At 37.7% G+C, this 144179-nt stretch overlaps 1 protein-coding gene across 1 annotated transcript; it reads right to left on the reverse strand.

The window, feature by feature from the left end:
• Positions 1–2917: 2917 nt before the first annotated feature.
• On the reverse strand, positions 2918–104436 carry LOC132151644 (contactin-4-like). Its single transcript, XM_059559900.1, has 23 exons — positions 104335–104436; positions 53342–53489; positions 48740–48866; positions 47963–48132; positions 46727–46822; positions 43057–43260; positions 41862–41964; positions 40777–40961; positions 40089–40231; positions 39796–39925; positions 38664–38814; positions 26313–26440; positions 25408–25580; positions 24526–24643; positions 23991–24149; positions 23236–23385; positions 21220–21290; positions 19485–19719; positions 19059–19174; positions 17258–17438; positions 7772–7884; positions 4776–4944; positions 2918–4632 (listed from the first exon to the last, which is right to left on the reverse strand). The coding sequence occupies exons 2-23, from the start codon at positions 53400–53402 to the stop codon at positions 4538–4540; spliced, it is 3078 nt and encodes a 1025-aa protein (XP_059415883.1). The 5' UTR covers positions 53403–53489; positions 104335–104436; the 3' UTR covers positions 2918–4537.
• Between the last annotated feature and the right edge of the window lie 39743 nt (positions 104437–144179).

Genomic DNA, 144179 nt, shown 5'->3' on the forward strand with positions numbered 1-144179 from the left:
AATATGCTGATTTGATGCTTAAGATACATTAATATTATCAGTTTTGAAAACGACTTGATATTTTTTGTGGAAAAAAACACAATCCTTTTTTTTAGGATTATGTGAAGAACATTCAGCATTAATTATATATATATATATATATATATATATATATATATATATATATATATATATATATATATATATATATATATATATATATTGTCATTACTGTCATTTTTGATCAATTTAATGCATCCTTGCTGAACAGAAATAAAACTTCTGAACAGTTTTTATATAATTTATAATTTAAGAACTAAATGTCGGACTTTTACACTGTTTTCACAGCTTTTTGTGAGGAACAGACCACAAAAAATCTTAACTTGAAAAACTGATAGTGTTTGTCATCACTGATGTCAACCCCTTATGATTTATACAGCATTTCAATATGTTCCATTGTGAATTACAGAATGTAATATTTGGTTGTACTGTTTCTTTAACAGTGATGCAATATAACTCACTGGAATTAAAGCATATTAGCACTCTTATCTCAATTAAGTTTTCTTACTGACTCACATACTGTATATACTTCTGTCTTGTCTCCCTGGTGGTGAAATTTGTTTTATGGCCCTCACCTGCTTGTACTTATTAATAGGCAGCCAGGTCTCTCATCCCCCCTTCAATACTATGACCGTCTTCTCAACCTTTCCCAAACTTCTAAACCATTCATTACGTTACCAGTTTCCCCACTGTGCAACAAGTGAACTATGTCAGCCCTATTCTATCATTGAAATGATTAATTTGAATCGCCAAAGGTTTCCTCACAATTATTTCTCCATTAATATATCCGGGGGGCTTTATAAACCGCTATGACTATCTATGAAAAATCTGGCCCACATTTTCTCCATTCTTTTTTGCATAAGATCCATTACATCGCTGCGGGTTAGAATTTTTAATCTTCAATAAGCACATCTCTGCCTACCTTGAAAATATTGTCCAGAAGGAAGGTGGTGATTATTTATCAGTGCTAGGATTGATAAGAAGTGCAGGTAAATATCTACAATTGGGTCCAAATGAGACCAAAAAAATAAAATAAAATATATATATATATATTTTTTCGAGAAGTAAAACAAAGACAAAATCCAAATGTTAACTGAAATGATTTCTTTACTTTAGAGCACTGAAGTCTTGGTTTAAGGCAGCAAAGTGTCTGACATATGCCATACTGGGATCGTACTGCAATCAGATAAGGTAAAACTCGCTGGCAAAGTGAGCAAGGGTTTATTACAGCCATTTTGTGAGATTATGCAGACACATTGGCTTGGCAAAAGTAGTGATTAGGCAGCAGCCTTCCCATGTCTCACTTCCATATGGGTCTTTACAGCTCCAGTGAAGCCATTAATTTAGGAGGATCAGTGCGAGAAATATCAGTACCCACTGAAATTTGGTCGGACTCACAGGCACTATTGAAGGGCACCAAATGACATGCAAGGAAGACTTCCAAAAGCCTCTGTGACTGCCTACGACTGCTCCCGTTTCAGCTGGACTAGTATTTATGGTTAAATCCCCTGGTAGCCCAACAAGTCAGAGCAGTTCTCGGGAGATTACATCCGTGTTCACACACTTACCTGTCAGTGTTCCTGACAAGCTTATTCCTCTGAGCTCTTGGAATAAACTCCTACACCTTCACTGTGAAATCTACTTTAGCAAACTCCATTTCACACCTCAACTTTAGCCTGGCTTCATAACGTAATGTCAAATTCTGGTAAATAAACATGTAGGATGCTGCTTATTGAGTGAACATGTAAGTCCTAAAAAAAGTTACAGACGTTTGGCGACTTCTAGTTTTGTATGGTGGTGTGATAAATATGTGACTAAGGCTACACCATTTTGGCATTACAATTGGCTATGACATCATAATTTAAAACATACAGTAATTAGAATATCAGCGCCTTTAAGTTTATTTATCTATATGTACAGTGGAGTCCAAAAGATCTCTTTGAAAATCTGGTAGTTTTTCCCCCCAAAATTAACACACCTTTTGGACTTCAGGTTATGAGATGCTGTAAAGGAACAGTTCACTGCTGAAAAAAATTTACTCAATTTTACTCACTAAAATAGTCCTCTATTCATAATATTGCTTTCTCCAGTATTGCATCTCATCTGAATAAAGGGAGAAAAATGCACATATAAAGCACTGTTTATAAACAAATATATTAGTGGATTTTTAAGTGAGAGGACAACGGGGAATGGACTTTTTCACTGGACGAAGTGTTTTATTGATTATGGAAGAAGTGATGGTTTTGAGTTAAAACGTCATAATGATGGACTTGTTTCTTTAAAACACGCTGCTTTTCACTTCACAATTGATAGACTGGAGTCAGCTGTTTGGACTCTCATTCTGACGGCACCCATTCACTGCAGAGGATCCATTGGTGAGCAAGTGATGTAATGCGAAATTTTTGATCAAGACAGAATCTCTTTTTCATTTCGGATGCTGTGAGGGTGAGTACATTTTCATTTCTTGGTGAACTTTTGGTTTAATTTCACTGAAGCAGACAATGCTTTTTGGATGCTGGATTAGATGATAAATAGGTTTTACACAAACTTCTAGAGATACTGTATGTCAATTCAAGTGCACTTAAGAATGGGGGGCATGCAAATGAGAAGAAACTAATGTTATTTTACACTTCAACATTTCAATTAAATTATTCTGATTCTTTAATTTACACTGAAAAGAAAGTTGCATTTAATTAGATGACTGCAAACTAGGAACATTTTTCACTAGCTCAGATTTTGGATCCACGGTGTGTGTGTGTGTGTGTATATATATATAGTAATTTAAATGACTGTAGGCAAGTATGCCTGCTGTCTTTACACTCTCATCCAGCAGAGACTAATCTCAGTCTATTGATAATTACCAATCAGTACGCTTTGAAGGAATCGTCTCCAGGCAACCATATAGATCAGCCAAGCTCTATTCCATTCATCAAATTAGAATGAAACGTCTCCTCCCAGATCAAAACTGCTGTAATGCATGTTGGAGGCTATTAATGATACTGTAGCTAATCATATATTTGCTCTACTAATATTTCAACATGAAATTTTATTTATTTTTATCTCTCAGAGATTGTACAGGATTAATACAACGGTATTAAATAGGCCAAAATGCATTGATAACAGCAAAATAAAAATAAAAACACCACACAAATATGTTACATTTATAAAATGCTAAATTTCAAAATAAGGCAAAAATGTGGATACTATTAGGTGATTTAGTATTTAAAATTATAAATAAACGTAATTAAACATACAGATACAATAAACAAATTTCAAAATAAATATTGCAAAGACAACAGAAATTAAATAAAAGTTAAAGCAATAATAAAGTAAAACATGAAAAAGTTTTTCACTATGCATGATAATTACAAACAGATAAACATTAAAAAAATACATTAAAAATGATTTAAAAATAATCAAATAAACTGTAGAGGATATAAAACATATTTTTTAGATGTATGAATTGTGATATTTAGAAAACGTGAAACCAGCAGAGGGAATATTTGTTTAAGTTGAGTTCAAATGACAGAAGTACTCATCTCATCTTCAAGCGTACAAATCCAGAAGATGTCGGCAAGAAATATTTTCACAGGAACAAACATGATGAATAATCTTTGAGAGATATCAGGAAGGAAAACTGTCTACTATAGCATAATGTGAATGACAGAAGAAATCATAATTGAACTGATGAATTATGGGTTGAATTTAAAGGAACAAGAAATGCTTTTCGTAAGAAAATCAAATGATTGACTTTCGTAATTGTCCAAACTAATAAATAATACTGACTAGCAGCAAGAAATCTGTGTAATTATTCAGAAACTATGTATCAAACCAAACTGCCTCTATTCTTTAAAACAGTAATATCTCTCAAGGCAAAACGTTGTTTTGCATCTATCAAAAGGCCTTTTTACATACACAAACACAGCGTCACTGACTTGACTGACGTGTGTGAAAGGAAAAACAGCATGGGTATAATTCATAATTCAAGGATTTCTCTTAAAGATCCAACATTCCAGGTCACTACTACATCACATTGCTTAATATTGTGCTTAATTTGAATCTCAGTTCTGAATATCTAAGCAAAAAAAAAAGAAAAGAAAGAGAAAGTCTGCTTTTTTTTGCATAAAATCTACATACAAAAGACAAATAGTTTGACAAAGAGGTAAAAAATACATAAAAATAAAATTAAATTCACAATACAAGGCAATGGAGCTGATTCACCATTTTTTTCCTCTTTTAAAAAAAGGAAAATAAATCCAATATATCCACCCAATTAGATTTTTTAAGTATTAAAGCTGATATGTGTATTTTTTTCCCCAATGTTAAAATATTTCCTCATATTTGTTCATCAATTCCAATTAAGCAATTTTTAGGTTGATTTCTCTCTGTAGCAGACAGTAGTACAGTGTCTGGGAAACCATAATCGTTTTCTAAATTCCATTTGGCGATATAAGTGGCATAGAGGTGACACCCTTCAGCTTTAAATAATTGCAAAATTCTATGAAAACAACCATGACAGGATCAGAAACACTACTCCGTGAACATGGGCCATCTTGCTTGCGTCTGAACTGAAGTATCCCCTTGAGTTCAGGCCTGTGATGGAGAGGAACACAAAGACATCACAGACAGGATTATACGAAGGAGGCCATTACAAATGTCAAACAATTGCCTGGTTAGCAGTTAGATTCTAAAAAATCAGTGTGCACCGCTCTTAATGAGCTCTTATGAAGCCTTACTTGACATCTTTGGAATGCGTATAGGGCTGCTGCTGCTGCCGTCTCCTCCGTCACTCAGGGCTTTGATCTGAACAAGCAGGTCCTCTTCTGATGGCAACTGCAACTCTACGGACGTCCTGTTGGTCTTGACTACGCTGTTTCCCCTGTGCCAGTTTTGACGATACACAACCTGTGTGGGAGAAAGCAGGTCAGTGAAATGCAGCTAGTCTGTGTCATTTAACTACAAACACTCAGAAGTCACTACAAGGATATTTAATGATGTACAGCAGCCCCCAAACATATTTTAACTCTTAATTCTGAATAATAATAAAAAAATTGGAATATGATTAGATAAAATATCAATCATAAAAAGCATTTATTATGATGATAAATAGCACAAGCACATTTTTAAAGATGTGATAAAGAGAAAGATAAAGTGTATGAAAGTCTGTTTCACACAATTGTCTTGCAATCTTCAAAACCCAGGTAAGAGAGTGAATACAAATTGAATAATCATTAGAAATTTCAAATTGATTTTCAGTGGGAGGATTATAAGTATGTTTACTGACATATCTTGCTGTGAAAAAAAAATAGGTTTCACAATCCATAAATCATTTAAATGTTTTTTTTTTTTAGGCTGACAAAACAAATAGCCACCAAACTGATATTCTTTCTTACTCATACAGACTAGAAAATGTATGATTATTGATTGTATTATTCTGCAGGCGCCACACAGTGGACAGTTAGGATTGCAAATGAATAGTGCTTGTGTCTTATGAAAATGTCTTTAGCAAGGCCTCGCTAAGCTCATAGATCCAGATGGAGGATAGCTTCAGAGCAATCCAGCTGTTCACAGACCCTACAAGAATCTACATTTTAGAAAGACCATCGTCAATTAGCTGGCTGCACTCTGCTTCAAATTAATTTGCTTAAAAGAAATGAATCTCATTGGACAAATTTTAATCTTCTTTCAGAACATTTTATGTGAACTCTTGCTACAAATGACTCTGCTTTTGAGCGCAGCAGGAGGTCGGAGCAGCTTGTTCTGAAATGTAAAAAAGCCTTGGATGTTTCTGAACTGTATGTATGACCTTGAGTGTGAAAGGAAATTTGAAAAGTTAAAGATTATGTTAAAGGGGAAATCAAATCTTGACAGGGAAATATGTTTAAGATATGTTTAAAATACCTTTTTAATTTAAAGGCAGGGTAGGTAAAAAAATGTATAAAAAACTTTTTTTCCAAATTTGTTTAAACTTTATTTATATATCAATACATAATTAAAATGTAAGTACTCTGAAAAAGAACGTATAAAAATCGAGTGTCTGTAGACCTCTCACGACTGTTTTAAAGACAGCTCATTATTTCCATTCACTCCACCCCCTCCCTTCTGGGCTCCTTCCAAAGCCTCTACTACGGCTCGCTAAGTAATGTTATGTTAGCTATATTACGCAGCTACGTGTGCTAATGACACATGCTTCATGAAAAAAATATGTATGATCAAAATACAAAAAGAAAGATTTACCTGTCCAGCAGAAATAAAGCCATCAAGGAGTCACTTTTCAGCCCCTTGAGTTCCCTCAGTTCTCGCCATCGCTGGAAAGCCACGCCGATATTAACTCGCGTTTTATTTCTTTGTTTATCCAAAGACTTTTTGTTCATTGCCTTTTCTTGTACTGTTACTGTCTTCCTTTTTTTGCCTGGTTTGCCTTCACTAACTGCATAGGCTGGTACTGTGAATTTTGCTTGCTGTTTCTCTACCATTGTTTTGGTATTCCTAGGATCCGTGCCTGTTGAATTCCTCAAATCAAACGTGCACGCGCAAGTGGGCAGGTCATGTGTGGCAAAAGGGTGGTTGCCATGGTTGCGAGAGAGTGACAGTCGCCTAAGCCAATCCTATGTTTCGTCCCGAAATGGAAATAATGAGCTGTGTTTAATACAGAGTAAACGGTCTAGAGTCACTCGATTTTTATACTCTTTTTATCAGAGTACTTACATTTTAATTATGCATTGATATATATAGAAAGTTTAAACAAATTTGGAAGAAAGTTGTTTATACATGTATTACCTACCCTGCCTTTAATGTCTAGTCAGATATTTGTTCAGAATTCATTCACTTTTACCATTTATATTTTTTTGCTAAGGGTCTTTCTAAAAGCCTCAATGACAACCCTGAATTTTCATTATTTTTACTAAAGGTTTTGCTAGCAAAAAGAAGAAAGAGAAGCCTCTGTTGAGGAGAGAGATTTGATTTGTTTTGACCAATCCCGAAATACAACATTTCTAACACATCTGGATAGCTAAATGTGCATCCAATCATACGAACAGGAACAAAAAAAATGCCAGTAACAATTTACAGTAAGGTGGCATATGTTAAAGGGATAGTTCATCCAAAAATTTAAATTCTATCATCATGTAATCACCCCCATGTTGTTCCAAATCTGAATGCATTTGTTTTTTTCAGCAGAACACAAAAGATGATATTTTGGTCGCCACATAGTTTTGGTTCCCATTGACTTTTATTGTGTTTCTTGAAAGTCAGTGGAAATCCAAAGCTGTACAGTTGGCAACATTCTTCAAAATATCTTATTTTATTTGAAGATGTTATGTAGCGCTATTTTTAGGTGGATTTTCCCTTTAAGAAGTGACTTCATGATATGTATGCATTATGAAAATGTCTTTAGTAGCAAAAAGTACTGTATAGAACCAATGGCCTCTTATGGTAAACTAGCATTAAATATAATACTATGCAAAATGATCTGTACTTCAACTGACAAGTTCCAAGGAAGTTACATGAGCATCTGGAAAGACTTCACAAGCACTTCAAATACATTTTTTTTAATGAAAAAAAAAAAAAACAGTTTATAATGCAGCTTTCAAAGGTAATGTTCTCAGTCATTTATCTCTGAGTTATTTTATGTGAAACACCAGCTTACATGGCACACTGATACAGCACGTTTATCAGCAAAAGCAGCAGAAGAGTGAGAAGAAAAAAAACAAACAAAAAATACACTGATTACCTTGTAGCCGGTTACTTCTGATTCATTGTCCATCGCCTTCACGTGTTCCCAGTTCAGAAAGACCTTTGAGTTTGTCAGGTTCCACTCAATGTTCCCTGGGGGTTGACTTGGAGCTAAAAGACATAAAATATATTCTGCTTTACTTCCAACTTGTGTAATATGACTGAACAACATCTCCCATATATTTTGTCCTTTGCAATCTTAACAATCAGCAGCGCACCAGCTGAGGTATCATCTAAATTTAAGTTCAAAACTCACTGGCGCTGATTCAGTTCAGCTTGGCTCTCACTTTAAATTAGCTGGAATATATATGGATCTGTAGGAGTCGTTTTAATGTAACAGCAAAAAAATAAAAAAAAATAAAAATAAACTGCCATGAAACAAAGAAACATTGTGCAAAACATTAAAGGAATATCTCACCCTAAAACCTATATACTGTGATCACTTATTCACCCTCATGCCTTTCAAATCTCTTAACAGAATGTCCAAGCTGGTCCTTTCCAGACAATGACGTTGAATGGTGGACCACCTCAACAGTTTAAATGTCTGCCTATTTCTCAGTAGAATAGCAATTGGTAAAATAGACTTCTTTTATAATATTTTTATCTTTTTTGGAGCTTGACGAGGTCTGATTCTCATCCACTTTCATTGTAAGGCAACAGAGTAGAGTAGACAATCTTTAAAACTTCTCATTTTGTGTTCCTCCGATGAAAACAATGTTGGGTTTGTCACATCGTCTCGATGAATAAATAATGCCTGATTTTCATTGTAGACTCAACTACCCTTTTAAGACATTTCTGTTTATAAGTTCACAATTTTCACACTAAAGAATTATTTGTGACTAAGAAATGCAGTTCATATTGAAATAAAGGCAAAAAACGTACTCGGTTACTAAACGTAACCTCGGTTCTCTCTAGAAGAGCGAACGAGTACTGCGTCTTAGCTAAGACGCTACGGGAAAGGTCTCTTTTCAGGAAATACTGAAGCGAAAAATTATCCTTAATTTTGTATTTTTGTAAAGCGCATTTGCAGCAGTACACAGCCATAGGCGAGACGGCTCATTCGCTCATTGGCTTGTTCTGCGGCAACTGCACAGCCTATCGAGCGCGGGCTGATGCAACATCAGACCAATAAGGGCGCTTTGCGCCCTTCTTGCCACTTCCCGCCGAAACGGGTGTGGCCCAACCTATAAAAGGAGCTCGAAAAGGCTGACTCACGTGATTTACTTCATCGCCGAAGTGAACCAGAGTGAATCGTATGCACGGTAGAGAACGCAGTACTCGTTCGCTCTTCTAGAGAGAACCGAGGTTACGTTTAGTAACCGAGTTTGTTCTCTTACGAGAGCTCTCTTGTACTGCGTCTTAGCTAAGACGCTACGGGAACCCAATGCAAAACGCCGTGCGCGCAGGGATCACACACCAATAAACCTCAAGCAACGCCCAGGATTTACAGTGCACAGTCACCTGAGGGACTCACAGAGAGTCCAGGACAGAAAAGGGGGGGAAGCCCTCCGTCCCATATCTAGCAGCATCCGTAGATGCGGCAATATGACATCACACAGCCGAGGCAAGCCTGACCAATGTGGCAATGCGGGTCTTACGCAATACTGCCCATATAACAGTCGGCAGCGCATAGCGCTCATGAACTCAGAATTCCCCTCAGGGCCCTGATTCGACTATACCGACAGCAGCCTTGCTTGCAAGGCGGGAACCTCCAGGTTATAGAACCTGATAAATGTAGACGGCGAGGCCCAACCTGCCGCCGTACATATATCCTGCAAGGAGATCTCAGTAGACCACGCCCACGACGAGGCGACGCCTCTTGTGGAGTGTGCTCTGACGCCCAACGGGCCCTGATGGCCACTGGAAGCATAAGCTAACGCTATGGCGTCAACTATCCATCTGGATAGAGTCTGTCTCGAAACAGCCATTCCCTTGGAACGTCCACCGAACGAGACAAACAGCTGCTCCGTCTGCCGAAAGGCAGCAGAGCGAGACACATAAGCTCTAAAAAACCCTGACAGGGCAAAGAAGACTCGAGTCTCTATCCTCTCCTGACACCGGCAGGGCTGACAGGGCAATAACCTGAGCCCGAAACGGCGTGTTGAGGGTTTTCGGCAAATAACCGTGCCTAGGTTTGAGTATGACCCTTGAGTCATTAGGCCCAAACTCCAAGCACGACTGGCTCACCGAGAGCGCGTGCAAATCACCCACACGCTTCACCGAAGCGAGAGCCAACAAGAATACTGTCTTGAACGACAGATGCTGAAGGCTAACCGATTGGATAGGCTCAAAAGGGGGACCCTTCAAGGCCTCCAAAAACCGCCGCGAGGTCCCACATAGGGACTGACGGTGGTCTGGGAGGATTCAGCCTCCTAGCTCCTCTGAGGAACCGGATGACTGAATCGTTCCTTCCTATTGACTGACCGGACGTCGTTTCAGAAAACACCGCGATGGCCGCCACATAAACTTTGATAAACCACATAAGCTCTAGCCTGAGTGATGGTATTTAGCACTCCCACTGCGAGATCAGTGGGTAACCGTTGAGCGCCCAAACATGGAGGGACCACAACTCCGGTTGAGGGTGCCAAATCGAGCCCCTGGCCTGCGAGAGGAGGTCCCTCCTCAACTGTACCGGCCACGGGGCGACATCTGCTAACTGCATCAAAACTGGGAACCATGGTTGGTTCTTCCAAAGAGGTGCTACAAGCAGTATTGAACATCTCGTTTCTCTCACCCGTTCCATCACCTGCGGAAGGAGGAAGACGGGAGGGAACGCATAAAGCGGGCAGCACGGCCATCTCCGTGACAGCGCAATTTCGTTCTTGGAAAAGAACGTGGGGCAGTGAGCGTTTTCGTGGGACGCAAAGAGGTCCACCTCCGCCATGCCAAATCTCTCCCACAACAGCCGGACTGTTTGCGGGTGTAGAGACCATTCGCCTGTAGGAACATTGCCTCTGGAACATTGGAACATTGCCAGCCTGTCTGGACCCAGATTCTGCAGTCCAGGCACATGCACTGCTCTCAGCGAGCGCACGTTGCGCTGAGCCCAAACCAGGAGGCGTTCCGTCAGCCTGCACAGGTTTCGGGACCCGAGACCGCCCTGGCGATTTATGTAGGACACCACGGACATGTCATCCGAACGGACTACGACGTGGTGATCCTTGATATGGGGACAAAAGCGCGTCAGCGCGTTCTCCACTGCCAGCATTTCCAGGCGGTTGATATGATGGAGCTTTTCCCGTTCTGACCATAGGCCAAAGGACGGTCTGCCTTCGAGCAGCGCTCCCCATCCCGAAGTGGAGGCGTCCGTCGACACCATTTTCACACTCGGGGAAGTCCCCAGGCTTACACCTGATCGGTACCAGCCGTTCGCTGTCCAAGGTGCTAGAGCCGCAACACAGCTTTGATCGACCTTGAAATGCAGCCGGCCAGACGCCCACGCTCTGCGCGGCACCCGAGCCTTCAGCCAGAACTGCAGGGGGCGCATGCGGAGCAGGCCCAGCCGCAGAACCGGAGATGCTGAGGCCATGAGACCCAGCATCTTTTGACAGTGTTTGAGCAACACGGTCACGCCGCAGCGGAAAGAACCGGCTGCGCGCTGAATGCCCATCGCGCGCTGTGGTGACAGCCGCGCCGTCATGGAACACGAGTTCAGAAATATACCCAGAAAAAGGATCGTCTGACTGGGGTTCAGCGAACTCTTCGCCCAATTGACACTGAGGCCGAGCTTCTCAAGTGAAGTGAAGTGAAGTGAAGTGAAGTGACATTCGGCCAAGTATGGTGACCCATACTCAGAATTTGTGCTCTGCATTTAACCCATCCGAAATGCACACACACAGAGCAGTGAACACACACACACACTGTGAGCACACACCCGGAGCAGTGGGCAGCCATTTATGCTGCGGCGCCCGGGGAGCAGTTGGGGGTTAGGTGCCTTGCTCAAGGGCACCTCAGTCGTGGTATTGAGGGTGGTGAGAGAACTGTACATGCACTCCCCCCACCCACAATTCCTGCCGGCCCGGGACTCGAACCCACAACCCTTCGATTGGGAGTCCGATTCTCTAACCACCAGGCCACGACTTCCCAAGGTGATCGAGTAAAACGGCCCTGTGGTCCACGAGCTCCGCTCGTGATCGGGCCAGAACCAGCCAGTCGTCCAAATAATTCAGCACTCGTATGCCTCTGAGTCTGAGAGGAGCGAGCGCTGCATCCATGCACCTCGTAAACGTACGAGGAGCTACGGACAAGCCGAATGGAAGGACTGTAAACTGGTATGCCTGGCCCTCGAAGGCGAATCTCAAATATCGCCTGTGGTTTGACGCTATCTGTATTTGAAAATACGCGTCCTTCAGATCTATTGACATGAACCAGTCCCCTCTGCAAATCTGCGCGAGGAGTTTCCTGGTCGTAAGCATTTTGAAACTGCGTTTCATCAATGCCTTGTTCAGCTGTCTTAGATCCAGTATGGGCCTGAGACCCCCGTCTCTCTTGGGCACCAGAACGTATCTGCTGTACAGCCCCCCCCTCGCTTTGAGCTTGAGACACAGGCTCTACAGCCCCTTTGCTCAACAGTTTTGATATTTCGGCCCGAAGTATGTGTGCTACTTCTGTTTTGACCGTAGTTTCGACGCCCTCCGCGCTTTTCAAAAACTGTAGCGAGTAGCCTCTCTTTATAATGCCTGTGCTGTGCTTATATGTGGAGATGGGCACTGAGCAGTGGGCATCGTCACTACATTTATAGCACCATCGGCCGTGGCCGGGACACCAGAAATTACACCTTTTCGGGAAATATCTGGGTAGCCGTGATAACGGTTTTTGTGTGCAGGCAAGCGGGCAACCACACAGGCTTGCACATTGCAAAAAACGCTGAAACAGTCACAATCTCTGGAACTGAAACAGCGGCGCGCTTAGGTGAGAGCCCGGCCACAGCGGAACTCGTACACCGGCGCTTCGATGAAGCAGCCATCGTGTGTAGTGCCAACGCAGCGTCATGCAGCTTTCCTAGGATGGCTTCGGGGCTCCTGGCCTCACCGTAATCCTCTGCCGCGGTCCCCGCGGCGCGGGGCGACGGCCGGTAGAGCGAGAACGGGGGTCTCGAACTGCGTTTCTGAAGCTGTTGTGATAACGGCTTTTGTGTGCAGGCAAGCGGGCAACTGTGCAGGCTTGCGCATTGCAGAAAACGCTGAGACAGTCACAATTCCTGGAACTGAAACAGCGGCGCGCTTGGGTGAGAGCTTGGCCACAGAACTATACCCAGAAACAGGATCGTCTGACTGGGGTTCAGCGAACTCTTTGCCCAATTGACACTGAGGCCGACCTTCTCAAGGTGATCGAGTAAAACGGCCCTGTGGTCCACGAGCTCCGCTCGTGATCGGGCCAGAACCAGCCAGTCGACCAAATAATTCAGCACTCGTATGCCTCTGAGTCTGAGAGGAGCGAGCGCTGCATCCATGCACCTCGTAAACGTACGAGGAGCTACGGACAAGCCGAATGGCAGGACTGTAAACTGGTATGCCTGGCCCTCGAAGGCGAATCTCAAATATCGCCTGTGGTTTGACGCTATCTGTATTTGAAAATACGCGTCCTTCAGATCTATTGACATGAACCAGTCCCCTCTGCGAATCTGCGCGAGGAGTTTCCTGGTCCTAAGCATTTTGAAACTGCGTTTCATCAATGCCTTGTTCAGCTGTCTTAGATCCAGATTTGAGGCGGGGATCGCGCTGATCACAGCGGGCAGATCGCTCCTCCTCGACCCCGTCCCGGCGCTTAACCGACTGGGGGAAGGCTGAGCAGGTCCCGTGGGACTCGATATGTCTGCGAGTAATTGTGGGCTGCATATGTGCACATTTACCACTTTCAACTCGCTGTCTGCCTGTGCAGAGCGTACGTGCACGGGCCTCGTTTTTACAGAAGCCACGCGCCGTATGTGACAGTGTATGTGGGCACTGGGGAGTGGGCACGTTTACTATGCGGCGCGCTCGACCGATCTGTGTCGATCTTATGTGCGCGAGCCCTGTGTGCAGGGCTGTGCTTACATGTGGAGATGGGCACTGAGGAGTGGGCATCGTCACTGCATTTATAGCACCATCGGCCGTGGCCGGACGATCATGCACAGGTTTTGTTTTTACAGAAACCACATGACGCGTGTGACATAGTAATTGTGGGCACTGAGGGGTGGGCACGCTTACTATGCAGTGTGCGCGATCGACTTGAGTCCCTTTTATGGGCGCAGGCCCTGTGTGCAGGGCTGTGCTTACATGTGGAGATGGGCACTGAGGAGTGGGCATCGTCACTACATTTAAAGCACCATCGGCCGTGGCCGGACGAACATGCACGGGTTTCGTTTTTACAGAAACCACATGACGCGTATGACATAGTGATTGTGGGCACTGAGGAGTGGGCACGTCTACTATGTAGTGCGCGTGATCGACTTGAGTCGCTTTTATGGGCGCGAGCCTTGTGTGAAGGGCTGTGCTTATATGTGGAGATGGGCACTGAGCAGTGGGCATCGTCACTACATTTATAGCACCATCGGCCGTGGCCGGGACACCAGAAATTACACCTTTTCGGGAAATATCTGGGTAGCCGTGATAACGGTTTTTGTGTGCAGGCAAGCGGGCAACCACACAGGCTTGCGCATTGCAAAAAACGCTGAAACAGTCACAATCTCTGGAACTGAAACAGCGGCGCGCTTAGGTGAGAGCCCGGCCACAGCGGAACTCGTACACCGGCGCTTCGATGAAGCAGCCATCGTGTGTAGTGCCGACGCAGCGTCATGCAGCTTTCCCAGGATGGCTTCGGGGCTCCCGGCCTCACCGTAATCCTCTGCCGCGGTCCCCGCGGCGCGGGGCGACGGCCGGTAGAGCGAGAACGGGGGTCTCGAACTGCGTTTCTGAAGCTGTTGTGATAACGGCTTTTGTGTGCAGGCAAGCGGGCAACTGTGCAGGCTTGCGCATTGCAGAAAACGCTGAGACAGTCACAATTCCTGGAACTGAAACAGCGGCGCGCTTGGGTGAGAGCTCGGCCACAGCAGAACTCGTACAACTGCGCTTCGATGAAGCAGCCATCGTTAGTAGTGCCGACGCAGCGTCACACAGCTGGCTTTAGATGGCAACACCGCTTTTGCCGCCGTCCAGCAGAGGGCGGACAAAGGTGCGTCGCTATCGCCTGTTCCACCGGCGGAAGTGAGTGGTAAGAAGGGTGCGAAGCGCCCTTATTGGTCTGATGTTGCATCAGCCCGCGCTCGATAGGCTGTGCAGTTGCCGCAGAACAAGCCAATGAGCGAATGAGCCGTCTCACCAATGGCTGTATACTGCTGCAAATGCGCTTTACAAAAATACAAAATTAAGGATAATTTTTTGCTTCAGTATTTAGTGAAAAGAGACTTTTCCCGTAGCGTCTTAGCTAAGACGCAGTACGAGAGAGCTCTCGTAAGAGAACATATCTTAAAAAAACAGAAACATGCTGTTGTTATGTATTACAGATTCTCATGTGCCAGATATTTTAATGCTGCTTGAATGTCAGCATGCTCTTCTTTCCTTTATTTCCATAACTCCCTAACAGTAAAATAGTTGCCCCTGATGTAGGGTTGCTTTGGAGCAATTTTACGAATTTTGTGTTTACCATTGCCTGGTCATGTGCCCACACAAACAATTCTACTTTTCACAGTAATTGAGGAATTTATACATAGTTTAACCGTAATTGAGCACTGAACCAGGGGAAATCAGACCTCTTTTCTCATCAGATTTCATGGCTAGGACTTTGTGCACCAAGTATTGATGATAGTTTAAAAAAATTGAGGATAATAGCTATATATTTGAAGCAATTTAACTAATGATACATACTATTACGATAACTATACTAGATCATAACAGTGGATGGTGATATTACGGTATGCTTAGTCAGAGAATCTGCCATATAAAGGAAAAAGGACAATCGGCTATCTGCTCCGACACAAAGAAAGAGATCTGTCAAGCTTTTTATTTTAAAACGGCCTTAATTATATGCTCAGTCTATTAGCTGAAAATAGCCATAAGACTACCTCCATAGTAATGTTATAGTTTATCTGATGAGTTTCTGGCTCAGTTAAACACAGCGTTTTGTTCTCAATTATTGGCATCAGATAATGTGCCTATTTAGCCATGATAGTTTAACAAAGGCCACCTTAATCTTATCCTTATAGTGTTGAGAAAACCCCACTAAGAGTTTAACAGGGTAGGATTATGATGCTCTCAGGACCTTAATTTATATATATATATATATATATATATATATATATATATGTACAATATCGATAATTATCACGATAAATGTCAAATCTTTATTTCTTTCCAGTTTGAAGCCAGATTTTTGCTCCAAAGTGAAAGTAGTAGAAACCACACCATTAATTTTCCTTAACAATATAAATATCTAAATAGAAAAATTAATTTTCTTAGTTTCTGCATGGTCTAATGAGTGATATTGTTTGTTGCCTGAAAATATTAATAATAATAATAATAATGATAATAATATCACTTTTTGTCTCTTAGAAATGATCAGTTTGTACTTTGATCTGAGTGAATAAATGGTCCGTGTGGCGTAATTCAAATAAGTTGCGCTTTTTCATTCCGCTTTTGGCGCATAAACATTATACCAAACATTTATCAAACTCTTCATATCGTTTTATCGAGGGAAAATTATATCGCAATAATTATCAAATTATTGCCCAGCCCTAGTGTAAATGCATTCAGGCCACATCTGAGTTGCAATAAATACCAATCGAAATGCAGCTTCTGAAAAAAAAAAAAAATGTGACGAGTGGGGCGGTGCCGAGAGCCGTGGGAACGGAGCGAGGCTGGTGGAGTAATTGAGAAACTTTAATTACAAAATAAACACAAAACAGCGTGGCAGTCGGCCTTGAGGGGCTGCCGCGCTGTTTTGTGTTTATTTTGTAATTAAAGTTTACAAACAAAATCAAAACTCTAACTAAAATCCAGGCCTGGTCCTCCTTCGTTCTTCACTGTCGTCACTCCTGTTTTATATCCTTCCATCTCCTCCTTGGGACTCGAGACCGGTGGGTCGAGCAGGTGTCGCTCATTTCTCAATCACTCCACCGGCCTCGCTCCGTTCCCACGGCTCTCGGCCCCGCCCCACTCGTCACAAAAAAATATACAAATCATGACCAATATGTCAAGGGGGCTATAGCTTTTATTTTATTTTGAGCCTGAGGGCCTAAGTACACTAATTTCAGAGAGATGCCTGCCATTCAGCTTCCATTGGCAATTTCGCTTTTGGCAATTTTGGCTTTTGAGGTCCCTGGAAGGCTGAATACTGGATAAGTTTTGTTATTATTGACCTTTTTACTTTCACTTTTTGCGCAAATATTCCATGTAGTCTATCATAAAATCTACATGCATAACAAATACAGAGGACTTAAAGTTTTTGAATGGAGTATGCCCAGAAGCACTTCAGGTCAACTACATGTTTTTATAACAATATGACTTACGTGGCTTCCTGGTGGTGATGTTGATGGGTGCACTGGAAGGCCCGGCGCCTGCACTGTTGTGTGCTCTGACTGACATCAGATAAAGCGTGCTTCCCTTCAGACCTGTGATAATGACTGAGCTTTCTGTGACCCTTACTCTCTCTGCATCGCTTTCAGGCGACCCGTCCTCCAACCACTGCACCTGTAGTAGTGAAGGTGAAATTTAAAGAGACATTCATTCATTTCACCTTTTACAATACATAAATAAATGAATAAGTTCTCCATCTAGCTGCTTGCAAAAAAAAGAAAAAAATACTGATGCGGCCGAGAATATAAAAGAGCAGGTGCAGAGCAGAAATGCATCATCCACCTCTTGTCTGAAAGAGATGTATACAGAAATGCCTGAAGGATGGCGAAGAGAACCAAGGTTGCATGTGTAACCTTAGACGTTCCTTTTCGAAAGGGGATTCACTGCGTCCCCTAGAGGGGATATATATTCTTTAAAAACTGCTGAAGCAAAACCATTTGAAATCTTGAACACCTGTAAAAAATCAGCAAATTGGATCAGATATTCTGAATTTAAAAGGGAATACTTGGTTAAGACATTACAATAATGAAAACTATTCGACTTTTAATCTCAAACCTTAAGAACTTGTATTAAACAATGTCAATCTGTTTAAGAATAGAATTATATGTTTGAGTCCAGCTAGTCATACAGTATGTAATATGTGGAAGAATGATCGAATTCATAAACTAAACTGCTGCTTCCTTAGTCAAAGTATTTCTAATAAATATAAAATTTGCTAAATTAGATTTCGCTGTTAACAACTTTCTTCACGTTTTTTTGAAAGAAAGCAGATAATCTATTATTATTCCTAAGTATTTAAATTCATGCACCACCTCAAGCTTCTGTCATTGGACAAACATATCTGCTTTTACAGTACATCCTGATATGTCCTTTTAGTAAAAACATTCATACAGTTTTCTTGACATTAAGATATAAACATGGTTTAGTCAGCCATCATCTGATCCATCGTAGATTTCGATTTCTGTGGAGCCTGTTGCTGCCTTTTTGCATGTACATATATACATACAGCCAAGCAAGCACAAACACGCGCAGATACACACACATATTCATTTTAATGTCTGAATGGGCATGATGTTTCTGCTTGAGTAAGTGTGCTTCCAACCTCAAAGCTAAGAAATCGACTCGAGAAGAATGTCATTTTTGTTCCTGCATTAGCGTTCAATATACCAACTCTGTGACAAAGTCACCGTGACTTAGTTTCTTTTTTAACTACAGTTCAATAAACATCTGCACACTGCAGCAAGGGACTCTGGAAGTATTTGTGGATTTTCATATGTGCTTTTTTAACTACTACCCGAAGCTGTGAACGACTTATTGGTTTCACCACGGAACAACTGCATGACCAGGGATTTCTCGCTGAGGCTCGTTCAGGTTGGAAGGAGAGAAATGGGCAGAATCCTGTAGGTTTCTCACACAGTAAGAAATGACCTAGCAGCTGAAGTGTTTGCAGGAGGGGGAATTGATGTATGATGTCCACACATCTGAAATGTGATTTATATAAGTGCCCAGAATGCCTGGGTATTGGCGCTCCCCAGGAGACAGGACCAGCTGTGAGAAGACCTCTTCATTCTGCAGATGAGATTGTGAAAAATGTGGCCGGGGGATCGCAGACTCTTGTTGGGGAACAGGAAATTGCACACCCTGCCATCAGCGCAGTGCATACATTAAGGAATCTAAATTGAGGTGATGCAGTGTGAGGTTTTTTCCCTCCCTCCATTTTTGGTGTTTACATACCTCATAGCCTGTTATCCATCCTTTGCTGCCACTTTGGTGAACAGGTTCCCAGAATACCTCGATCTCAGATGCGGACAAACTGCGGGCCCAGACTCTAGGAGGAGCAACCGAAGGTTCTGTTGATGTCAGACATACCAAAATGAGAAAAGAAAGTGAAAAACAACAGGTAATGAGAACAGACAGTTTACAGGATTCATCCAACATCAGTCTCTAGTGCTTAAATATACCACCTGTTTGCAAGAACTAATTGTGCTATTAGCACACTTGCGAATAAAGAAATTACCATCAGAGTGCACTAACACAGCTGTAGAGGGAGTGTGATTAAAACTTGAAACGCATCTATCAACTTTTGTCATCCCTAAATGATGTCCAATAATGTCCTTGCACAATCTGCATACAATCAACACAGAACACAAGCATATTAACCTTCGTCTGCTGAATATACAATGACCACAGGGCTAAACGGTCCCTCTCCAATCTCGTTGTATACGCCGACTTTGACTTCAAACTGAGTGAGTGGCAGAAAAGTATCATTTTTATAAATGTATCGTGATGCATCTGCCAAGGTCAACACGCTCTGTTTCCATGTTGTGGTGCCAAGGGGACGAAATGCCACCACATATCCAAATTTTTCTCCATTTTGTAGCTCCTCTGGCACAGGCTGTGAGAAGAGAATATAAAGAATTAAATAATGTAATGTTATTCAATAAAGAAAGTTACTTGTTTCGTTCCTTAATGAAATAATGCTTTTATATTTACATTTATGCATTTGGCAGATGCTTTGATCCAAAGCACCTAACATATATTTAACAGCTTTCATGAGGAAAGAAATACAGTTCCATTAAGCATCTTGTTTGTGACAAAATATGCATACAAAAATGTAAAATTACAAGGATTGAAATACTATTTTTTTCAGCATCTAATACCCAGAATTAGAATTGCAATCATATAGTCCTATCCAGCAAATCATGCCAAAACAAACTTCTCTTTTGGTGCACCATGAGTGACATACTGTAATAAAGTCAGTATCCCTGTACTCTCAAATATACCTAAATAAGTGTGTGTGTATATATGCATGTCTGTAATATATACAAAAATACATGCTTGAATAGCTTTATATTTCACCATTGTTTTATGAAATTGTAGCTTTATGCTTCATGGGATTGTATTAAGTAAGTCTTTAAGTACACAGTCTTGTATCTTTATCTTTTTGTCTAATTTTCAAATACTTTGCATCAAATAAATGTTTATAATGATATATTCTCCTTGAAGGTGGTTGTGTTAGTTCATAGCTTATGCTTAAACAGAGACTCTTTAAAAATTCCTATAAAAAAAATAAAAAATAAATAAAAATCTTCCGGAACCAACGCTGATGAAAAAGTGGGCGGGCACAATGCACTATATCAGTGTGCTTGTAAAAACACCACTCAACCAATTCAAGCATCAGAGCTGTATGAGTAATTTTATCATTATCATAACAAATGATTAAAAAAAAAAAAACATTAGCAAGCACTGCTCTTCTCAATAAATCCTGTAATTTGAGGTGTCACTCATGCCTGTATCACAAACGATATGGGATGTTTTACAAAGCTTCATAGGTTAAAAGGGTTGTTTATACTATCAGCAATAATATTAGTCCCTTAAAAATGCATTAAAGAGAAATCATTCAGCTGACATGGTGTAAACATACTGCAAGTTGACAAGTAATTTTCCATGGTAAGTTTACATTGTTGCTTTCATAATCTGAATAAACCATGGAATATAAGTAAATATATTTGACAGATTTAAGCACTACTGTGTCAGTCAAGAAACCTCTAGACTTAGTGAAAAATGTGCCATATTTTGAAAATAATACTGTATTTCAACACACTGCTGAATATCTGCTGTGACAGCTGGTGAGATTACGAGTAAGCCATTGATAAACATTGTCATTTCATATTTACTGGTATGAAAGCTGTCTCATATCTACATCTTCATTATGATTTACATACCAGAGGGAGCAATCCCACTGAGGCAAAGAGCAAAGACGACAACTCTTTCCTTTTTAATTAAACCTTGTCTCATTTAAACCACGTCACCGTGGAGAATCCCCTAAGAATCCGATTCACAAGAGAAGGCTGATATGAATACGCTAATGTCACAATAAAGATGCTGAGCTCACCTCCCAAACAATCACGAGTTCGCCTCGGCTTCCTCCCCCTCCACTCACGTTAGCTGGGGCGACTTCAGGACCTGCCAGCCAGAACAGAGAACAGAAGAAACGGGCTTTATACCTGTGGGATTGGCGGAAAATCCGAACACTTCCTTTTCCTGAGGTGTGGCTCAATGGTCTTTTCAAAATGGTTCAAAGAATCTGAATGAGGTAGGATGTAACAACCTGCAGCATGTTCAGCTTCCTGATGAAAAAAAAAAAGCCTGTCTCTCAGCCTGGTTTTAGTGTGGTTCTGTGCACTTTTTTTTAGCTCAACAACAGCTTGGCCAGGGTCCGAGAACAGTTAGACCAATTTAACCAACTTGAGACTAGCAAATTAAACCAGTTCAAGCTAGTTTAAGATGTTTTAATGTAATGTGCTTATACTGAATAATTATGTATTTGCATTTGTTTTTTTTTTAATATGTGCTGGTTTATTTTGTAGTATGTATATATATATATTTTACAGACCAAAAGTTTGGACATACCTCATTCAAAGAGTTTTCTTTATTTTCATGACTATGAAAATTGTAGAGTCACACTGAAGGCATCAAGGGCTATTTGACCAAGAAGGAGAGTGATGGGGTGCTGCGCCAGATGACCTGGCCTCCACAGTCACCGGACCTGAACCCAATCGAGATGGTTTAGGGGTGAGCTGGACCGCAGACAGAAGGCAAAAGGGCCAAGAGTGCTAAGCATCTCTCAGGGAACTCCTTCAAGACTGTTGGAAGACCATTTCAGGTGACGACCTCTTGAAGCTCATCAAGAGAATGCCAAGAGTGTGCAAAGCAGTAATCAAAGCAAAAGGTGGCTACTTTGAAGAACCTAGAATATGACATATTTTCAGTTGTTTCACACTTTTTTGATATGTATATAATTCCATATATAATTCCACATGTGTTAATTCATAGTTTTGATGCCTTCAGTGTGAATCTACAATTTTCATAGTCATGAAAATAAAGAAAACTCTTTGAATGAGGTGTGTCCAAACTTTTGGTCTGTACTGTATATAAATATATATAAACTGTATTCATATGTATATAGTGTAAATTGCAAGTTAAATTAAGAGTGAACTAAATATTGCTAAATATTATTTTATCATAGTGTTAACAGTGTTCTATTGTAACTTATTTATACTGACTGGATGAAAATCCATTAAAAGTAAATAATGCCCAATTCCTCAGCCAAAGGGAACACTAAAAACCATAACTGTGACTATGTACAGTACACTTCATAACTATTTACATTATTGTCCCACAGTGCAGTACAATATGTTAACTTTTGATCAGTAATTATGATATAAAATGAAAGCATTGATTTCACAGTATAGATATTTTGCTATTAATATTGTAAAATCCTAGTAAATGCAGTGTCTTTCTTTATGAACTAAGCTTTATTTGCTGGGATCTTTAAGACAATAGCTGTTTGCATGTCCTTTTCACTTGGGATTGTGAGGTGAAGCCTGCATCTATTTGTGAAACAGTGATTGAAGCATTTGCACACAGTGCCTGAGCTCAAAATAGGGCCTTTCAAGTGTTACTGCTTCATAGAATGAGGAAGAAGTCCACTCAATTTTTGTTTATGTCGACATCAATTATTGATAGCTGCATTTCCTGATTGCTGATGTCTATCCGCTGAGTGCAGCAGGGTTGGGCCTTGCATTAAAGAAAACAGCTATGTAAGCTACACCCCACTCCACCACACACACACAAAATTTCAAACCAACTACATTTTCTTGTGGTTTCAAACTAATTAACTAAAAATGCCAGCCCTTCTGTGATGCCATTCCGATTTCATAAATTATTTGCAATTTGGATGTTCCCAGGAAAACCGGTATGAATGCATGAGTGTTTATTTCTCATGCCTGAACTCTATTACGAGTAGTTACTCTCAGTGATTTAAACTAATTATAGAATTAAATGACATTTTCTCCTTCCTGCTGTATTAGAGATAACAGATATGGAATCGGGAGGGATGAATGCATACCTGCAGCTTTGGTGCGAACGGGTTTGGATGGCACGCTGGGTTCCCCCACCCCCACATTGTTGATAGCCACAACTCTAAATTCATAATCAACCCACGGATTGAGATTCACTGCCATTGCATAAATCATCTGTCCATGCACAGAATCAGGAACTAGGATTAAAGAAAATGTGGAATGGAAAAACATCAATACCCATCTGCATAAATGAGTAGCCTCTCATAATTATTTTGCAGTTATTCTTGAAGATATATTTTGATCTATCTTAGCAAATGCCTGTTTCTTTTGTTTTTTCTTTCATAATGTATTAAAAAAGGCATTCGCATTAATCACATCTAAGTGACTCACTCAAAAAAAGAATATGAATAGTTGCATCCTACAAAAATATTGTTATAAAAACAGAATCACCACACAGGTAGGTCTATCTGTCTGTCTAATCACAAATAATCACACACACACACACACACACACACACACACACACACACACACACACACACACACACACACACATATATATATAATATGGCAGCACCATTTGTAGGTTTTATGCATTTAACTTAAATGTACATTTAAAATGTGCAGTGGAAATTCTGGGAATGTCATTTTATGTTTTTTTCTAATGTAAATTATAGTATGAATTGACATTTCCAAAAACAAAATTGTTTTTGTAAAGGGTGTCTCAATCACAATAATAATAACATGAACTGGTTTTCTAATATAAAACAAGATTTAACAAGAAAGTTCACCGAGTCCTTTACCAGTTTTGACTGCCTGCCAGCCGATAGAGAAGGGGGTCCTTGCTTGCACGATGTAGAGGTTAACGGGACTGTGGTTGTCAGGTCCGGGGCCCCACGAGAGCTGAGCAGTCCTGTCTGTGACGTCCCCCACCAACACACCCACTGGAGCACCAGGGGGCCCTGACAACATCACCACCAAAGAGACAAAAAGGACTCAAACTTGCTGTGTATCCTCATCAGAGAAGGACACAGCAAGGTTGCCAAGTACCTTGCGCTGTGAGACAAGTCTGCCCACAAAAGGCGACATGATTAATATTCAGAACCAGCAAGAGAGATCCTTCACTTGATGATGGAAATACAAAAAGTTCGAAAGAGCATGAAGCAGGGAATTAATGCATTGATTTTAGATACTCCTGTAGTCATTACTTCAAGAGCTGAATAACAGAATAAAATAGAAATAGCGGGGCAAATTGTGTGGCCTTTTTAATTTATATTTGATAAATGCTCAGAAAAGTGTAGAATACTGAACAGTCTCCGCGGAGGTATATGCACATACCTCTGACAATTAAGTCTGCTGCTGCAGACACACTGTCCACAGCTGTATGCACCATGCAGACGTACTTCCCAGAGTGCTTGAGCTGCACGTTCCTGATCATAAGATCCCCAGAAGAGCCCTATATATATATATAAAAAAGTATTATGTAAATAAAAAAATAAATAAAAGGAGAAAGAAGTCTATCTATCCATCCATATGATTACTTTATTCACACAGTATATTATGCAATGTCAATGGTTTTGTTTACTACTTCAACACTACTTCTACAGGAAACTGTATTTTTTTTTTTCAGGATTCTTTAATGAAGTTGAAAATAACATTTATATGAAACAAATTGTCAATAGAATGCATCCCCGAAGAAAAAAGAAATTCTGACCACAAATTTTTCATTCTTTCTTCTAACCCAAAATCAAGTATATTTTCATTTCTGTAGTTACAATAAAAGATTATTTCAACTCGCTTGGACAATCAATCCTATTGCTATCAGAGACAGCCTGCCATTTGTGCATTTGCTTGGTCTCTCCAGGTTCTCAAAAGCAATACTTGGCAACTTGAAAGCTCCGTGGATGATCTACACAGTGAGAGAGTGGGTCCTGTGGAGTGGATAGCTGTTTGAGGTTCACTGTGTGTTAAACGGAGTGCAATGTAAATCCTGTAATCAGACAGATTTGTGCCTCTGTGTTCAGAGAGCAGCCAGGTGCCCTTGTACTCAAGTTCCCCCCATTGCAAGCTCGACGAAAAAAAAAAAAACACCAAGGGAACCCAATCATTCTTCACACGCATTCCTCTACTCTGAATGATTTCAAAGAGGAATCCAAGGCTACAGTATTTCAGGAATACAGAATTTGTAGCTTTGAATTATAATGACTGACAGAAACGCACCCCTCCAATCATCCCGAAGTGATCGTGTCTACTGAAATCGATGAGCTTTCCGTTGAAGAACCACTTGAAGATGGGGTATAGAGTGGAGTCTTTAGATACTTCACACGGCAAGACAATGCTCTCCCCCACTGTGGCATCCATACTCAAAGGAGGGACTGTAATCTTGGTCGGTTCTGTCAAGAAAAAAAAATTAGAAAAAGGAAAGGAAGAACCAGGGCAGAACTGTTGAACGTCTTCAGTTATGCATTAATTCATGAGAGTTTTGTGCACTTTTCAGTCTGTCAGGTTTGGAGACCGCCAACCAGCTAAACCAACTGGAAACCAGCCTGGGAAAGTAGCTAGACCAGCCTAAAGGATCTTAAAACAGCTAAAATCATAGATGAAGTTGTTTTATTCAGTAGGAATTTGTTGATTCACTGACTAGCTATCAGAAAATCCTCATTTTAAAATTTAACACCCACAATTTTTTTTTATTTATTCAGTCCGGAATTTGAATAACCCTATTTGAAGCCATCAAAGTGTCCAAAAAAACATGCATATGTAATGCCTTAAGTTATTAAAAGAGTAAATTGAGAGTAAAAAAAAAAATTGCTAGAGCAGCATATTTTTAATTAAACATGCAGAAAGCGACTGGGGTGATGAGGATGAAGTCCGCTCCCGGTACTGTGGATGGCTACGGATTTTTTTTTTCACACCAAGCGGCTGGACTAATAACTCACACATGACAAAAGCTTGGATGAGTTATACCTCTGTCAAACCGGCAGGAACATAAAACAACTATATATTTCATTATCAATTTCATGCTTGGGTTGCTCACTGTTTTTCCACTGGTTCTCATCCGGTTTAAGGCATCTGTTTAGAAGCAAGAGAAATGTGCTGTTTGTGAAATGTGAAAGGTGCTTTACCTTTGACCACTAAAGTTCCAGTACTGCTGGATGTACCAAAGGGGTTTTTGGCAACACAAGTGTACCTCCCTGCATCGGATTTGGTAACATTGGCAATTCTGAGGGTGCCGTCCTCTGAGATGGTCCGCCTGCAACAGTAAATAAAAATTGGTGGAATAAATGTCAACAACCAGTGTCATCTTGCTTTAACAATGCTGTTTTTTAAACAATAAATACGTTTATATATAAAATTCAAATGTTTAGGGTATTTTATTTTTATTATTACACTTCAAAGGTTCACTCTCCTTCAATAAGCCAGAAGCAAAGCATGCTGGGAACTAGAAATATGCTGTAACTCATTCGGTGAAAGTGTGTATATACACAGTATGTGTGTACATACATTCACATTTATATGGGAACATGCATGTGCACAATAAAAGATAAAACTTTATAAATATCACATGTAATGAATATTACTGTATGTATCAATATATAGCTATACATGGCCAATGCATATTGCAGTATATTGAAAAATATAAGCACTAGTTTCCCATACATGGAAATATATTATGTAATATAAAACATTATATTTTTAAGTTTATTCCCATAAGGGTATTAAAATTATATGACTTGAGTAGGAGAGATGTATGAGATCTATAAACATTCAAAATCGTTTAACTATTTTTGTAGAACAGTGCAAAAGTATTTGGGTGGTGAAACTGACAGTGTACTGGAACAGATGAAAGAATAAACAAAGATGGTCTTTAACCCAACACGTTCTCTGACACACAGAGTCTGCTCAGGTACTGGATCAGAGCTTTAATGTTCAAGGATACAGCAACCTTCCTTCCTTCTTGCCTCCCCAAAAGGAATACTTAAAGAGCCAGACTCAGCCTATTCCAGACAGAATAACTATCACGCTGTCTGGTCTCTGTTTCCCTGAGTCTCCACTAGTGGTCTCACTTCCCCATAGGCACCTCACCTTAGGCACTACAATTCCCACAAAGCCTTGTCCCTTCATCACAGTAATTGCACTCCTGTTAATTGCACTAAGGTGTCTTCACTTGATAGTCATTACCCTGCCTATATTAACCGGTCTTTTCTGTTTGTCTTCATGGAGTCCTTTCTTTCCGTCACCCAGTATCCTCTCCTTCCGAGTTCCTCGTCTTCCGAGTTCCTGTTCCTGTTCCCATTCCTGTTTATTTATTTGTTTGTTTGTTTGGATGGATTTTTGGTTTTGACCTCTGCATGTTGGATTCTGAGTTGGATTACCCAAATAAACCTACACTGCGTTTGGATCTCTCGTCTCCTGCGTTTCACTGGGTTTCTGATCGTAACAGAAGGACTCCATCCATGTCGAGATCCAGCGGTGTGGGACTTCATTCCCGTTCCCCAGCCAGTATGGTGGAGCGGAGGGCGAAATATTTGAAATTAACCACCCTCCGCCAAGAGGGCAATGAGGTGGGTGTCATGGCACAAATGTTCTGGTCCCTAGCTGAGGGGATGGGATATAATGATGCGGCCCTAAAGGACACTTTCAACACTGGGCTGGATGACCCGGTTCCTCGAATCTAAATGGAGCAGTTGGACGCTTATAATTTCTGGGACTTCGTATTCCATTTACAACATCGGTCTCTGTGGAATACCCCAGCCACACCTGTCTTTCTCGGTGGGATGGTTGATTCTAGACCGGGGTCTACAAACAGGAGGACCGCCAGCCCAGCGCCACTGCACAAGATGGCCGCCAGCTCAGCGCCACAGCACAAGGTGGTCGCCAGTCCAGCGTCACGGCGCAAGATGGCCGCCAGCCGAGCGCCACAGCACAAGATGGCCGGCGGTCCAGAGTCATGGCACAAGATGGTTGCTTGTCCAGCGTCATCTGCACAGGATGACAGCCACAGTTGACCCTCCAGAGACGAGTCAGGTTCCCGTTGATCTTCCGGAGTCGAGTCAGGTTCCCGTTGACCTTCCGGAGTCGAGTCAGGTTCCCGTTGACCTTCCGGAGTCGAGTCAGGTTCCTGTTGACCTTCCAGAGTCGAGGGCTAGTCACCGTTTACCTTCCAGAGTCGAGGGCTAGTCACCGTTGACACTCCAGAGTAAGGTCAAGTCAAGTCACCGGTGTTCTTCATGGGCAAGGGCAAGTCACCGGTGTTCTTCATGGGCAAGGGTAAGTCACCGGTGTTCTTCATGGGCAAAGGCAAGTCACCATTGATCTTCATGGGCAGAGTCATGTCACCAATGATCTTCATGAGCAGAGTCAAGTCACCAATGATCTTCATGAGCAGAGTCAAGTCATCATTGATCTTCCTGAATCCATTCTAAACATCACGGAATTACCAGAGTCTCCCCACGTCTCTGCGAAACTACCAGAGCCTCTCCACGTCTTGGCTGAACTTCCAGAACCTCTCCACGTCTCGGCTGAAATTCCAGAGCCTCGTCACATCTCTGAACTCTCTGAGTGCTTGACTGATCCTGTTGTGTCCCCGGAGGCCACCCTTAACTTGTTCATGTTCTCTGTTTCAGACTTGCCTAACAAGACTGGCTCTCCTGTGTCATCGATCCCACTGTGGTGGTCTTCTGCGCCAACCGGGTGGCCCTCTGCCTCGACCGCACGGATGTGGTGGTCTTTTGCGCCGCCCTGGTGGGCTTCTGTCTTGACCGCACGGAAGTGGTGGTCTTCTGCGCCGCCCTGGTGGGCTTCTGTCTCGACCGCACGGATGTGGTGGTGTTCTGCGCCGCCCTGGTGGGCTTCTGTCTAAACCGCACGGATGTGGTGGTCTTCTGCGCCCCCCGGTGGGCTTCTGTCTCGATCGCACGGATGTGGTGGTCTTCTGTGCCGCCTTGGTGGGCTTCTGTCTCGACCGCACGGATGTGGTGGTCTTCTGCGCCACCCGGGTGGGCTTCTGTCTCGACCGCACGGATATGGTGGTCTTTTGCGTCGCCCGGGTGGGCTTCTGTCTCGACCACACGGATGTGGTGGTCTTCTGCGCCGCCCTGGGGGGCTTCTGTCTCGACCGCACGGATGTGGTGGTCTTCTGCGCCACCCGGGTGGGCTTCTGTCTCGACCGCACGGATATGGTGGTCTTTTGCGTCGCCCGGGTGGGCTTCTGTCTCGACCACACGGATGTGGTGATCTTCTGCGTCACCTTGGTGGGCTTCTGTCTCGACCGCACGGATGCGGTGGTCTTCTGCGCCGCCCTGGGGGGCTTCTGTCTCGACAGCATGGCTCCATTTCCACCTTGCTCCTCTCTGGATTCCTGCCCTGTCGGCCCTGGGAAACTGAACGTTATGTCCTTCCTGGACTTGTGTTTTGTTGTTGTTGTTTTTTTTTTTTTTTTTTGCTCCTCTTCTCTCTGTTTCCATCTATGGACCCTCCGTCCCTTCCCCTGATCCTCCGCCAGTCCACCTCCCTCCTGGGCTCCTTGTTTTTGTTTTTCTCTCTGTTTCCCTCTATGGACCTGGCCCTCCATCCCTCACCCTGAACCTCCGCCGGTCCACCTCCCTCCTGGGCTCCTTGTTTTTGTTTTTCTCTCTGTTTCCCTCTATGGACCTGGCCCTCCGTCCATCCCCGTGATCCTCCGCCGGTCCACCTCCCTCCTGTGCTCCTTGTTTTTGTTTTTTGCACTTCTTGCCTCTGTTTCCCCATTTTACCTGGCCTTCTGTCCCTCCACCTGGTCCTCCGCCGCTCCAAATCCCTCCTGGTCTCTGTGTTCCTTGGTCTCTTCTTGGGTTCGGGTGGAGCATCTGGTAGTTGCTCCGTGGAGGAGGGGGTAATGTCACGCTGTTTGGTCTCTGTTTCCCTGAGTCTCCACTAGTGGTCTCACTTCCCCATAGGCACCTCACCGTAGGCACTACAATTCCCACAAAGCCTTGTCCCTTCATCACAGTAATTGCACTCCTGTTAATTGCACTCAGGTGTCTTCACTTGATAGTCATTACCCTGCCTATATTAACCGGTCTTTTCTGTTTGTCTTCATGGAGTCCTTTCTTTCCATCACCCAGTTTCCTCGCCTTCCGAGTTCCTCGTCTTCCGAGTTCCTGTTCCTATTCCTGTTTATTTATTTGTTTGTTTGTTTGGATGGATTTTTGGTTTTGACCTCTGCATGTTGGATTCTGAGTTGGATTACCCAAATAAACCCACACTGCGTTTGGATCTCTCGTCTCCTGCGTTTCACTGGGTCTCGATCGTAACAATAACAAAAAAACTACCAGTATTTGTCTTGGAATGCTTGGGTTTATTTTTAAAAAGCCTGAAAACTGTAAAAAATCATTAAAATTAAATAGTCAGAGTATTCAACAGGATATATTCAGTAAATGGGATTCTAAAAGATGAAACCTCCAAATTAATGCGTAAATACTGCAATATTAAGGCCAAGAATAATTTGAACAGAGGTGGAAAGAGTACAAAAATATTCTACTCAAGTAAAAGTACCATTACATTAATTACATTTTACTTAAGTACAAGTAAAAGTACCAGTCTAAAAATCTACTCAAGTAAAAGTAAAAAGTAGCTCATTTAAAATTTACTCAGAGTAAAAATTACTTAGTTACATTTTAACAGTGGGAGGGAGTCAAAAATGGGACAGGCCAAGGTTGTCAAACTCAGTTCCTGGAGGTACCACAGTCCTGCACAGTTTAGATATAACCCTAATTAAACACACCTGATCCAGCTAATCTAATCATTTAGGTTTATTTGAAAACTACATGATATGTGTGCTGGAGCAGGGTTAGAACTAAACTCTGCAGGGCTACGGCCCTCCAGGAACTGAGGGTGTACTCACACTAGGCACGGTTGCCATGAACCGGGCCCGAGTACGATTGTCCCCCCTCCCCACTCCCCCTCTGGCCTGCACTCACATAGGGTTTCAGCATTCGTGCCGGAGCACGCTTACGTCATTATGGTGCGACGGTTTCAGTAGAAACTATAGCTACTAGTTCAGAGAAAACTGATTATGTGACACCAATAAACGAGACTGAAGAAATTGCACCTCTGACTGAGGAACAGTCTAAAAATGAAGACATTTCTGTGGTTGACAAAATGTATGAGGAACAAACCAATAATGAGCAACTTAAAAATGAGGAACTGAATGTGGAAAATGACAAAGAAACTGTAGCTACTGGTCCAGATTCTGACAAAGATTTAAACCGAGTTGTGCTTGAAAAATCATCAGAGCAAGAGAGAGTTTTAGAGCCTTTAGAGCTTGAGAAACCATCAGAGGTCTCATTAGAATCTGAGAAAATTGTGGAGCCTGAAAAACCATCTGAATCAGAAGACCCAGTGCAGAAAAACATGGAATCAGAAGAATGTGTGGAACTGGAAAACTCGCATGAAACTAACAAATCTCTGGATTCTGAGAAACCCTCAGAAAATGAGAAAGCTCTCACTGAAGGAACAGGGAAAGTTGATGATGTACAAATAGCAGACAAAATTTCAGCTGAATCTGAAAAAGGCATTGCATTGACAATTTCTGACAGCCAGCAAGCAGACCTTAAGGAAAAACCAGATGAAATCACAAAGTCACAAGAATGTGACAAAACATTAATGGCGGCAACCACACAACCATCTTTAGATCCACAGTTGATTTCTTCCTTTCAGCAGCAGCAACAGCCCAAACAAGACACTATTGTACCTCAGCCAGGAAAAGTGGATTTTCCTGCTCAGCCAAGACAGAGAATGGCAGGACCTTTTTGTCAGCCCAGACCTGGAATGCCTGAACCAAGAGGACCTAGACCTGCCATTTCTAATCAATCAAGACCAAAAATGCCTGGATCTCAAAGACCCCCAGAGCCTGCTGCATTTTCTGGGTTTATGTCAATGTTTTCTGGCCCAAGTGCTCCTAGCAAGCCAGCGACTTCTAGTTTCTTCTCAGTGCCACAGACCTCTTTCTTCAAGTCATCACTACCTTCTGCTCCAGCACAACCACAACAGCAGAAGAGCTCATTTTTTAATCTTCCAACCAGTCTGCCAACAGACTCCCTCACAGGTGATCTGTTCGGATTGTTTAAAGGTACAGAAGCAGCAAAATCAGATGAAACCAAGCTGCCAGAGAAAGGTCATGATGGAACACAAGACTCTAAAGAGCAAATGAACCTCGCTGCTAGTAAGTCAAGTGCAGTCTCTGAACCTAAGTCAACTGTGGTAAGCACTGAATTAGTAAATGAAAAACAACTGAAGCAAGGTGATTCAGATTCATTAAAGCTTGATGAGGAGCAAGAGGTCAAATCTCCAGACGAAACAAAATATGAAAGCAAGGAAATCACTGAGACATCTGAAACTATTCACACACAGATATCTGAATCAGGTTTACCCTCAAAGGCACCACCAGGAGACAAAGAAACCCCACCATCAACACCCAAAGTAGTAGTTGAAGATAAATTACCAACCTCAACACCTTCGGTTTCCAACTGAACCGTGGGCTCTGGCCCACCTCTTCCAAGCGGGCGAGGGCCGGCCAATCGAGCCGCGCCCGTGCACGGTACGGAGCACTCACACTAGTCAAACGAACCGCTTTTTGGTGGACAAACGCACTCGGGCACGCTTCAAACTGGCTAGTGTGAGTACACCCTGAGTTTGACACCCCTGTGATAGGTCTATTAATCTCAAACTAGTTGTTTTTAATTAAAGGAATCAGTTATTTAGAATGATAAAACATTTGGGCTGTTACCAGGCAAATCAGTATCAACAAACTCATCTTTTAATGCAGAGGAAATGCAGAAGATTCAAGATTGGAAGTGGCATTTAGATGTATTACACTGTTTAGTGCAGGACAAGAATGCATTTAACCTGCAGTTACAAATGCATGAATAATGTTTTGATATACAAGACATAAAATGTTGAATACTCATTTGAAATGATAAGAAATTAATTATTTAAAAAAATCAAAAGATACTTTAAATGTGAAATTAAAATGGCCAGTATGTGTCAGCAAGTCACTGTTAATAAGCGAGTCATTGCGATTGAACCGAATCATTTAAACGGTTGATTCATTCAGGAACGAAACACTGTCACGTTGCTCAGAGACGAAAAACTGTGCTTTGGTGGCTGTGTTTGGAATTATTTTCTGTTGTAGAAATAGAGCTAAAAAAGGCAATATGGTGTCTAAAACGCAAGTATCTTAATTAACTTGTTTACTGAACTGTTATGTATATATTCATGATGATTTTTGGAGGAAAAGATGGCATTCTTTGTGTGATTTTGATTTAATATATGAAATTATATAAATATGTGAATTTTCTGCCCCTATATCTTCAATTTTGTGATCATTCTAAATGCATTTTAGGAGACTGAATCACACAGTGAAAGAACGCACTATAAATGCGCGCCCACGTCATTAAAACAAAAATAGCACACTCCTCACCACTGTCTTTTTGGCTAATTTGTGCAAAACCTCTTGCTAAAATGTCAAAGCTTCATTTTAACCACCAATGCAACGATGCCAGTTTGCCCTCCTGCCCATTATTTACTGCCGTAGTTTCCAGGGAGCATTTATTTTTTTTATTTTTATTTTTTTACTCAGTAATTAATGTGTTTTAAAATGTAGCAAAGTACAATACTTCAAACAAAATATACTTAAGTAAAAGTAAAATTACAGATTAAAAAAATTACTTTAAAAAGTATTAGTACACAAAAAAGCTACTCAATTACAGTAACGCGAGTAAATGTAATTCGTTACTTAACACCTCTGAATTTGAAAGGGAAGAGGATGTAAAAGAGGAGCTTGTTTCAATTCTTACCTGCGACCTTATCATTATCCAACACATGTAAGATGCAAACAACACATTAAAAAGCATTTCCAAAAAGGCAGCAAGAGCAGATGTGATTATGGAGTGGTTGGAGAAGCCTGTATGGATCATGTGAGGAGATGTTGATAGTGTCTGACTGAAATGATAACCTGGCTAAAGATCTGACTTTGCAATAGAGCTGCAACAGCACAAACTAAACAGATTCTCTCACTCTCATCAAAAAGGTTTTTACTAGTGGTGGCTCTTCATACACAGGTTATGGATTTTTCATAACCCTCCCCCATCCTTCAGTATTAAACGTGTATTTGGCAGATATGACTGATAGCTAAAATTGTGTAGGTTGTGTAGGAGAGGTGTGTGAGATGATAAGCGCATAGTAAGTGATAATTTATGCATTGCAAAATTCAAATGTAAAAAAAAAAAGAAAAAATGAAATAATAGAAATTAAAAAACAAATAATACACATGCTATAGATGGTCTAATATGAATCAGAAAAATAAAACTGATTACTTGCTTGGCTAACTGCTAGCAGGTTAGGTCATAGTCTTAAAAATAGAGGTTAAGTTTATGCAACTGGCCCAAACTTGGCTCTTTTGGGCTAAAACAGGAAGCAATCACCCAGCAACCATAAAGACCACCCTATCGTCCTGTTAAAAATACTCAGAACACTTTAGCAACCACTTAGCAACACCTCTGCAACCATTCACATCACCTTATCAACTGTGCTAGTGACTTTTGATCCACTCGCATTTTCTTCAGAAAAAAAAAATATATATTTGATTTAATCTTTTTATGTATATTTCATTCTACCTGGAAACTTGTCAGACTTCCTGCAACTGACGTCAGTAAGCAATTCTCAGAAGTGCTCCATCGACCTTGATGTACATGAACAAAAAATGCTGCTTTGCTTTTAATAACTAGGAATAGAACAGAAGGAATGATAGATAGATAAATAAATAGAGCAATGTAAATATATAACGCTGTGACCTTCTCCCAGAACAAATCAAACATGAGCGCAGCAGACCTGCCAGCTAAGAAATCAAACAATTTCAGCTGCAGCTTTTTAAAATAAATCGATGCTTCTCTTCGCATGTTGAGGCATGTCATAAAAAGTCTACAGTGAGGCTACAACAAAAACTCAAAGAGTGTGAGATGCAACATGTTTGTGGTTGCACCTCTTCAAACTAAATCAGAGTGTAATTGCTGTGAAAACATTTCAGACTCAACAATCACACATATTTACCCACAAAGCAGCTCTCTGTTCTTTCTCTCATGAATAATGTAGGTGTCAGTGTGTTCTGAAGGGCATGGTACCTCAACTACTGTTTAAAAGTTTGGACTTCATATATATATATATATATATATATATATTTTTTTTTTTTTTCTTATGTTCACCAAGTCATGTATTTATTTGACCAAACATACAGTAAAACAGTAATATTTAGATTTTTTTTTCTATTTTCATATATATTTAAAATGTAATTTTTAATTCATTAATTTAGTTAAAATTTCTCAATTTAATATGTCATTGCTGAATTAAAGCACCAGTTTCTTACTGACCATTTAAAGTACAGTGTACAATTTTTTTGCAGTATGCATAACTGGCTACCAATAGCTGCTCGCATAAAATTCAAGGCATTGATGTTTGCCTACAAAACCACCACTGGCTCTGCACCCTTTACCTAAATTCATTACTTCATACATGTATGTCTTCTAGAAGCTTGCATTCTGCAAGTGAACATCACTTGATTGTGCCATCCCAAAGAAGCACAAAATCACTTTTATGGAACTCAATACGAGCAGCTGAGTCCTTAGCCATCTTCAATAATTGGCTAAAAACACATCTCTTCCATCTTTATTTGACCATCTAATTCTAGCACTTTCTATTCTAATTCTATTATAAAAAAAAATACCTTTTTAAAAAAAAATCCCTCTTAGGCTTGTACACTATTAGAGGGGTCATATGATGCAATTTAAATTTTTCCTTTTTTTTTGAGTGTTACAAGCTCTTGGTGCATAAAGAAGATCTGTAAAGTTGCAAAGACTAAAGTCTCAAATCCAAAGAGATATTCTTTATAAAAGTTAAGACTCATCTACACCCCCTAAAATGGCTCGTTCTAACACGCCCCCACATCTCTACGTCATTATGTGAGAAGATTTGCATAACGCCACCCAGATGTTCACACAAAGAAAGAAGGCGTACCTTTTATTCTCATCACAGTATTTTAGCCGCAGCCGCCATTTCATATAGACGCTGAGTGTTTCACTGTGAAAGCAAAACTACTTTGTTTAGCCTTCCAAAAGAGTTACCGCAAGCCAAACGGATGCTCCTTCATAGAATTCGCCGGCCACTTTGTTCTCAAGTCATCCGCCTCTGCTCACTCAAACTGGCCTCCGCTCATTCAAGCTGGCCTCTGGCCTCCGCTCACTCAAGGCTGCAGTGTGTGACGCTGTTCCGTTGAGAAAGCAAAACTACTTTGTGTCCTTCCAAAAGAGGACACGACAAGATATCATGTTTATATCATGTTTATAATGGGTTTTATGTTCATGTCTCTTCGCTCTGGAAGGACAGGGCATCACAATATGTTAAGGGGCATAACATTTCACTTTTCAGTCCGATGAGTCTTGTAAAACTTGATGCATTTCAAAAGGCAGGGCATAGAGGAGAAACAATAATGGGCAGCAGTACAGTTCTTCTTCTCTTTAGCCCAGCTCCTTAGCCCAGGTAAGACACCTCTGACGTCATCTGTGGTTCAGGAGTGGCATAACAACTGCCTTGACCCCAGCCTCAGTCCATTCCTTGTGAAGTTCACTCAAATTCTTGAATCGATTTTGCTTGACAATCCTCACGAAGCTGCGGTTCTCTCGGTTGGTTGTGCATTTTTTTTCTTCCATACCTTTTTCTTCCAGTCAACTTCCTGTTAACATGCTTGGATACAGCACTCTGTGACCAGCCAACTTCTTTGGCAATGAATGTTTGTGGCTTACCCTCCTTGTGAAGGGTGTCAACGATTGTGTTCTGGACAACTGTCAGATCAGCAGTCTTCCCCATGATTGTGTAGCCTAGTGAAGCGACCATTTTGAAGGCTCAGAAAACCTTTGCAGGTGTTTTGAGTTGATTAACTGATTGCCATGTCAACATATTCTAATTTGTTGAGATAGTGAATTGGTGAGTCTTAAAAGAACCAAAGACTTAAACTACTTCAGTCTGTGTGCACTGTGTGTGGGTCGTATTTCAGTGATTTGGACAAACGACCTATATGAGCATATTGGTTGGAGGACAGGTTGACTGTGAAGTATGGAGTTAGGAGTACTTTAAGTTCGCACTCCATTTCAGACACTCTGAGACTTACCCTGACCCTGTGATAGACAGTATCTGATATACAGTCTTGCACCTCTTGTCTCATCTCCTCCATTCACTCTAACTTACAATCCCACTCCCCCTCTCCCTCATCCAATAATTACATCACTCCACGGAGACCCTGGGCAGCATCAGTGAGTCATGGCATGTGTGTTCTCTCTCAGGTCCAGATGGACCACAGTGCACAGAGTGAGCTCCCATTGGTTATCACTCCATCCCCATCCATTACTGGAGATCATACACGTGTCCCTCCTGCCACCTGTTCTGACATGGCCATGCTAGAACGATTCTGTCCTATTGAAACCCCACAGGACAGAGGCAGAACCAGGGGTGTTTTAATTAGTGTTCCAGTAGGCACTCACTCTTGTGTAAAAAGTGTCATCAGGAAGGATGCTGTTGATTTTAAATGTGCAACATCTGTGGCTTAGCAACTGTGTTCAGTATGGACAAAAAAAAAAAAAATTGATAATATTGAAAAACATCACACAGTGGGCTGATGCTTTGCAAATAATGACTGCTCAGGGAGAGAAAGTAAGAGGAAGTTGAAAAAAACATTCTCATTATAAAATGTTAAACTGTTATTTTTTGGGGTACGTAATGTTCATTTTGCATTATTTTCCACCTCACAGCTGATGGTTTTATCTGAAACATATAATTGAGCCCAACTAGATTCCATTGAAGCACTTCCATTTCTTTCCATTTATCAGCATTATTTAGACTCCGATTTTAAAACACAAAATCAGCATGTTAGAATGATTTCTGGAGATCTATGAAGCTTTTAACAGTTATTTTAAATTGTAAAATTAAAAAAAAAAAAAAAAATAACAATATTAAATTAAACTTTTGCTGCCCCAAAACTTTTTGTCATATATATATATATATATATATATATATATATATATATATATATATATATATATATATATATTAATACGTTTAACTCTGATTAAATGTAACCTACAAACACTACAAATAAATTAATTAATTAATGAATAAATCCTACAACGCTTGTGCACTGTAGATTTAACCTCTGTTTCACCCAACATGGGGAAAGCAGAGGTTTCAATGCCTGTGTTTATAAGTACATATATAAATGGAAACATAATCCACATTGCTTGTTGGAAAAAGGATATTATGGCATAAATTTAACTATACTATTAAAAACCATGCAGATGGATGCAAGAAAGTACCCTGTGTGAATGTGCCTTAAGACTCTTCACCAGAACCCTGCACTACTGCATTGCAAACAAACCCAAAGGTTCAGGTACCTCTTGCTGTCTTTTAGGAACTCATTGCCTCTCCTCCAAGTGTAGGAAGCTCTGGGGGATGCGTGCGGCCGGCACTCGATGATAGCTTCCCCACCTCTCCGGATCAGAGTGGTCTTCTTCACTGGGTTTTTTGAGAAGTCTGGAGGAGAGGCTGAAAGACAAGGGATTTGGGGTGTTTGGCTCAGATAAGTGATTCTAGAATACCAGTGTTCCCACACATTTGACTAATTTATTTTCATGACTTTTTAGTGATGCACTGAAATTAAAAACAGCATAAACATGAAACCAAAATTAAAGTTTAAATAAATTTTAAATAAAGTTTAATGATGAATAAATTGCGTATATTTAATAATCAGCACTCAAATAAAAAAAGTTTACAATTTGACAAAGCACAAATGTTTTTGCATCAACTTTTTGATTATATAATTATGTTTCTACTCCAGTTCATTGTTGAAACATAAAAACATTTAAACAGTGCCTGTAATAAAAAAAAATAAAAAAAATCATAATAGATTTATCCAAACATATATTAAACAATGACCATATCACTCACAGGTTAAATAAAATATAAGGATTTTGGCATATATTTAGCGAAAAGTGTATTTTTTAGTTGTCTTATGAAGTTATGGAAATTGAATGGATTTCCTGAGGTAAGTGTAATGTTTACAATCTGTGTTATTGACATATTTCAGCAGATGAAACACTGATTGAGCAATTACATAAGACATAATATATTTTAGTAAGTTGTACTGTTTATTTAAACATACATTCTGTTTATTTCATGTTTTAGCTAGTAGTAAAAAAAGAAACGATGATCGGTTAATTTTCGGCCAAATAGTTGATGAAATTTATGTGCACGACTACTTTAATGATTACTAATACTAATACGGACAAAATCATTCCTATTTTATTTAGATTTTTGCAGTGGTTTTCCATTGTATTTGTATTCTCAGAGATATCAATTATATCTCTATTAGCTATAATTTAGAGAAGAACATAACTGCTCATATGTTCACCAAATTTTATTAATTCCCAAGACTTTTACAAGTCTGAAAATCAAAATTTTAAAAATCCTTGATATTTTCATGTGGAAAAAAGAAGGGTTCTTTTTATAACATGGAACGATGCTTACCCACAACTTTAAGCTCAGCACTTGCATATATAACTCCATTATCATTCTCAGCCAAACACTGATACATCCCAGAATCCATCAGGTTCATGTTGGAGATGGTTAACCCGCCACCATCAACACGAATTCTGTCCTGAGCATAAAAAAAAAACTGTCACCACTAATGACCTAGATATATTATATTTCTACTTAAAACATTTCAACATGTACACTCTGAGACACAATCAGCATATTTTAAGTCTCAGTACTTAGTAAAATGGGCAGTGGGGGGTTATTCTGGTCGTTAGTGTTATTACCTGAGAAACTAAAGACTGTCCATTCTTGAGCCATCGGTAAACCGGTTGAGGTTTTCCATTAGCCTTGCACTCCCAGTGAAGATCAGACTCAATAGCCATGTTTGCATCATACAGAGTCTGTGACCACTGTAGTTGTTCCACATCTGTGTAGATAGCAATGTACTACTATAATACAAATGCAGAGGTCTGCATCCTACTCTCTGAACTTTCTTTCTTGAAATTGCAACAATGATGAAAGCATTGTGTTTTATAAACCACCAAAAATGAGGTTACTCTGTGCACATTAATTCTATCTTGTAGAAGAGCAGAGTACCAGTGCATATATTGTGACTCTCTGGGCAGACTAAACAACGCCTGCTATAGCCATTATAATTAGTCTTGTCTTGACAATTGACAATATAATCTATTCTTTCATTATTTATCATTTACCACAGGTTGCTATGTGATCTGTTATCTGACTCATTAAAAATGTAAATTTCTCTTATTGATTTTCCTGCGGGAATCATGATGGCCGGCAAAACACTACGTGGATAGGAGAGATAAAGAAAGGTCTTTTAACACTGTGAAAAATACTCTGCACACAGTTTTTTGGACACAGCTGTCTTGATATTTCCAAAAAGGGCTAATTATCATCCAGTTAGTATTTTGACCATTGACTATATCTACTTAAGTCAGTATTGGACCTTACTTTGAAATACAAGACGTCCTTTTGCAATACTACGTCCTTTGGAGTTTTCGGCCACACATTCATAAAGTCCAGAATCCTCTGGACGGAAATATGGGATCTCTAGGACACCATTTGAGTGATTTATCTTCATTTTTCCTGGGAATGGGCTTCCATCCGCTCTCTTCCAGGAAATAGAAGGCACTGGACTGAGAAAAGTCAAGAAAAGAGACCATATTAGCATCACACTGTGCAAAGATGACCTATGGAGGCTTAACATGATTCATCAAAGCATCATGTTACTAGTTAGTCAACATAATACTCAATCCATTTCTGCATAATAACAGTTCACGTCTGACGTATTCTCCCATCACTTGCATGTATGTTTAATGTTTATTAAACGTTTAGGGTAATTAGCCATTCATTAAATGAATATTTAAATACACAATCCATTCAGATGTTTTAGATTAGAAAGTTATTTTTTATTTTTTTTGAAAGACTTTTATTTACCAAGGAAGCATTGAATTGATGAAAAGTGACACTAAAGACATGTATACAGTTTCAAAGGAGATCTAATTTAAATAAATCCTGTTCTTTTAAACTTTATATTCACCAAAGAATCTTGAATAAAATAGTTAATACTACAATAGTAAAGTACTTTTAAGAAACAAATGCACCTTTAGTAAGCATAATATACTTTCAATAACATTAAAACATCTTGCCGACTACAAACATTTGAATGGTAGCTTTATTAAATTCGTAAATAACTAAATAACAAATAAAACATAAAAATAAATGGCCTGACAGCCTATCTGTTCTGTGTTTGATAGCCCTAAAGTATCCCAGCATCCCTTAACACATTACTTGTGGACAATCCCAGGCCAGAACCCTGTCTCACCCCTGGATCACAGTCTGCAGCTGTTTTTAAAAATAATGCCTTCCCCGCTCCATCTGTTTCCTAGTACTTCAGTAAAGGATTCTGTATATTTTGAGACATTTCTCTTAAATAAACTGCTAAGATGTACTATGTGCCAAGTGTGGCAGTCCAAAGTTTGCAATGCAACCCTGTGGAGGCAAGGAGTCCATCTGTTAGTAAAGTAGAGACCTACTTTCCTAAAGCGAAACACTCCAGTCGAACCGATGATCCTTTGACAACGTGAAGCATTTTTTCAAACTGGACTTCAATCTTTGGCTCATATTCCCCCATCACAGCTGCAAAATGAGGATACACAAGCATTAGTCTTTTAGGGTAAAACCAATGCGCTTCAATTCAGAAATTATTATAACTATTCATTTCACAGTATATACGTAGATCACTTTATGTGCAAACAAGGCAAGTTCACAACACATGCAGCTTGCCAAGAAACCTTGCTGAAAAGACAATGGCTGGTCACCAGCATATGTAATGTTCATAGACTTTTGACAATATTTTGTCATTTAATTTTCATTCATTTGACTCTCTCATTTGAATTTCAGTGCACAACAATACATGTTATTAAATGTTAATGTCAAAAAGAATAATTATTAAAAAAAACGGACCAAATTATAAATACATACATATATATATATATATATATTTATATATTATGAAAAACATATTAATTTAAAGATGTATCAAACATATAAAATATATTGCATAACATAACAAACAGTGCTTACATTAGGTAAGTTAATAAAATTATAATGAAAAAAAAAAAAAAACCTGTGTCAACTTATTTTTTTGGTACTTGTTTTGTTGACATTGCTTTGCCAAAAAGACTCCCTTAGTCAACCAGCTTTAGCAAAAAGATCATGATGGTTTTGGCTACGCTGGTCGACCTGCACCAACTAAAAAATTATGTAAATTTATGCTGGCCTAAAATGGTATTTTCAGCAGGGAATGTAGATCAAACGCAAAGAAAAGTAAGAAATATGAATTAGTAAAGTAATAAGAGTTCAGCAGTACCCAAATTATTCACAGATAAAAATATTCAATATTCACATTAACTCAAGATATTCAAAACCTCTCCGCCCTACTTCATATACCTTGTCTGGGTGAATATTAAACAGAAACTAATGACTAGTGATGTTGAGCCTACCAGGGTATATGTGTGTGTGTGAGGGTTGAAGTCTTCTTTCTTAATGCAGAATCTTTTCTCCTTCTCTCTCTCTTTCACACACACACACACACACACACAGTTGGCTGAGCATGGCTCAGAGACTATGACTGCACAAATGCTACGTCTCTGAGTTGCAGCAAAGCAAACACCGTCATGCTGAAATCTACTGATTCATCACTGTTAGCAGTTCCTCCAGGCTACTCACCGTCCCGACGTAGCACCACTGGAGTTGGGGAACTGTAGACGGTTGTATTGGTCATCACATTCCTCACCACGCACGTGTAGTTGCCCACGTCTGATGTCTCAACTTTCGCAATATACAAGTTTCCAGTCCTCTGGGACACAAATCGTCGGTTGTCCCCAACAACAATGCTGGGGCGGCCATTAAATATCCAGGAGTATCTGATTTCTGAGGAGAAAATTGTCAGATGACAGTAAATTTTTTACCAACTCAGATATATAGTCAACATGCTGCATACCCTACTAAGTATATAGCTTGATGCATTATGAAATAGAACATTTGAAAACGGTTTTAAAATCTTTATTTATTTTTTTATTATTTTATTTGTATTTATTTGTGGATGCAATTTAGATGCGTATGTTCTCAGCTTGTTAGAGCTCAGCTGTGGGAAAGTTTATATATATAACAAGGTTAAAACAATACAAGCAACAGGAGCTGAAAACTAATATTGTTCCATGAAAAAAGCATATTCTGGCTCTGCAAACAACTCAAAATCTTCCATTTACTCTTTATTATTATAAATAAACACAACATTACAATGTAAGATGATAGTGTGACATGAAAAGCATTCTGATGCTATTGAAAATTTCTAGAACAAGTTTTAAAACAAAATAAATAATTAAATCATTCATTTTGACAAACTACACCCTATTTATTTTCATAAAGGCAAAATATGTGCATTTGAATTATGCTGGCATATGGCATATTTATCTAAAATAACCCTTATATTGTTAAAACAATTAAAACAGCCATCAAAACAACTTTCAGTTTTCCACCACAAAATGTCCAACGCTTTGGTTTGTGACATCCTTATAAAAATTTATATTGAATTCAAATCATCTACATGAAGAAGTAAAGTTTGTGCTTATTGTAATTAGAAAAATATATTTACAACAAACTTTTTTATAATCAACACAAAGCGAATGAATGGGTTTTAAATGTAATTATTTAGCTTTTCATAGTCTTTATGTGATATAAGCTAATTTTGTAATACTCTTCATCATTTTTCTTGTATTTCTATTCATTCATATCACCTCTCACTCTTTCTTAATGAGACAGGAATACAGGAAGACCGCAGGTCTGTGGTATGAAATGAAATATCAAAGTATCAAATTAAGCAGCGTTTATTAGAGGACAGAAAGGGGGTTAGAATGGCTGAAAAGTGGATTGATAAGGGCTATTTTTGAGGTTCAAATAGCATATCTAAGAGTGTACAGCACTGAGAAAAAAGAACCATTTGGCTTCAAGACAGAAAAAGGTGAATTAAAACCATCATAAATGGAGTGGTGACAAGGTGAGAGACCTCTCGTCATTACTGGGCACTGTGCTTAAGGCTTTTGGTCTCATAGGAAACCAATTCACAGCTACTATAATCTGAAACCATGTGACAGAGTAGACAAATGAACAAGGCTATTTATGATTAAAAAGAGGTGATTTTTACTTTAGGAAGCAGTTACTGTGCAGTAATGGAGAGCAGTCTCTAAAATTCACAAAGTTCAGTTCATTGTTCCAACTTGTCTAGAAAACAACTAACAGTAATTTAACATCAAAATCATACTAAAGTAGCAATCAACCAAAATTACCTCTTATTGTGCACCTTACTTAAACAAAAAAGAAGAAATTCACACAAACACACACTAAATGTAATATATATACATTATATACATACACACATTAAATTTAGAGTCATTCTTTTTTTTGACAGAATTAAATAATAATATTTATAATTATAATTAATTCTAATTCTAATTCTAATTCTAATTCTATCTATCTATCTATCTATCTATCTATCTATCTATCTATCTATCTATCTATCTATCTATCTATCTATCTATCTATCTATCTATCTATCTATCTATCTATCACTCTCTCTCTCTCTCTCTCTCTTCAGGTTTCTCCAGAAATATTTGATTGGGTTGAAAGCTCAGGCTCTGGCAGGGCCACTCAAGGACATTCAAAGAGTTGTCTATAAGCCATTCTTGCTGTGTGTTTAGGGTCATTGTCCTGTTGGAAGGTGAACCTGCTGCCCAGCCTGAGGTTCTGAATGTCTCTGTACTATGTTTTCATTAAGGCTATCTCAATATTATGGTGCATTGGGCTTTTCTTGAGTCCACAGCATGAGGCTGCTACCAGTACACTTTACTTTTGTGATGGTACTCTGCAGGTGCTGCACAGAGCTGGTTTCTTCAAACATGATGCTGGGAATTGAGGTTCATCAGACCAGAGAATCTTGTTTCTCACCGTCTGTGGGTTCTTTAGGTGTTAATTTTTTTTGCAAATTCTAAATGAGTTTTCATGTCTGAAGACCGAAGAGAGGATTATGACTTGCCTTACTGCCCAGATCGGTGGAGTGTTGCAGTAATGTTTCTCCTTCTGTAGATTTCTCCCATCTTCACATATGATCATGTAGCTCAACTAGAGTGACCATCAGGTTCTTGGTCTCCACTCAAACCAAAGCCCTTCTCCATCAATTGTTCAGTTTGGCCAGGAAGAGTCCTGGTTGTTTCAAACTTCTTCCATTAAGGGTAACAGAGACCACATGCTTTTGTGAACCTTCAATGAAGCAGAATGCTTTTCTGAACTCTTCCCCAGATGTGTGGCTTCATGCAAACCCGTTTCTGAAATCTACAGGCAGTTTTTCCTTTTTGTCTAAATGGTTCTATGAAGAATCATTAACATCTGAAGAACCTTTCTGTTTCACAAAAGGTTCTTTGTGGCTAAAGAAGGTTCTTCAGATTATAAAAAGGTAAGAAGGAGATGGTTCTATATATATATATATCTTCCCAGGTATTATAGACCTCCATGGTTTCACCCCCCCCCCCCCCTTAAAAAAATTATTGGACTGAGCTGCGGTCTCTAGCCATTGTATTCATTCCCATGAAGCATTATCCATGTGAAAGCCTCGGATTACAGAGTGTGGCAAACAGTCAAGGGTGGTGGGAGAAGGAGGAATGGAAGATAGAAAACAGGGTGGAGGGTGGCATAATGACAGAACGGCGGTGCGGTTGCATGAAATTGCACCTCTGGCGGATCTGTGCGTGGCTCTTTGAGAGGCTGCTAATCAGCTGTACACAGAAGAGGTGCACAGCTGGACCGGGGGATAAAGAGACAAGCCACTTTAAACCAGCCACCACATGCCATTTTTACCTTTCAACAGAAGGCCAAGGCTTAAGAAAATAACCTTTCCAAATGACCACAAGGGCACAAGTGCCATTAAGAAGGAGGAGGGGAAGCTAAATGCCAAGAGCTTGGTGCATGAATGCAATAATGTGACCCATTGTGCTCCAGTCATTTAAAAACTTGATTTGCTCACAATTTGAGATGATTAAGATAAAATCTGAACCTGCATGTACCCTACATACTAAGTGAGCAGAATGGAGAAAGGTTTGCCACTTGCAGTGAATTCCTCACCTTACCACAGGCTATACACAAAGCTTAAATATATTAAAAATAAAAGAAAAAAGTGTTGTGGAAAGAGGTCAACAGATTTTGCGAACAATTGTCACTCTTGCTTTTTATGATTCATATGAAGTAAAGTGGAAAAGTATTGATAACTTTAAAGAATAGAATAAAAAAAACCCTGATGCACATAATAAATAACATTCAAATTCATACAGAATACAATAAAATGTACCTCCAAAGTGGGGTGGCGGACCGCACAGGAGCACAACAGCCTGTCCTTCTCTCACTAATACTGGACTTCTGGCCTTGCTACTGAAATTCTGCAGGTCTGCGAAAACAAAATAATAGGATCGCCATTACTTTTCATTAAAGGCTCTGTCATTGTACAGACGTGCAGCAGACGACTCACAGAGCAGAGACCTTTAGAAATGCCACTATACAGCACTGGAATGGACAGGCAAAAATTACATCCCAGACTGGGCTAAACTTTGGTGTTTATTCAAATAATATGCCTCATGAATATATGAATGTGTGAAATGATTTTTGTAAATAAAAGACACAAAAAGACACAAAAATATAAACATTTTGTGAGAATTTGCAAGTGGGGTAAAAAAATAAATTGTTGTCGTAGTTGTCAGGGTAACTGTGTTAATTACATATTGTCAGATCTATTTTATAGAGATTAGACCAAGGTAAAATGTGCTCTTGAAAAATAAAATATGTGGTCATAAAATATGGCTATCAGCAAAGTACCACATGCTTGGTAAAGGCTTCGATTCCCTGCATCTTGTATGCGATATAAGTTGCTTTGGATAAAAGGGTTCGCTAAATGCATTAACAGGAAAAAGACAAAAATCATAAAAAAAAAAAAAAAAAAAAAACAATGTAAAGCTTTCCTCATTATAAATCAAGAAATAAAAATGTATTCTTCAAAACTTCAGAACTGATGGTTATGTGAGGAAGTAAATCATTGGGAAAATGCTTATTCCATCTTTGCAAAGGTCAATTTTACAAGTGAAGTACCACAAATTAGTCCTTCAACAATTTCCTGCATAACTCTAGACCTGAAAAGACAAATCTACATGTGAAATTTTGAATAAGCATTTTTTTTTTCATATGTACACACAATATGAATGAGGCAGTGCTTCTTTGTTATAATTATCTGTTGATTAAATGTTTCACGACAGACTGCATTTTAGATAGCACCATTGGACATCTCCTGGTGGAATCTTCCAGATAGGAAAATATAGTTGTTAGTTTAAAAGCCTGCTTCATCCAGGGAGGAAAGTATATCTTACCCACTAATGGACCATATATGAAAGATAAGATAGTGTGCATTTTACATATCATGCATTTAAGCTTCCAAAGGATACATATATAAAGATGGTATAGTCAAAGTAATAGTAATCAAATTCAGAAGAGACTGTCAGGTGCCATTTACTAATGTTCACAAATACAAAACACTTACATGCAAACTCCACTTTAACCTCTCTGCTCAGGATGGTTCCAAATGCATTAGTGGTTATACACTGGTAAACACCACTGTGTTTAGTTGCCTGAGGGTTATTGATCAAAAGGTTTCCCTCAACAAGGCTGTAGTCCAAGTCAATATCAAGATCTTTCCTGTTGAATTTCCACCTAAATATGAAATAGATGGAGTGAGCATGGGATGATGATGGCAAGAAATATAGCATAGAAGCAAGAAGCATAAAAACATACAAATATGTTATGTGTACTTCAAATACATTATTTAAACCGAGAATCAAATTTACAATCAATCCAAAAGCAGCAAAGTTATCACAAAAAAAAACAAAAAATTTAAATAAAACTTAAATAAAATATAAATTGTAGATAAAAACCTAAACTAAAAGAAAAAAGTTGGTAACCTTGGCAAATAACTGAAATGCAAGTGTTAAAATTACTAAAACTAAAACTGCATTCAAAATTAATACAAAAATTACTAGTTTTTAACATTTCTGAGTCAAAAGCTTAACTGGAATATTAAACAATAGTCATAAATTATTGTTAAAAATAAAATTGTTTATTCAAATATGATTTAATATTGTTTTAAACAGTAATTAAAATCATCGAACGTCAATGTCAATTTGTCACAAATACTGAATTTTCAATATATGATGTTCAAATTTCAATCCAACTTATTATTATTTTTTTTTATTCCAGGCATAAATAATAATAAGAAGAAAAAAATAACAACTATATTTTCATTTGAGGAAAACAGTCATACTTATATTGTGGTGCTGGACTTCCCTTGGCTTTGCAGTTAATAAATATCTTGTTGTCTTCTGCGCTTAAAGGGAAAACACTGTCACTGGGCTCTTGGGTGAACACTGGGCCATGTCGAATAATCCTCTCTAGAAGGAAGAACAAGAAGACTTAAAAAGCTCAAAATCCACAATCTGGAACATGAATCTAGATCATAAAACAGGTGTGAACACATCGATCCACATTATCTCTAATGTGTGCTATTCATTTATTTTCAGCAACTTCCCACACTGAGCTTATTAGATCTGCAACGTAAACACGTGCCAGAGGAACAGCTTTCATTTCCCCTCTTGTAGCAGAAACCGTACCAACATGACGTCCTGCTTTTGGCAGGCCTGTAACACGCATGGCAGTGTGGCTCGGTCTGTTGTTTCGGTTGACTGCTGCCAAGACACCATTCCACCTCCCTAATTACCCCATGTTGTGGTAATTACTCTAGTGAAATGTATCATTTCTTAAATGAATAAACAAGCTCTCAGAAACATGCCTGCCTTTTCACAGAAAAAGGAATTGTGCTTTCTAATGAACATTTTTCCTTCCTCAATAAAACTCACCTGTAATTTTGCCCTGTTCTTTTTGATTGAATACAATTCATTTTTACAGGTCCCTGACCTTGACAAGGACAAAAAAAACAAAAAAACATTTGACCCTCCCGCATCATCAAGCTAATGGAAGTGTCCAGGCGTGTTTGCCTGAGGTGAGGCCTCTGTCTCCTCACACTGTGGGAGATGCTACCTTTTTCACTTTCCATTTTGTGTGTCCTTTGAACGACAGGAATTAATGAAGCATTTAGAGTGAAGAATAGCACATTTACAGTAGTCCACATTTAGCTTACATTTGCGGAGGGGACACGTCCCCATCACTTTTTTGTCATGGATGATTTTGCCCTCACCCCTTTATGGAAACAGGGAAGAATATAATACAAAGAATATAATAAAATATAATACAAAGTAAGCATCTAGAGCTCTGGAGCATTACTGTTCATTCCAAGTACACTGGGGAAACTAAAAGAAAGGAAAAGAAAAGGAAAATTAACTGGTAATTTTCTACAAGGACATTAGCAAATAATTTTATGGACATTTCCATTAGCGCTAAAGCACAACTACCTGATAAAATTAGTATGTTCAGCAAAAAAAAAAAAAAAGTACATTTAACATGGCCAGTTGGAGTTTGATAAGTAATTTCTGCTTAATTATTATTATTTTTTTAAATATGCAACACTCAAATAAATTTCCCTCAGTTACAGTTTATAAAATTTAGCTACTCAAACAATGTAGCACTGGAAAACAAACATACTATTAAAGCAAGTGGTTCACTTGCAAACATGTAAGCAAGTAGACAGATTGTCATCCTTTGAAGGTACTATGTCCACTCAATAACATAATCATGCAAATTAACACAGAGACTTGGTAAAACATACACAATGACAATAACAATCAGTGGTTAGTGTTCGAGTGTAAATGGGTCATTTTGAGTAAAAAAAATTAACTCCAGATATCACAAAACAGTAAGTTACTAAACCTAATGACAAAATCAACTATAAAACAGTGTAAATACAAGTCGAAAACCTTACCTTTTTTAATTATTCATGCCCCAGTACATGATGGGAAAAACGGGATGATAACTTTGATAATTACTTAAAGAATCCTTGTAAACATAAACAATTCCAAGTAAAATATGCTTATAATTTCAAACTTTAATTTCTACAAGCTTAAATTACTTAGTAGTAATATAGAATTTACTTCATTTTGTTATTCTTGCCTGAACTAAATTAGATAATGTAGAAATGTAATTTCTATTTATGCAGTATTTACATCAACACAAAATAATTTTTATCAGTGTATAGTTAAAGGGATACTCCACCCCAAAATGAAAATTTTGTCATTAATCACTTACCCCATGTTGTTCCGAACCTATAAAAGCTTTGTTCGTCCTCGGAACACAATTTAAGATATTTTAGCCCCATTTACTGCCAAGTAAATAACAGTGTAAAGGTCAATAAATGGTATGAAAGTCGTCTTCAGAATACTCCATCTGCCATCAGATGTGCAATCAGGGTTATATGAAGCTACGGGAACACTTTTTGTGTGAAAAAAACCCCCACTTTATTCAATTTTTCCTTTGTCAACAGTCTCCTCTGTATCTCTCCATATCATCGTGTGCTGGGTATGCTCTTCTGTATCTGTTTTCTTTCAAATCAAAGCTAAATACAGGTAGAAACAGCACATCTTTGTGGCGCGGCTGACACAGAAGAACATACGCAGCATACGTTGATATGTAGAGACACAGAGGAGACTGTTGACAAAAGAATTGTTGAATAAAGTCATTATTTTTGTTTTCTTTGCTTAAAAAAAGTATTCTTGTTCATTCATAATGTTACGGTAATGTACACTGATGGCAGATGGACTATTCCGAAGATGTTTTTTATACTTTACTGGACCTTGACAGTGTTATTTCCTTGGCAGTCTATGGGACAGTCTCAAGCCTCTAGGTTTTCATCCAAAATATCTTAAATTGTGTTCCGAAGATGAACAAAGCTTTTACGGGTTTGGAACGACATGGGGGTAAATGACTAAATGACTAAATGTTCATTTTGGGGTGGAGTAACCACAAGAATGACTCTTCAACTGTGTAATCCACTGTGAAATTGTTGTGTAAATGAATTTCTACATTTTATTTCTAATCATAATATTATATCAAAAATGATATTGTAATGTTATTAAAGTTATTAATAATTTACTTACACTTACAAAGAATCAAATTTCCAGCAGGGATTCTTTAAAATGAGGGAAGCCAACCTAGGTTAATAACTTCCTATGCTTATTATTATAACCACGTCCTTATAGATCCATTCATTGCTGAAATATTAACTACATTCATATTCAGTATCTGAACGTTAAATAACCATTTCACTTTTGGTAGATCACTATTATTCTTTCCTTTGATATAACCTATTTCCTTAAATGAGAATTATTTCTGAATAAGTGTAGGCTACATGAGATTTATTTATTTCCTGATGCTATTATCAATTTTCTTCAAGAGATCTAATCAACTTCTACACTGACAGGAAATTTACTTCAGTTAATTATCGCACAGCTTGTCAATGTTTCATCAGCACTGTCACTGAAAATAAAAAGACAAAAATCTGTCTTCAAAGCTGAGCTATGGCAGGTTGTTAGATATGTGTGATTGGTCTCCTCAGGTTCTCGGTGCAGAATAGCTGCTGCCCTTCCATCTGAGGCCGTCTGGCCTCTGCACTTCCTTCTCTCCAGCTAAGCTTTTTGAATAACAAGCTGTGCAATCAAAAGAGCACCTGTGACTTGAATGCAAATGCCCATTTGAGTTGGCATAGTTACTGTAGCACAACATCGGCAATAATTGGAGCACTGGTGCTGAGTGGGAGACACTGGTTTGTTTAAATAGGGCACCTGCCTCTTCAGACGGTCCCTTCCTTACAGCGCTGCAGTATGTGCTGAGAGTTGCATGAACCATTGGAGAAATAAAAAGCACTTTTTATGGAAAATTTAAAAGACTTTTGAAACACTTCACTGCTGACAGGGTCTGATTATGAACAAGTACAGTTTTATTGCATTTCTAAAGTACTCTAAGTAGTGCTCTAACTTTTAATACTCTGTAAAACAGTGGTTTTCAACTCAAAGTGGTGGGTCAGAGGATTGTTCTAATTGTAGGGAATAAAAAAAATTAAAATAAAACAAATGTTTATGTATATACATAATTCACTTGAATAATAATAATCATAATAATAAAACAACTTAAAAAAACCTGCAAAAAATCCTATTCTTACTATATACTGTATATATATATATATATATATATATATATATATATATATATATATATATATATATATATATATATGAAACAAGGTAAATTTACCAAAAATACTTTTTTTAGAGAATGTAGTATCTTTAACAAGAGTATCATTTGTTTTTATTTTATTGCTCTGGCAGATTTTTAAATAGATAAAAATATATTTATATTCAAGGTGCAACTATGAAAGTCAAAATTCCTATGCAATGCTGCTTCTTAAATAATGTGTACACATTTATATACTGTAAAACAAGTTTAAAAAATAAATTAATTTATGCAGTAATAATAAGGTACACATTTCTGATTTTATCAGCATTTTGTATGAAATAATAATAAAAAAAAAGTAAAAAATAAACAAATAAAAAAAATTAAAAAATAAATAATAAAATGTTGGGTTGCCCCTCAAAACCCCAACATAAAATGAAAACTAAACTGCTTTAGAACATTCTTCAAAGCTACATAAACATAAATAAAGTTTCCAATGCTGGTCTGTTATTTATAAGCAAAGCATGTCAAAATAAGTTGAGTGAAGTTCTTGCTAAAGAGAACAATCTAAAACTGTGTCAAGACAAATGTCCTGCTGGGGCAACCACGAGAGCTTGTTCCCAGCATGCATCGGTCTCTAGAGGAATGAGAAAATGATTAGACAGCGGCATGAAAAGCCACTCTCTCTGCTGAAGTGGGGACTATGCAGAACAGGTGAGCTATCAAAGGCAAGTCGGGGATATCGTACCTGCTAGGCAGCTCTTGAGTGACAGCAGGATTAAGAGTTCCCATGGCAATAACAGCTTCATCTTCCAAGGTCACAGGGTCGCTTTTATTTCCATTCAACTGCAAGAGGAGCAAGTTGTGTTCTTCCTTTGCAAAGTCAGCTTTGTTAGCTGCGAAATAAGCAAGGGACAGAGAGAGAGACAAAAAAAGATTAGAAAACAATACAACACATGCAAGAGGAGCTGTAACTTCAGATAAACCAATAAAATATTAATAATTCATTTATCTACATAAGGACAAACAGGATTCCATGCCTGTGGGCCTGTTCTCAGCCGATAAACTGCAGTGTGGATACCAAGCATACCCTCAATATATCTCTCAGAAGTCAAGGGAATCGGAGAGAGTGAGAGAAAGAGAGATAGACAGACCTGGGGAAAGCAAGGGCCTAGGAGAGATATGAAAATATCCTCTGTGGCTTACGGAAGCAAAACTTCGACACATATTCAGCTGCCAAAGGCAATGTTTGGATTGTACTTAAAGTATTGGTTCTACACACTGGGAAAAATGCATATGATACATTTACAAACCTGCAAACATATTTCATTTTCAGCCCAGTGTATCTCAGGAACAGGTTTATGATTCGATAGGGGAGGTGATACACTTGGAAAGGGCAGTGAATATGATAGAGGAGTAAGCTATACAGTGTCAGCCCTCCCTCTTTTCAAGACAGCGGAATGCAATTCATCCACCTCACAGGAATTCAATACTCTTTAAAGCACATCAGAGTTGTCGAATACACACTCTAATTTATGAGGGTCAAAGCCGCTGCTTTGGCTTTAACAAATATGGACCCTGGTGGGATGTGCGGTTTAAGTGTCAAACTAATGTCTAGCAAATTAGCATGATATTCTTGACATTTCTAAATGCAGGACAGCTGGGGGTTTTTGAGCGATATAGGAACACTAGGGACATCACATTTCGAATAAGCCTTGAAAGTCAGTGTAAGTACATAACATGTTTAACATTCAGACATTTCTTCATTTTCTATGAAAACAACACCAAACCTTGAAGCATCACTATTGTTTAGTCAGAACTCTTTTGAATCATCAAAATTGCTTTGAAGCATAAAGACTGTTTTAAAGCATCAAATTTAATCATTGTTTTGAAGCATAAGATTTGTTTTAAAATATTTTTATTTCTTTGAAGTAGTCTTTTTGAAATAATACTGCTTCGACGCATCAATACTATTTACATTTGTCAGTATCATTTGAAAATTTCTGTAAATTTGAAGCATCAAATTTGTATTGAAGCATCAACGTTGTTTTGAAATGGCAACACTGTTTTAAAGCATCAAATCAGTTTGAAACATCAGTATTTCTGAAGCTTCCAATCCGTTTGGATGCATAACTATTGCTTTGAAGCCTCAGATCTGTTTTGAAACAGTATTGCATTGAATTAAATGATCAGATCTATTCTAAATTATCACTGTTGTTTTGAGCCATCAGAACTGTTCTGAAGTGTCAATATTTCTATGAAGCATTAAATATTTTTCAAAGCAAAAATCAACATATTGAAAAAAAAAATCAACCTTTAAAGTTGTCCAAATGTAGTTCTTAGCAATGCATATTACTAATCAAAAAATACGTTTTAATATATTTACAGTAGGAATTTTACAAAATATCTTCATGGAACATAATCTTTACTGAATGTCCTAATGAATTTTGGCATAAAAGAAAAATCTATAATTTTCACCCATACAATGTATTTTTGGCTATTGCTACTATTGCTTAAAGCTGCAGTCGTTAACTTTTGACGCTCTAGCAGTTAATAAATAGAATTGCTTGCGTCTTGCGGAAGAACACTGTAGCCGGAGCTACTTCTCTGTTTATGTCTATGAAGAATCACAAAGGTACTGGGTTACTCCGCCGCTGTACCCCCGACGCAATCTAAAATAGTCACAATATAAACACTTATTACAGGTTTACCCTAGTGATTCAGGACAGGCTAAAAACACGGTTTGGAAAATGGATTCATGGTGTACTCGCTTATTATATACATTTTGTACATTTTGAACACAAAAAAAAAGTTACGGATCGCAGCTCTGATTGGTTGTTTCTTACCTGGAGCGATGTATTTCTGCAAATGGCAATAGAATCACTGAGAGGAGCCAGAGGAGCTTGATTTTTACACAGATTATCTGTCTCACATTTTCACAGGTTTAACAAATATGTAAAAAATATTTTTTTTTTTACAAAAGTTACCTACTGCAGCTTTAAGTGATTACTATTTATTATTATATATTTACTATTGCTGCACGTCTTCCGGTTCCCCACAGTCAGCAGAAGTAAGAAAAAAAAGTGTTTATTATGTTTGAAATCTGGATATTTATCTTAGAAGAACACTTGGATTCGCTACAGGGGGCTTTACAGATGCTCACACTTTATTTCACGTCTTCTAAACTGTTGACAACAAACAACCGCTTGACCCATTGAAAGGCTTGGAAGTGCAAAAAGAAAATTTTTAATATAACTCTGATTGGATTATTCTGAAAGAAGAAATACACCTAGGATGCTTCGAGAGTGAGTAGAAGATGGATGAATTTTCCTTATCAGGTGAACTAACCCTTTAAGACTGGATTTGTGGTCCAGGGTCACATTTAGGATTTTCTGTATAATTCTGTCTAGTGAACCATCAAGTACTGCACTGAATATCCTTTCAAAGCATCATTATTGTTCTGAATATTCAACATATGAAACAGTATGGTTTTCATGTCTCAGTATTGTTTTTTAGCCCATTCAACTTAATTCTTTGATCCAACATTGCAATATCAGAGAGCAGCTCAGTCACTGGGCAGAAAATGAAAAGACTTCACCATGGAAGGAAAAAAAGTGCAGATCAAGTCTGAGATGGGGGATAGATTAAATTAGATGAGATTGATTATGTTCCTGTATTATCTACTCTAAGGGACCCTGAGCTCTGACCTTCAAGTTCTTCGTCATTTCAGTCATCTCTATCGATTTGGTTTCCATTTTTTAGCCTCCTGCCTCCTTTGTTTGTCATTCTGCTCCTGCAGCCTGCTATGAGCCTCAATCAAGTCTGGGAGGACAGGTCAATAGCCGGATATTTGTTTGATGTCTTTCCTTATGAGATGCATGAGGGTGATCTATAACCGGTGAGTATGCGAAACGGAGGATGAAACTATAGCTGCACGATGGGAGAAGAACTTAATTTGAGCTGCACATTTGATTCCCTGCATGCTACCTGTATTCATACTTCTTCAGATCAATTCATTCAGTCCTACTTCCCTGCACTGCTGTCCTTTGAGGTGTGTTTAATACGCTTTTATTAGATAACTGATATACATGCTTCTCTGCTTTATCATAATTTAAATAGAGGATAAAGGTTTATATACAAATGACACCTATTTTAAGACACTTGAAAAAAATGGTTGAATATCCTCCAGCATTAATACACTTTCTTACGTTAAAAAAAAAGTAAAAAAAAAAAAAAGATCCCTGTAGGAATACAACATTAATGACTCTAAACATGTTGTCCTTGGATGTACTGAGAACCATGTGCCATTTGTAGAACAATAGAGTTGGTGGACTTCTGGGACATTATAATCTATTTCCACAGGATGTCTAACAAGCCCTGTAAGACTCAAGCCATTAATTGTGGCATGTTGAGCAAAATGATCAATGCTAATTTATGTTTCAGTCTCGTCAGCAGTCCCTACTCACTTCAGAGAGAGGTCAACTCGCTTTTTGTCATCCATGCGGGCCTCTTGCACATTTCAAAGTCAGGAAAAAGGCTCCTGTTTCTGTCTATGGCATGATAATATGCATCAAACCATACTGGGGCAAATGTGAGAGTTATCTCTGTGTCAAATGGCATGCCACATTTTAATGATGCATGGTGTCTCTGGCATCTTTGGGGAAGGAGGGAGGGAGTTTCTTGGTCACTGTCCAACCGGATTCAGAGTAGTTCCTTACATGATTAATTTATAGAGCGGGGAAAAAATACAATAGCAATAATTCTTGTGCCCAGCGGATGATGGTCACAGGTGGTAGAAATATCAAGTGGGCCAAAGCCTGGTTAATGGTGCCTGCGAGGGAAAAGATCTGTCAGGGATAATCTCTTATAATACTCTGCCATAGATAATGTGTGCTTCCCCCTTTCCACTGGCGGCAGATGAAGAGATTGCATAGCAGACATTATGAAATGGGATGAGAATTATCATGACTATACTGCCTGTGTCCAGAGCGATAAATGCAGAGCTAGTTCAAATCTCATTGGAAAAATGGAGAAATGGTGGGCGAGAGTGCTGAAAAAAGATGGGACACCATAGTGTAATGTGATCTGGTAGGAATACTTTATGACTTTGCAGCTAAGTGTACAGCTGTACAAGAAAAAAAAAATTGATTCTACGATGACAATGGCATCAAAATCTTCTACCTGTAAGAATACTGCCAAGGTTAGTCTGAGAAAGAGCAAAGAGTCAGTTTGTGCAGGCAGCAGTGGCTTTATATTATATTATATTATATTATATTATATTATATTATATTATATTATATTATATTATATTATATTATATTATATTATATTATATTATATTAATTATATTATATTATATTATATTATATTATATTATATTATATTATATTATATTATATTATATTATATTATATTATATTATAAGCAGTGGTAAAAGTAAATTGATGAAATTATAATACACACGCACACACATTATTATATACAGTAAGAAAACATAAGCAGTTATATATTTTTCAGTGACTCATTTTGCATGTTACATTGTTACACCAGTAGGTGGCAACAAGTGAATGTCTTGTTTTGATTGAGTCATCAAAACTCCTTAACAAAAATCCTTGTAATTTACCCACCACATGTCATCCAAGATGTTCATGACTTTCTATCTTCATTCACAAAGAAATTAAGGTTTCTGAGGAAAACATTTAAAATAAAAAAGTATATACTTTTTGTATATACTTATATACTCTGTGATGCGTGTCTGAAAATTCTCACATTACATAATCACGTTGGAAACGTCATGTGTGGTTAGCTCTTCTTCTGTGTACTTCGGTTCAAAAAGTTGGGCAGGACGAACAATTCTATCTATTTTTTCTCTGACTTCAAAATCATCCGATTGATGTTTTACCTATTTTTGTAGAGGGCGTTTGACTTTTTTTTGCATGTTTCCTTTATAAACACTTGGTCGGTAACCTTTTCAACGTGACTATGTTTTTAAGAAAATAACAGAAAGTTTCGCAAGATAAGACCCCTATTCCTCAGCTGGGATCATGTAGAGCTCTTTGAAGCTGCACTGAACCTACCATTTGGACCTTCAGCCAGTTGGCCACAACTGAAGTCCATTATATAAACCTTATTTTTTTTTGCGATCTAAGAAAGAAACATGAATATCTAGGATGACATGGGGGTGAAAAAAATATCAGGAAATTCTTATTTGGAAGTTAACTAATCCTTTAAGCATTCAACTGATTTGTTCAAACACGCTGATTCATTCAGGAATGAAAAAAGTGACTTTCGTTGTGAGCAAGTCACTGAATCATTCACTCAAATTATTTGTTCAAACACATCGATTCACTGAGGAACAAAACACCAACATTGAAACACACAGTGTTTTAAAAGTAGATCAAATCGTTTTTTTTTTTTTCTTTTTGTGACCTGGATCATTGAATCTCAGCAAAATTAACTCAATTCAAGTAATTTTGCTAATTTGAGCAATGTTAATTTAAAACTTTAAAGTACGCACAACCCAAAACTAGTTTGGATCTGCCAGTACTGTGTTTAAAGGAGCATTTCACCCGTGGGAACATTGATCTTCATTGAAAGTGGGTCATATATGTAGTCGAAATCTATTAAAACTTTCGAATTTGGTGCCTTTTTGACCGAGTTATTACAGAAAGTAACTTTAGGGCTCATTTGTATGTAAAACCACAACTCCCACAATGCAACACATTTGCACAGCTCCACAAGCCACTCCCACTAATCCAGAACACCGCTGTTAGGCTGTTAGGCTGTTAGGCGATATTGTCTACAAGACATTGAGGACACAGTTAGCGATGTATGGTATTTACGTGCTACAGTAGTAAACAATGCCACAGTAAGCTTTTTGTGCATTAAAAAAGGTACTGCACAAACAGTTTACAGTTGACGTTACGTAACTTATTAACCGGGAATCATTTCGTGATAATAATGCTTGAAGAAATTGTGTACATTTCACGAAATTAATAATAAATAAAATTGAAACACTTATTTTACAGTTAGACGTCCATTTGTGCAGGCTTCGGCTGGCGTTTCCAGTTTACCTTCGGAATTCTGAAGTATGTCTCCAGGACGCCTCTGTCCATATGCGGGGCGAAACTAGGATGGTTCACAACGCAAACATCCGTGTCCTTGTCTGCCTCAGACATTTCTTCGAGGAGAAATTGGCATCTTTCAAATTCTTGCAGCAGACGGACTCGAGCTCTGTGTCCGTAGGCGCACAACGAGAGCACAGCCACCACCAGTCCGCACCAGCTCGAGCACGCCCGGGCTCCTCGGAAGCGACAGGCAGGTCTCCGGCCTCGGCTGCAGCCGCCGCCTCCTGTTCCTCCATCAGCCTCAGCTGCTCTGCGCTATATTGTGGCTCGTATAGATAGCCACGAACATCTGTTTCGAGCAACAGAAAATCCTCTTCTTCCGTATCATGAGTTGTTCCTCCAGCCATTCTCGTAAATCTGACTCCATAAGCGCTTGTTAGCTTAGCTACATAGCTTCCAAACAAGATGGCGGATTTTCATTTTCGTTTCTGTAAGTTTAGTCCCACCCACTGATCTGTAATAGGCCTGTAGGGTGAGTGGGTCCCACCCCCTGGAATAATAATAAGCTAGTCTCTGTAGTCTCTACACTTTTCAATGAATTTTGACTTCCTGCTTATTATGACGCAAAATGACGATTTTTACGTCATAATAAGCAGGAAGTAAAACACTTAAATCCTTATTTCTCCCATCTCAGGGAAAAATAAAGGGAAAATCCATGATCATTATAATATATGACTGGGTTTCTAACAATACAAAGCTAAATGCAAATGGGTGAAGTGTCCCTTTAAAATGCAGTTACTCACCATTCTAACTACTTGTTTATTGAACTGTTGTATAATAGCAATTTCACACTCACAATCATCCACTAACATTCCTTTTCAACATACTGCCAGCAATTCACATATATATATATATATATATATATATATATATATATATATATAATTTTTTTTTTTTTTTTTTTACCAAAATTCCAATATTGTAATAAAAAAAGTAGCGTATTCAAATATCCAGATGTCAAATGCTGCCTAAAACCTGAGTAATGGTGCTCCTTAACAAGCCATGACGTATGTTTCCTTAACTCACACTGGCCTGATTAAAATCCAGCCTCCACCTTCATTTACAGCATTAGATAAATCACAGGGTCTCCGGCAGCAGATTGAGTCCTTAAAGAGCCTTTGTGAGCTTCACACCAGCCTGCAGAAGCCAGAGGCAGAAACGTTGGCTGGGTTTAGCCGATGTGAACTGAATCTCAACATGAGCTTCAGTGAGACAGCTTCCATCAAACCAGCTAACCAGCTATCAGTCTCATCCTCACACAATCTGCCAGCTCACTGCCCCACTACCTGCTCGATTCTCTCTGCCATGCTAAATAATAAATATTTAGATGCTTTAAAATATTATACCACTATATGTAATTACAAAAAGCATAATAAGGCATTGATGTACTGCTTTTGCAAGTGCTTCAAGATACTGCAGCCCAATGCACATTTGAGGCATCAAAGACTGTTATGGACCATTATTTTGGCTGATATTTAGCCATTTAGAGGTCACTGACATTGTTCAATGAGAATGCCAACATTTATTCAATGAGCTAGTGCCAACATTTGTGGCACTCATAGATGGAAAATATACACCGTTTTAAAATATTTTTGATATAACTAAGTAAATATTTAAGGGTGAAAAGAGATAAAGTGGGCGATGAGTTTTTGTATTGAATTATCTATATTGAAATGTACATACACACACACACACACACACACTCACACACACACACACACACACAAGAACACACATACATATATATAAAATGTAGGGCTGCACAATAAATCGCATGCAATATTTAACGCACATCTTGTCAGTAAAGCCGGTTCTGTAATCAGTGGTAAATCTCCACTTCTTTCACACAGCAGCATTTACTACACAGAGCTGTCGTTCACTGACAAGCTGTGCAAAACCACGATCATGTTTTGCGCATCCTTTCAGCTTGTTTAAGCCAATATTGCTGTTATGCTGAAGCCAGACACAAGCTGACTTCAAAGTGTTGCCACACATCCGCTAACCGCTTGGGCTCGACTCCGACGGTAGATTACTTGATAAAAATGTCTGGAGGGGTGGATTCAGGAGCACTGTTTACACATATACACATGACCTGGATTCCTGGGCTAACACCAACAAGGCCATTTACTCAGAGTAATTTGGTTTCCTTGCACAGGCAGACTCCAGCAGGGCTATCATAAAAAAAAAAACAGAAAAAAAAACAGAACGAATCATTTCAGCAGGTGGATGAGAAAAGACTGCAGTGGCCTAATAAAAAAAGGACTGTGCATATATCCCAATACCCCCCCCCCCCACCTCCCATCCTATAACAGGCTTGTAAGAAAACATGCCGTCTGCAGTTTCGCCAGCCTTTCATAGAGCACCATTAAACAAGAAGTTGTTGACTTGTTATGAATAATAAAACAAAAGCATCAACTCTATGAAGCGCTAACATAGGAACCAAGAAGTTATGCCAGTTCTCAGGAGGGTGATGAAATAGCTCATATATATATACAACCCGAATTCCGGAAAAGTTGGGACGTTTTTTAAATTTTAATAAAATGAAAACTAAAGGAATTTCAAATCACATGAGCCAATATTTTATTCACAATAGAACATAGATAACGTAGCAAATGTTTAAACTGAGAAATTTTACACTTTTATCCACTTAATAAGCTCATTTAAAATTTAATGCCTGCTACAGGTCTCAAAAAAGTTGGCACGGGGGCAACAAATGGCTAAAAAAGCAAGCAGTTTTGAAAAGATTCAGCTGGGAGAACATCTAGTGATTAATTAAGTTAATTGATATCAGGTCTGTAACATGATTAGCTATAAAAGCTTTGTCTTAGAGAAGCAGAGTCTCTCAGAAGTAAAGATGGGCAGAGGCTCTCCAATCTGTGAAAGACTGCGTAAAAAAATTGTGGAAAACTTTAAAAACAATGTTCCTCAACGTCAAATTGCAAAGGCTTTGCAAATCTCATCATCTACAGTGCATAACATCATCAAAAGATTCAGAGAAACTGGAGAAATCTCTGTGCGTAAGGGACAAGGCCGGAGACCTTTATTGGATGCCCGTGGTCTTCGGTCTCTCAGACGACACTGCATCACTCATCGGCATGATTGTGTCAATGACATTACTAAATGGGCCCAGGAATACTTTCAGAAACCACTGTCGGTAAACACAATCCGCCGTGCCATCAGCAGATGCCAACTAAAGCTCTATCATGCAAAAAGGAAGCCATATGTGAACATGGTCCAGAAGCGCCGTCGTGTCCTGTGGGCCAAGGCTCATTTAAAATGGACTATTTCAAAGTGGAATAGTGTTTTATGGTCAGACGAGTCCAAATTTGACATTCTTGTTGGAAATCACGGACGCCGTGTCCTCCGGGCTAAAGAGGAGGGAGACCTTCCAGCATGTTATCAGCGTTCAGTTCAAAAGCCAGCATCTCTGATGGTATGGGGGTGCATAAGTGCATACGGTATGGGCAGCTTGCATGTTTTGGAAGGCTCTGTGAATGCTGAAAGGTATATAAAGGTTTTAGAGCAACATATGCTTCCCTCCAAACAACGTCTATTTCAGGGAAGGCCTTGTTTATTTCAGCAGGACAATGCAAAACCACATACTGCAGCTATAACAACAGCATGGCTTCGTCGTAGAAGAGTCCGGGTGCTAACCTGGCCTGCCTGCAGTCCAGATCTTTCACCTATAGAGAACATTTGGCGCATCATTAAACGAAAAATACGTCAAAGACGACCACGAACTCTTCAGCAGCTGGAAATCTATATAAGGCAAGAATGGGACCAAATTCCAACAGCAAAACTCCAGCAACTCATAGCCTCAATGCCCAGACGTCTTCAAACTGTTTTGAAAAGAAAAGGAGATGCTACACCATGGTAAACATGCCCCGTCCCAACTATTTTGAGACCTGTAGCAGAAATCAAAATTGAAATGAGCTCATTTTGTGCATAAAATTGTAAACTTTCTCAGTTTAAACATTTGTTAATGTATCTATGTTCTATTGTGAATAAAATATTGGCTCATGTGATTTGAAAGTCTTTTAGTTTTCATTTTATTAAAATTTAAAAAACGTCCCAACTTTTCCGGAATTCGGGTTGTATATATATATATATATATATATATATATAATCCTCATATTTTTCCAACATACTGTAAGTTCATGACCTCAACTTTCAAATTCATGAAGACAAAGTGCTCTGTATCAGCTTGCCACAAAAAAGTTAACTAGGTTTATTGATTAACAAAACTGTTGATTTTAAATGTGAAAAACATATGCAATAGAGGGTTACATACATGCCCACTCCATGTCAAGAAACATTCCCATCAAGCGTGGTTCTTTGCTGACCTCATAAATGCTTTTCAGATTCACCATGACTGAGTTTAGCATTTATAATATGTCTACCAAAACAGAATTTGTGGGCATGTACTGTATGTAACCCAGAATTTGTGGCCATATACTGTATGTAACCGTTTAATACATGTGTTCTTCACTTCAGTTGTTCTGTTTTTATACTTATTTGGTCTGTCACAATTCAATGCATTTAGCTGTTTATATAAAACAAGATACTTTATCAAAACACAAACACATCCGATTTTTGAATGGACACGCCACATAAAAATATTTAAAAAATGCTGTTGCAATCACACTTGTGATCTCACATCAGCTGAACTCTAATACAGTGAATGAACAACCTTGCTATGCGGTCCTTAACAGTAAATAGCTTACAATTTGAATTTATGTTTATATTTAAAATATTTGTTTGCAAAATATGAATTTATATAGATTCTGAAAAAATAAATAAATATATATATATATATATATATATATATATATATATATATATATATATATATATATATATATATATATATATATATATATATATATATATATATATATATATATATATATTTAACACTGGTGTCTTATATCACATTTATTTAGTTTTTAAACAGCAATTTTAAACATCCACTTGAAGTTGTAAACTAAGGGACGTTCACACAGAGAGAAAAAGACTTGAGGATTCTTGAGATTCTTGAGGATTGCTCCCAATTTACATCAACGTACTGTCAAAAGCAACCAAGATTAAAAAAGAATATTTAAAAAAGTTAAAAATAAAAAATGATAATACAATCAACAAATCTAATGATAAAATATTACAATTGAAATACAAAGCTTTCCTTTTTTCCTTGCCAAAATAAAATGATGTAAACCACTAATAACGTTAATGAGCATCCAGAGGTAGAAACAGCTGCTAATGACCTTACGACCTCCAGCTATAAAAACTCTTGTCGGCACAAATAGGGCATTATAATGACAGTTAAGGGAGTTGTACTTTGGTTTACAGGGGTGTTAGTTATTCCACTTTCCAAGAACAACCAGCATCCATTGTAAAATCCCTGTAACGCATGTCCTTATTGTGGCTTAAGTTATTTCTAATTTTCTCATTTTCCAGGAATAATAGTCTTAAATAGGTCTAAACCAGGGACAAGGTGACAAAATGCTTTATTGACATGATTTACACAAGCTGCACAAATTTCCCATTTGTGATCGAAGGACACATGATCCTCTTCCAATCAATGCCCAATGTCTGTCGCTGACACTCCCCATGGCATCTCATAAACACCAACAATAACATCTTACCACCCTTATGTGTATCATTTTCACTCATATGTTGGCGTTGGATACTAATGGTAATAATACTTTACAGCTTTTTAGATTGAAGGTCATCAGAAACACCAACGATTACTCTCTTCATTACAAGGTTACATGTCTAATAATCAGGACCATAGATTTACCGTTTTGTGAGATATATACACACACACACACAGAACCACAATTCAGTTGTCTTCTGCCAATTTTGCACTAAGACAAATTAGTGGCTACGTGATATAAACAAACTCAGGAGCCTTGGCTTTCCTTCTCCGTCCTCATGGCACCAGTACCATCTAAAACACTGTCAGTTCGAGTCACCGTCTCACTTTTAACGTGCATTAGAGGCAGCATTATCAGTGTCCGAGGTGTTATATTTGGAGCTGAAATCTGCGCGCACAAAGGAAAGGGCTATATCTCTCCCACCCCCCACGGCTCAAGTGTCACCCAGTCCTTTAGAAACGCCACTAAGTGCCCAAGCCGAACGCTCATATTTCCCCTTCCCTCCAGATTATGAATGATAGGGCAACTGTTTTTACATTCATTACACAAGCGCACATGCATAATTGATTTCACTTAAATTATGGCACCCCAAATTTTCAGTGGAGTTATGGCCGGCTCTTCCATCTTCAACGGATTCCTCATGCACACGAGACACATCAATAACCCTTGCTGTGTACTTTATAAAACAGCCTTTAGGCACCAAGGTTTTGTGAATCTATCATGAACAAGGAGATTTATCACTTTTATTGTGCCTATATATGAAAGACAGACAAAATTTACATTTGATTCAAAAGACGCATTATTTCATTGTTAGGGCTGCAAGTAATCAAAATAAAACCAAAATTGACATGGCTTAGTGTGATTATCAAATTGCAGAGGGTGTGGTTTAATTAAATAAGTATAATATATATTTATTTCATTAAATTAAAGCCTTTTTCAAAGTGTTTCAAATAAAAAAATTTTGCTCATTTATTTTTCAATAAAATATTAGAATAGTAATATTTTGCTTTGTTTTTAAATAATGATAATGATAATAATAATTATTATAATAGTAAACCAATGGAATGTTTATCTCCTTTTAAATCACCATTTTTATCAGTTCATATTAATTAGTAAAGATTTAATTTTAGTGTGATTTAATTTTAAGTAAACATATGCACTGTATGTTTTAGAGTGAAGTGTTTCAAAGTTTCAAGACTTTAAGCTTGAAAATGAAGAATCTATGACAGCCATGAATATTAGAAATGTTAATTTTACAGTTGTAATGTAAAATAAGATTATTTTAAATTACTTAATAATTCTTCTCATTATTATATTTTTCTTAACTAGCCATTTTATTCTACAATGAATTAATTACAAAAGTAATATTTCTTGTTTTGTTTTTATGTAGTAATGTTTATTTATTTATAATTATTTATATTTTATTTATAATTATGTTATAATACATAATTATAATAATAATAATAATTATTATTATTATTTAGATTTTTGTGATATTGATATATGTTCACAAAATTTTTGACAAATTGTGCAGGCCTACAAACAAGCAAGCAAACCTTGATATTTTGTATTGCATTTTAAATCAGAAAAATCACAATTATGTTTTTCCCAAATCATGCAGTAGTCTTTGTGTATTCAAAACAAGACTGAAGTACAAGAAGCTTGCACGCTTATCACTATACCGCATCTGCATCAAATGATATAGATATACAAATTATGTACATATCTTGTATATGAAAAACCTATACAAGAGCTGAAATATGAAAAATAAAACTGTGAAAAAAAGCATAGGTTTACCTAAACGTGTAATTTTAAGTAGATTTAGAATTTTAAAGGACAACTCATATGCTATCAGGCTGCATTATTCTTGCTACTTTAAAAAGTAATTCAAGGTGAGAACCTGATTCACAGCTAATAATGAATTGCCTCGGGTCAAAAACCAAACCCTGTGAGGATTTGTGCAGATGAAGGATTGAAGGAAGAACAGAAAAAACAACATCAAATCACAAAGTGCTGATGCTGTGCCATCATCAAATTGTGGATTGTTATTAGAGTGGTGCCGAGTTCTGTCAACACAGCCAGGCCGCGGGTCCCTCGGGAGAATATGGGCTGTCATTCACCTGAATAATAACATAGACAGGGCTGGTATTTCTGAGAGTAGGGGAAGTCTATCATCCAGGATAGGTCACTCAGAGACTGATCATGCTAAAGGTTAGATGCGAACTGCGACCGTTCTACAGGAGCCTTTGACAAAGTGCGGGCATATGGCACAGGGAAAAATGAGGGTCAGCTTGTCTAATGAGCTTCTGCTCCTCTAGAAAAGAACTATAGAGACAGGAATATCATCTTTTGCATTATTATCTGGTTAAGAAACAAAACATCACCAATCAGCAAAAGAATTATGACAGAATTAGTAAAAAGATTAAACTCAGAGAAGTATGAAATGCCACCTATAATTTTTGACACACAAATTAAAACATATTTACAAATAATATATATTGTATATTTTTTCCAGGTTAAGAAACACCATATAATATTATTTATATATAGTATTCTGATAAATATTATTTATATATTGTCACGTACGGTGAAACAGGAAACGAGGAGAGATCCAAGTGCAGGTATGAGACTTTATTAAAGGGCAAATCCAAAGGGTAAACAGTCCAGGCAGGGTCAAAACCAGAGAATCCAAACATAAACAAGAACAGACAAGAACACACAGCAAGGGCAAGACTACGGATTAACATGAACATTAGACAAGGACTCCGTAACACAGACTCAGACAGACCGGGTATAAATACACAGAAGCATAATGAGGGAACAGGAGACAGGTGGGGAACAATCAATTACTAACAAGGAGGAAGGTGACCAAATAAGGGAACAGGAAGTGATAAGGTGAAAGACACCGTGAGACAGGGGGACATCTAGTGGTCAGGGGGAGGGACGGAGGGCCAGACTGACAGAGAGGAACAGGGACAGGAGTGAACACAAGAACAAAAAACAAAAAACAACATGAAGCCCCCCAGGGCGGAGCAGAAGACCACCACGTCCTTGTGGTCGAGGCCAGAGTCCTCCAGGGCGGGACAGAAGACCACCACAACCGTGTAGTCAGGGCGAGAGCCCCCCAGGGCGGAGCAGAAGACCACCACGTCCTTGTGGTCGAAGCCAAAGTCCTCCAGGGCGGAGTGGAAGACCACCACATCCGTGTGGTCAGGGCGGAATGCCCCCAGGGCGGAGCAGAAGACCACCACAGCCATCTGGTCAGGATCAGAGCCCCCCAAGGCGGAGCAGACCTCCATGCGGCTGGACCAACGGGACGACGAAACTCTGCTAATACCCTGTTGTCCTTACTGGACACCAGAAGATTGGTGCTGGCCTGACACTGCTCATGAAGATCAATGGTGACTTGCCTTTGTTCATGAAGATCAATGGTGACTTGCCTTTGTTCATGAAGATCAGAGGTGACTTGACTCAGTCCTTGAAGATCAGAGGTGACTTGACTCAGTCCTTGAAGATCAGAGGTGACTTGACTCAGTCCTTGAAGATCACCGGTGACTTGACCCAGTCCTTGAAGATCACCGGTGACTTGACCCAGTCCTTGAAGATCACCGGTGACTTGACCCAGTCCTTGAAGATCACCGGTGACTTGACCCAGTCCTTGAAGATCACCCGTGACTTGACTTGACTCTGAAAGGTCAACGGTGACCAGCCTAGTCTCCGGAGGATCAGCGGTGACCAGCCTAGTCTCCGGAGGATCAGCGGTGACTAGCCCTGACTCTGGAGGATCAGCGGTGACTAGCCCTGACTCTGGAGAGTTCACTGGCGCCTGACTCGACTCTGGAGTGTTCACTGGCGCCTGACTCGACTCTGGAGTGTTCACTGGCGCCTGACTCGACTCTGGAGGGTCAACTGGCGCCTGACTCGACTCTGGAGGGTCAACTGGCGCCTGACTCGACTCTGGAGGGTCAACTGGCGCCTGACTCGACTCTGGAGGGTCAACTGGCCCCTGACTCGACTCTGGAGGGTCAACTGGCCCCTGACTCGACTCTGGAGGGTCAACTGGCCCCTGACTCGACTCTGGAGGGTCAACTGGCCCCTGACTCGACTCTGGAGGGTCAACTGGCCCCTGACTCGACTCTGGAGGGTCATCTGGCCCCTGACTCGACTCTGGAGGGTCATCTGGCCCCTGACTCGACTCTGGAGGGTCAGCTGGCACCTGACTCGACTCTGGAGGGTCAGCTGGCACCTGACTCGACTCTGGAGGGTCAGCTGGCACCTGACTCGACTCTGGAGGGTCAGCTGGCACCTGACTCGACTCCGGAGGGTCAGCTGAGACTCTCATCCTGTGCAGCGGTGCTGGGCAAGCAGCCATCTTGGGCCATGACTCTGGACAGGTGGCCATCTTGTACTGTGGTGCTGGGTTGGCGGCCATCTTGTACTGTGGTGCTGGGCTGGCGGCCATCTGGGGTTGTGGCGCTGGACTGGTGGCCATCTTGTACTGTGGCGCTGGACCGGTGGCAAATTTGGGCATTGGCGCTGGATTAGCGGCCATCTTGTGCTGTGGCGCTGGACTGACGGACATCTTGTGCTGTGGCGCTGGACTGACGGCCATCTTGTGCTGTGGCGCTGGACTGACGGCCATCTTGTGCTGTGGCGCTAGGCTGACGGCCATCTTGGGCTGTGGCGCTGAACCGGTGGCCAATTTGGGCATTGGCGCTGGGCTGGCGGCCATCTTGGGCTGTGGCGCTGGAAAGGTGGCCAATTTGGGCATTGGCGCTGGGTTAGCGGCCATCTTGTGCTGTGGCGCTTGGCTGGTAGCCATCCTGGGCAGTGGTGCTGGACTGGCGGCCATCTTGGGTTGTGGCACTTGGCTGGTAGCCATCCTGGGCAGTGGTGCTGGACTGGCGGCCATCTTGGGTTGTGGTGCTTGGCTGGTTGTTATCCTGGGCAGTGGTGCTGGGCTGACGACCACCCCGCCGGAAGAGACAGAAGTGGCTGGGGCATCCAACCGAAGCCGATGCTGCAGGCAGCGCACAAATTCCCAGAATTCCAGTGTCTCTAACTGCGCCATCTCCTCCGGAGACACTGGATCATCCAGCCCGCCATTGAAATAGTCCTTGAGGGCCGCATCATTGTAGCCCATGCCCTCGGCCAGGGACCAGAACACCTGAGCCAGGGCACCCACTTCATTTCCCTCTTGGCGGAGGGCGGTCAACCTAAGATACTTGGCTCGCCGCTCCGCCATCTTGGCTGGGGAACGGAAAGACGACATACCGCTGGTTCCTAGAAGGACGGAGTCCTTCTGTCACGATCGGTGTTACAGAAAACACAGGAGAGGGAACCAATCGCAGGTAAGTCATTTATTAAAGGGTAATCCAAAAGGGGTAAACAGTCCAGGCAGGGTCAAAACCAGAATATCCAAATCCAAACATAAACAAAACACCAAGGCAAGGCAAGGCAAGGCAAGGCAAGGCAAGGCAAGGCAAGGCAAGGCAAGGCAAGGCAAGGCAAGGCAAGGCAAGGCAAGGCGACAGACATGAATTAACATTAACATTAAACAAGGACTCCGTAACACAGACTCAGACAGACCGGGTATAAATACACAGAAGCATAATGAGGGAACAGGAGACAGGTGGGGAACAATCAATTACTAACAAGGAGGAAGGTGACCAAATAAGGGAACAGGAAGTGATAAGGTGACAGACACCGTGAGAAAGGGGGACATCTAGTGGAAACCCAGGGACACAACCCAGACATTGTGACATATATAGTATTAAACCAGGTAACAAAAATGAATAACCAACATTAGAAATTTAAATTTTTTTTTTTTTAGGTTAAGAAAAACTACATAAGTACCCGGAATGGCTTTAAACCAGTAGCAAAAAAAAAAAAAACACTGATAAACTGATATGAATAACCATAGTTTTAAAATGTAAACCAGGTTAAATTAAATGAGCTAAAAGGGGTGCAAATTATTACATTCTGACTTTATCACAACCCTCAGTGTTCACATACAGACCTACCTGACGGTGAATCTATAGAGCATCAATGCATCAAAAGGGCAAAGTTTACAAGCATTTGATATTCAATTCGAAAGGCTCTCGTTTCAACATGTCAAGGTCGAGAGTGGCATGATTAGATGTTAACGGGTTTGTAGTAAAAAGCTCAAAAATCAGATACTGTAGCTTTGAAGGTCAAGAGTAAAGACAAATGAAATATCCTCCCACGTTGTTCTCATGCATAAAATAGCTATGCAATTCATTTACCAGCTGTTGCTTATGCAAATGGCTTGGCTAGTCAGAATCCCCGCGAGTGTGAGGGTTTAAAACATTCATACAAAAATACTGTATGGCTGTGAAAGCACACTGCAAACTCTCTGTGTGCATTCATATTTATCAGCTTCATATGTAAAGGGTTGAATGTGAAACCACTTTTAAACAGCCAACTCAAGCTCCAAATCAAACTTCCATCTCTGAGGTCTCAGTTAGAACCAGATTAAGACCTTCTTGGCCTGCAAGATCTTAAGGAACATGGGACCCTATAGGAATGTTGCCATTACCATCCATTTCACAACATAATTTTATCGAACAAGAGGAATTATTCTGATATATCTCACCTTACTTGGGAAAATCAATGTTAACCAAATAGTAACCACTGAGCAACATTTAAAACAAGTGATTAAATGTCAAATGTGAGTGCTGTTGATTGAATTTAAGGTAACGTAATTAAACAGCGAATGGCTCGTGTGGAAGTAAATACAGATCACCTGTCATGCTCAAACCACAAGAGTAGCATTGCTTCAAATCAAAACTCAGCAAGACTACCACAATTACCTCTACTGATTCTGTATGTAACCACTGTATGACTGTAGGCCATCAGTACATCACAACAAGCACCATTATTCACCAAAAGTTGCTTTTGTGTATAAATGCATCTGAATGGATACATAGTCAAAATGAAAACACCTGATTAACCGCTCATGTTTGAACATGCTCTAAGAAGGATGGCAGTGTAACATTTCAGCTCTGCATCTTTAATCATATAGAATGGGTTTTTGTATCGAGAACCATGGGCAGCAGGATGGGGGAAAAATGCAAGTTTATATTATGGGAGTTGAACTTCTTTTAACTGAATGCTGCAATTTTAGAACGCAATTTTTAGTTCTATGTGTGAGATGCTGAAAAAGATGCAAAACAGCACAACGGTCAAAAACATCCATTCAGTGCATGTTTAAATAGAAATAACAATGGAAAAGCAGTGGAGTGGAATGCAAAAAAATGTAGACTGAAACTGTAATAGAATTGATTGTGAATGCTGTTTCATGTTGACTTTCACATTACACAGAATTAAAATGACAATGCGGCATAACTATACAAACCCTAAAGCTTTACAGCTTATCTTATTATTTTATCAGACAGAATATGAAAGATCCAAAATCTCTGAATGCAGGCTAGGCTCTTGCTGTTAGACTGGTGTAAATGCAAAAACAGAACCCAAGGTAAACACCATCCTAAAAGATGTAAACATGTCCTCCAAAGAGCAAACATCTTTCGTAGAAAATATGGGGTGAAAGATCTTGTCGAATACCATCCTGCTAGACAGCCAGACCACTTGGGCATGCAGATTATATGCAAATGTCTTGGTATGCATGCATGTTTGCATTTGCTGTTCTCATCCCAATGTGTCACAGAGCAAAACTCTGGTATAAGGAATTACAACACATTTTTGCACAACACTACAGCCAGTACCTCTGGGTCTGGGAGTTATCAGTCTCTATAGCAGCATGTTGCACCTGTTGCTGTGACTTCTCAGTGGATGCCTCCTTTAATAGCAATGACACTATCGGTCACGAGTGGAAGTACTAGTTCAGTTTTAGGTGTCAAGCCTCATTTACATATTCTTTGCATTGAGGACCTTCACATGGTGATTTAATTGACTGCAGTTAGCCAGAAGTGATCATTAACCGAAACATGCTCTCTGATCACGTCTGGCTATTTAAAAAAAAAAGAAAGAAAAGAAAATCAAGTCTATTTATACTCTGTACCTCACACAGATATTCTAAGCTTATGTCAGATGAGCTTGGCTGTCAGGAAAATGCATAAATGTAATTTAGATTAATTTAGAATAAATATAAGCTTTTCTAACATTTGTTACACTTGTTATTTATGACTCTAATTAATTGTAAATTCAAAGTTCATGCCTGTATTTCAAAAAGTTCATGCAAACTGTGAACATATTTAGTTATATCATTTGCAGCTTACATTTTAAAGGTTTTGAGCTACAATGTAAAATCTTACTATAGGTTAATATAGGTTCAACAGATGATAAATCAAAAATAGTGCACACTTAATATACATGATAACTAAACGTATGAATGAAATGGCTGAAACTAAAATAAAAAAATAAATAAAGCTAATTAGAAATATTTTAGCAAAGAAAATTAGTAAAACAAACTAAATTTTTTATATAAACTGAAATTACATAATTAATGCTAATTCAAAATATTAATAATTATGAAAACAGAATAATAAATAAATACAAGTAAATTAACACTTTTTTAAAAAACATCCCTCCTTTTTGCTCCAAATTACCAGTTCTTATTTTAACCTAAAATCTTTTGAAACACTATTGCATAATTACGTAACTTTTAAAGAAACTACCAGTTTGCCATTATATCTTATCTTATTTGTCTTAAACATTGATTTTTTGGTGCTCAATATGATGCACTAGTTACCTAGCTCAAGCATCTAAGCCGACCTCTGTACCAATGAAAGAAATAAAGGGATAGTTCACACAAAAATGAAGAGAGTTATTTAGCACAATGTCCAAACAATCTTTTCAATACACGGAAACTAAATAGTAAATATGATACTAACACAGCTTGGATATTTTCCTAAATGTCTTCTTTTTTATTCCACAAAACAAATTTGTATGGGTTTGGAACGACACAAAGGTGAGTAGACTAAATGTTCTGGATAAACTTACACTGCAGGGCACCTTGACTTGTGTTTAGGTGGCTATAGTCCCACCTAGGGATATGTCGGTATCCAATTTTAATGTTGCGGTTAATTGCTCTTGTTCTAATCACGGTATACAGTATTATCACGTAGTGTTGTCACGGTACCAAAATTTCAGTATTCGGTACCGATACCATTGAAAATCCACGGTTCTCGGTACCAAAGCAAAACACAAAAATATGCTAATTTAAAAAAAAAAAACTTTTTAGCACTAAAAATAAAACCAATGCCATTCTTTATACTTATTTACAATTGTGTTTAAAGTTTTTCTACAAGTTATATAATTATGAAAAACAGTAAACAAGTTTCACCCAAATTTAATTTGTCTTTTAATTTATGAAATTTAAACATATTTTATTTTTGGTAGATAAAGGGGATTTGCTATTAAAATTAAAACATGGAAGAAATATTGTGATTTATTTCTTTAAAAAATAAAGTTTTATACATTTTTTCAACAGTAGTAGCAGTATCACATACATTTTACTAAATAATAGTAATATTTCTAGCACAACGCCTTTATGTAAAAAATAACTTTTAGGCCTAATGAATGCATATTTGTCATTTTAACTGAACTTAAGACTGGTGGTGATGCTTAAGATATTTTTGGTCATTGAGGGTTTCTGTAAAAAAATAGTAATAGATCATATTAATTATTATTAAAAGATAATACTACTACTAATTCTACTATCATATATACAATGCACTATGAATTGATGAGCTGCTGGGTTCATGAATATTAATCACGTTGTCTGCGTTCGGTCAAACTGATTTGCTGAAATCAAAACAGGAACGGTAATATTCAGCGCCAGCCAATAAAATTGCCATTTGCGCATTAGCTCCGCCCACTACCGGAGAAACCGGTTTGTCTTCTGCTTGTTCGAAAATGAATATGAATAATTCTAAATGAACTCCATTATTTTGACAGGAGAAGACAACAAAGAATAGTCTACATATAGCATGTCGATTCAGAGTGGTAAGACTCTCGCTCTCTCTCTCTTTGCATGTGTGAGAAACAGCGCTGTCAGTAAAGCGATGGTGAGTCGTGCGCCTTCACAAAGAGTTTACGGAGCATCAAATACAGGTGCGCTGTGCATCCATTGAGATGAACTGAAAAGTTCAGATCGCTTGATGGAGAGAGAACTCTGAAGCTCAGATGCTGAAATTAATGCAAGCGTCATGCGCTTCAGTCTATGTAGTAAACACACCCGCACGTCTCTGCCATTCATTAATTCACACAGAGACGCGCAGGACATGGATTCATATTTCAAACAACTTTTACGGCTTAACATTTACAGATACTGGTCCATATGGAGATTTGATTTGATTAATTTATGCTAACTTTGACAAATTCCATGACTGTCCATATTAAAATGTAAGTTTAATTTTCATGACTGGATTTTGAGATTCCGTCCTCGTTTTCTGCTTCGCGGAAATCATAGCGCTGAACCGGGTTTGAACGTGACCTCGGTACTATGGGTACTTAAAGAAACCTGGTACCTTTTTTTTTAGTACCGACTTGGTACCGAAGTATCGGGTCTTTTGACAACACTATTATCACAGTATTGAAATTTAGTAAAAAAGAAATGTGGTCATAATACAGTATAACAGGTTTAATATTTTTTTTTATAACAAAAATAACTGAACATTTAAATACAATAAAACAATACAGAAAAATATATAAGTTAAAAGTTTTACACAGATTAAAATGCAAAAGAACTATAAAGACCAATAGGTATCACTTTACAATAAGACCTTACATTCACAATGAGCAATAGCTAAAGTATTCTCAAAATGCATTCCAAATTATGAATAATTTGTAATATATAATTATTCACGTTATTAAGAAGGGCCCACGATAACAGTAATGTGCATATTCATTACCGTGATATATCGCATTACCGAATACCGGCACACGTCTAGTCTCATCATCTATACAGTGCTAAATAAACTTGTGGAGCCCTTTCAGTCTCAAAGTCATCTCTGTTGCCTGGAGACCTGCATGGCCGGAGATTTGCATGCAAAGGATTAAAGTGTAGGATGGTGAACATGATGTCTGCTACCTGTGACAAACTATAATGCACCTTATCAACCCTGCACAAACCAGGAATGATCACACCAGAGCAGTAGAAGGCAGCTAAATTAAACAGAGTGTTAAGAGCAGGAAGAAACCGCAAGGAGGCCAATAACAATGGGTCTGCAACTTTAAATACATAAAAATAAGGTTTATTTACAACTATCTGACTCCTATAAATGAGGAACACTATTAGTTTCTTTCTTTCATTTTTTTCTTTTTTCAATCTTTCCCTGCAGTCCACTGTTCAAAGGATAGTTCAATGAAAAACAAAAATTCTGACATCATCTACTCGCCCTCATGACGTTTTAACCTGAGTTTTTTCTTTTCCATGAAACACAAAAGAATTATTTATTTTTGTCCAGCAAGGAAAAATGAATACTAATAGGCTCCAGAAAGGACAACGTAGTACCATAAAAGTGTCTCACAAGAATCACACTTACACATTTTATTCCAAATCTTCTAAAGCCATATGGCAGCTTTGTGTGAGGAGCAGTCATTGGATTACTGCACTTTTATTGCATTTTTGTCCATTTTAAGCTAGCAGTTCCAGTTAGCTTTCAATCTCATTGTCTGGAAAATCATGACATTGAGGGTGTATTATGTGAACTATTTAAGTTTGTGTAAATCTATAATACTGTTAAAATATAATTGTAGGTAGTTGTAAGAGAAATAGAAAAAAATATGACAAGCATGATATGAAGAAAAAGTTCATCTCTACAGAAGTTTGTCTGAAGTATTTTGACCAGTTAAAATCTAAATAACTTGTTACTACCTGAAACAATTTTAAAACATTAGATATGGATGTGCAAATCTTGTTTGTGTGTCTTTAAATAAAAAAGTCTGTCATTACTTCCAGCTGCAAACCTTAGTCCTAAATTGCATCTTCTGTGCAGGTAAATATTGATCATTTAGAAAATTAGACAATATTGCTGAGAAAGTGTTATTGTTAGGAACAAAAGTATTGCACTGTAGAGGAAGGAACCCATCATCTATTCTATAATTTTTTTTTTTTTACATTAAACCAACTGTATAAACTGAAAACAAAAGAATACTGTTTGAATAATAAATGTCAATATTATGAATAAAATTACAGGTGCTGCATCATGCCACACAATGCCCTGCTTGTGTCGTATTGCTGGATTCCTCTGGTAATCTCTTGAATCCAGTTGCAAGGTGTAAACACAGTAAATACCCTGTAGGCCCTATAAGTAAGCAAAGCTCTTCTATGATACAGCCCCTTAGAAAGAGATAATACATAGCAGAAAAAAGATTTCCCATGCTAATTCAAAAAGAGTCAGGGACTGATACAGGTCTTTGTAATGCATCAGCATTGCTCTTGGTTTCTTTATCTTCTGCTGAGGAGCAGTGGTTCTAAACGGTAACAGAAATTCTTGGGATTAAGCAGGAAGGAGAAGCCATTTCTAATGAGATATGAGTTTAAACCGTTGTTAGAAGGTGATGGAGATGGAGTAAAAGTGCACGAATAATGTGTGTGACAGTTTACATTTTCAATACATACAGTAAAAAATACTGATATTGAACATTTTTCTCCCATTTTGGATAATTGTGTATAATTATTTGAATAATTATGTGTTGTAAAACACACAGACGCACCACAGATCTAAAAAAGGAAAGGAATAGTCTGCCTGTGATCCATTTATTCAGGATTCTTCGATGAAGAGAACAGTATTTATTTTAAAATTAAACATTATGTAACTATGTAAAAGTTTATACTGTTACTTTTGTTTATTTTAATGCATCCTTGCCGAATAAAAGTATGGATTTCTCAAAAAAAAATTTTAAATCATACCGATTCCAAACTTCTAAACAGTAGTGCATATAAACATTTATATAAAAATATAAACTTTATAAAAAACAAAATGAAATACATTATATGAAATACTGCATGAGAAGCTTCTCTCTTCGTATGCACTGTAAATTAGAGGACGTGAAATGAAAAAAAAAAAAAAACCTTTGATGCATTGCCCTGAATCATATTTTATTCATTACAGTGCACAGTGGAATGTCTATTTGAACAAAGAAATGCAACTGTAACAATTATCATAACTTTCTTTGACCTGACAGACTTGCCAGTGCTATCCTGGCTCTCACGCAAAGGCCAATTAGCTTTCGGACAGAGATTGTTGGGATGGAACAGAGCGGAAAGCTGAACATGCACTAAAACGCTTCTAGTTAAAGAGATGCCAATCATGTGCGTGGAGCACTCTGCCTGAAGCTATGCTGCATGCGTGCTTCCTCAGCTGCTGGCTGGAAATCTTCTGTGTGCTTCAGCAAAATTACATTTAGTGTGAAAGAATTAGGGGATGTACAGTAGGATGGTGAATGTATAAGCAAGATTGGGCAAACAGTTAGCTGTTAAGAGTTCAAATGATCCTGTCATGGCTCAGGACTTAATTGCTCGCAACTTCTTTCTAACGATTTTTAAAAGGTATTATTTGCCCAAAAATTACAGTTATGTCATTATTAACTTACCCTCATGGGAAATTGCAAAATAGTTGCCGTAAATATGTTTAAAAACAAGTTACTGTATGGCTTTAGAAGCTCGACAGCCCCATTGCTCATTCACTTTCATTTTTTGAAAAGACTAGGCAGGATACACCTCAAAAATTCACCTTGAACAAGAGCAAATGGTGAACTATTCCTTTTAGAGTTGGGAAAAAAAGTATTATTTCAATCACATGTGGACAGATATAAATAAACTGCGGCAAAGGACACACACTCTGCATGACTAAGAGAAGGCAAGAAGAAAGCCAGCAAGTTAAAAAGCTAGGCACTGAGATCAGGATTTCAATGGCCATTAAACCTCTACCTGGCTCCTCTAAGGACTTACTGCTTTCAAAGCTCTAGAATCACAATGTGAAGATCTTAGAATTGCTTATATACACTAGCCTGCTAGAAATGTGTGAATCTGGAATATATAATATAACCTGGACATTTAATATTTTGTATTTTTTCTGCATTTGTTTTTTGAGAAATATTATATTATTATTTAAAGAGAAAAAATTATTTATTTTTTTATCTTATTTTTTTATTATTTTTGTATTTATTATTTAAAGAGAAATATTATAAAATGTTATTATTATTAATAATATATTATTTATGATATATCAGTAATTTAACCAGCATCATGGTGAATAGAACAGGTTCCAAGTTCCAAATGAGACTGCACAGTCCTTCACCAGCTTTTCCCCTGAGAAATCACAAACTGCCTCTGTGTGTAAGAGATAGAGGGACATCAAGTGTACATCAAGGAAAGACTCCACTGAAAGAGAAACTTCACTCAGCTGTGTTTTGTTGAGATGCTAAACCAATTGAGAATTTTGAAAGGTGAATGTCATCTTTATTCATTCTTAAGATCAAGGATATATCTTTTGATTTTAAGAGCAGAAGTGTTATGCATATCCACGCCTAACCTTTTTCAGCAAATATTTATTAGAAACCATGACATTTCAGAATGTGAAAACAAACCAAACAATATGAAAAATAGCTTTGAAAATGAGAAGTGTACTTTTGCAGGGGCATCACAACTATAGATAGGAAAGTTTGAGATACATTTTTTATCAAACTGGGGTCCAAAAGTCTGACACTACATTGAAAATCTGGATTCAAAATGGATCTACAATAAAATAACGTTTATTTTTATTGAACGTCTCAGTCTCGTCAGTCCTAATTTATGCATGTGTTCAGTACATTCCACCGTTGACAGTTTTTTCGAACAAATCACAGTATGACGCTGGCTTTGCCATAATAATTTTGCTCAAAATACTTTTGCTCAAAGATCATGACGTGCCAATTTTTCTGGACCCAACAATAACACAGCAAAATGGAAAAGGTAAATAATGTTCGCAAAACTACATATAAATGACAAGAAAATGCCAAACAAAAAAAAGACAAGAGTTCAGCACTATTAGAAATAACTAGTGGAAAAAAACAAGGAACAAGACTTTAACAAGAGTATGCAAGGAACTAGCAAAGATTAGGATTTAAGTAGAGAAGGAACTAATTGCATGTAGCACAAAACACATTGAACGAACCAGCAAAGACAAAAGGGAAAAGAGCACAATAATTAGGGAGGAAAGGAGTATTGTGAAACAAGGACAAGATGAGTGTGTAATACGGTTCACGTTTTCTTCGCGTGTGAAGGAAGGAGACCAGGGTCGGCGTACTGAGGCTCAAGGAAGATTTTATTACTTCAAAAGAAAATAAACCACAAAACAAAGTCGCGCCACATGCGCATAAACATTCACGTTCACTCGCCACTAACGATACACTTTCGTGCTTCAATGCTGCTGCTGCTGCTGCGTCCTTCCCGAGTCCTCAGGTCTCTCTCCCTCTGCCGATCCTCGGGCGGCTTAAATAGCGCTTCGCTGACCTCGCTGAACCACGCCTCCCCTGCCACATACCCCCACCGCCCGACTCAGGCCGGGGAGCCATCTGAGCCGACTGAGACCACGGTGCGTGGTCCGAGCAGAGGGTGAACTCCCGCCCCAGGAGGTAATAGCGAAGGGTGAGAACCGCCCACCTGATGGCCAAACACTCCTTCTCTATGGTGCTGTACTTAGTCTCCCTCTTTGAGAGCTTTCGACTAATGTACAGCACCGGACGGTCCACCCCCTCCACCTCCTGGGACAGGACCGCGCCCAGCCCCCTGTCCGACGCGTCAGTCTGCAAAAGAAAAGGGGAGAGAAAAGGAGAGTGCAGGAGCATGGGGTCTTAGCACCTGAACCATGAGACGCTGAAACGTAGCCGGGCCCCCGAACAAACCGAATGGAAGCGTCACAAATTGGTGCAATCCAAACGGCGTGGTGAAGGCTGTTTTTTCTTTGGACATTGGAGATAAGGTGATCTGCCCATATCCCTTTGTTAAGTCCAATGTTGAGTAAAAGCGAGCCGCGCCTAACCGATCGAGCAACTCGTCAATCCGCGGCATTGGATAAGCATCAAACTTTGACACTGCGTTCACCCTGCGGTAGTCCACACAAAAGCGCACCGAGCCGTCCGTTTTAGGCACCAAAACAATCGGGCTCGCCCAATCACTGTGGTACTCCTCGATTACTCCCATCCCCAGCATAGCTTCTAATTCAGCCTGAACTACCTTTTTTTTTGTGTTCAGGTAATCTATACGGCCGGCTGCGAACCACCACGCCTGGCTCTGTCTCAATATGGTGCTGAATCAGATTAGTACGACTCAGTAGAGGCGAAAACACATCGGCAAATTCGGACTGCAACCGCCCGACGTCAGTGAGCTGCGAGGGCAAGAGGTGATTCCCCCCCGGGGCCAGGGCGAGGGATTTTCCTTTGATAATCGCTTCTGGCCCGAGATCTTCCTCTCCGCTCACTGCCGTCACTAACAGCACTGACGCCTCCGTGCTCCATTTTTTGAGGAGGTAAATTTGCCATGCGTTGCCTCTATCCGTTCGTACTACTTCATAATTGAGATCTTCTATCTGCTGTGTGACCTCAAAGGGTCCTTGCCACTTCGCTAATAATTTGGAGCTAGAGGTGGTTAGTAACATGAGCACTTTATCTCCTGGTGCAAATTCTCGTAGCTTAGTTCCCCTGTTATACGACTGGCTCTGTCTGTCCTGGGCCGGAAGCAAATTCTCCATAGAGAGCCGCCCCAGTGTATGGAGTTTTGCCCTCAGGTCCATGATATATTGAATTTTGTTTTTACTCTCCGAGCATCCGTCCTCGCAAGTTTCTTTCAGGACGTCCAACACCCCCAGGGGCTGGCGTCCGTAAAGAAGCTCGAAGTGGGAAAACCCCGTGGAGGCTTGGGGGACCTCGCGCACAGGAAATACGCACAGCTGGGGTTCCAGCCATCTGTCACATTTTTTCGCGTCCTCTTGTACGAATTTATGAATCATCGTTTTCAAGGTGCGATTAAAGCGTTCGACCAGTCCATCCATTTATGGGTGATAGACGCAGGTACGTACCGCTTTAATGGCCAATAATTCGTACAATTCGCGTAACGTGCGTGACATAAACGCGGTGCCCTGGTTCGTGAGAATCTCTTTTGGGATTCCCATGCGGGAGATTAAACGAAACAGGGCGTCCGCCACACTCTTTGCCGAGATGTTGTGGAGCGCCACTGCCTCGGGATATCGGGTTGCGTAATCGATTATGACTAGCGCAAACCGATGTCCGCGTGCCGATTGCTCTAATGGCCCGATGAGGTCCATACCAATTCGTTCGAAGGGGACCTGCACTAGAGGAAGGGGGCGCAATGGCGGTTTTGGGGTGGCCGGTGGGTTTACCAACTGACATTCACGACACGAAGCGCACCATCTGCGCACGTTCTCGTGAATGCCCGGCCAAAAAAACCGGGTCATTAGGCGATTTAGTGTTATTCCCAAATGCCCTGCCATAGGATTACTATGCGCCGCCTGGAAAAGCATTTTCCGACGGCACCGAGATACTAACAATTGGGTTACATCCTCCTTTGTTTGAGTGCCGTGGGTCACTCGATACAACCGGTCTTTAATAATGGCAAAATATGGATAAGAGAGCGCGCGGTCAGGGTGGAGGACCTGTCCATCGATGGCTCGGACCTGTTCAAACGCATGTTTGAGGGTTTCATCCTGGGACTGTTCCAGGGGAAAGTCATCCTGTTCGAATCCTGGCCCCCAAAATTAGCGGGTGCCGGAGGCGCAGACTAACGGCCACCTATACATAATGCTTTCGGTCAGTTCCAGCGACCGGAAGCGCTGACGGTGCTGTTCGGGGCTAAGGCCGACCCTCTGGAGTATGGCTCGTCTCAGATCGGCATACACCAGGAGGTTCGGGACGGGCAGTTGTTGTGCTGCTTTCTGGGCCTCCCCCGACAGCAGCGGGATGATGCGAACCGACCAGCTGTCCAATGGCCACCCACATGCCTCGGCCGTCTTCTCGAACAGATCAAGAAACGCCTGCGGATCATCCGTGGGTCCCATCTTTGTCAGAGGCATGTGAGCCGCGGGGCTGGCACTGGGGGAAGCCGGGCTCGCCCAAACCTCCCGGTCCAGCAAGCTCCGGAACAGCTCGCGGTCCTCCTGCTGGGCCTGCATCATGGCCTGGAATCGGCGGTCGTGGTTGGCCCGCAGGTCCAGCAGGGCTTGATGTTGATCCTGGTGCAGGCCCGCGAGCGACGTGATGATGTCCGCAAATGGCGAACCCGATGTGCCTGATGGGGTCTGCATGGCGGTGAGTTTCTCCTTCCTTCCCGGGTTTCGGCACCAGTGTAATATGGTTCATGTTTTCTTCGCGTGTGAAGGAAGGAGACCAGGGTCGGGGTACTGAGGCTCGAGGAAGATTTTATTACTTCAAAAGAAAATAAACCAGAAAACAAAGTCGCGCCACATGCACATAAACATTCACGTTCACTCGCCACTAACTATTCACTCTCGTGCTTCAATGCTGCTGCGTCCTTCCCCGAGTCCTCAGGTCTCTCTCCCTCTGCCGATCCTCGGGCGGCTTAAATAGCGCTTCCCCACGCCAATCACTATAACGAGATCCAGGTGTTACTTGTTTCTCACTTGAACCACTTACCACCGCTCGTCTCTTCACTCTCTCTCCCGTCGCAGACCTCGCTGAACCACGCCTCCCCCGCCACAGAGTGTTTGATGAAAAGAAGGTTCAAAAGAACAGCATTTATTTAAAATAGAAAACTCCACATTAAAGTGACATTTATTGTAACTCCTGATCAATTTAACACATCCTTTACTAAGTATTCATTTCTTTCTTACTGACCTCAAACATTTGAACAGTAGTGTATATATTATATTTCAATTAATCTTTAGAAACCACCAACAATTGACCTAAATAAGTACTTTCAAGATTTTCCACAAAAATCCAATTAATCTTCATCAAATTATAAAACCCTGAGAAAAGGAAGGTGCCCTGTTATTGACTGTTTCAAGAAAGAAAAAAAACTTTTCCACCCATGAGAGTAACCTGACCTCATTCTTTGGTTCAGTGCATGCACTCTGCTCTTGTTTATGTGCTTGGCGTCTAGGAGAGCTTTATTATTTACAGCCTCAGTATATTCAATCATCCTGCAGCACAGCTACAAATACTATAAATATCAAGAGCCTGGATCAGGAGAAGTCTGAGCTCTCAGCCCAGACAAGCAATCACATCTATTCATCCGGAGATGCAGGGCAACCTGAGAGCACAGAGAAAGACTGTCTCTGGACTGTCTGAGATCACAGTGTGCTTAATGCAATCAAAGTGCACTGCTTTGCTTTGACTTTAGTTTAGTTTGCTTTTTAAGCATTGGGTAGATTCTGTTGTTATTCTCTTGATGTCCATTTTACATAGTGCTGTTGCTTGCCATTTATTTTCTTATCACGGATATCAAAGCTTTGTGACTGCTCATGAAATAAAGTTGTGTTTGATTTCCCATCACAGACATTGTGAATTAAAGGAGCAGTTCCCTCTAAAAATTTTTTAAATGCTTTCATTTACTTCATGCCATTCCCTTCATGCCATTCCAAAACTGTATGTTGTTTAATTCTGTAAAATAAAATAAAACATTTGAAGAATCTTCATGTAGCTCCTTTACTGTATGCACAAAGGTACAACAACTGTCACTGGGCAGGTCCCTCTAAAAGGTACCACCCAAGTGACAGTTTTTGTACCTTTTTTTCTTAATAGAGACGGTCAGACCTTAATCAGGTTAGATGCTGTACTGAATTTAATATGGATGAAAACATGGCTGTGAGGATAGATTTACAGTCTTTACAATGACAGTCATTGTAAAAAGGTACTAATCCTGTAGATTCAAATCTGTTTTATGGAGTTTTGTCTACAATTTGTCTATAAAAGATGTTTAATGAGCTGAACATCTGGTATGTTAAACAACAGTACAATCAATTTAACACACTGTACTTTTATCCCTCACTGCCTCGTTTTCATTCCTGTCAAAAATGTTTCTGTGGGGACACTCATGGCCTAATAGTTAGAGAGTCTGTCCTGTGACCCAAAGGTCATGGGTTCGAGTCTCATTACTGGCAGGGATTGTGGGTGGGGGGAGTGAATTACCCTGACTGAGGTGAGACCCTTGAGCAAAACAACAAACCCCCAACTGCTCCGCCAGGCATCATGGCAAAAAATGGCTGCCCACTGCTGCGGGTGTGTGTGCACTTGGATGGGTTAAAAGCAGAGCACAAATACAGAGAATGGGACACCATACTTGGCTGCACGACATGTCACTCACTTACTTAAAAATTAAATATGGCACTACTCCAAAAATAACCCAAATCACATTAAAGCAGTGCATAAGTGTAAAAGACCAATGTGATGATTCTTTTAAAATTATTTTTCATGTTTCAAGGAAAGAACAACAACAACAGTTTATGGGATTTGAAAAAAATTGGGTGATAAATGAAAGTTTATTTCATTTCTGGATAAACTGTATTATTGTGAGAGTTTGCACAGACACCATCTCCTAGGACAAATCCCTGGGGTGTCCCACCATTTGTCATTACAACCATAATCCAAAGAAACCAAAGCCTGTGTCTCTCTAGAATTAAAATGCCTCAGTTGTGTCTGTGAATATTAAAGAATATTAAGAATGAAATAGAATGAAATATGTTCTTTCTCAATGTGAATATTTGGACCTTTGTCAGAACTTCAGGAACCAAAATCTGATCACAGCTAGAATATGTATAAAACAACTGTTTACTAAAACATTAAAATTCTGTGATTTTCTTTATTCTGTCAAACACAAAAAAGAACATATTTTGAAGAAAGTATGTTTTTATCCCCTTATAATTAAGGTCACTGGGTTCCAATGTTGTTTTTAACTTTCATTATATGAATAAGAAATGATGACAGAATGTTCCGTTTAAATCTTTTGAAAAAATATATGCTGCTATTGAGAGCTTGTTCGTATAAGGTAACTATCAAACAATTCAATACACTGACAAACTAGATACAAAACCCAAAGCTGGAATTCAATCAGAAATGCCTGGAGCTTAATTTTACTGAGATCATTTAGAAATTCTTCTGACAAGTCTGGTAGGTCTGGCCAAGTCAAAGAATAAGGATCCAAAATTCTTCCAACGTTTCATGTGCAGCATGAGCAGTAGGGTTGTGCCGATAGACGATAGTATCGTGTATCGACGATCGTCAGAGATATCGACATAAGCAGAATTCTCTGTTGATAATCAAGACGATATTAGGCTCATTTTCCTATTAATGTATTAGATTATAGTAATAATAACTATTATTTTTATTTTTATTAGGCTGCTAATTATAATTCGGCTTTTAAACTGCCCAGCTATTTCACTTAATTTCACTGCCCGCATTTCACACACACACACCTCGCACGCGCAGGAGGATTAGAGCATGTAGTCAAAGTTGTAACGCTTTGACTTGGATAATTCGTTAAATCCATGAAATGAAAGAGATATACAGATATAAGGTATTTCATTGCACTTTAACAAGTAATCTGAACGGCCTATATATGTGCACTATTTTAAACAAGCCCTCACTGAGTTTAATGCCACAGTTATGTTAGAATGCATCTCATTCTTGCTTCTGTGACGGGGCGTCAGACTCGTCATGAGGCGCGCGGTCCGGAGCGCTGTATGACTGATGCATCAGTTCAATTCAACTTTACTACAAATATATCAACTTACCTGTTTTAAATACTTTATATTTAAATGTTCGTTTATGCCCAATATTAGTGTTTAACTGTTGGACTTTAAATGAAATATGCTATTGATTTTCACCGTTGACTGGTTTTGCAGACCATTTAGACTGATAGCTTCCTTGCGCAGATGCGGACGTGCGATATGACAGTTGCGTCCGACTATGTATAAACTAGCTGTTTTAAATACAGTATTTTTATATTTAACATTAGTTAAATCAGTCAGTATCTTTGAAAGTAATTTTTTTGATTATTGGTGACTCCATAGGCTCTCTCTCGCGCACCTGCTCGGTTTAAAACACCAAATAGTTATGCTATGACAAGAACAAAGAGTCTCTCTCTTGCTCCACCCATGCTCGATAATATTGTGTATCGTTGATCTCACGGGCTGACGATATGACGAATTGAAAAATGACCATATCGCCCAACACTAATGAGCAGACATGAATATTAAAGAGTTCTTTACTAAAAAAAAAAAAAAAAAAAACATACAGACTTCTCCAACAATCACTAGCATGCAAAGAGACAGACGGTGCTAGAGGGTGGGTGACACAAGTATATACACAAAATAATAGTGCTGGCATATTGTCAAATGAATGAATTGATTACCACTGTAAACCAGCCAAAAATGTGTTTATGGCAAAAGACAATTGCTAGCATTTGATATCAGTCAATTTGATACCAAAATGCTTTTGGCCATCTCAAGAAATTCATCTTTAATATTGCTTTCACTTGAAGCTTCTCCTTATCTGAGAAAATGAAACACACCAATTTCTTGCAGCTGAAAGCATCCTAAAATCATCAAGCCTAATTAAGATAAAAAAATAATAATAATAACTTTGTCTCGTGTTGTGTAACCAAATCTGGATTGAAATCACATAAATGCAGAGCAGAATGACTGACCTATTTCACTTTGCTTTTACAAAAATCTCTGATGTCCTGAGTGCTCGGCACTTCAATGGCCAGCATGGGTGTTAGCAAAAGCATTGAGCAGTGTGCAGTGTGTTTAAGAGAACATGCTGAGACTGTCTTTTATATGTATGCTTCCAAATCAGTCACCCTAATGAAAGCTATTCAGTATGATTAGTCAGTTATCTCCCTTAATAGGGATAACTTATCACATTGACGGTGCACGCTAGACACAGAGGCGAATGGTAATCCATCCAAGCTCACTGGCATACAGGACACACTACCAGTGTGCACATGGTATAAATACTACAATTTTTTTTGATAACTTTATTATGATACTTAGATTGATCAGTAACATCATTTTATCCATCATACGAATGTTCCCGTATGCCACTATCCAACCTGATGCATTTATTTTACAGAATTTGGTCAAACATGGTAAGGGAACTCTGCAAATGTGAGATTCCCACCATATAAATGAGGTTTCACTGCATAAATAGTACTCTCAAGTTTGGAAGATAAGCCTGAACGAGGATAGCAGAGGTTTCGCTGGCCTGGGGATGTCATGCTCATTTTTAATATATCAAATGTAAAGCCAGGTCTTATAATATATTCCAGAACACACAGCAAGTGGAGGTTTTTCCCCAGCTTTTATGAGAACAGACGCCTTGGCTCCTGTTAAAGCTGATGTCACTCAAATGTTATCTCTAGGTGAATGAGACACTGTCCTTATGGGGACCCGATAGGACCTGTCCAACAGGAGATGGTGATTATTTGAGAGGATGCCATTTCTAGTCCATGCTCTGTCAACTCCAGTTTATGAAGTGTGGCATCCCTCCACTCAAGGTCATGTCAGTGGGAAAGCCAGCCGACAGCCCTGTTAGATGGCACTGAGAGCATTGGAGGATCACTCAGAAAGCTGGAGCAGATGGCAGTCATGTGACAAATGTCAACTCTTGTATTACCATTTACACTTGGTCTTATTGTGTTTGGATAGCTCCATTAAAAAGATGCACATATAAGTATAAATAAATGTAATTTTATTAATAAGATTCGGGAGGAGCGCGTCAGATACTTAGCCTAATCAACACAGGTGGACCATAATCAAGTAATCAATCCCATAGTATAAATATCGCTGACTTACCTCTATCCATTGACGGTTTATCAGCATCCCTCCTCCACCCCATCTCCTCACTTCAAGTTCACTTTATAAATAGACGGGGAAGGGGGGGGTACTCTAGGTTCGGGCCATTCCCGAGCTCGGAGCCCTTCCCCGGACAGCACGCCAAATACGCATTCCATACCTCAGCTAATTATATGTAAGCGTGAACTATTGAAAATATAAACAACATGAAATGAGTGCAAAATATTGAAAAAATTTACTAGAACAGTTTTGACTTTTTTGGGTGAACTATTCCTTTAACAAATCTTTAGAGTTTTGTTACAATAGGTCACAAATGCTCATGATATCTAAAAAGTACAGTGCCCTCGTCAATCTGATTTATCTTCATATGTAACATAAAAAGAGATTAATAAACCTGCAAAACAATTCATTCCACCACAGGTCCAATACAGGCTCAAAAAATGTTTACTTCTTGTTGTGTGACATCTTTGGAGGTGCTTCACACTTTTTTTACTGTCTGGTGGGACAGTCTGATGGGACAGTCCAAGTGTCAAGGTAGTACCGAAAGAAGTCATGGAAATAAATGCTGTAAACTGCAATGTAAAAATACACTTTTCCTCATAATGTAATTTAATTTGGGCAAAATCGGGTGCCTTTAAATTGTTTCATGACTCAGGACAAAGACTTTTTAAAAGAAAATAAAAGTTTGCCAAATGTCAGTGTTTTAATGCTACTTTTATTGGTTGTTCTCATATTGTCCCTTGGATTGTTTGTTTGTATATTTATGTATTTACACTAACATGAATTAAATGAATTAAAGTGCCACAATTATACCATTTTTAAGGTTCCTAATATTGTTTTGGGAGTCTCCTACGATAGGTTTACATGCATGCAAGGTCAAAAATGCCTTTGTTTTCTCAAAATATGCATTTAAAACCACCTCACGCCCATTGCAATAGTTCCTTGTTTTGAACGCTCAATAGAAAATGTAAACAGCAATTATTAATCATACATACAGGTTGTGAATCAGTGGAGCCATGCTGGTCCAAATAAACTGTGTACTGAGTCATCTTTGAAGAGCAACACAACACAACGAAAGATTGTGTTTTTAATGCTGTGGTACAGTGGAGAAAAAAATAAAACATAAAAATAACCTCTGATTCTTTTCAGCCTTTTCATTCAGAAGTGAAAATAAAATGAATTAACTTTCACAGCATTTTCTTAAAATTATGTTTACGGCCGGCTAATGTACAAAATAGGCAGGCATTATGCAAATGTTTAGCCATCACGGAAGTGGGATTAAAAAAGAAATATTCACAATGGCATAATAGGGGCATTAATTAAAATCTAACCCTAACCCAAACTTTTTTTTTTTCCTAAATGACAATTAATTTTAATTCCTGAAATTCACATTCCAAATATTATACTGTTTGCTACTTCGATTCAAATTCAAGAATTGGCATTCTCAATTGATGCACAATCCAAATGTTTGCAAATCTTCAACACCTGTCAAAGTCAGGCAGATCAGACGATATTTATTTTCAACTCTGATGTGGATTTCAACCATTACCATCAGCATTATAGCCCAGCATGTGCCTTGATCCGTGCAATCCCGCTGTGTTGACTGCACCATGTGGCAGAGGTATCTGTGTGCTCTGACCCGCTCAGTGTTTACTGCACTTAACCATCTGGCTGCATCTGAGCAGCAAGGTCAGCTCTTAGACTCATTCAGACTTACATTCCAACAGCAAGTTGACTGTGTGGAGTAATCACACAAGTTTGCACAAGATTTACATGGTGAAAACAGAGACTGCTTCTCTGACACTATAAGAGAGAGTGTTTTTCTAAAAGTATATTGGGTCATTTCAAGTCACATGAATGGAAAGGTAAAAGGTGCATGCAGTAATTATTATTATTTTATTATTATTTTTTTTTTTTTACTAATTAAACAGTTTTACATATAAAAAAAAAAACTGTACTTTTAAGTATTGTGATTAAAATGATTCTTTCACAATTGCATTGCAATAACATTTCCAATGAGGAATAATAATAAAAAAAAACTAAAAATATGTTGGTGCTTTTTAAGCCAGAATCATGCAAGAACAAGGCCAGTCCAGTCACATTTGCACAACGGTTTAAAAGATGGTAGGATTCAGTAAGGTTTTTGAACTAAGTCCTTGTGTTCACCAAGGCTGCAGTCATCTGATTAAAAATACGGTAAACATGGTAATGCTGTGAATGAAGTATTATTACAATTTAAAATAATAATAATAAAAATAAATTCTAATTTAATCTGTTTTAAAATGTAATTTATTTGTGTGATGACAAAGCTGAATTTTCAGCAGACATTATTCCAGTTTTCAGTGTCACATAATTCTTCAAAAATCATTCTACGATTATATGCTGATTTGGTATTTTTATTATTATCAGCAATATTAAATGCAGTTGTGCTGCTTAGTATTTTTCTGAAAACTGTGATACTTTTGTTTTCAGCATTCTAAATTAACAAAGTTAGTTATAAAGGATTTATTTTAAAAAAATTGTTTTTTTAAACAACATAAAAATCTTAAATTGAACGCATCCTTTAGTGTATTAATTTTGCGTTTATACACAAGAGGTCTATTTCCTCGGTCTATTTTACCCATGTCGAGACTTTTCAAGCCAATTACAAGAATGAAGCAAATAACACTAAGAATCTACAACTCTGAAGCCTTAATTTAAAGTTAATTCTCTGTAAGCTACAATATGAGGAAATAAACCATTGCATTCAGAAGCACAATCCTGCGCAATGCTGAATGAACCCGCAAATTCTTCACTTCCAAAGGTTTAAAATTAGTCCTTGAAATCAACTGGTACTGGACAATAAACCGAAATCTAATCAACCCTGTTATTCACAAACGATGTGATTGAGTTTCCACCATCGGATTTTGCACTGCTGGCAGGGGGAAGCTCAGGTAACCCTCCTCATTACATTAACAGACACAACCAGTCTGCCCTGTAACTTATACATTATGCAAAGTGACAAGCTTATTTGTTTGGGGCACATGGGATTGATATGAGTGTAGAGGAAATTGCACTCACTCAAGCTGAGACAGTATTTATAATTCATATCGTCTTGCTGTTTTACACCATCAAAAGCAGAATAAGATTTTACTGCTTGGAATTAGATGAGGTCTAAAATGAACATTATATGAGTCTCATTCACTCTAAAAGAGAAGAAGGATTATTGGTGGAAGACGATTATATAATTGAAACAGCGTTTTTGTTTCTGCTCCATTAATGGCAGTGTGGTTTAGCCCATGCTAAAAAACCTCAATTATGTTGTTGTCCATAACAGCTCACAAGGAAGCAATACGCTCTTTAATGATGTTGGCTTGACGTAAGCTCATAAGCATTTTATGTACATTGTGAATCACATAATTCATATTTAAACATCAAAAATGTATAGATACATAGCGCTGGATATACATTCATGCTAATAAATCCATGTAACTGCTCATATAAAAGCAGCAGGATATGTATTACTGTTGAAAATTCTGAATCTTGAGAAGGCTAAGCTCACAGCCTATGTCCCTCAAGCCATCATTAGCTTTTTATATAAATTAAAACCAGTAAAACGCGTGAAATGGTAAAAATGAAGAATACATGATTTTTAAATACTGAAATATTTAATTGTTATATCTAACAGGCTATAAATGCTAGCTTTAGTCCTGATCTTGTAAAAGGGCAGAACTGTCTGTACACCCCAAGCCTTTTCTTTTTCTATATTGACATATTTCCTATTGAAACAGGAAACTGGATCAGGATATTGATTTGATATTTTAGCCAGTATCCTTTAGTTTATGTCACAGAACTGGCCCAGTTTGCCACTGCTGTTAGATGATGAAACTACACATTCTGGCACTCAAGAGCATTTAATAATTGTACTTATAATAATTATTATTACATTTGGTTGAATAATTAAAATAATTAAAATCTCCAAAAGATTTTGGAAGCCGTTTTCTCATGTCATTCTGTTTCTTAATCAAATCAGTCCTACATTAAGTATGTTTCGATAATTTTATAGATAGTAAATACTTGCAGTGTTTATACAGTAGGAATGGACAATATTAGCAGCACCTTATCAAGTATTTATTTGAATCAGAATCAGCTAACTTTGGATATTTCATCATTTTAGTCTATTTTAGGGTTTGTATCATTTAACCATTTAACTAATTATGAATATTCTTGAAAGTAAAGTGACATTTTTTATTTTTTTCACCTTCTCCATCAATTTGAATATCAAACCCAATAACAGCCATACCGCTTGACTAAAGTGGTCAGCTAAACATGTTCAAGTGAAATTCTGCCAGATAAACAATTTACCTCAGCGACTGATTCAAGCCTGTTGAGTATTTGTACATCTTTAAATGGATATGTGATGAGTAGAAATTAGGACACTAACATTATGTTTCTGTTACGGCTGAAATTACAGTTCTTTCAAATTTTCCAGCACCATTTTAAGTCTTGAAAACCTGTTTATGGCCATATGAGAACTGAAATGATTGAACAGTAATCATATATTTGAAATGTGGTCAAGAACAAAACAAACAATGGCAAGTGGCTCATCAGTAAAGAGAATCTCACTTTCAACGTACAGTACATTATCATAGATATATTCACACTAGTTATCAGTGGTGTTGTCGTACTCAGCTGTTAACTAGTTAAGCAACAAGTTCCTTCATTTGCCCTTTGCCACTTTAATGTCTCCTTTAATATTTTTCTCCCCCTCACATGGGTAAATTACGATGTAATTGGCAAACATTGGGCCGCATTCCACATTACAGTAGAATGTAGCCTGTTCTCAAAAAATCCCACTCACCCATAAAAATTCTCCTGTGGGAATCTTCTACAAGACTTGTCCTTTAGTACATCGACATTAAACCTGAGAAAGAGTCTTCATCTGTGAGATTCTTTAAAGCACAAAATAATGAGTTTCTACTCTGTGAAGCCATGCTGAAAATGAGCCATCATCTCTATACCCCGTTGGAACGTGAGCTACTATTGTCTCCAAGACCTTGTGCTCACAGACCATCTAACCTAGATCCAGTAACTCTCCCAGATTTCATCATTGGACTAGACCAGGGATAGACAACATCGGTCCTGGAGTGCCGATGTCCTGCAGAGTTTAGCTCCAACACTGAAAAAAAAACACTCACTTGTCTGTAGCCTTAGTAATCCTGAAGACTTTGATTAACTTGTTCAGGTGTGTTTGATTAGGGTTAGAGCTAAACTCTGCAGGACAGCAGCACTACAGGAACAATGTTGCCTATCCCTGGACTAGACTGTGGTCTTCAGCAGGGATCCAGAAGGTCTTGACCCAGAAGTTAGTTATTAAGTTCCTTGAGAGAAAATCTAAATGAGCTCCAGAGGTTGGCTGGACATAACTGTTTTTTGCTTTTTTTTGTTTTTTCATAAATGCAATGCAAAGATAAATATTGTACTGCTAGGTTCAGAAAGCAGTTATATAGTTGAGCATATTCAGGCAATGCCACAAGCAGTTACAACTTCTTGTAGGGACAATACAAATGACAAAGTTGGTGCACAATAACCAATGTGTCCAATAAAGGGAGGAGGCACTTCCAACCAAGCGCTCCAAATGATTTATGGATTGCAATTGTAGTTCCATGTTGGGAAATCAGGACCCCCTTTCCAAGAACATTGTGTTCTGGTTCAATACCAGCTGGGGACTGCATTACGGCTGCTATCTCTTAAGCAAAAAAAGATCAGATTGTGATTTATATTTGTGAAGGTGCAGATGGCAGAACAGTAGATCCTCAGAATTACCTGTGTTTACAGGACATACTTTCTACTAACCCAGAGCACTGCTTAGATATGCCTGTTTCTATCTGAGGACAATTTTTGTGAGCTTAAAAAGCCTTCGTGTTGATCTTTATTTTTTTCATTAAACCTCACTGAAACCACAATGCATAAATCAGAGGAATGAAGGCTACCACAAAGGTCTTGAACCAGAAGTGCTGGCAGCAACAGAAAGAGAAAGAAAAGCCTTTTCTTTTTGTAAAGCCAAGCCTGTCATGCTTTTGGGTCACATTGTGAATCCATTCCAGAAAAAGCCTTTCCCAAACTGCTACAAACATAAACAAGCCAACTGCGGAGAAAATGAAGGGACGTTGTGGCCCTGAAGATAAAGTTAAATCAATCACGCCAATGCAAGTGTAATAGAAAAAGACAGTTTAAAGGTTCAGAATAATCACAGATGTCATAAGTTATTTTTCACTTCGGTGGAACATCGTGTTGCCTTGGAAAATAAAGATTGGAGACGTTTAGATGACAGAACAAGTGGGTGCTGATGAATGGAGCATACATACTACAGCTCGAGGATCAAGAAAGGTCAAAGAAAATATGGAAAAGTACTTCAATACTTCAATAATAAGTCTCAACACTTTTATGTTCAAAATGTACTAGTCTACCAAGAGATAATTCAATACCGTGAATATTTAAACTGACAGCTCACACAAAAATAAAAATTCTGTTGTTATTTACACACCTTCATGTTGTTCCAAACCCATGTTTTTTTTTGTTTTTTTTTCATAAAATGAAATTCAATGGGGTCCAAAACAATGCTGGACCTCACTTGGCTTTAATTGTATGAAATTGAACATAGAAAATTATTTTTCATGTGTGTTCCACTGAAGAAAAAATGTCAAACAGGTTTGGCGTAAACAATAACAGAATTTCCATTTCTGGGGGAATAAACACTTTAAATCAGATAACCGTTATTCTTTCTAGCATGCACACACTCCACTTCTATGTAAACTATGCTGCCTATATTTTTATTATGAATTCCGCTCTTAAATAGTTATATTTCTTACAATATTACTGTTTTGTTCTTAAATTTCAGTGCTTTTCAATGCTTAGTGCAATTAGCCTGGCCCAATTACTACATACATATGGAAAGCAGGTGATAAATGGAATTTTAAGATATTTGTTAATATTTAGTGATTGTGGCAAAAAAATTATCAAATTGTGGCTATATGTATGAGAATAACAATATAACTGGACTTATTAAATGGTTCTCTGAAATACTTGATTCTGATTGGTCAACTGAGGCATTCTGCGGTCAAATATTTCTGAAAAATTGAGTATTGAGTTTTCTCAAATCAATATAAATGAACATTAAATGCATCATTATTATATTTTTACATATCTATGTAAAAAGAGTAAATATATACAGTCAGCTATTCCTTATCACAAAATGTTCCCTTAAATACTCATTTGATTTTGGCTGTTTGCAATATTAGATTTTCACAAATCCTTTAGTGAATCTGGAATTAAAACAACACAGACAGCATGTGCAAATAAATATCGCTATCAGAAATGAATTCTTAGTGAATTTGTTCTCCGTTCCCTTTTTCAGCTGTCAAGTGAAATGGCACAATAAGACCATTGCTGCAGCACTAATAGTCATGGGTAATCAACACTCCTCCTTACACACGCACACACTGCCGTCTTCTCTTACTGTGTTTCAGTGTGCAAATTCTCTGATTGAATGATTAGCACTAAGAGGGACAGGCTTCGCTTTATTGCAGATGTAAGCAGTCCATCAGAGAAACAGCTCACTAGAAATCTATTTAGTGTAAACAGCTTTAATCACGATGGTGACTTTGTAAATATCTCTATAACATTTGTTTCAGGATTTCTTTCCTAAGCTATTGATTAAGATGTCATAAGCTAAGCCAAATTGAGCCGATCAGATCATCTAATATTTTTTCACTACCAAACCGGGCAGGACTGATCAGATTTTATCATCCATTCAGCATGATGTGACATAACATTCAAAAGTCAATCTGATGAGTTCCTGTTGAGATTTCATTATTATGCCACAGGCAAAATTCGGATTTGAGTACACTGGCCTTTCTTGTGGGCTCTTTAATGGCTGTGGATATTGATCCATGAGTGCTGCCCACCACTTTAAGTGCTAATTTGCTTTGTCTTTCAAAAAGCATATAAGAGAAGAAAAAATATATATAATCACTAACCAATTCCAGTGTATTTTTACTGTTTGTCATATGGTAACCTTAGACTGCAAACTGCCAAGGGATTTGTGACATAATTTATTGTAAGTCCTGATTAGCTGGTAGCTTGTTAAATTACTATGTAATAAAGCTCAGGGCACAGAATTATGAACTTGATTCGATCGGTGGCTCTGGGGTCCCAAGCTTTTTAGCTGTTTTCAAAAAAATAAAAAATGTTAAATAAAAACGAGAGAGAGAGAGATTTGAGAAATTTTGAACAAATAAGATTTATACCATTACCATTATTTCTTATTCATTGTATATATCATAACTTTTATTTTGCAGGGGAAAAACTGAGAAGATAAGAATGAAACATTGAGCTCTGCCTCTGGTTCATGATAATACCACTTCTTACAGACAGCACTTTTCTAATCTTGCAGATTCACATTTTAAAGAACGCTTATCCTACTTTACAAGTGTCTCTAAAGTATTCGGTTTGTTCAAGCTCCATGTGCAATGTTTCATTCATTTGCAATTTGGTTTTCAGAAAAAAAGGACTGTCACAGCCATATGATTAGAATTAATATGCTCACTGTTTGGCAACAGATGGAGTCTATACCGTTCCATTCAGTCACATTATTTACACCTGAATGACTCAAGTATCAGTGCACATTAACTGGGTTCACAGCTTATTTTGCTGAATGCATAAACTGTCATAGACCAAACAAAGTTTTTGAATTGAATATAAACTCCTGTATAGTAATTTTTTATTGTTTTATAGTACCACCCCCAAATAAACACTTCTGATCAGCATCGATTTACCCTGAAAACAGTCAAATACATTAGGTTTTCCTCAGTCGACTAGTCATACAGGCAACCCACGGGCTAATTGATTTAGAAAATATGTAGTTTAGCTCATCCCTAATGGCTAGTGAAGACAAGAAAATGTACCAGTAAAAAGAAATTTTGACCAGACTCACATCAGTCTACATATGCAGAATGGATTCAGTTATTCAACCTATGATGATGTTGGAATTTACCTCCATGGACATGGATTCTATCTAGATAAAATACGTAAATAGAGGCTCATCGTTTGATCGATTGATTTGGACATCTGGAGCCAAGCGGTAACATAGGGAATCACTAAAATGAATGAAGCCTCCTTTTTGCAATGGTATATTAAGCTATTTGCTGCAAGAGATGAAAAAAGTTAATACAACAAGACTAGCAGTATTCCAAATGTTTCCTGTGGGACTTTTCTCAATTACATCCTTCAGAAATTTCATTCAGAGTTAATGCGATGTTAATACTTGTGCTGAAGATGACTTCATTACGAAAAGGTTGGACGAATTAACCTAAACAAAAAAATAGCATGCAGGTCCACACATATCCATTCTGATCCCCTGATACGCGGCTAAGCCTGATGAGTCGTTTTGACTGGCATGACATTTTGGCTGACACATTGTTGATTTCTGTACACTGGAGTGGTACATAGGGATTGTGTGGCATGAATGCTTTAGATAAAACTTGTCAGATCTCTTAAAGCAAACAGAACAATAAAAATCAGTGTTATGCAATTTGTGATAAGCACACTCTGGTTGGACTACGTTACAAATAGCCTTTGTTTGTTATACATCTAAAGCACTGATAAAGTTTAAAAAGGGTCAGACACCCTGTGAGAAAGTCCAGCCACAGAGGACATTTCAGTAACCGTTTTTGTGTTCCGGAAACGTCACTAGAAATGCTGCACTGAAAGTTTTATGAGTCTACGTTGATGCACTTGCATGTTTAATAAAGATGCAGAGTGATTCATACGCATTCAGTAACTGCAAGCCATGCATGGGAGTCAACTGTGTTAGCCAACAGCCATTCCCACACACACACAAAATCCAACCTGCTTCTGGATGGAACCCTTCACGTTTATTCCTAACAAAATGCTTCTTAAAAGCAATAAAACTAATTTTCTGAAGTATATTTGTATGCTCCATGACTTAATTCCATTTGAAAAGTTTAATAACAAAAATAAACTTTTTAAGTTTGCGACTTAACTTTGTTTCTACTCATTATGCACAAATAATGCAATGTAAATTAAACAGGAAACTTTATAATCCTCTTAACATACATTATTTACACAGCAAGTAATTAAGAAAGTCTTTCTAAAAAATTCCAGAGGCACTCTTCCATTTGTCACTGCCGGCTATGCATCCAAAAATGAGCCGCTAAACTGTTTAAAAGTTTAAATGAGCCTCGCAAGCCTCTGAATGGTTGTTAGAGCAAAATCCTTAGGCTAGAGGGAGAAATTTACATGCAAATCTTAGAAACACTCTGTGGATATATCTTTCGATTTGAACTCTACTCATTGACCCCTGAAGAAACAAAGGCTATTGTGTGTGAGGAGTAACAACTTCTCCTGACTTTAATAGCCATACAAAGCCAAAAGTATGGCAAATATGGTTATAAATTCCAAACCAAATCAGTTACAAGACCTCAGAAGCCTTTTAGAACAGTAAATCTACTGAAGTCTGCAGCTGTAAACGTAATTATGGTTTCATGGTTCTTTACCCATACTTCACTGGTGCCATGAGAGTTTACTCTCATTTCTACTCACTTCTAATTAAATAGTTTTTTGGTGCTATGCTCTCCAAGATATCAAGAAAGATTTTGCAACCATTTAGAAAATGAACATGGAAATCCATTGTAAAACATGTCCTATTGTAGTACTATTGTTTAGGAAGAACAATGGCAAGCCTTTCACCAGTTCCTTTTCTTCCTCAGGACAATAAATCAAATCTTCCTTTTCAGTAATCTCAAAGGATGTACAGTTGAAAATAGACCACTGGCAGAGGACAGTTCTGTTTGACGTCTCAAAAAGTTGCTGTTCTGTTCAAGGCCTAGATATTTGGATGAATAAAAATATGATGCAGGTTAATATTCATAAAGCTGCCAATAAGCTGTGTTTTTCTAACGTACTGTGGAATTAACTGCACACAATATTTTTAGCACGGGGAGAAAGGGAATGATGAAAGTACGTTTTAGGATGAAAACTGTATGGAACATGATAATTCCATTCCCTTTTGCTCTAAGCATTGACAGTGATGGCTCGGATTTATTCACAAACCTTCCGCATACTGCCAAGAAGCATTACATCGAAGCAAGTGATTCAAAGGGTGGGGGGCACCAAAATATTTTTGGACACGGCATGTCTGGCACCCTCTCCATAACTCTACTGGAAAAACAATTTGTCTCAACATGAACCAATTAAAGCATCTCTCTCTTCAAAACTCACCTTGGTAAACACTTTGGAGGGCCCTTATCTTTGTTCTAGCAGAAATAGAAACTCCTTTCTTTGAGGAGAGTGCTTCTTATTAGGGCATTTCATCATCTTGTTGTTGGGCTTGTTAACATTTTGGCTTTTGGAGGAGCAGAATCACATCTCCTGCAAAACTAGCCAAATGTCCTCTCCAAGTACCTTCTAACGTCCTCCTTAAGCAAATCATATTAGCGCCCATGGGAAATGCTAAATGTCACATAACATCCATATCTGGGTCCACGTCTACACACACATATACTGGATCCAACACATTATTTTCTAGCTTAACCCTTTAAGAGCTGACATATGAAATACGTCAGAAAAAGCTATATAGAATGATACAGGAGAATATGAAGCTCATATTTTAGAAAGAAAAAAAATATATGAGTATTCATCTTGAAATATTACTAATGAATTAAAAGTTTTTTTTTATTATGTTTTTTCTCATACGTTTTACTTATAAAAATCAGTAAAGGTTTCACAGCACAAAGAGACACATGTCCCACAGTCTGAAGGTGGACCCTTTTAGAATTTTACTAAAAGGTATTTTACTTGCTAAAAATTATAAACTATGAATCAGATGATAGAAGGCATGCAGTAGATAATGTATGACTGGGTTTTCAGCCATGTTTTGACCAATTTGATAATTATAAGCCTTAGAAAATTAACATACAGTGAGCTTAAAAGGGTTAGTACTTTATATGCAAGACATCTGTTGCATCTGGCAAACAGTGTAAATGTAACACAATCACAGACTCCTTCTAATATTTAAAGATCCTGTTATATATTACAAGCATGTATTGTTTTCAAAGGGAACTGGTGGACTGACACCTAACTGGAGGCAGCTGCTTATGATATGAGTTGTGACATGAGCAGAAAGCGGTTTTGCTTGAGGTGGTCAACCGTGGCGCGTGTACCATCTATCTCTAAGATCACTATCACCTTGCTGGAGATGAGGCCTGTAGACTTCAATCCCACAGCTGGAGTGGCTTGCAGTCTAAACTCATAACCAAGAAGACCAGACAAATCCAAAACTAAAATTTCTTCCTAACTCCACATTTTTCACCAGTGAACTTCCCTGACTTTTCAGTCATTCATAATTGCGATAAAGGCCCAATTACACCAAGAAAGATAGCTTCTGTATAACTATGATTACCTTCCACACATACAGTATGGATAAGGTAAGTGCTTAAAGGGATACTCCAACCCAAAATGAAAATTTAGTCATTAATCACTTACCCCTATGTCATTCCAAACCCGTAAAAGCTCAGTTTGTCTTCAGAACACAATTTAAGATATTTTGGATGAAAACCTGGAGGCTTGAGACTGTCCCATAGACTGCCAAGGAAATAACAGTGTCAAGGTCCATAAAAGGTATGAAAAGTTGTCATCAGAATACTCCATCTGCCATCAGACGTGCAATCTAGGTTTTATGAAGCGACAGGGATGCTGTTTTATTTCAAATCAAAGCTAAATACATGTAGAAACAGCACATCCTTGTGGCGCGGAAGACACCGAAGAAGATACGCAGCAAGGTGATATGGACTGACACAGAGAAGACCGTTGACAAAGGAATTATTGAATAAAGTAATTATTTTTGTTTTCTTCACTTACAAAAAGTGTTCCCGTCGCTTCATATAACCCAGATTGCATGTCTGATGGCAGATGGAGTATTCTGACGACATCTTTTCATACCTTTTATGGACCTTGACACTGTTATTTACTTGGCTGTCTATGGAACAGTCTCAAGCCTCCAGGTTTTCATCCAAAATATTGTATCTTAAATTGTGTTCCAAAGACGAACAGAGCTTTTACGTGTTTGGAACGGCATGGGGGTAAGTGATTAATGACAAAATTTTCATTTTGGGGTGGAGTAACCCTTTAAGTTATGGAGACTGCAGCTTTAAATGCTCGAGCTCTTTAAAGTCAATGGGTTCTTACTGGCTTTTAAGTTGGTCTTTTTTTATGCGCTCTCTAAGGCCTAAGTTTGCCTAAGAGCAAACAATATACAAGCAAAGCCAAGTGTGTCATCTTCAAAACCACCTTTTATACAGACCTACAGATGATTGTTATTTGGACCTCTAGCACACGTTCACTCATTTAGGATATTCCGAACAATATTCTTTAACATTAATAAAAGGTTAGGAACAAATTCATATATGCACACAGGTTGTGAATTAGCCCAACATTTTCAGTTCACTGTTTTTATTTACACTAATCAAAAAGTCAACAGAAGGGAGACAGTGAAGTGCATTCTCAGATCGAAATCATAGCTTTGGTAAGTCTATGCTTTGGTTGGGGGAGGCTGATATGTGAAGAGTTATCTCTCTAGAAAGTTGTTTTATTAGCAGATGTTAGCAGAAGGTTATACACTCAACACCATCTGGAGACATGGCAAGAGAAGCTGCTGTTCTTCGATAATCAACCATACAGAATGACATCAGATGTACAGAAAAAGCAAGTGTGCATACTGGCTTGTCCTAATAATTATTTAGTCAGCTTCTGGTATTTAAACTCCTGGGAACCTCAAGCATTCTCCCAGAAGCATTCACTATTTGCAAGTGTGACGTACATACACACACACTTATGTTTACATGTTTTATTACACAGTTCAGTGATAAATGTGACCCTACACCAAAAAAACAGTCTTAAGTAGCACAGGTATATTTGTAGCAATAGAAAAAAAAACATTGCATGGGTCAAAATGATAGAATTTTCTTTTATGATATTTAGGATATTAAGTAAAGACCATACTCTATGAAGATATTTTGTAAATTTCCTACCATAAATATATAAAATCTTAATTTTTGATTTGTAACATGCATTGGTAAGGACTTCATTTGGACAACTTTAAAGGCAATTATCTCAATATTTAGATTAGCACCCTCAGATTCAAGATTTTCATAGTTTTATGTCGACCAAATATTGTCCTATCCTAACAAACCATACATCAATAGAAAGCTTATTTATTCATTTTATATATATATATATATATATATAAACATAGTTTAAAAGATGGATTCTTATGACAGGTTTTGTGGTCCATGGTCACAAATAGTCTTATAAACTAATTTTAAACTGTTGGCAATATTATATTAAACCTGAGAAATATAGTGCAAATATTAGATTAGATTTTGGCAGACTTTTAAAACGCAACCTCAACAAAAACCCAAAAATCTTCATTCAGTGGCAAGGTGTAACAGTCCACCTTATCTGAAAATTCTTAAAGTCCAAAACAATATGCCGGTGCGTCGCTTCTCGCATTATTCCCAGTTTTAGGGGAGCAGTTGACCATTGTCTGAGTAGTGAGAGATGTCATCCAGCGTGACCATTGCTGTTCCTTTACATAATTAAAGTAATACTGATTTGGAACGTCGTCAGAATTTTCATTTTGGTATGGACTATCTCTTTAAGAAGACAGAGCCGTTAAAAACAGCACAACTTTTAAAAACGAGTCGCAAGAACATTGTCGACATCTTGCTTCAAGAAACGCTCCCTGTGCGACGCATTCCAGGTCGGAAACACACAGTAGTCACATTTATATTTTAGAACCCACATCGAACACATCTCTGAGTTTAAACGTGTGAAAAAAAAGCTCGGTCGTGACTTCTTAATAATTCAGAAGATCACTGAATGAACGATATTTTAACGCTTTATTGTAAGGGGAGAAACATAAGTGTCCTCCAGGTAAGTGATTTCGCAGGACAACTCAAAACGCAGCAAACGCGTGGCGCGTATTGGCGCGTCCCCGTATTACCGCACTATACAACATAATCTGTCAGTCAGACGTTTAGATGTACTAAACATATTATATACATATGTATGAATACATTGCAGTAGTGAAATCGATTATCTTACCTTTGAATCAAGCTCGGTTCCAGTAAATGCGTTGAAGGGAGACAGTGGGGAGCGATGTGGTCTGCTGGAGGAGACACAGTGAGGTCTGCTCTGCTGTGTCCGAATTGTTGCCTGTCTCCTCTCTAAGCGCATGTAGGCTATTCTTAAATGAACGAAACTCCTCCCTTTACACAATGTTTTCAGCCACATTGCATTTAGAAACCGATTAGCTTCTCCAAATCCATACAAAAAAGAACTACCTGTCGGAATGATTTCCAGTCCTTATCCATACTCACTTCACTTGGCATACTGCAATATGCACATTTTAATTAAGTTCCATCCGTCAGTGATTCAGTGTCAAAATATGCGATGAGGTCAGTGTTTAGATTTTTTGTGAAAAGAGTTCTATTTTTCATTCACAGCCTAAACACCAAAAGGCAGATTAAACTGAACCCGTTGGGAATATCTGTGACATGTGACCATGTTGTCCTATTAAAAGTTTAAATATATTTTCAGATTGTCTCCTACCATAAATTGTGATTGATTGGAGTATGGACGGTAAGGTTTTTAAAGAAATGTATACTTTTATTCTTTAAAGATGCATTAATTTGCTAAATTGCTAAAGAAATGTTACAAAAAAAATAAGTATATTAAAAACAGTTATTTTGAAGTTTCAATTCTTCAAATAATCCTAAAAAATACACATACTGTATAAATAATATATTGCAACTGTTGTCAACATTAATAAAGTAAATGTTTCTTGAGCATCAGATCAGCATAATAGAATGATTTTTGAAGGATCATGTGACTGAAAATTCAACTTTGGAATTACATGAATAAATATTGTACATTATTGTAAACTGTAATAAAATGAAAGTTTTACTGTACTTTCTTATCAAATAAATGCAGCCTTGGTGAGCATAAGAGACTTCTTTCAAAAATGTTACACACTGTGTACATGAAAAAATATATAATATCATTGTAATAAAATATAATATAACCCATGTAGTAATATTACCGGGTTACATGTTTATATATAAAAAAAAAACATAAAATATGAGTGTCTTTGCATTTTGTAGCAGTGACAATAACTGTGACAAAGGAAATACAGCACAAACCCACTTTAAGCAAATCATTTCACAAGTTGTTTCACTTGTACTAGAGAGGAATTGGCTTTATACATCCACTGTAAAAGTAACTGCAAAAGTTAGTTGCACAAAATAAATAACCAAATATATTCTGTTTACACTGATCTGTTCATTGTCACAGTTAAATACTTATAAATTAGTCATTTTAGTGATATCTAATATACTGTATATATACTGCTGTAACAGGCCTGTGCTTCAAAGAAGTCTTTTAACTTAACTGCTGCTCACATCCCACAGGGCCAACTGCTTAAATCTTTCCTTGGTTTATTCCTTGAAAAGAGACTCTTGAAAAGAGGTGTGTAGGATGTCTGGTTTCCTCATTGTCTTTCAGTTCCAACCATCATTAGCAACAAACTCTCACAGTCAGAGACAGATTTCTCTTCAGTGCTTTTCCATCCTCATAGCTGAAAAAGACCTGGCATGAGGGAATTTGTCTCTTTGTACTTTCTTTGTACTTTCTGCCGTAATTGTGACCTTTTTTGATGGGTTCTGTACCCTTTCTTGCAGACAGATGAGGACCCTTGCAATCTCCCAAACGTGTGGAAGCAAGCAGATGGCTGGCTTGTCCTTTTTTGTGTGTGTTCAACTAAGGCACACAAGGTATAAAAGCACATTAAAGTAATATTAACATAACGGATTATAACCTGAAGGGACATGTATGCAAAGAACTGTCCTCCGGAGGGTATCACTTGAGCTCTGACTGCTCGCATATCACCAAGTTCCCTAGCGAAAAATCACCAACGGAAATAGAAAGGATATGGCAAGGATACCACAAAGCTCGATTTCATTATCTACAGGGAAAGGCAGAGAGAAAGAAAGAGAATGTTAAGAGTTCCAGGAATAAAAACTACACCCAGGACAAATATACAGCTATCAGACACGTTCATACAATTAAAATATTCATTTCATGTAATTACTGCAGAATCCGTTGGGAAACCGAGCATTACAAAATGAACTTCCTGATACTGCTTAAGCTTGCAGATGAATGACTCATGGCTCAGGAGTGTTATATGATTCCGAAGGTTGATGGTGAAAGTGACTTTTACACAGACTACGGCGGCAGGGTGTTGATTCGGCAAATTATTTCACATCGCTTTGATGTTTCCACCTATCTGGCCTTTTCTAAAAATGACTCCTAGTGCAGTGTGAAAGGGGTGGGTGGAGATAAACGGGCTTTGGTTAATTGGGTGCTTTTGAAGCGCTTTTGACTGAAGTTCTACATTTTAATAACCAACCGGGACTCATTTTACTGTTTTGCTATACAGCGATGTACAAAGTGCTTTATGGGAAACAATGGATGCCTTTTATTTTAAATAATCATAAATGTCTAAAAAGTGATATAGAGAAACAGCAAGCAGTATCAACAAGATACTAAGACACAGAGCAACCGCAAGATTTATAAGGAATTATTATTTATTTATTTGTTTTTGCCAGCAATGATGGATTAAAATGATCAAAAGTGACAGTAAAAAAAGGCAATCACATTATTGCAAATAAAAAATAAATAATAATAATAATTATTATTATTATTTAAATGGAATAAATGTTTCTTTTACAGAACTTTCTAGTCATCAAAGAATCATGAAAAATGTTTCCACAAAAATATTAGCCAGCACAACGATGACATCATAGAAATAAATTGCACGCTTTTAAATTGTAATATTACACTTTTTTCTCTCTCTTTTTCATTTAAAAAGTGCAGTGAGCATAACAATTAAAAAATATGACAAATCTCAGTCTGTTTTACACAAAGCTATTGTATGGCTTTAATGAGTAAATAACAATAATTTTTTGGATGAACTATTGCTTTAATTCCTTACTTTATTACTTTTGTCCCCCCAGGAAACCACGTCATACTTCTTGAATTGTATTACTATGAGGAAATGCATAGGTACACTGAAAAACACCCTGGTTTGTAATACATTTTCTTCATCCTCTGCCCCAATGTAATGCAGTTACCTTACAGCGCACAATGATCATCATTGAATTGTCGCTCTGTAGTCCAATTAGTGCATGAACTTGAAGTGCAGTATTACCTTCCCTGTGTGCTCTTGTGGCTCATTTATACTCAGTACAGCACAGACACATACGGTTTAGAGTCATGTGTCCTATCATCAAACTCCCCAATGTGTCGCCTGGTAAACACACTCTCACACATTCATTCTCTACTGAGAACAAGGGCCTGTTTAAAAGTTTAAAAAAGACTGACCTTTTCTTTGCCTAATGTGACAAGAAACATTCTTGTCCAGATGTAACAGTAAAGAGTATTCAGATGGAGTATTCCATATACTTTAGTGGTAAGACCTATAGCCAAACCACAACTGATTTTTTTTCCCTGCATTGATCATACTAAATGCACCAAAGCAAAAATTGTAAGAGCGACATGCCACATTTTATATTTATATTAATACATACATACATACATACATATTTATTTATTTATTATTATTTTATTTTTTTGTTTTGATGAATAGAAATGTCTAAATAACAGAATTTATTAAAAAGTGATTTTTTTTTTCTACTATTATAAATGTTAATTGAATGCATGCACACTGAATAAAAATATTATCTTAAAAATAAAAACTAAATAGAAATTATAACCCAAACATCTGAAATTTCAGTTTTTTCGGGGCTTAAAAAAATCTCCTAGTTAAAATTAGCATTACAGAAGAATTGAATCTGTGCAATAAAGTCAAAGACACATTGAGTAATTCTATATAGATCAAATTGTATATTAATTAGAAAAGAAAAGTAAAACATGGAAAAAAGTTATATTGTAATTTCCATGTTTCGTATTCAGTTTGAGAACCACTGCATCACAAGAAAAGTCTGAGCATGGCTAGGATTCAATGCTACAGACAATGCTTTCATTGTACCTGCTGTCAGGACAATATTGCAGGAAATGCACTGGACTGTGTGGAGACCACACAGCATTTCAAATTCAACAGAGTGTATGAGAGTATGTGTCTTCCCAGATGAAACAGCCTATAAGCTTACTGTCTCTGACCATTTCTTTGATATTATTTGAAAAGTTGAATGCATAGAAAAAGGATGCTTCACTTGTCCTAGTCAAAAGAGAACTGAACAGGTTACATGAAGGCAACAAAATAACAATCTTAAGTACTGTCTAAGAATCTCATCTAACTTTCATTTTTAACTAAAAACAACATTTGAAACATTTGACAAAGTTTTATATTTTTTTTAAGCCATGGTTAATCGGCCTTACAAGAGAATGTAGATACACTGAAAAAAAATTGTTATAGAAACAATTTTCATTTAAAATGTTCATAAATTTCACCAACAACTTACAAAGAAACACCAATTAACACTGAATTAAATGTCAATTTTTTAAGTAAAAACAAACACAAAACAACATAAAACTAAACTGAAACAGTATTTTATTTTTCTGTTTTATTTACAACATACTTTAAAATCTTTTCTTTCTTTTTTCTTTTTTTTTCTACTGATTCATTTTGGTTGTTTGGTACATTTTACAATTAAATAAAATCTTCTACCTGTCATTTCAATTTAAAACCCAGCTCAACTTTCTTGTAAGAATGTTCTTACAGTATAGGACAATACAGAGTAATTGCACTGTGAAGGAGTGAATACCTCTTAAATAACACTACAGGATCCCTAATTATGCATACTGTACTGAAAAAAGATTAATGGGAATCGTTGCATTCAGAGTGTCTTTGAACAGTAAAAAAAGAGAGAACCTTTTGCATTTCACATCTGGACTTTTCTTTCAGAGACTGACCCATTGCTAATAACTGACATCCCTGGCACAATCAGTAATTGATGATATACCACTGTAAATGGCTTCACAGGGGAATGCAGAAGTGTCATCTGGAGAAAGCAAATTCCTGTGAGACAGACCCTTGACAAAACCAGCACTATATATGCCACCTCACACAGGAGAGAATGGAAGCTCCTTCCTTTTCTCAAAGTAGATTTGCAAAAAAAAAAAAAAAAAATCTCCATTTGCAATTTCCAACAGTACAGGTGAATAGGGAAAAATGTAATGAACAGATATCACCGCACTTTCCCCTGTTGATTAATCTAAGTTTAGATTCTTGTTTTTTATTACAAGTTTTCTGAAATGTTATGTCTAAATATTCTAATTATGCAAATTAAATATGCACTAATTTGCATATATTTCCAGAACAGAATTGTGAACATTAGATGAAGCCAGGTTCAAAATTCTTGTTTCATATTAAAGATTAAAGATAAATACATTAAAGATATGTATAGTCATTTAAATCTACAGATACAAAATAATAAAATAAACACCTTTAATGAGTATTTGGATATTTCTTTCCACTAGTCTGAAAAAAAGGCATATTATGGAAGCAAAGGCCAAAATCTCAAAATTGACCAGGGCCTAAAAAAAACTTGTTTTGGCAGTAGTGTCTTGGTTTAAATGTTAAGTTATATGACATATAGACCAAGTTTCACTTCTTATAGGGGCTTTACGGGTATGTGGACATGATTCTCTGTAAAGTGCACAATATATGTGCTACGCTAGAAGAAAAACACTAGTTCCAACTCTCACATCTGACTGGATGAGCAACATACGAAGTGCATTACTTCAAGTCATACCTAATACTCCTTAAATGTGGTAAAATTGCTGTAATGGATATTTATAATGGCCAAAGGGCAGGGCACAGAAACTTCAGCTGGAGTGGATATAGTTCATTCTGGGTTTCTCCTAATTGCTTCTACAGGGAGAAGTTTCTCAAGTGAGGAGAAATAAACCATGACCCAGTTTGGACCTGAACAAGAGAGAACCTTCTGTGACCTATCCTAACTTTTTTAGCCATAATTCCCAGCCCTGGGAAAGACTTGCTGGTCAAAGCATCACTGTGATTTGCAGGCCCAATTGCAGCGGTTTTCTAACAGCTGTATTTCAGACATCTGGGATCTCTACAGTTCTTTACCTGTTTTAAAACTAACATTTACCAAAAGCAATCAGGAGAAAGTGATCTGTTAGCATTCCCATTTATATACATGATTTTTGATTAGCTATAGCAAGATATGTGATTTTTCAATAGGCCATGACTAAACATACATTTGACTACTAAACCGAGCTCTGGCAAAGCAGCAGACTGGGAGAATAACCAAAAAAGCAAAACATCTTCTAAATACCAATTCATATTTCCCATGTATATAATGTTTGCTATTTTTATCTTTATTTTTTCAAAATCAAATAAAGGATACATAAGCATTACTTTTTATTGGATATTAATGGAGAAAGATGGTTAAGGAAGCACAAGCAGCCAAGCATTGTTCACTTGGTTTCAACATGGAGTATAAAATTTGTGAAATCATAGAAAATTTGATTTTATATATATATATATATATATATATATATAATATGTTAAATAATAGTAATTATTAAAATAATAATTATGACTTATAACCCTATAAAAAATTATTCAAGTTAATTCAAGTTAGCCTCTGAAACTTGTGACTGTAACATGATCCAACCTCCGACCCCCTTTTGTGTCTTGTTTGTTCCTTCCCTCAAATCAATTAAAAGGAGGTGAGAATTTTTCCTGTTGACTCAGGAGCGAGAACATCAAGGTGCAAATCTTCTCCTAAAACAATGTGTTTCCTCCCCCAAATACATAAGGACACATTCAGCACTGTTAATAACAACTTCTGCGTTAAAAAAAAAAAGAGCAAAGAAAAGGTGACCTCATTTGTAGGAAACTAATTCCTGGTTGGGAGATGAATGCTGTCTACTAGATGCACCAATAGATTTTAATAATCATTACAAAAATATAAAATGCTTTGATTCACCCTCATGTGGAGCCTTGCAAAAATTCCTTATGCAATTACACAGTTGCATTACTTTGTAGCTGATGCAATAAATTATTTATAAAGCTCAATCTTTAAATCAGAAGTCTGTTTGACTTTTAACAAACAAAACCAAATCAATAACTTCAAGGTCCACTAAGCAATTACATATTCATGGTTCGCTGCAAGGAGGTCTGGGACACCTGGAGAAAGCTATGTTAGTGTTCTCATTCATCACAATAGCAGTTGTTTAGCCGGTGCACACAATTCCAGAAGTATGTACTGTACCGTTTGAAACATATTTCATTTTCAAAGTACAGTAGGGTATATAGTAGGGCATATAGTAGTGAAAGACCATAGATGGCACAAAATCTCATCTCTATACTTTTATTGAAGGGCTATTATAGATTATAGTATTTATTTTAAAGTGAAAAAAAATTAGATTATAGTATTTATTTTGAATTGAAAAAAAAATCATAATTTGCACAGTAGGCCCCAAGTAGCATTTAATTATTATTTTTAAATGTAATACTTATTTTAATTGACAGGGTTATTATATAATATATATATATATAAAAAAAAATATGTAAGTTTCAGACACCTTCGCTTTTCATTAAAACCTACAGGATAACTGAAATCATTCCATTTGCATTCAGTGTTGCTATTATGCCATATCTTCAAATAAATATAGGCATTGATATATTTAAATCTTCATATATCTGTATATAAGTAACAGAATAAATCTCTTTTACTATAGGATTCTGCTTTGTCAGTCACTGGTGTATTAATTATTAAACTAAGCTGTCAAAATACAATTTTAAATAGAATAGTTGATTTGCTATTTTACATTAATCACACTTTAAAAATATAAAAACATTCATATAAATATTAAATAAGAATATCAAATAGTGGAATATCTTACCACAGTAATAACTTTACAATGTTTTACTATTTGTTTCTTATTATAACACATTGGCCGATTCATCAACATCCTGACATCAAATCAAATGCAAGATTTGAAGAAAAAAAAGCATGCAGAGAAACCTCATAACAACAAAAAGAAAAAAACATGAGACTCGCTCTGTAGTTGGCTAGTGGCTGCATACATGAAACAGAAAGAAATTGCCCTCAGTGTCAGTAGGACAACTACAGGATCTCTCCGTAATTTAGGGAACATGTCAAGGTTGCCCTACTTTTTAAAAAGCAAATGAATGATGCACCACATTCTTGCAAAAACGTTGGTCTTTTTTCACTTGATGAATGAGATGGATGAGTGTGCGCCTATACAGCATATAGAGGTTTGCCCTATGATTGTCGTATCTATTTGTGCATCTCACTTACTCAAGGTTGCAGTGAGATGATTAACTCTACTTGCAGGTCCATTTTATGATTTTCATTCCCCTGCTGGTAATGGGGCTTGAACAGAGAATATGGCTGTAAGTAATTAAGAGGGCTGTGCAGTGCCCCTAATCTGAATATGAAAAGAATGTTCCTGAATTTCAAACGTGAACATGATTTGCTCCACTTTCATTCATTGTTTAATAATTTTCTAAGCCATTTTGTGTTTTATGGTTGTTTATTTGACACTATGGGCTGAATTCAATGTTATTAAGTGTAGCTTCTGTTTTTATTGACATGCACTTTAAGCAATTACAACTCTCTGAACTAAAGCCGCTTTCTCAGAGGAGCGAGAAGACTCACAACTGGATGAGAAATTAACTGGTGGTGAAGAAATAATGCACAGCAAATCTTGCGAAATATGACATAAAATTAGTCTTTCTAAAGCAGAACATGTCCTCTATCATTATGGAAAGCCAGTAAACTGGGCCATTTGGCTTCTTGGGACCACCTCAACTCTTCATCCAGCTGCCCACTGCGCAAACATGTTCAATGATAAATGTTCAAAATCTTCCAGAATATCAGATCATTTTCTTAAGAGAAAATGCTATTCATTAAAATGTTCAATGGGGCAGGTTGAGATGGGATTAACTTTTTAATGCCAAGGACCTTCAAATATTATTATCCTCTTGTGACAAACCCCCTTCCTAAATTTAAATTAAGCTACTGTATATAATTTAATGTATAAAGATCCATTTATATTTATAAAATGTATATTAAGCCAAACATCTGATCTATGTAACTCTGATAAATGTATATATTTATATATGTGATATCAAAGCTGAAGTTTTCTCCAGTCTTCAAAGTCACATAATCCTTCAGAAATTCCACTGATATGCGGATTATCTGCTCAGTAAATATGTCTTAAATGCAGATTTCTGGCTCAGTTTTTTATTTTTATTTTTTTTACAATATTGAAAACAGCTGTTCTGCTTAATATTGTACTGAAAACTGTGATTTTTTTTTCAGGATTCTTTGATCAGTCACATGTGTCTGAAGTAGAAAGTTTTTGTAACATTATAAATGTCTGTCACTGTAATTTACAGACATTTATTCATGCATCCTTGCTGAATAAAAATATGAATTTCTTATAAAAAATAAAAAATAAAACCCGCTAAACTTTTAAAAGGTATTATATCTACACAATTTCAGACCCATTCACTGTTGTTGTTTTTTTTTGTTTTTTTTTTACAAGAAAGGAAGCCAACACAGACTTAATGGATAGAGATGATTGTTCAACTGATGTTCTTCTAAAGCCTCAATGACCTGCAGTGCCTTTAAAAATCCCTTGACTATAGGAATACTCAGTTAAATATTTCTTTCCAACTCCTTTGTCCCTGTCAGATGTTTCAAGTAAGTTGACAAGTGCAGTAACTTGCTAATGGAAGTTAAAAGTGGTCGTAGGGCAATCAGGTAAAACTTCCTTGTACAAGTAATGTGACATGATATTCTTGAGGTGCAAATCATAAATGTCAGAGAACCTGATATATTTGACTCAAATGTTTGTACTCTGTCTTACAGGTTTAATCTGACTTGCAACACTGATGAGGAAGACAAAGGAACAGAGATGCACATATTTAATGAGTCATACCAGAAACACTGTGACATTCAGGTGCAGTTAAAAAAAAAATTTAGAAATCAAAAGATGGTGGTTACAAAATCTTCACCTTCATTTTGAATTCAACTTTGTTGTAGCTCAGCATTACTTGTTGCAGGCATGTGGCAACTCCACGTCTAAAGTAATTATATCCAAGCCAGTTTCCCATCCTTTACTGCCTTTTATGTCTTTTTAAATGTACAGACCTCATTCAAAGCATTTCACTATGTTATGGCACAATCCAACATGGCATCTGCCTTGATGATGGGACCCATCGACCAGAAAGAAATGGTTCTGGGTAACAGGCATGTCAGGTGGCCATATAATCAATCTTTCTTATATCAATCAATCTTATATATATAAAATAGTGCCATCATTTGTGGAAAATCACTGACTTTATGCTGCCAGGAACAAGCTGCTCACAGATGGTTGAACATGCAGTGAAACACACTGGAGGATCTCACATGAGACCAATAGATACAAAAGAGACCCGTCCTAATCCCACCTGCAAGTCAGTGGGCGACAGTTTCCAGAGCCTTTGATCTTCTTATCTGCAAAACACAAGCACTTCAGACTCATTCAGGCTGCCAGAATTTGTCAGAGGAAAGCTTTAACAACATCACATGCATGAAACCTGCACCCTCATGAGAACTATTTTCCATGTATTCTAAAAATTTGAAATATCTTAATATATTTTAAAATATTTAAAATATTTTAAGTTATCTAGCTGCTTTATGTACAAGACAACTTTCATTTTAAACAATTGCTTATGTTAGCCACAACCTAAAAAAGGAACTGTCGCACATGTTAGCACTTCAAAATGCCATTGCTAAATCTAGCCATGTTTATAACTAATTATCAAGCATGTCACCAGAGACAAGCAGACAGATGGTGATACATCAAGCAAAGTTGATGGAACACTGCTGATCATTGCCATGTAGGTGTTGAAACAGAAATAGGACGACTGCCAGAGCCTTACAGGATAAGTGATAAAAGTTAAACTAAAGCATTTTTTTAGTTTCAAGGTTATTGAAATATTAGTTAGGGCTAATCAGACTTTTTAACTAACATAAAGCTTTATTCTTGTAGCTTATTGTGGCAAACAAACAACCCAGGAAAAGACAAGAAATATGATTTCACATTGCACATCCAGAGACAATTATGGAAAAACAATTAAATTAATGAAATAAATTAATTATTAAATAAATTATTATTAATTAATCATGAATAAAATCCTTAGCTTAATAATGTCCATAAAACTGCAAAAATAGCAGAAAAAATATATACACTGTGATCAGAACTTCTGTCCATCCGAAAGTTAGAAATATCATTTTACATACATAGAATACTGTTCAAAATTTTATTTTGAACTTTTGAATTATCAAAGAATCCTGAAAAAAGGTATCACTTAAAGCAGAACAACTGTTTTAACATTCATAATAAGAAGCTTTCAAAAACATAAAAATGTTTTACCGGCCACAAACGTTTGAACGCTAACAACTCAAAGCAGAATTTACAGTTTTGCACATGGATATCTAATTTAGTATTTTAATTATTCTTTAGTCCCACCAACAAAACTCTGAATAGCTTTATAAAATTTTGGTCCAACTAACCTGACACTGGAACTAAACTTTGATAAACTTTTGGCAAATCTGGCAGTTAGGTCCTCCTAAAATGTGCACATTGCATCAATCCAATAACTTTTTAACTTGTTTCTATAGGCAAACTGAAAAAGAAGAAAAAAAAGAAAGAAAAAAGCCCTGTGGAAGTTGTGTAAAGCCAGCCAATAAGATTGGAACTGGAAATTTCAGTCAGCGCTTGCCCTTTTAAGAGTATTATATATCAGTCAGTCATTGAACAGGCTGTTAGTGTGCTGTCTGAGACAGAGATTACCAAAATATTGACACAAGGTTTTATAAAAGCACCTTTAAATAAGATCTAACTATTTGCATTGCATTGCTGTCAGTGTCTGAGTGCCTCATTTGATTCCGTATCCTGGAGGCACAATTGGGTTAGCATGTCAACTGCACAGCGAAAACGCATCCGAGAGACTGAGGTTGTTCACTTTAGGGGGCTCGACTCCTCCTTTCTCTCTCTGATCCTGTGATGAAACATGGAAAGAGAGCAAGACACACATATTACGTGCACACGCTGCCAGCAATCTCAGCATGAGTGCAGGGGAAAGACGTGAGCTCATTATGTGTGTTATCCTGGAATGAGCTCAGCAGTGAGGCATGGGATTATTGCAGCTAGCTCTGCAACCCCGAGCTCATTTCTACATAATGAGGTATCCTCTGAGGTGTCTCAGATCTGAACCTTGCGAGCAGGCAACGTGTGAGCGTAGCTGATTATCTGGGTGCATATGCAAAACTGCTGATTTAACCTGTTGAAATAAAGATGACGCATCTAATTAGTTCAGAGTTATTTCAGAATTACAGTACACTACAGGAGCTTGAGCTGAGTGCCTAACTTTACACTCCCCAACTGCATGAATTATAGCTCTGCTCTTCTTGTGACCACAAGGCTGACTTTGTGAGCTCAGAGGGTTTTGAAACTAACTAACACTAACCCTCTCAGTAATCCCACTAACACTCTCAGTAAAACCATGGACTCCTGATTGCAAAATGGCTGATTTTCATAATTAACAACATGAGCATCATTATAGCATTGTGCTAAACAAATCTTGTGCTGACCTTTGTCATGTTCTAGATTCATCCAATTGCAATTAGCAAAGAAGTATTATAATAGAGGATTTATGTTCCAAAAAGGCAACAAATCAACAGATGATTTTTTTTAGAAGCTGATAAATGTAATCACCTAACAGCTATTTACATTTAGTGAATTATCTGTATTTGTATAATATAATGTGTTTTATATTTAATTAAAAGTGTTTAAACAAAGTAATTTACATTTGCAAATTAATTGCAATATTAATATTGCAGATAACCTACATTTCCTATAGAATTATACAATTGTAAAAAAAATAGCAACAATAAAAAATAAGAGTGGTAAATAAATATGTAAATAAAAATATTAAAAAATAATCAACATCAACAATCAATTTATTGCAATTTATTATTTTTGTAATTTATTTATTTATTTTTTAGGATTATATAAAGTTAGCCATTTAAATAATTTACAAATATTAATTTGTAAATTATTTAAATGGCTAACTTTATATAATCCTAAAAAATAAATAAATAAATTACAAAAATAATGTATATATATTAAATGTGTATATATATATATATATATATATATATATATATATACATTTAAACATTTAAAATTATGTATCTTTTTCAAATATAATTAATCAGCTGTTGCCTAATATTGTCTTTAATAGAAACAGAAACGGGCATTGTCTTTCCATGTGGCGTTTGGCAAAACAATACATAATGTGTAAGAAATGTATTTTGTGATGGTTGTGATGGTCTAAGTCATCGAATAACTCGCCTAACTGAGAAAAGAAAGCTAATCAAAAACAGGTTCAACCTTTTTCTGAGATGACAATCCTTTCTAAGAAAAAATGGGCTGGAATGAAATATTGATGGACTGCAGAAAATAGACCATGCCAGGCCACGGTGAGAGACGAGGAACTGACTGTGAGACATGTGCGAACACAAGTTAGGCCAGCCTTATACAGTATACCCCAATCAATTACTCTCATGCTATCAGCACTGGGGCATGCAATTAAGCAGACGAGCTGCTGCGCTTGTTTAGGGATATATCCGTCGTAAACTATGCTTAGAGACACAGTGATTAATGGCCCAGGTTTTATACTCTCTGTTTAATCCTCTAAGTCCCAAAAGAGATTCCACTACACCAGCACTGTCTCAGATTGGGCAAAAATAAAGTGGAGTACATTGATTACAGATCGGTGGATGAGAACGCTTGTCTTCTGAAATTACCTAGCAAAACAAACCAAATCAAGCTTGTAGAAAATGTATATGTGATGTACAGACACAGTACAACATGAGGTCATGTAATGCGCTAATGCAGTGAGATGATTAAGATGCATTTGACAAGGTCTTGTATAATGTCCAAAAACTTTGACTAGATGGATTAAACACAAGCCGAGCATGTCTCTATCTGATTTGTGATCACTATCACTGAGCAACACAAAAATTCTCCAAACAATACTGAACAAAATGTCACTATAGCAGCCTAGCATCAGCTAATGATGCTGTGATAGCTAGAATCAGTGAAGGGGTTATCATTAACATAACACTTTCCCTGGACCAGAGAGTAGATGCAATTGATATGCCAAAGCTTTATATGAAAAGATCTCCTCAACCGTGAAATAACTAGATGAAACCGAGAAACTTATCCTGGATATCGTCAGCTCCCTAGCACAACTGGGCGACTGATTAGCCTGAACGTAAAGCAGCCTCGAATGATAATCAGCAAATGAGTTCCAAAACTTTTATAAGGTTTGTCCCTACAACCTATGTCTTTTTCCTTTTTGTTTTATGAAGATTATATTAAAATTGATGTGAAAATGTTTTATTTTGTGTATTTGTATGCCTTTATTTAAAGATTTTAATGTTTGTCCACTTTAATACTAAAATATAAACAATATTATTGAGATATTTATTTTTGAAAAAGTTTAAATAAAAGCTTAATTTTGTTAAATTATTAATCAAAAATTAATAATAAAAATATTACAATTTATGATATATATATATATATATATATATATATTTTTTTTTTTCTTAAATCATCTGACAATAATTATAAATGCACCACATGAGAATTGTGTAATTTTTGCCTTTTTCCAAAACCACTGATTCTGAGAACTGGTCATCCACCTTGATGCATATTAGGGAAAAAAGCCTCTAACATTATTTATTTTCCACCCATTTTGATTTATTTTTATTTTTTTACAGTTAAAATACAACAGTTGCATTAGCCAGCCTCACATTAAACAAAACACAAAATCAATCCTATAAACCTAAAGAACACACTTGTATATGCGCATATTTGTATGCGCATTTGATAAGCGGGCACCCTGCCCAGCTCGGTGATCGGAAGCAATCCTCCGCACAGATACAACTAATCAAAGCAGTAGCAGCAGGTGTTTGCATTCTAGAAACCCTCTGGTGTTGTCCCTCTGCTTATTTACACTAAGCACAGCTCATTCATTTTTGAACACACCCTACAGGTCTCGGTGACAGAGACAGCTGACACACATAGTGGAAGAAAGCACAGCTGTTATTTTTCCCCACCTTTACAATATCAAATGGGATAATGGCTCGCAGCGAAGTGCAGTGTGATAAATAATTGATAGGATAGTAACACATAAAATGGAACATTCAAAGGTCAGTGCATTGTCTTGCCGGTTTCTGCCCATAGTTCAGGAATTAAAGAACATTCGAAAGGGTAATTTATACAGTGGAGGAAGACAAATATTTTTGTCTTGAGAAACTACACTTGTTGCATCACACCAATACTGCACCTTTTCAATTCAATTCTGAATGGCACACAGCCATGGTTTTATTAATATCAATGTTATCTATTCTTTATTATTATTATTAATTAATATCCAAACCAAAGATAAATGTTCTCTTTTCAGACATACTACTGTTCAAAAGTCTGGGGTTGGTAATATTGTTTAAATGTTTTTGAAAGTCGTATTTTATGCTTATTAAGGCTGCATTTATTTGATCAAAAATACAGTAAAAACAGTAATATTGAGAAATATTATTACAATTTTACAAAGTAAAAAAGTTTTTTTTTGTAACAATGTAAAAGGCTTTAGTGTCACTTTTAATCACTTTAATGCATCCTTGCTGAATAAAAGTATGAATTTCTTAAATAATAATAATAATAATTACTGACCCCAAACTTTCAATGTTAGTATATGAATGAATGATGTATTAACAAACAAACACCATACTATAAAAATGTATTAGGTCATCATTTTTAAGAAATGAATTGCCTAGCATGTGCATATTAACCTTAAAGAGATTTTTTCCCCACTCCATTAAGTCAAAGTAGTCCCACTGACTTACTTTGTATGGTACAAAAAGTGTTTCCAAAACATATTCTTTTGTAATCAAAAAGAAAGTCTGGAATGACATGAAGGTGAGTAAATTAACAGAATTTTCCTTTTTGATGAACTAACCCTTGGGTATCTAGAGTTATGTACGCTGCATTTCACACTCTTTTCATTTTCAAACAGCTTTTGTGCCATTTCCAAGTCAATTTACAACTAATCCGATCTTTCTGCAGTCCTTCCTGAGGAAACAAGCCACACGGCAGGTTGTGCTTGATATTAACCGCTAGAATGGATGCAGAATGTGGTCAGAATGATCCTACAGGACTTCGGGACACTCTGGTTCTCATGCCGACCGTATGGCACAGGCCCTCAGAGAACCCCAGACATCTGCGACCAATAGTCTGCCCTGTCACGCTCCCAACATACTGCCAGCAGAGAGAGAGAAAGCGAGTCTAGCAGATCATCAAATGAGCACAGACACCCGCTGCGAACATACCTCTATGGACTTATCACATATGTGCCTAGCCTTCTTTGTTTCCATCTCTGGTTTAAAGCACCACAGGCTTGTCTATGCATTTCTAAACTGGCGTACCTGGTGATCTTGCTCTCTGGCTAAGGAGATTCAGCTCTGTAATCTCATTAACCATGCATGTGCCATTAATTTTCTTTCATGGTCAAGCAAGTCATCACTTCTGTCTCGGCTTTCTGGTTCCAGCACCACCCACACCCCCTCTTTTCGCTTTCACTGAGCAGATGAAGAGAAGCTAATGATAGCCCATTAAAAGACTGATCTCTCTGCAGGATCCGCAATGAGGCCTGACTGTGGGGGAGGGCAGAAGAGGACAACACAGCACAAGTCACCGGAAGTGACAGAGGCCGCTGAATGCCTCAGCTGGTCAATATCAGAAAAATTAGCCTCTTGAAATTGGGTTTTTGCAAATCAAAATGTATTCTCGGAATCAAACTGTCTCATTCTGATGCAAGTGTGAAAGATGCACATAGAAATAAAATTTGGGAAAAACAGACAACTTTCGGTCTCCACAACTTTGGTTCATTTGGATCAATTGGATCCCACCTGCCATGGGTCTCTTTTAACTGTACTTTTGGGGCTCGCATCATCAGCGGAGAGAGAAGATGCCAGTTTCACTGTATTACTGAACTATATGTCCCTTTGGATTTAACACCAAAACTTTAAACAACACTTGAGTTTGTTGGGTGCATTGTAAGAGATTCTAATAATACGAGCTGCTCTCTTGTCAATCAGACTCTAGTTTAAAAGAATAAAAAAAAAAAAAAAGATGTTCAAGAAACATTTCTTATCATTATTGTCATCAGTGTTGAAAATGGTTATGCTGCTTAATATTTAAGTGTATTCTTGGATGAATAGAATTTGTCGTACTTGGACATAATTGGCACTCTTGCTTCTAAAACTACATTATATAATAGCTTTGCATTTAAACTATAACATGGGTGTTGATGTTGCCTTGATAGATTTTATATAAGCTGCCCTAGCCTTAGGCTTGAGCACAAACACGGCATACTCTATACTTTATCATTTGGGAGGCGCTTGTTTATTTTTAATTATTCTATTTTTTTTAGCATCTAATGACATAAAATGAAATATTGGGTTGTCATATAAGAATTAACAATTTTGTTATGCAATGCATATAAATTTAGTCACTTACCTAGAACCTACTGCAACAAATAATCTTTTAAATTCAATTCTCCAATCTCAGGATGTCCCTGTTAAACAAACATGATTTAGATCAGAAAAGTAATACATAGATGTCAACATAAATCACCCACTGAGACTAAAAAGATTGGGTACCAGCTGAAAGTAGAAGAAAAAAAATAAGACTTAAACTAATGTTCAGTTATTCTAAACTGGGGTTGCAGTAACACAAGCATATATTGCTTTTTCAAGGTTGTATTTGAGTGAGTCAAATCAGAGGCTGTCAAATGCAGATCAAGTGTCGCCATGGGACTTTAAAACGTTACACATCATTTTTGACCTCAAACCTTAGCTGAAAAAATGTCTGACCACAGCTGACCTCCATAACTTTCGAAAATGTAGCCAATGTGAGCTTAAAGTATGGAAATCGGTTTCCATTTTGAAACAATCTCATGTCAAATAATACAGCAAACATGGTTGCGCCAGCCCTTCAGTTTACATTTATTTGACCTCTTCTAATTTAAAGGCCAAGACTTATATCAGATTGTTCAAGTATTCTTACTCTGAGATCTTTAGCTATACAAAAATAAAAAATAAATAAAGCTATTTTGTGTTTGGCTGCAAATTCATTCATATGCAAAGCCATTTGATTAATATATATTTTTGGAATCTCTCTTAACTGGTGGCAAGACATCAAGTTAATATGATTGTAAACAGTCCTTCATTATCAGAAACTCAAGGGTACAGTATGTTACAAAAAAAATGGTTTTGTTTATTAATGAAAGTTATTTTCACATTTAAAAAGCAATTCAGTTCATTTTTCACCTGAGTGATTTAATGATTGAGTGGTGCCACCAACACACTCAAGCACAAAAGTTTATAACTTTTTAAGGTTAACAGTTTAGGGTTGGCTGCCTTAGCAGCTCTCATGCAGTCTGAGGGAACATACACATTTTATTTGTGAATGAGCTGGCACACTTTGGAATATTGAAATGAATCCTGGTAGGTATCATTGACGTCATGCATTGAGGGCACATGCCAGGCTTGGCAGCAGGCCACCTAAAGGCAAATTAAACCTGAATACACACTACTATTGTTCCAGTTTTTGTGTAATTGAAAGTAGTCTCTTATGTCTACAAGGCAGCATTTATTTGAAATTAGATCTGATATTTGATCAATTAAATTATATTCGTGTGAAGGCAAACCTAAATATTCACTGTCAATTACTCCAGTCTTCAGTGTCACATGATCCTTCAGAAATCATTCTAATATGCAAGGACCATTTGAATTATTATGAATTTTGAAAACACTGCTGCTTAATTTTGTGAAAACTATTATAGATTTATATAGGACTCTTGGATGAATTTAAAAGAGGAACAGAACAGCATTTCTTTGGGGAAGTTGTGGCCTAAAGGTTAGAGAGTTTGACTCCTAACCCTAAGGTTGTGGGTTTGAGTCTCGGGTCAGCAATACCATGACTGAGGTACTCTGCACCCCTTTACCTAAATTCATTACTTCAAACTTATGTGCCCTCTAGAAGCTTGCATTCTGCAAGTGAACAGCACTTTATTGTGCCATCCCAAAGAGGCACAAAATCCCTTTAACAAACGTTAAAAATTTTAATTCCACCTTCTCTTGGTGGAACCCACAACTCTTAATTTGACCACTAACTCTAGAACTCTCTATTCTAATTCTATTTTTTTTTTAAATATAATAATAATAATAATAATAACAATACATTTTGATGACTGGGCAGGCAAAATTATTATATTATATTATATATATAATATATATATATATATATATTTTTTTTTTATTCCTGCAGTATGTTTATTGTGCGGTTCATCTTATTATTTATCTATTATTATAGTGTTTTTTTTTTCTATGTGTTAATTTCGCCTGTCCAGTCATCAAAATTATTATATATATATATATATATTTTCTTTTTCTCCACTAAGTTACAAAGTTATAGAAAGAAGAAAGGGAAATTATAATCATACAATAATAGCATAATTAAGAGGCAAGGTAACACTTTATTTTGAGAGTCCACTTTAGACATTCTACTAGCAGTAACTTTGCAACTACATGTCAACTAGCAGTTAGTAGAGTATTAGTAGACTGTCTGCTTAATATCTTCTAACACTTTCTTTGTCAACTTATTGTCAACTTATACTAAGCCTAAACCTACCCCTAACACTAACCCTAAACCTACCCTAACAGTCTACTCTGAGAGTTAGTAGACATGTAGTTGCACATTTCTGAGATTTAGTTGATATATAGTTGACATGTCGTTACAAAGTTACTTATAGTCAGTAGAATGTCTAAAGTGGACTATCAAAATAAAGTGTAACCAAAGGCAATTATAAACAACAAACAAGCTAACGTTATAACTATCATGGCTGTCACTGATTTGATTGGAAGACAATGTTCCCTGGAATGAAACACTAAAAAAGTAACAATAAAGATGCACAGAGGAGAATCACTCTGAAATCATGGGCCATAATAATAATAATAATAATAATAATAAAAAGACAATACATACAAATCTTGCATGAAGAAAAGTATTTTTGGATCATGGTTGTTAATTGTATATTGACAGTAAAATCGTATAATTGGGAAGAATAGAAATGTAAAACTCATTTAAAATTTTTTTATATCTATGTTATATCTATGTTGTATCTACATAGTGATCTACAGTGATATATAAAATAAACTGCATCTATCTATCTATCTATCTATCTATCTATCTATCTATCTATCTATCTATCTATCTATCTATCTATCTATCTATCTATCTATCTATCTATCTATCTATCTATCTATCTATCTATCTATCCCTCATCACCACCCACCAAAAGTCAATGATTTAATTTAAAGCTTTTTCCTGCAGATCCATCATCAAGATCCATACATTGCTCATAAAGAATTCTCATTCCCATGCAATGCATGTTCCATAACAGGATAAATGGGATCGCTTAGTGAACTTGAATAAGAGAGGAAAAGCCTGTTAAAGTCGACCTAAAGTGCTGCAATTTTCTACCCTCTTGACATCCCCTAGGAAAGCAATTCACGGGCATCACAGAGCACACTTCCAACGTCACAATGACTTCCAGTGAGAGCTTGGGAGTGTTACTCTTTCCATCTGAAACCTTGCTTTCAAATGAGTCTGATAGGAAAGGCCTGACTGTAGATGAAATTCAAAAGTGCCGCAACTCCATACCAGCACCGGGTCCTTCCCCTTAGGAGACTTCTTCGAGCCATGCCGAACAACAGAGGCACACCACTCACCGATGTGACAGGCTTCAAGGTGCACAGATAAGAAAAATGAGAAATGCCACCTCTGGGAACACAGCTGCTATTGTTCTGAAAATGAAGTTGCAGAGTGGCTTTTTCAAAAGCATTGTTTGCTCCGTTTGCTCAATTTAAAAACCCGCAGAGGACCCTTTCACGTAGCCTTTGACGAGCTGCCAAGTGTAACTTTGTGCCCTAACTAACACTTTTCTTCTTCAAGTGACGGAGAGAATTCATAATTAATGTTTGATAGTGCAAGGTTAATAGCTTATTCTAAGAAGAACAAAACAGTATTTGAATTTTACCACGTTGCAGTTGCTTATCTCTCTGCTCCTGCAATAAGAAGAGTGCTTCCTGGACTCAGAAAAGACCATCTGAAGGCTATTATGGCTGGTGCTCTTTAGCACAGCAATTTCAATTCTATATTTACAAGACAAACCATGCTAGTTAGGGAATGGCCCTTGATACTTTGCAAATCACACTTAGAGTTTCACTTCACAAGTTTTGTTAGCTTGCATACAGTCTCAACAGGAGGCCTGGTATGGATGCGGCTTACTGCATATGTATGAACCAAATATATGAACAAGATGCATACTTAAAACAAGCATCAAATGAACATTGCGTATGGACAAGGTTTATGGCTTTTCAATAATACATTAAGAGCTGAGCTTATGGACCAATTAAATTATGCACTGAAAATATTTCTAATCTTGTTAAGTTTGCCCACAATAATCTGGCTTGCTTTACAAAATTGTAGGCTAATTCACAGAACTCTTTTTATTCACCATAAATAATCATATTCATTCTTTAAACCCAAATATAACCAAAGCCAGGCTGCTTAAATTGAGGAAATTTGCCACCTTTATATTACATATATCTATGAAACTGGAGATTGGGGAATACAAAAAATGATTTAATAAGACAACTAAAATGGATATTAATACATTGGATGTTCATAAATGCAAGAAGATGTATGGATAATCTCACTCTGCATATTCATTGAGGGGTCTTACTTTCAAAATACTGTTTAAAGTGAATTGAGTTGTGGACATCAAATACAAGAATATTAAATCAACTGACATTGCACTTAAATGCACACAAACTGCACACATAAAAAAGAAAGAAAGAACAAAATGCAATGCTTTAAAACAAAGGAAGATCTGGGTCAATTGAAAAAACCTGAGACTGCAGCCCAATAGCCAAAGCTTAGTCAAACCCCAGATTGAGGGTATTTGGAGGATTTGTATTCATAAGTACATATTTTCGTAGGAGTGTGTGTGGGCATCGCCCCTGAGAGGCTTGAAAGAACTGCTAGGAATAGAAAATGAAATAATTGACTGAAATAGTAATAATGTAAACATTTGCTCAGAGAATTAAGACTTAAAGTATTTCAAAGGCAGAGACACAGTCAGCCTGGTTGTCTCTGCTTAGCAACTCTATTCCTAAATTAATACAAGATTCTCAAAGAATATATCTTGACTTGAATGAAATTTACTTAAAGTAAAAACAACAAAATAACAAAATATAAACAAACAAACAAATGTATTAATATTTAAAACTATTTAAAAATATGAATTATAAAATAATAGAATAATTTATAAGCACTCTAGCAACCACTTGGAACCACAATGTCAATAAAGCAATCTCAACTTTAAAACTTTTCCAGAACATTGTTCAAAAGAGTACAGAAAAAATACAGTAATGATGTGTTCTCTCACCTAGAATATGAACCCAAAGGTCTTAAAGGTCTGAATTTCACTTGAAAGCAGCTCATTATGGTAGTTTATAGTGGTCTGCAAGAGGCTACACAAGGTCTCAGGAAAAAGTGGGGTGCTTCATAAAAACTTCCGTAAGAGATGTCATGAATGCTTAATCTGAAGCTGTGATTGCAGCAGTGCTGATAAGTGGTATGAGGCAAATCAGCTGCAAACAGCAGGAGAGAGATAACTCTCCGCCAGATCCAAGATGGCTCCAACGCTAATGCTGAACAAACAGCCAAATCTAAGATGGGCTCCCTGGAACTGCTTCTTTGCATTCAAGTGTGCATAATTTTTGGCAACAAGCACAAAAAGTTTTTCATATTGCTTTTGTTTTGGAGATGACCAGCTTCAGAGTTTCACTTGAAAAAAACAAACAAAAACAAATTATGCATAATGATAGTTAATAATAATAACAATAACAATTATTATTATTATTATTATTATTATTATTATTATTATTATTATTATTATTATTATTATTATTATTATTACCAATATTCTTAACCCTTATGCGTTGATGGGGACGTTTTCGTCCACTAGGGGGTAAAGTTGAGTCTTATTTTGGCCACAACTTTCTCTGTGTTTGAACTAATGGAATGATTTTTGGTGACAAATCTTATTTTGACCCATATTTTGGGAAAATGCTTTGAAATTTTTCAAAAACTCAACGGTACACTGTGGGCAAATTCACTACCCTTTCGGTATGTTCATGGATGAAAACATCCACTAAATTAAACTGCTGTAAAAATTTATCAGATAAATATTTTTTTCCATTTTTTTTGCATAAATATATTAATCAACCTCAGTCCTGATCAAAACTACCAAATGTAAAAAAAAAAAATCCAAGATTTTAACTCTTTAATTACCAAGTTCATAAATGATGTCACTGATTTAGGAAAAAACACACACATTATTACATATTTTCAATATAAAAAGTGATTGTGGACTGGATATTTTTTTACCTTTTATCACAGTCTTGGGCATGTCAAAGATTAGTAACAAGATTGGCTTTGATGCATTGTTAGTTTTTGTGCAGCATTAGATTTTAATTTTTTCTCCCTCATTTGTTGTTGGTGGCTGGTTTTGCCCCATTGACTTCCATTATAACTACATTTTTTGATTGCAAAGCCATGACACCATATAATCATGCATTCTTGATTGTTTGTGGTTTTTTCCCTTTTGGGAAGAGGTAAAAAAATATATTTTTACAGTTGATCACTTGGTGGGTCCATTAACCCTTTAGATAGTCCTGTGCAAAAAAAGGTTTAGTTTCTGGCTTGTATATGGAGTTATATGGAGTATAACAGAAAATTATAGTGTTTGTGTTGTGTGTGTGTGTGAGATTATTGATTGTTGGTGGTTTTCCCTGTTGGGAAGAGGTAACATTTGTTATTTTTTACAGTTGATCACCAGGTGGGACCATTAACCCTTTAGATAGGCCTATGCAAAAAAAGGCTTAGTTTCTGGCTTGTATATGGAGTTATATGGAGTATAATAGCAAATTATAAGTCAAGTCAAGTCACCTTTATTTATATAGCGCTTTAAACAAAATACATTGCGTCAAAGCAACTGAACAACATTCATTAGGAAAACAGTGTGTCAATAATGCAAAATGATAGTTAAAGGCAGTTCATCATTGAATTCAGTGATGTCATCTCTGTTCAGTTAAATAGTGTCTGTGTATTTATTTGCAATAAAGTCAACAATATCGCTGTAGATGAAGTGTCCCCAACTAAGCAAGCCAGAGGTGACAGCGGCAAGGAACCGAAACTCCATCGGTGACAGAATGAAGAAAAAAACCTTGGGAGAAACCAGGCTCAGTTGGGGGGCCAGTTCTCCTCTGACCAGACGAAACCAGTAGTTCAATTCCAGGCAGCAGCAAAGTCAGATTGTGCAGAAGAATCATCTGTTTCCTGTGGTCTTGTCCTGGTGGTCCTCTGAGACAAGGTCTATAGCGTGTGTTATTGTGTGTTATAGTGTGTGTGTGTGTGTGTGTGTGTGAGAGAGAGAGAGAGAGAGAGAGAGAGAGAGAAAGAGAGAAAGAGAGGGTGTGAGAGAGACCTTTGTGCCTTGATGTACAGTATCTGAAAAAATCCAAATATGCACCTCATGCTCTCAGAACTACATGGAGTAAACAATAAAAAAGAAGTGTGTTTATGCACCCGCTGCCTTTTGATGGTGAAAAGTACAGATGGCCTATATGTGAAATGCTCGTCTTTTCTTGATGGTAAAGCCAGTTTAAAACTTTAAAATCCTGTAAAAAATCTACTTTGCATTAAATTTATGAATAATGTATTATGAACCAAAATGCAATACCAACTTCAAATAAGCTGCAGCTCGCTAGAGGGGTCAAGCTACATAATCATTTCTAAAACTTTTGTACAAGTCAAGCCCTTTCTCGTGTTGCTTGCTGCTCTTCTCACCATTAAATGACCAGCAAGATTGGCATGCAAGTGTTTAAATCCACATACTTTGCTTTTGTTTAGTCTATTCGCTTGTTAAGTCTGACGTCACTTACAGTAGCAGCGCTTCCGTGTCCAAACGCTCTTTTAGTTACAAACAAAAAACAACAAAAGGTGCTAATATAAACTCACAATGTGATAGAATACTGGCAAAAAAGTTATAATCTTAACCTTTAACTCCATACCGAAGTCCCAGATAGCCAGACAATGAAAATATAAATATAAAAAAATATATAAAAATTAATTGTGTTTGGGACACTGTGAGCACGGAGACTGTAGTGTATATCATAAGTTTGAAAGTGTTTAGCTTTAATTATCAATATGAATAAACAGTGCTCATAAACGGCTGCTGAAGTCATATTCTCAAGTGAAGCGAGTTGAGACCTGGACCCGGAAACAGTGCTTCTTACGTCAACACTTAACAACCGAATACTTTCACCACCATTAAAAGGCAGCAGGTGCATAAATACACTTTTGTTTACTCCATGTAGTTCTGAAAGCTGAGGTGTACATTTTGATTTTCTGAAATACATCAAGGTAAGTGCACAAAGGTCTCTCTCACACATACTCTCTCTCTCTTTCTCACACACACACACATACACACACACACAATATAATATGCTGTTATACTCCATATAGCTTCATATACAAGTCAGAAACTAAGCTTTTTTTGCACAGGCCTATCTAAAGGGTTAATGGTCCCACCTAGTGATCAACTGTAAAATTAACAAATTTTACCTCTTCCCAAAAGGGAAAACCACAAACAATCAAGAATGCATGATTATATGGTGTCATGGCTTTGCAATCAAAAAATGTCGTTATAATGGAAGTCAATGGGGCAAAAACAGCCACTAACAACAAACTAGGGAGAAAAACTTTAAATCTAATGCTGCACAAAAACTAAAAATGCATCAAAGCCAATGTTGCTACTAATCTTTGACATGCCCAAGACTGTTATAAAAAGTAAACAAAAAATCCAGCCACAATTACTTTTATATTGAAAATAAGTCATTTTGTGTGTTTTTCCCCCAAATCAGTGACATCATTTATGAACTTGGCAATTACAGAGTTAAAATCTTGGATTTTTAAAAATCATTTGGCAGTTTTGATCAGGACTGAAGTTGATTAACAGATTTATGCAAAAAAATGTAAAAAAATATATTAATCTGATAAATTTTTACAGCAGTTTAATTGAGTGGATGTTTTCATCCCGAACATACCGAAAGGGTAGTGAATTTGAACAATCCACAAGGGTTAAATGAGGATACCTGTCTGTCCGTGTTGTATTTTGCCCTGGTTTCTGTTCCCATTTGTCCTTATTTGTTCGTGTTCATGTTCATGTTCATGTTCCTGTCCTAGTTTAGTTTATGTTCCAATGATGTTGCCTGTGTTTCCCTACTATCCTTTGTATTTAAGTCTCTGCCTTTGCGTTCAGTGTTTGTCGGGTCTACTCATTTTGTACTTGTGTTTGCTCCAGCGCCTATTGTGTGGATTTCGCCTATGGATTAAAGATTAAAGATTGATTGTACTCCATGTACGTGCTCCTTCCAACAGCAGACCATGACAGAAGACCCACCCAACACAGTCACCTCTGTGTTTTCCCCTCCATTTGTTTTCTCATTTTTCCCAGTGTCTTTTTTTTCCGTTGTGTTCCCTGGAAGTATGCCCTTCTTTGCCCTGAATACATCCTCCTCCTGCTAGAGCAAGGAGACAAAGCTCTCTACGATGCCAGTCTAAACATCAAGTGCAGAGCGCTGTCGTCCGAAGATGGTCCTTCGAGAGGAATTCGCCACATTTGTGGAGTGGATTCTGACGAGAAACGGATCACCTCTCACCGTCTCTTCCAAGGATGATCTTGCCAGATCCACTCCTGAGCCAGAGCCCAGCGCACCATCTCCCCGTGGTGCAGCACATCAGCCCAAGCCCACCAATGCAAAGAGCCTATTCTCTGCACGATCGTTGAGCCAGCGCAAAGCCGAATGACTGAGCGGAGGATCACCCCAGATGTTGAGCCTAACCTGTCAGACCAGGGCGAGAGCCGGCGACAGTGCCCACCGCGAGGGAGCAAGCCATGGATGGTGAGAGTGTGGAGTGGAGTGGAGCCCACTGCACCACGGCTGAGGGTGAGCTAATTATACATCTGGAACAGCTGGACTTAGAAGGAGACCTGATAGACTGGGAAACAGATCTGGAAAGCCTGGAGGTTCACGAATACCCACCCACTCCTGCCTCCTCCACCGCTGTCATCTGGCAACCCTTCTGCTCGCCCTCAGTCCACCATCAATACAGCACGAGCGCCGCTGGTCTACCATCTTCCATCATCGCTGTGGCGGGAAAATCCCTTACCTCCAAGGCCCAGACTACGCCTTGACCCATAGACCCAGTGGCTCCACCTCCGTTTGGCTCCACCATGGGCACCATGGGCAACCCAATCCTCCAGGCCCCTCCTATCTCCTCCCTCCTTCGTTACCCCCATGGACTCTTTCTGTCAGCCCCCTCCTGGATGTCCGTTCTCCTTCTAAGCTGACTCCAAAGTCCCTACCTGCCTCTCCCCATGTAGATTCTACGGTCCAAGGACATGCCTTCCAGCAGGGGGCATAATGTCAGGATTCTGGACTGTCTGTGTCGTGTTTTGCCCCGGTTTCTGTACCTGTTTGTTTTTATTTGGTTATGTTCCTACCCTCGTTTAATTTGATTATGTTCCTCTGATGTCACCAGTGTTTCCCCATTATCCTTTGTATTTAAGTCTTTGCCTTTGTGTTCAGTGTTTTTTGGGTCTACTTGTTGTGTCCGTGTGTTTGCTTCAGTGCCTATTGTGTGGATTTCACCTGTGTTTTATGGATTAAAGATTACTGATTGTACTCCACATTTCCATCCTGCTCCTACCACCCACTCCTGCCTCCTCCACCGCTGTCATCTGGCAGCTCCTCTGCTCGCCCTCAGCCCACCATCAATACGGTGCGAGCGCCGCTGGTCTGCCATCCTCCATCATCGCGTACTGTGTAATCCTCCAGTACAGCGTACTGTGACATTTACAAAGTTGCGGAAAAGCACAACATTTTCATTATTGTTGTTATTATACTGTTATATTTTATTTTTACTATGAATTTTACTATGAAGTTGTTTAATTGATTATCACAATTAATTCACGCACAACATTTCTAATGTAACATCAATACAAAACAATTGTACATCTTTGTTTTTGACAGCTCTACATGGGTTTCACACCCCTGTGCAAAAACGTGGTAGTTCAGCCTACAGTTAGAGCCCTTTCCGCTGCTGTTGTGCACTAGAGCAAAGCACTTCTGCTCCTAGTGTGCAATAAAATAGTTTACCCCTTGCTCAGTCTCCTTACTTAATCTTTTTATCAGACAAGAGCAGGACATGAGAGAAAAGGGACTCCTAGAGTCTGTCTATGTAAGCCAAATGTCCAAAAATATCTACCATACCTCAGTAAATTTGAACAACACCTACTTACCAACAAGAACACACATCAAACATCATCTGACAAGGATGCAGCATATACTCCTTGGCCAGGTAAAAAATGTTGCTTTTTCATCTTCTCAAAAGAGGTAAGTGACAAGCCCAGCCTGTTTCAATATCAACAACTCTGTCGTCTATTTGACAGCACATATGAAACCTAAAATACATTTCCTCAACTGAAAATATTCTGTATATGCAATTTCTTCCAAAAAACAATGGTAATTCCGTGGAGGTGGAAGGAATACAATATGGAAATTTTCTGTATGTATCAGGGTTGTGTGCCATTCAGAAGTGAATGAGGAAGCAAATAATATACATTAGTTTAATTTGAATGTAAAGAAGTAGAATTAATGCAATATTTAACTTGAAAAGCAAAATTTATCAAGAAAATGTAAAAAAATACACTGAACAAAATTATAAACATTTTTGTCTTGCCCCCATTTTTTATGAGCTGAACTCAATGATCTAAGACTTTTTCTATGTACACAAAAGGCCTATTTCTCTCAAATATTGTTCACAAATCTGTCTAAATCTGTATTAGTGAGCACTTATCCTTTGCTGAGATAATCCATCCTCCTCACAGGTGTGGCATATCAGGATGCTGATTAGACAGCATGATTATTGCACAGGTGTGCCTTAGGCTGGCCACAATAAAAGGCCTCTCTAAAATGTGCAGTTTTATCACACAGCACAATGCCACAGATGTGGCAAGTTTTGAGGGAGTGTGCAATTGGCATGCTGACTGCAGGAATGTCCACCAGAGCTGTTGCCGTGAATTAAATGTTCATTTCTCTTCCATAAGCCGTCTCCAAAGGCGTTTCAGAGAGTTTTGCAGTAAATCCAACCGACCTCACAACCACAGACCTCGTGTAACCACACCAGTCCAGGACCTCCACATCCAGCATCTTCACCTCCAAGATCATCTGAGACCAGCCACCTGGACAGCTCCTGCAACAATCAGTTTGCATAACCAAAGAATTTCTGCACAAACATTTTGAATGCACATAGATACCGTGACGAGATCCTGAGGCCCATTGTTGTGCCATTCATCCACGACCATCACCTCATGTTGCAGCATGATAATACACGTCCCAATATTGCAAGGATCTGTACACAATTCCTGGAAGCTGAAAATATCCCAGTTTTGGCATGGCCAGCATACTCACTGGACATGCCACCCAAACTGAAAGTGTAATTTAAGTTCTTTTCGGGGTTATCAGGAGAAAATGACTCAAAACACGTATGCGCGTTAATCGACTTGAGAGGGTTAAGCATGTTTGTGATGCTTTGGATTGGCGTATATGACAGTGTGTTCCAGTTCCTACCAATATCCAGCAACTTTGCACAGACATTAAAGAGGAGTGGATCAACATTCCACAGGCCACAATCAACAACATGATCAACTTTATGGTAAGGAGATGTGTTGTACTGCGTTAGGCAAATGGTGGTCACACCAGATACTGACTCGTATTCGGACCCCGCCCTTACCTTCACCCCAGACCCCAAAATATAGTGAAACTGCTAATTTTAGATTGGCTTTTTATTGTGGCCAGCCTAAGGCACACCTGTGCAATAATCATGCTGTCTAATCATCATCCTGATATGCCACATCTGTGAGGTGGACGGATTATCTCAGCAAAGGAGAAGTGCTCACTAACACAGATTTAGACAGATTTGTGTACAATATTTGAGAGAAATAGGCCTTTTGTGTACATAGAAAAAGTCTTAGATCTTTGAGTTCAATTCATGAAAAATGTCGGCAAAAGTGTTGCGTTTATAATTTTGTTCAGTGTAAGACAGACAAACAGATTTTATACGGTACCAGTCATGCCAAATAAAGTTAATTTGAATTGAACGGATAGACAGCCAGACAGACAGATAGAAAGAGGGTCAGTTCTTCAATTCAGACTTGACAAAAGTCAGAAAAGCCTCAAACATCTGAACATCTTGATTTCTGAATAAAGCAGTCTAGCCTCTCAAAGGACTATAAAAAGACTATCTCTTCACAAGTGGTAACTAAGGAAACTCAAAAACACCTGCTAGAGAACACAATGGTGTTTAATGAAAGGGTTATAATGAGTGTCTCTCAGGAAGAAAAGGTCTGTACATTTTCATAATACAGAGGCAAGAACATCACATTTTGAAAACAGCTCACTGTAACCTTGTGTTTTGTCACTGATGAAAGAAGCATAACCATGACTCAATCCACAATAGTCGCACCTTACATGGAGTGGAAATTATGATTTACTCTGAATTTAAACCAACCCTGCCTACGTTTGTGCCTAGGAGGGAATATGTTTACATTTTCTGACAGTTTAATTAGGAGAATAAAGATGCCTTTAGGGAAAATATGATGTTTGTTTATCCCATTCACTGCACTTGTTCAGAGTGTAGGAGCAGCAGCAGTTATTATACAAAATAATTGCTAATTAGTCTTTTACTTATCTCTGGGCAACTATGTCGTTGTCTGTATAATTGTGTAACATGTAACATATAAAGTACAGTGAGCCAGTCATTATCCGCATTCTGTCTGGGTTCTGATCACCCTGTCTGGGTTTATTTTGCAATAATAACTTAACGTAACTGAATGTAAATTATCCTGCTTATTCCACTGCCATCTAGCAAAATAACTACATGAAATTATGATTTGAAATATTTATCTTTGTAGACAAATATAAACATAGCTCATAACAATATGCAAATCTACTGGCCTATACAGTAGCTTCTTTTTTTAACACAGGATCAAATTTCTAATTATGGTGATATACAGTATGATGTTATATAAGTTGACTATTCATAGACTTTTTGATATTTTTGAGAAAACTACTGTAATTTTATGTTTGTACAGTATTTGAACTCAATTGGATCACGAGGGCACATGAAGCGTCCTCATAAACCTTGTTTACATTGTTATTCCCATGTAATTATACACTTTTGTGTCCACATAAACCATGTATTAAAGAACAAACACACAGAAATCCACAACAAAAGGTAATATAGATTTAAAAGAGGCAATTCAAGAATCAGAGAAATACAACAATCATTGTTACCAGCAACTGAGTCTCTGAAACCGAGCAATGGAATGGCTTTTAAAAACCCTGTTGCCAACAAGGAGGTCTATACTACCTAGAGACTGCTATCGTTCCCATTCATCTCAGTGGCAGTTGTTCTGCTCCATTTGTAAATGTGTTCTGAAACAGATCTTATCCTGTACAGTTTAACATTAATAACAGTTACTTTGGGAAAGAGTTTTTTCTTCCCACAAAAGCACACAGCTTTGCCAACAAATCAGTTAAACGTAAATTCAAGTTATTTGGTCTATTAAAACACACACACACACGTTATCAGCCCAGAGACCAGTATAAGAAAAAGAAACAAAAATAATAGACATGATAAACAGATTTAAGTTTTTGTTTTCTTCTTAAAACATGATGCAAAACCTGAGACCAATTTCAACACTGATCCCATTGATCCATTCATGAGCTGTTACCTTTCTAATGTGATTTTATACAGCCTAATGAGCCTGAAAATGAAAGGAGAAGAAAGAAAGACATTTTATTGATTGCCTGAAGTTTGTTTATTCCCAAGCCTTTAAAGGATATTGTAGCTCTATCAAAGGTGGTGAGCCAACTGCATATATTTTCTAAATGAGAAATAATGGCAGATTTTCACTTCTCATCGCATTACTTTCATGAGAGGGTTTTTTATTTTTTATTTTTTTCAGGTGTAGGGCTTCAAAATGTTGACTGTGGTCCTCTGCTAGAAGACAGTTAGAGAATAAATGGGCTGTCCATCTGGCAGCCCCTGCTCATATGAGCTATACCACAATATATCCCTTATGTTTTAACAGTTTCATCATTGCATGAATAAGATGAATGGGCGTTGACCGAGGGATGGGCCATCTGGATAAAGCTATGGCAGCAGTATCGACTGTGCTTTCCAATCACCAGCCCGAGGCTCATACGTCACAGTTTCTGATGTGGCGACGAGCAGAACCCAGGCTGCTCTATCATACATCATAGCACTAAGTTTGTTTTTCAAAACAAGATGTCTAGTGAACGGGAACATTGAGTTGTCTAAGAAATTCCTAAGGCCATTGAAATTTTGTGTTTAAAGCAACATATTCCACTTCTTATATTGCAGATTCTGTAGATGAGACGATTTGCAGCTACTGTGCATTACATTGACTGCACTATCCCAATATATCATACGTGGCCCTGAAAAAAAAAAAAGAAAAAAGAACAAAACACACAAAGCAGCCTGGAAACTAAATTTAAAGCAGCCAAGATTACTTACAGTTTGGACATAATCAACAGAATGTAAACAGCATTTTGTAAGGGTTGATTGCCTACAGTATCTGCATTATTATGCACCCAGCAACTATTGTGCTGGAAATTAGTTTATAAGTTGGATGGATGAATGATTTTTTTCCATTGTTCTTAAAGGGTTGCACAATTTGCTAGTTTTCAGAGAGAGAGAGAGAGAGAGAGAGAGAGAGAAACACCTTAAAACTGCAAGTTTTTACAGCAATGGTTTCTTTAATTTGGAGAAATGTTGTTCACCGGGTCCTCAGCAGTGAATGGATGCCATCAGAATGAGAGTTCAATTAAAGTTTTATGAAGTGAAAAGCAGTATGTTTGTAATAATCAAATTAATAATTAACTTCAAACTATTTCTACCGGCTAAAATACAAGTCCTCTATACATAATAATCCTTTCTTCAGTGAAGTTCTTTCGTTTGAAGTAGGATAGTATGCACAGATCAAGCATCATTTACAAGCAAAACAGTTTTAAAGAAATATGTCAGTGGATTTTGTGATTATGTTAGAGCACAACAGGGGATGGACCTTTTCAGGGGAGTGTGAATTATTATGGACTATAGAAGTTAAAAGGCCTAAATAATTGGTTTGTTTTCTTAACACAGCTTTTCACTTCAAAAGACATTAATTGATGGACTGGGGCCCATTCTATGTATGGGGCCAAGTCAGTTAGCTTGATTTGATTGTTGACAATTTGGCATGATTTTGGATTATTTGGTTCTTTGAAGCTCATTCTGGACTTGCTGTCATAGCAATAGGTACATAAACTTAAACCTGCTCTGGAAAAATCTGTCCCAGCCACTGTTACTTTATTACAAGAGTACCCTACTAATCCAGGGACAACAATTTAGCCTAAAATAATAATAATAAAAAAAAAATATATTTGAAAATAATGTGTAATCTATAATACTATAGACACAGCAAGTTTTACTCATTGAGATATTTATTCATGATAAAATAATGACTTTATAATTGTATTAGAGTCTTACACACATGCTGTACAGTTAATCTGAGGTGAGCATTAATTTAAGTGCTGACAGCTATTATGGAAGTTGCTTGATGGAGCACAGGAGATGCAGATAACTTGATGTTGAGCCTTAAGAAACTTAAATTTATGCTTTCACATACATTTTAAAGAAATTTTCAAAAATTACATGAATTGCTAATTACAACATTTAAATAAAAATGCAATGCCTGTAGAAATACTAGAAATCGTGAATTTAGATAACTGGGAATTGCCACCTGTGGTCTCATTTATAAAAGATGCGTACGCACAAATTGGGCATAGAAACATGCGTATGCAATTTTTCACACACATATCATGATTTATAAAAAATAAACTTGGCAGAAATATGTACGCACCGTAGGGACATTATAAACCATGCGTACGAACTCGTACGAGATTGAGAAAAGTTATGAAGTAAACAATGATTTTAAACTCTGTTTTCATGTCGATATACACATTTACATTAAATACTCCACTCATATTAATGGAGATAAACACTGAAATTACATAATTTTACAAAAGAATAATAATAATTAAAAAAAAAACATAATTACATAATTTTCCTGTGGTATGCTATGTTTTAATGACAGCAAGGAGTGCTATAGGTGCACAATAATTCATCTTTAAACTTAACTATAGATCACATGTTATGAGAAATATTTTAGCCAGAACAATTATCAATGCGCACTAACTTTGATATTATGGCAGACACTGCTGGATTCAGAGGTCGAATGGTCCATTGTCTGGTATAGGACCAATGATAATAGCTTACTGTACAACCGCAGCTGCACGGAGGTGTTGATGTTGTGTGAAGGCATCTCCACAACATAATGAAAAATACCTCTATGTTTGAGGGATATAACTAGGAGAAAACGGTAAGATTTGCACATTTCCTTTTTTAAAATACTTTGTCAGTGATGAGCCGAATCAGACAATTGTATTTACACTGCAATAAATATGGGCCTGTCTGTTTCCACTAAAAATAGCTAAAAGATGTTCATCAGCAAAACTGCATACATTTAATTTTATTTGAATTGTTTAAAACTATTTAAATACTATTTGGCCAGCGTAAAATAATGAGATCAGCTCCATTCTAAAATATATGGATATTTTCATATATTTATTATAAAACAATAACATAAGGATACTGGATAATTTTAGCAATAAAAATTAATCTGTGTGGCACAAATGGCATTATTGTCCCTATATCATATTTCCTTAATATCTCTGTGTTAATCTTGGTGTCACATGAATGGGACTATGCATGTAAATGATATGCAGATGAGGTTATGCATAGTAAAACTAGGCATTGAATGCTTCTCATATGTTTTTTTCAGGGAGGAGACGAGGTGGAAATGCACGTACGCACTTTCCCTGACTGTGATTTATAAAGGGATTTTTGCGAAGGATCTTGTGTATGCATGGTTTTATAAATCAAAGAACTTTTGTGTGTACGCAAAATCTATCTTTTGTGCCTACGTGCACTTTTAGAATGAAATCTATGGAGAGTTTTAGAAATGAGACCCCTGGACTTCTTCCGGCATCTATTCACTGTAGAGGATCCATTGATAAGCAAATTATGTAATGATACATTTCTGAAAATCTGTTCGGATTAAGAAACAAACTCCTTTTTGGGTTATTTAGGTGAAGCAATTAACTGCACAGGTCGACTTACACAAAGTTTACTAGGTTAGCAAAAAAATAAAAAAAATTATAATAAAAAAAAACTGCTCAAGGAATATTTTCATTAGTAAATAAAATTATTAAAAGAATGTCTCAGAGGATAGTCAATTAGGTACCCAATTCATAAGATCCAAAGTCCAACTTTACAGACTGTTACTCCAACCAGTGTTATGATATTCATCCGTGAGCCTGTAGTAATAAAAGAACAAACATTTCCCCGTTTACACTTTTATAGCAGGGTTTTTTTTTTTTTTTGCTTGATTTTCCGATGGGGCAGATTGAAGTATCTGCAATTAATGTTACGTAGCATATTTGGAAAACAAAAGTATGCACAGTGGATATTGACAGGCATCTGCTGTTTGTTTGTTTGTTTGTATCTGTCATTATTTGCTCACTAATTTCCAAAGCTCCTCAGATTTTTCCAAGGTCAGCGTGCTAAGATACAGTTCGTTTTCCGGTATTCACTCAGTCTTTAATACTCCAAATGTCCTGTGTCACTGCTGGGTTGTAAAATGAATTAAGTCCCTGTTCACACTTCTAATCTTCTTACTGCCATATGAAAGGCCAATACAGAATCCTTCATTCAAGTTATGTCTCCACAAATTTGACATTTGACACAGCTGGTGCTTCAATAGGCTTTCCACCAGAGAGTAGACAGAGTGATATAGCAGTTGTAGATGCAGAACTAATGGCTAAAGAGTAAAAGCAGCAAAAAAACAAAACAAAAAAAAACATTACGTACTATATTAAACATGCATGGTATAATTTTTCTTCAATTGGATTTTTACTCTAACGTCAATAAGAAATTACACACTTCAGCATTAAAGTGGCCACAGCTGCTTATTGTGAGGAGCGAGGAACGAAGATAAGCGGGAGAATTACCATCAGAACAGTCTTTAATCTTCTACAGAAACACATACATAGCAATGGGAATAGACAATAGACACTGAACGCTAGACATGGGAATACACGGGGCTTAAATACTTAACTAAACGTGGGGATGACGAAAGACACCTGGACTCAGGGAAAAAAGATAGGAACACGAACAGGAAGGAAATCAAATATGGGCATGTAACACACGAGGGAAAACTAGGTCATGGGGAGCAAAGCACAACAAAGACACTGTCCAACTTCCTGACAAAAATAACCAATAATATGTGTTTTTAAACTATGGAATCAATATTTGAGTTTATGTTGTTAAAACAGTGTGCAACAATGGTTTTAGCAGAGAGGATCAACTAAATCAGAATAATTATTCATTGTGATTTTGTAGTTGCAAATTAATATATATTTATATATATATATATATATATATATATATATATATATATAAAAAACTGAAACATAATATTAATTACATTAATGCCATAGAGGGTTAATGTTGTTATAAGGCAGAAGAAGCCTTTCTGCAATGTGAAATATAAAGAAGGTCAAATACTGTACATTTCTGTGGAGTGGAGTGGGTTTTCTAAAATGATTATTGTGTATGAAGAAAAGTATTTCTCATCCATCATAACTGGCCACATAATAATAATTATCACCAAGGTGATCAAGAATGTTTTCATCCAAGGAATTACTATTGTTCCCTTAAATTATGGTGTCATTTATCATGACTTTCAGATCCAATCATTCAGCCAGAAGCCATTTATACATTATCATACATTTCACATACACATCATTCACACACACACAAACAAACAAACAAACACACACACACACACACACACACACACACACACACACACACACACACACACATGCACACACGCACACACACACACACACACACACACACACACACACACACACACACACACACATACAATCAGTGTGATTCTATACACAAACATTTGTGGAAGGGATTATATCAGAAAAGAGGCAGTAAGATGTTCTTGACAACTACCAGCTCAGTAAATTATTTTCAGTGGAGATTCCTCGAGTTTATTATCTCTGATATGGATGCAGAATCACACAGTGAATGAAAGCTGACAGCACTGCGGGGGTGGGGGGAAGAGATCTTGCTCACTCTCTAAATGTTTGTATCCTCCTACAAACGCCTGGAGGCCAAAGTCTGTGACAGGTATTAGTAAAAGAAAGGTGACAATACAGATTCATTAAAGCAATAACTCATTCAGAAAAGACAATTCTGTCATTATTCACTCAAGTCTATCCTGGCTATTATTTTCAATATAAATGAAAGTGAATGAGGAGAGTTATCGTCAAACTACAAAGAAAAAAAAGTAAACACCAATGAAGTAGTACAGATGTGTCCACATCATGCATGTGTAAGAAACAGAAGCAAAAATTTTAGGGAATTATTAATGGAAAAACAACAGTTAACATCAATGCCTTAGCTGTTCCTTACACGTTAATGGAAGAAGCAACGATTTCTGATGTATGAATCTCATGTATGATACAATCTTGTGACTCTTGCACGAAAGTGCACATACTTGGATTAACTACTTTTATGATACATTTTCATATTTTTATGATGTTTTAAGTTTGAAGGTCCCGTTTTCATTCACTGTAACATCTAAAGTTGATTCTTTTTGAAGATTTTCTCCTTTTGCGTTCCACAGAAGAAATAAACCATTTTGATTTCTATTAACATTAGTATGAAGATAATGAGGTTTCATTTTTGCATGAACTATTCCTTTGATGTTTCGACTTATGAACTTAAAGTAATGTGAGGGCAATTTTAATCTCCTTAAATAATGTTTGAAATCCTCCTCTTGCTGCAAGATCACACAATTTGGGCAACACTTTGATTTCTGACTTGATCTTTTAACTAGCCAGATAAAAGTCAAGGCCAAACTTGAAAAGCTCAAGGGCAAGTTCTCTTGTCAGGATCCGGTGAGCTCCTCTTTACCACAGAGAAAGCAATTTTACACAGGATAAAGAACTAATCCCAGACAATGTGAGGATTAGTGCAACAAATGACCTTTATCTCACCATGGAGAAATTAAAGGCCTGCAAAGAAATAGTTTAGGTCTTGATCTGAAACCCACCACTAAACTTGGAATTGGAATATATCGTACCGTTTAACTGAAATCAATTTAAAGGAATAGTTCACCAAGAATAATGGCCATTGTTAGGAAGGAACTATGTCCCAAACCCTGGCACCCTCTCTCCAACCTAAAAAGCCACATTTTCAATTAGTCAAATTATTACATCATTATACTTCATCGTGATTACATACTTGAATTGTGAATGTAGAAGCGCATAATTAATTTCCAACAAGGTCTGAAGGAGTTTCAAATAATAAAAACAAATAACGTCAATAAAGCCACTGGAACATAACACCAACAATTGATGTAAAGAGAATGTTCATCTGAAGAGGTCACGGGTGGGCTTATTATCCTTCAGCTTCTCTTTCTTCTAAGTGATTATGCAGTTGAAACACTATTGGAAACGCTAATCCAAACAGGTAAATACTCACTTTTCCACATCTACAAGGTCCTCAGAAAAATAAGTGTCAGGAGAACAAGACGGGATAAATCTTTGTCATTTCAGAGATGTTTCAAAAAGCTTCTCAACACGCTTTGAAGGACTTTTAGTCTCAAGGGATTCCTTAATGAATACCTTTTGATGGCACAACTGTCCTCAAAAATAAAAAAATAAAAAATAAATTCTATCATTGGGTTAAGGAAAATTAATACCGGTTATAATAGAGCCAGACATATAAAAAAAATTGGTCCTGTTTACTAAAACAAAAAGTACCCCCCCCACACCCTTTTTAAAGCAATTCTGGCTCAATAATATCAAGTCTTGGCCTACATTTGTTACCTTTTTTCACACATGCAGTAAATTGCAAATTTAAATGAAGAGATTTAGAGAACGACATGCATCAGTGGTCTAAAAAATGCTACTAAAGATTTAAATGTGCTATTACAGGACATTTTGGTTGCATAACGTTCTGCACTGACTAAAGATCACAGATGTATTGTTAAAAGCTTGACATTACTTGATTGTTCTTTTTTTTTTTGAAGGTAATGTCAGGATCCAATTTTTTCCCAGAATGTCATATTTCAGTAGAGTAACTGAGCAGACTACAGTATATCTATACGTTCCTTTGTTCTCTGTCATTCCCAAAAAAGACAGCTCCTGTCTGTACCAATTAGGGCTATTTAAGCAAGGCCATCTCATCTTTGAGATGCAAATATGAAAAGAATACCAGAGAAAAGTGATGTCTATTGCCGCAGCTCTTTCAAATGTATAATTAGGGTGAGCACAGGTCTCACTTTC

The sequence above is a fragment of the Carassius carassius genome, chromosome 10, assembly GCF_963082965.1.
Source record: "Carassius carassius chromosome 10, fCarCar2.1, whole genome shotgun sequence".
NCBI classification, from domain to species: domain Eukaryota; kingdom Metazoa; phylum Chordata; class Actinopteri; order Cypriniformes; family Cyprinidae; genus Carassius; species Carassius carassius.

Excerpts from the sequence above, each read along its gene's own strand:
- LOC132151644 (XM_059559900.1), bottom strand. The coding sequence starts at position 53,402 with ATGAAGCTGTTATTGCCATGGGAACTCTTAATCCTGCTGTCACTCAAG. Across the intron at positions 46,823-47,962 it reads GGTTAAAGTGGAGTTTGCAT|ACCTGCAGAATTTCAGTAGC; the intron begins GTAAGTGTTTTG and ends TTGTTTTCGCAG. Across the intron at positions 24,150-24,525 it reads AGCAGACTTAATTGTCAGAG|GGCCCCCTGGTGCTCCAGTG; the intron begins GTATGTGCATAT and ends TGATGTTGTCAG.